This window comes from Vanacampus margaritifer, chromosome 20 (assembly GCF_051991255.1).
Source record: "Vanacampus margaritifer isolate UIUO_Vmar chromosome 20, RoL_Vmar_1.0, whole genome shotgun sequence".
Lineage (NCBI taxonomy): Eukaryota > Metazoa > Chordata > Actinopteri > Syngnathiformes > Syngnathidae > Vanacampus > Vanacampus margaritifer.
In genome coordinates, this window is record NC_135451.1 from 6,956,259 (window position 1) to 7,078,755 (window position 122,497).

Below are 122,497 nucleotides of genomic sequence, written 5' to 3' on the forward strand. Positions count from 1 at the left end.
AGTCCTGCTGTGTGACCACTGCTGTATTTTCGTAATGATGACATAATGGAAAGCCGTACCCAATGAAGCGGCCACGCCCGCATGATGTCACGTCTGTTGTCTCCAGGGCAACGACTATTTGGTGCAAAAACTACGAGACAGATTTCAAGGGTGCAAAGTGCATCAAGGACCTAACATATATTTCGGGACCGACCAGTGACTATTTTATGACCTACTATGTATATCACCTGTGTTTACCCAACTGTCACCATAGCAGACTGTGTTTTCACTAAATAGACCTCATGATGGAATAACTTGTCCTGTAATGATGGCACACTGAAGACACCATTTAACTAAATGAATGGCACATATTCAATTCCGAGAGCTTGTTGGAAACATTGCATTTATTTATAAAACACATACTGTATATTAGGACGTTGAATTGTCACTGTGCAAATATTTAGTCTGGACAAACATTATCCGGCACTGTATAAAGCACTTTATAACGTTTGACAACAAATGTTAAATTACATACAGTATGATTCCTTTACCCATTAAAAATGTGGTTAAGAAAATAAACATCATTTAAAATATCAACATCAAATTCAAGCACACCAAAATAATCTTTTTAAACATGAATCCTCCTTCACCAGTGAAGTTATGGCTTAGCAGCAGAAGAAACGTATGGTCTTAGCATTCAAGCAACAAGTGGATACAAGCCCAATACAGTGTAGTGGCTCTACCTAGTGGGATAGTTACAGTACACTCTCAGGAGCCACTATGTTAACTGTTACAAACACACACAATATCCACAAATAAAACTATACTCCCACTCTCAAGAACCGGACGGACAACCTCGAATCTCAGTGGAATAAATTGAATGCATGATATCAAACCTGAGGATTAAAACTAGTGTAGTTCCGATACCGATACTAGTATCGGCAGAGGCACCGATACTGCATTAAAACAGTGGTTTCGGTATCGGTGAGTACTAACAAGTAACATGCCGATACCATTAATTCTGACGCTAATATAGGACTTTGGATGCAGCATCTTGTGTCTTGCTCATGCACGACATTCACTGATGCTGAGCTAAGATATCCTATTGGCCCTTGAATGCTCTGAACCAATGGCAGGACAGCGTTTTCAAGTTGAGAAAAAAAAACCTTAGGTATCGGTATGGTAGCTGGGTATCAGAATCGGTATCAGGGGCCAAAAAACGGTATCGGAACAACACTAATTAAAACAACCACACAGATGCAAATCCCGCACTTGAAGCCATGCCAGCCATTTATCATAATTAGCAGAGCATAATTGTGCATACATACATACATCGCTTTACAGTTTACCGCCATCCTACCCGGTTTATTATTCGTGCCCATGTACCACAACATGTCGGGCAGTACTGAAGTCTATCTCTTCAGATAGTGCTTTGTAATTGAAGTAGTGGTAGAAGTGTTAGTAGAAGAAGAAGAAAAAAGGAAGAGAACCTGTGGTGGTGGTGGTGGGGGGTCCCTTTATATCACCTATCGCAAGTGGGTCTGGAACGTACCGTGGTCTTGACATCACACTTGTACACAGGCAGTCAATAAAGACGAGCCACTTCAAGCCACTTGCCATGACTGTCGGCCTACATTCTTATCTTTCTTTTTCACGTTCTGTTGCACGTCTCTCCCCGCTTTTTTTTCCCATTCTGATCAAGTCCTGGATCACAGATTCAAGAGAAACTAGCAATTCAATTGCGACTGTTTTCACAACTCCGTCTCCTTTTCTTCATCGTCACTTTTTTCCAAGTAATATTCATCATCTGTCGTCGTATCCGAGCTGCTGTCTGTGGACTCTTCAAAGGCGCTTAGGTTGGAGACATAACCCCGGGTGGGCAAATGCAACCTGGGGGACTGGCTGTCCACTGGTTCTCCAGTTGGGCTGGGAACATTCGGCGAGAGAGGTTTGGACATGCGTCTGGCCTGTGGTGACAAAGGAGGTGTTGGAGGAGGAGTCGGGGGGCTCACTGTCTCCCAGTCAAAATGACAAGTGTTTCTTTTGGGGTTCCAAAGGTGGGGTGACATTGACGCCGTGGCGTCTGCAGGTGGACAAACGGAGACCCCCGAGCTCCACTGGGCCAGACGACGAGTCAGCGATCGAGGAAGAGATCTTGATCTCATTTTCCCGCCGTCACTGGGGAAGTCGGACTGCATCTGACTGATTGGTCTATGATTGCAATTCCTCTCTAACCACTGATTGAAATCTTCATCAGCGCGTCCGTAGGTCGGGTCTGATTCCGAGAGGTCATCCACACTCATGAATCTGGGGCCAGTGGAGATCCGTCCGGGCCTTGACGGCCGACTGGAGAGTACTGAGCTTACAGAAACGGACCTCCCTGGCTCAATGCCATACTTTAAATCAGCATAGCACGATGCCTCGTCCTGTATCGGACCTGTGCTTGGCGGACCCGTGGAGGCCCGGCTTCTCCGTGGACCCACCAAGCTGATTCCTTCCACCGGCTCACAGGGTGATGAGGTCTCCCTTCTGCGCTGAATCTTTGGGCTGTAGAAGACATTGTCGTCTGCCACGTCGGGTGAGGAAAATGGTGAGTGTGGGGAAAAAGAGGAGAAGGGGGAGAATGGACTTTTGGAACTGGATGTCGATTTCCCGAACTTAGTACATTGACCACCTGCGAGCTTAGGGCTTCTACTGGGACTAGGATCTACAGACAGAAGACAGTTTGTTGATCTATTCTTAACATCAGTCGGGTCAGACAATTTTTGGGGACCAAAATGGATTTTGTTTTGCTCTTTGGGACTGGACTTGTCTGGCCAAATAAAAAACTCATTTTCTGTCATGGAGTTTTGTACAGACAAGGTTGGTATGAGGGAGTATCTGTTTTGTGCCCACTCTTCACCGTGCTTTGCCCTTTTATCGTCCTTGGGCTCAGCAATTCTGTTGCCCTCAACTGTGGCGTCACTGGCATCGCTCACTCCACTGACAGACGGTGTTTCAGAGGCTGGCCTTGATTTCCGTGGCTGGAGCTCATCATCGGGGCGTTTCGTGCTGAATGTTTGCCTCAGTTTGTTGATAACCTGGTCCATTTTATTGGAAGTCTTATTGGCCTTCTCGTTTTCTGAGTTTGGCACGCTGACACTTTTCTTCCCAACAAAACGGCGTCTCTTTGGGCTTTGCTCATTGTTGCTATCCGCTGAGAAAAGTTTGAATTTCGCCATCACGCTCTCCTTCATTCTTTTGTTGCCAACGTCGTCGCCGACAGAGCGACTCTCGGTTGAGCTGCTGTCACTTGAGCTCTGATTTGAATGACTCAGAGTTCTGTGTGACTGCTCACTCGGCTTTGCCTCTACAGATGGGAGCGTCTTCGTAAAAAGTTGGGATTCAGGGTTTGCGTTCTTTGGAGTGGAAGCAGTTACGTCCATTTTTAAACTTTGCAGACTTTGCGGGATGACATCAACTCTGCTCTCGATGAGTAATAAGCGACCGGTTTGTTGATTACGGCATGTGCTCTTGTAATTGTTGTTGTTGATTTCATTTGTCTGTGAAACACCATACAATAAATTTTCATGCGATAACGTTTTGTTCTGCAGAGGAGAGGACGGTTTTGGTGGATTTCTAAGCGATAGTGAGGTTGCATCTGCAACTGAATGAGAATGTAAGGGATGATTTGAGGTATACTTTGAATTGGAGTTCAAATTTGGGAAGAGTGATGTCCGAGGAGTCGCCTTCTTAGTTTCACCGCGGCTGGAGATGAGAGTGGTATACGGTGGGGGGCTGTAACGGATCTTGTATCCATTTGAAAAGTCGGGAGGGGGCGAGCGGGCAGATGTTTGATAGAGGAATTCATCAGCCTGCAATGACCGTGACCTCTGAAGTCTGCATGGAGTCGGTTCTCTTCTCTCTTGATCACAGCTCATTGCATTACTGGAGCTTTGTTTACGTTCTCCTCCCTCTCTCGAAGTTGGATCCACAGAGTCAGACGACAAAGATCGATACTTCTCTCCTTTCCCCACCTGCAAGTTCGTCTTGCGTGGCGTCGTGCAAAGAGGCGTGTTTTTTGTGTTTTGGCTGCTTGATCTTAGAAAAGAGAAGATGGACGGGGCCCGGATGAGTCGTTGAGACCTCGAGCGAGATAGTGGACTCGTCGGGACGGATGGTTCTGGGCTTTTAGTGGGTTCAAAATTCTCAGAGTCCTCCCACATGACATGTTTCACTCTCTTACCATGGACTGAGGCGGATTTCTTATTGTCTTTTTCGGATTGGTGGGTTAATATTCCTCCCGCTTTTCGGGTTGGACTGATTGTGGTGGCAGAGGGTGTTTGGAGAGGTGACGTTATGGTAAGAGTATTGGCAGAAGTCACTTTGGTGGGAGTTGCCGGGCTAGCGTTTACCGTTGGTACGTGGCGGGATACATCTTTTGGTTGAAAAGGTTTTGAGGTGGCATCATACCTTTCGATAAAGTCAAGAAGTGCGTTGGTGGTGGCTATGTCGGGGACTTTCGGTTGGGATGTAGAGCCGATCACTGATGAAGTGTTAACATTGCTCCGAAAAGAATCTGGTTTGGACTGAAATGAAGGACTGGCAGTTGGATTTGGTGAGAAACCAGAGACATTTTTAGAAGGAGCAGCCTGATTCTTGAGAGTGTTGGTGCTATGAAGAGGTGGACATTGTTTATTTGTCGTGGTTTGGTGAGTGTTATTTGTCATGAGTGAACTCTGATCATTTCTGTATTTGTTGTCAGGGGACGCAGGGCTCTCTGGATTTGCTTTAATTGACACATTGCTTACATCACGCTTCATGGAATTATTCGGTTGACTCAGAGGGCGTGCGTCAGGCAAACTTGGAGACTTTTGCGCTTCTAGTTTTTTTAAACTGGACTCATAAAGTTGTTTGGCAAACCCGACTCTGCCAAGTAAATAGTCCGAATGATTCTCTATGACTCTACCAGTTCCTCTCTTCATCACGGGATTGATGCTTCCATTGCAAACCGGCTCTGTTGTGCCTCTATTGCTGCTACTATTGGAGATTTGACAGTTAAGGCTTTTGTTATTAGTTAGACTTAGAGCTGCCGTGTCACAATTATTGTTAAATAGAGGAATTAAGGGTGTGTTTGGCTTGTTTATGATGTTGGGTGTGTCGGTGAGAACTGGAGTTGGACTGCCCCCCTTCTGGCTATTTTGTTGCCACCGGCCAGAGGACGACCCAGGTGTGTTTCTGGAAGGCGCACCACGTTCCGAGGGCACACCAGCGTCATATTGAATATGTTTATGCGAAGGTCCAGAGCTGTCAGAAAACAGGCTTAAGCCTCTGCCTGAACCTATCCGATTGTTTTCATTGTCCGTTGGTGGTTGACTGAGAAATGTTTGTGTGGAGCTTGAAAGTCTCGGCTGTGCCCTGTTCATTGTTTGTAATTGTTTGGGTGTGTCAGTTGTTATTTTGTTTATGGGTGAAGAGAAAAACAAGCTTGTTTTCGATGTGCCTCTTTTACTGTCATTCGTCAGTGATGGAGAACTGACTGGTTGCGGCTCAGGTGCCATTGGAGAAACGGTCAAAGAAGAGCGCAGCGGCTTAAATCTTTCCCTTTCGAGTGTTTTTCGAAAGGGTTGTGTCACCTGTGTTGAGAAGAGTTTTGCATCTTGGCCGCTCTTCAAAGGCATTGGCTTGACGACCTCAGATGGAGCAGGGTTATTAGAGTTCATGGATTGGCTGTTTATCCTTCTTAGCGACAGAAGAAGACTGCTCGTAGTTGGTTTCGAGCTCAAAGATGAGCGTCTCACTGGATGACCATCTTGTGGAGTCATTTTTTGCACATATTGATCCCAGGTAGTACTTGCTTGCGCTTTCTTGATTTCTGTCGCTTTAGAGCTTCCATCCAACGAGAGCGTTCTATTACCTTTGCGCTCCAGTTCATAGTCCAAATTTTGAGGAACACATTTAGTGGACCAGCCTGTTGTGTTCTGCCTCGTACTCAGAAACGGAGTTCTTGACTGGGCTTGCGACATGTTAAACCTCTGAGAGTAATCCTGTGGACGACTTGCCGCCTCAGAATTGGCCACGCCTGCAAAATGTGGCAAAGTTTCCAGACTGCCTGTTGTATCGAACCTTTTGGACCGTCGAAGTCGGCCACTGTATGAGGGGGCAAGAACCGTCACCATAGCAGAAGATAACATGACTTCACTGGGGTCAGGTAGCTCCTCAACATCAGTTTGCTTCTCAAGTTTAGCACAGTCCTTTATATGCTCGAATCCAGTGGATCCACAGACAGTTGCTCTTGGTTGCAATCCACACGGAAGCCCACTTTTGGACTTACAACCATTGAAACCGACTGCGAGGATGTCTTTGTCCTTCTCAGCCAGATATGGTATCTTCTGTGGTAATGGAGACTTGCTTGTTGCTCTGGAAGTCTCTGGTAGTGAAGTTGGTCTATTCACCTGCCAAAACAAGAATGACTAAAATTATAAAAAATAAAAATAAAAATAAAAAAGGTTTCAATGAAGGAAATAGTTGATGCATTTGGGTATGATTAGGTTTTTGGGCAACATCAGGTTCCCATATAAAGGTCAACATAAAGGTCAGATGAAATTCAACTTTGAACAGTCTATAAGACTTTTTTTCAGCAAACAGATGACAATACCAGCTGCAAATAGGGACACAATTAGAGAATGTTGTTTTTGGTTGGTTATGAGTCACGACCTCTGCTTTGAATTCATCAAGGGACTTTGGAGCAGTGGGCTGCTTGAGTGTGGTTATGAAGCAGTTCCTCAAAAGCAACTTCTAATGAAGCAGGCAACATTTCAGTCACAGGCCAAATTCCTGACCACTAAATATCACATTTTTTGTTGATAGTTGAATCCTTTTATGGCCAAGAAATAGAAAGTACAGCGGAACTTCAGTTTTCGGGATGAAACTCTTTCAATAAGTCTGACTAAAATCAAACTTTATAGTCATGTCCAAACTTCACAAATAAATGTGCGCAAGTGATGCTTTGTGTGTCTGCTTTAGTGATGGGAATGATTAGCTTCAGGTGGATGAGTTTGGCACCGTCCATTTTCAACGGTGAGGAGATGTACGAAAACTAGGGATACGATCATGAGTAGTCAAGGACGGCGATAACCGATAATTGGAGCCGATATTCATTTTCACAAAAAGGGAAAATATTGGCATCAAAAAACAAAACAAACTATAGCTCTTAATTTTGTAGAATTTTCACGCACATGTTTATTGAGCAACTTTTAGGATTCGTAAAATACTGGAGTTAAAAAAAAAATCTTTGTCAATAGACATCTCTGTTTTTAAATTCTCACAAAAAGTTCAGAGACTCCCCAGGATCAGCAGCATCTCTTATAGCATTAACTGAAAATTCTAAGAAATAGTTCCCTGAAGTTGACACATTTTTAACCCTGGAGAACCCTTTTCTTCTTTGGAAAATTATGAATTATACATTAAATGACTGCTATAAGTTCACTGAACACCAAAATATATGTTTTTTCAATTTTAACCCTTTATTCCCTAATTTAGGATTAGGGTGAAATTTGACCCTTTTGGGATTTAGGGGTATCATTTCGAAAAATCTGAATAACAAAAACTGTCAGTATTATTTAGAATTTAAGAAAAATAATCAATCAAACACACAGCTACATTGAACAATATAATTTTTTTGTTTTATTTGTTGCATTTTAGAACTGGATTTTGAATGAATGAAAAAAAAAAGGTCTTTGTTATTTGAGTAGCAGAATTTATAGGGGCCAAATTTGACCCCATGGGTTCTCCAGGGTTAAATTAATATATTATCGGCCGTATGATTCTTCTAAAAGGCCGATGACAATATTCGTCAAAATGCTCAATATCGGCACCGATAATCGGTCCAGTCTATCCCTAAAAGAAATAGTCGAAAGCTGAACCTCGTGAAAATTAGCGCATACATACAATTACTGAATATCCACTGTATTTCTTTCAGCTATAATAGTGCAATATATAATAGTAAAATAAGTCTGTAGTGTTTGTTCCCATGGTGTACAAAACTAAACTATTCAGGCCTAGACAAACAGGTTATTTGGACACACACACACACACACACACACACACACACACACACACACACACACACACACACACACACACACACACACACACGCACACACACACACACACACACACACACACCTTTCTTATTCTATCGCTGATGATTTACAGGACACAATGTCAGTAAAAGTGTTATGATCAGATCATAAATATATTATCAGGTCTTTAAAATTATTAGAAAGATTTAAGATGCGACTACATTGGGCAGTTCTTATAATTAATTACAAATCTCATTTCATTATTACGATAACTGATCCTTACCTGAGAGTTGCTGCCCACAGTTTTATACCTCAGTGGCTCATTTGAACTGGAGGAGAAAGCAAAAGTTTGAATAAAATACATTTGTTTCAAGTTCGCGTAGTAAAAATGATTAATTAAATGAACAATTAAACCTGATTAAATGTGCAATTTTGTCTTATCACAGGGCTGCTACAAAAAAATGCTAACGTTTTACACGGATTGGATGTCAAACATTTAGCGTGGCAATGCCGAGCAACACGATGGCCGGCATTCCTTTCCACCGTCCTCTTGCCTTTACTAAACAGTTTTCACACACTTAAGTCACACCTGTATCCATTTAAGAAAGCACTAAGAAGGAATGTGCGTCTGGTTGCAAAGATCACACGGTACTACACGGGCTCTCTCTCGGGAAACTTTTTTTTTTGGACAGTATATTCGGTAAGGTTGTGTTTTCAGTGTCATGCAAGAACTGCACGTGGTTAAAAAATCAGTTAAAGGGTGTGCCACTTCGTCATGTGCTGCAAATAGAAATAGCAGTTCAAAATCTGACCACAAATGATGACAGTAACAGCGGGACTTTCTCATTAAGGGCGGTGCACGCATTTATAATAGTTTAGGGATTGATGATTCATTTATTTTCCCAAGGTGGCAAAAACACTCGAAAATTTCAGTTTGACATTTGAAATTTGGTAAATAACTATTCTCGTGTCCCCCCCAAAAAATCAACAAATTTCAGCATGAAAGTGGAAATGTATTTTTATTTTATAAATATTTAATGATTTTGTAAAAAATTATTTCCATGGTTATTACTTCATTCCAAATTACTTCACTTCTCCATTCTCCATGATTTCAAATGGAATAGAAATACTTAATAACCAATTACGGCTCAGCTTCAGAAAACGGTGAGCCGTTATCGGTCGTTACTTGAACCCTGAGCAACTGTGATGTCATCATCAGTCGACAGCAAGAGGCAAAATGGCCGCCCTCTTGAGTTGGATCAATATGGGTGAATTTTGCTACTTAGTTCATATTCCACAAGTGCAATATTATACAGAATATCATGTTTCGACTCGAACAAATAGTATTATTGTAAAAAAAACTAAACACAATTTTTTGTCAGCATTTCTTTGACTTTTCTATGATATTCCAATGTATTTAGCTGCACCTGTAGATTCCCTGAACTGTCCCAATATGACACTACTCATCAAAATATTGCTTTTATATTGTATATTGAGTGCTTTTTGTTAAAGTCAAGAAAAGCTCTTCAACATGAGCATTTCTCTCACAACGAATGTGCCCGCCTGAGGATATCCCTTACGTCTGCGTGCAGCATCCTTGACATTCTTCAAATACTGTCCTGTGCATCCGAGATGCTAACTGCCGTACTGAAATGACTGTACTGCGCTTACCTGTACGCACAGGATTCTTGCTTCCTCTTAAGGCTGATCTCAGATTTATCCAAGTCCAGGTTGTTGGGGAGTGTTAAAACGATACAGGTGATGTATCTGGTCCCGCGATCAACAGTTGGTGCTGTAAGATATTCAGGGCAATTGCTTAGATTCTGAAAACCAAATTGTAAACAAATGACGGCCCAAAAATAAAGGGAACACATAATCGCCACCATGACACTCCACAGACTTTCCAGGAAGTGAGTGGGTCACCTAGCAGGAGACCATCCGTCGTCTCATCAAGACGTCATCCATACAGGTTTGTAAAGTATGGGAAATGCAATTTGGGTGTTACTTTTATTTTTGGGAGCCGTCCGTGCACATCCGTGTGGCGTGAAGACAGCATTCAATCTTAATTTGAAATGCCAGACGCGTGTTTTTTACCATTGGCCGTTCTTTCATGTGTGACGGCACGGCGGCTAGGATGCTCCAGATGTGGCGTTTCGTACCCGTCCCATTGTCTGCAAAGGCAAAAAAAAAAAAAAAATTCATTTGGTTATTATAGTTTGGGGATTTTTATTTTTGTTAGTTTTTTATATATATTTAATTCGTTTTCAGGGTGGTTCTGTTTAGTAGTTTTAGTTATTTACAAAATGCTTACTTTTAGTCAGTTTCAGTATTAGTTTTCATTAAAAAAAAAAGTGTATTACTTGTGTGTAATATTTAATATAAAAAAAACACACACATTTCTTACTTAATGTTGCATTTCGGCTGAGTTAAATGGAAAAGTAGGCGAACTGAGCCATTAGAGCCAAAAGTCAAGCACGCAAAATTGTCGCATAGGAGTGACATCATCAAAAGCTTTCCTATTGGCTGCTGCTAGATGACGTCATTTCCGTGTGACACTTTCACACGTTCTTATTCTGGTTAATATCGAAATAAATGTACTTAAAATCACATTTAAAGTAAACCTAAAAGGTTCTTGTATTAAATAAATTAGCAAAGACTAAAATGAAGGACAGTTTTGCTAGAATTAAAGTTTTGTAAACGTAAAATGTAGTTTCAGTTAGTTTTCGTTTTTAAAAAAACAAAACATTTTCGTTTTTATTTTTTTTCATTAAACGAAAATGTTTTTAGAATTTTAAATTTTGTTAATTTGTTAGTTTTTGTTGACTTAAATAACCTTACACACCAGTTATTTCAGATACATCAATCTAATTAGCGCTACTGCAAAACTTTATTAAAAAGTCACCCAGTTTTGAGGGGCAAGAGAGGTCCGAGAGAAATCAATTTAAATCACATCTGCGTGTGTTATATTCTTTTAAGCGTTCACTACAGTTTCACAAAAATCTACCAAACAGGTGTGGCGTACGCATACAGTAAAGTCACAAATCAGATGACAACAACAATGCTAACAAATTAATAGGTTTTAGGTGAACTAATGAATACGCACACACACACACACGCACATACACACCCACATAAAAAATAAAAATAAAATAAAAAAATAAAAAAGCAGAGCAATGATGATGACATGTCAAATCGGTAAAATTACCGAATGAACAATACTGAGCTCTCCAGGAAAGGAAAAAAAAAACAAAAAAAAACAATGCTAACAAATCTGTGTCTTAATCACATCAACTTTTTATGCTTCATAAAACAACACGTAAACATGGACGTCACTTCTTAAGAACTTTTGTCGGCCGTATCGTAAGGAGTCAGGATACCAAACTTGGCGATGCAACATCTTTTTTTTTTCTGGAGAGCTCAGTATTGTTCATTTGGTAATTTTACCGATTTGACATGTCATCATCATTGCGCTCTCTTTTTTTTATTATTATTATTATTTTTAATTAAAAAACATCTTAACGGCAAAGCTACAGTAGATCCACAGCAGTCCATTAATTGGACTTCTCATACAAAGGTGGTCTTCTTTTAACAATAAGCAGTCCGATGTCAAGAAGAGCAAACACAAAGTCCTGGATTTCTTCCATCTTTGGCTTTTGTTTAGTGTGCCGAGTTCCTGTTCATTGTTGAACTCGTCGGCAGGTTTCAACCCGAAATGACCTCACGATATTTAAACTGCTTTTCCTTGTTTGCAGAGGAAATAACTCCCTGACAGTGTCAATCAAAGCGATATGATTTTATAACATTTGAGATCTTAAATCTGCATACAGCCTCTTATTAGGTGTTTGGAACGAAGCGATATCCTCCGTCCAATAAATGACACTTTTAAAATCTCAGTGGTCGATCAGCTTTCTGATGTAAATCGCTTTGACTGATAAGCAGGCAGTTACATAATCCACACTTTCTTTTACACGCAGATGACACGGCCCAAACACCCACTTACACCGCTGCCAAAGCGTGCATATGCTGAATCACGCACTAACTACTCCAAGTGAGCATGACAACACAACAAAAGGTGACACATTCATATGAATATGACAAACCCGCATGTTACTGTAACATAAAGAATGATTTTAACAATGATTTTAGGGGCAATAGAAGACAAACGTTTGTTGAATTATGAGGACATCAAATGATTTGCCCGTCATAAATTCCTCACACAAAAGCTTATCGCCCGGGGTGACATGGATTATACAGCCGCTCTTTACCCTCTACGTTATTGTATAATGTGTGGCTCATAAAAGATTTGCATGACCTGACAGGAGAGAAAGCTACAAAAGAAGGGAGGAACGTCTTCAATACAGCTTTAGTGCCAAGCGCAACACACCTTTCATGCAGATGTCTTTGGCCTTGCGGGCCATGGGAAGAAATCAAAACACATCACACACAATGTACCCGAACTCACAACACTTTTTTTTTTTTTGGTGCCATCACATTTAACCAGCAAGTTGTAGGAACTAAAGCAATGGAGACATTCATTATTAATGTCCTTAACTTACAAAGTATTTGTGTATTATACATTTTTATTTCATTTTGTTTGTGTTGATTTTGTTTTGTTCATTATTTTTCTGGCTATGATCGAGTGCCGTGTGAAATCTTCTGCCGTTACAAACTTTGATTGACACTGTCAACGTGGTATGCGCAATATTGTGGTTGTAATTTACAGTCATCAAGAGTTATAATGTATCACAGTGAAAGTTCAATTAGTTATACAGTCAAACTATTAGACAACACTCCACATTGTTGCAGCTGGTCTGTGTAATCGATTTAGAATCAAATGTTCATGTCAGGTGTAACGTCACACTCCATCATATCGGGTCTGCTTTTAGATGAATCCAAACTAAACTTATGTTATTGCGATAGCATCTTAATTTGCATAAATTCAACTGACTATTAGGCTATAGAAAAGCAAAGTGCTTGCTCTTTGAAACACACCATAAATGGAACAACTGGATATTACACAATCAGTCTCCCCAATAAATTGGCTAATCCGTTGTTGACACCAAATATAAATGAACTGATCCCAGCATTCTGCACATTGTAACATTATCACGACTGTATGAATGATGTCACACCGTTTGTTTTTATGGTCTTCAGGTGGACGACAAATTGTTTTCTTTGACAAGCTCGTTAGTCTGAAACATTGCGTGTGAGGTATGTCGGCTCCGGTTTAAGGGCCTCACTACTTGTGGGTGTGTGGCCTTTTCAGGCAAATAACACTTACATAACCACAAGGATCCCGGCAGAACTAAGTGTGGGTGTGTGCTCAGCACGGACAAACACGTAATTGAGATGTTCCAACTGCAAATAATTTACACCCTAATTTCTCTTCCCAATGCATCCTAATGACCTTGCAGTGATTTGCAACATTAAAGCGAGGAGAGGGCAGAACCAGACTTGTTTTGTAGAAACCCACAACTTCGCTCTGACACACTTTAGGCAAACGGCAAATCTTTCAGACTGTAAATGGCTTTAAATGCAAAGAAATGCAAGTTGTGCAGCCAGTGGCTTTGTGTATCCATGGTGATCGTTCTGTTGCAGAACTGAATGTGCATCAAGTGTTAGCCATGTGTCAAAAAATTCATTTTAAAATTCAGTCACACATATCATACACTCTTTATACCGCACGTCGTTTAGTAAGCTTTTATATACAAACATAAAAACAATACAGATTTGAGGAAAGAGAGGTATAATGTATTTGAAGAAAAAAAATAAAAATCCACATTCATGCACATGCTTAAAAGTGGGTTAAAATGGGCTTAAAAACGGAATCTGTTTATGTTTGCTCTCATCTTTAGGGGATAACTTTATTAAAATATTTCGTGTCACGGACAAATAAAATGTCTATCGCTGTTACTAGGCGGTCAAGAACAAGCTCCGAACTACAATAACAACCAAATAAAAAGCACCAAATAGTTCAATCTCAAAGCCGAACGACTCGAAACACCTTCACGGACAATGAGAAAGGCTTTTGGACAAGCCACAGAACATGCAGGAGAATCATAGATAAGTCGAACATTAAATCACGCAGTTTGCAAACGAAGTTCAGCGTCAGTAACAGCTCAACGTTCCAGCCCATCCGCAAGAATACGAGGGAAGGGAAAATCAACAAAATCCACACCAAACGTGACAAGTGAAACATAAACCCCTCAAAACAAACATAAATACAAAATTAAATCGATTTAGTCTCACCTTGCAGTCGAAATCCGTGCTTCGTGTGCTTCCCCGTGCGGAGGCGTCGCCGTCTCTCGTCGAACTGTCAGCTCGGAGTGCACTGCGTCACTTGTTGACATTCTATTTGAACCGGTTCCGAGATTCGCGTTGACGGGACACGCGCATCTTAAACGCGACGTGAGGAATTTACACTCGCAGCGTGAACCACACAAGGAGTCGAGCACCAGTCGATGGCAAGCACGCGGAAAGGTCGAAGGTCGACCTGCTGGTCAAGTGAAACTATATAGAACTTTCACCTTCAGTAATAAAAGACACCACAGGTGGAAAAAAAAGTAGTTAAATTCTACTTTAAATAAATAAATAAATAAATATTTGCATAAACACGAATCGAGTAGAAATCTAAGAAGTCTTCAACTCCTAAAAAAATAAATAAATTATACAGTAACACAGTAAAGACAAATATTTGGTACAACAAAAAATGGTACTAGTACATGAAATACTTCCCCTCTTTTATTACTTTTACTGTTTTTAGAAAGAAAAAAAACACTTGACGCCTCAAATTTTATTTAATTTTAAAACCAAAAGCAAGCCAGCATTATTTTATTTATTTATTATTATTATTATTATTATTATTATTATTATTATTATTATTATTATTTATTTTTATTTTATTGCAACAACACATTCTTGACAGCATGGCGTGCCAATGACAATAAATAATATGAGTTAGGATTGGGGAATATCTTGCCTATCCAAATCTGATGTGCATTATTAAGTCCTACTGTTGTTGTTTTTCTACCTCATAAATCGCCCAAATCGCAACCAATCAATCAAGAGCTTAAAGTTAATGTTACCTGTTTCTATTTACTGTACAGTATGTCAGTTCCCTCGCTTCATCATCCAGATAGGTTGAAAGAAAAGGAACCAAAAAAGCTGATTTTGACGAAGAAAGGAAGCAAAAGTAAAGTACAGATATCTATTTTCAAATCACATGTAGGAAGTGAGTCATTAGAAAAACACTCAAGTAAAATACTGTACAGATCACCTGGAAAATAAACTGAAATAAATTGCGGTAATAGTGACACAATAACAAAGAGCAAATAATGCAGAAAGTCATCAAGCAATATAAAGTGTCCATAAAGACACTCTATTGCTATTGATTTGCTGTTTTACAGCAGCAAAGTGGGCCAAAGTAGCAGCAGACAAAATTAATTAAATAAATACATAAATAACATAAAATAGGCCTATATACTGTGTATATCTGGAGACAAAACAAACATGTCTTCTAGGGTTTAGAAAGCCAATTCAATAATTTAGCACAAATACATGATGAATACAAATGAAGATGCATTATGGCATAGGTGTCGGTCCTCGGGGGCCGGAGACCTGCAGGTTTTGGAGGTTTCCCTCTTCCAACACAAGCTGATTCCAATCAGCAGGATCATTATCAGACGTATGCAGAGCTTGCTGATGAGCTGATCATATATTAGCTGTGTTGGAGAATGGAAACATCCAAAACCTGCAGGACTGCGGCCTTCCATGACCGGAGTTTGACACCTATGCATTATGGTCTCACATTTGTATTCAAGCTTGCACTAGTTAGACAGTGATCCCTGTTGGAGAGTTAAGAAATTACATTTAAACTATAGGCTTAGTACCGACGTACACTAAATAGGAAGGTTACTGCTTGTAATTGTGTTTGTTGGGGCAGTACATCTGTTCATCATCTGGAACATTTCAGAATCAATATTTATTTAATAACACGACCAAAAAATAAATAAATACATTGCTAGTTGAATTTGGCAGTAATGAACTTTACCCCGCCCAATCGGAGGATGTAAAAATGTGATGTTATTGTGGCCGTCAGTCCCTATGCGACATATTTGAAATATGAGTAGTTAGAAACTGTCTCACTGCAAATATAAATGACTTCGGCCAGCTATTGGATAAATGACCACATGAGGGCAGTGTTGTCATGTTAGTTTTTGGGAAGACGCCGCAGCGGTTCCATGTTTCATTCGGGCAGTCCTTTGCGTGACAAAAACTAGTCATTAAATATAATTAAATTAAATTGATAAAAATGCACTCTTGGACGATGAATATTAAATAACATAACACGCATTGAATTAAATAGCAGTTACCAAGACGTATACAAAAGGGTCGTATGGCAGAGTAGTTCAGTTGCACTGCTCCTCCTCTTCCTCCTCCCCCTCCTCTTCCTCACCGGGATGCTGGACTGGTGCTGAGCTCTGACTCCTCACCACAGACAAGTCACCATCACCAGGACAAAGCACGCGCAGTAATCTTTGCTTTTTGGTGTGCGTGGGGCTTTCTTGGACTCCCATTCGAACCCTTTTCCGGTCGTCTCGAGTCTACTGGCAGCATGACAGAACTTGGCGTCATCTTTTAGGGATAATAATGGTCCGCTTTAAATTTTTACCGAGTTGAAGCTAAGCTTTCATTCAGAGTCCAAGTGGATCCACACAGCGGGATGGATACAAATGAGTTTGCAGTGCTGAAACTTTTTGTTGTTGGGATTTTGGGTGAGTACTGTCGTTATATTTCACATTCCTACTTACAAACATTCACATACCACACGTGCACCTGCAAAAGACTTAATTGCATGATGGGCAACCCAAGCTGCTTTACGATGCAACGTATTCCACGCGTGACAATTAATTAACATCCACAGTGTGTATTGATGTTAGCTCAGGTTCAATATGGGTATAATGAGTTATGAGCCAGGGGGACTATACCATAGCACAGCACGCGCCAGTGGACAGAGCTGACCTATATCGAGACCAATAGGACCTTTTGGATCTGAGATGGTCCTTCAAGGATGAAATCATGTATGAAAGTGGGTTTCATGTGATGGAAACGTTGCGACTCATGAGTTTGTGTACAAGGTTCGAATTAGTTGGCGTGATGAGGGAACGGATTCTTGGCTGGGCTTCATCCATCACCGTAATGGCATGTGTTGATTTTTGTTGACTTTTGTTATATTATATAGTATTTATTTCTATGGAATTGAGACCATTTAGATGCGGTTTTCATTTTGATATTTAATCTGTAATGAATACAGAGCAGCAACAACATTGTCTGCAACTATGTTGATCTACATTGAATATTCGGAGAATCTGAAGTATCTGTTCGTAGATTAATTTTTTTTATGTTGAATGAGGTGAGGAGCTTCACTTGGTGAAAAGTAGTGCATTGCCGCCATCTTGGAGGCACTTAACTGTATTTGAGAGAGTGGTGTTCAAACTACAGCTCTGGGGCCATTTGCGGTACTTCATCCATTTTGTAGCGGCCCACCACATTAAATAAAAGTAATGCTATTCTAAATTTTAAATGTAGCTGTTGTAAAATATGGGGCGCAGTGAGGACTCCCACTATTACTACTAATAAACTTAAAATAATCACCTAAGTCACCCCCCTCCCCCAGATTTTTCAGGAAACAAAAATTTGAACCGTTTGCATCATGAGGAGATGATTATGGCAACAAAAAAAAGACAGGCAATTATTTTAAGAGGGTGACGATATGCAAATAGGATCATTAAAAAAAAATAGTGACAGAATACCAGTATCAACCGCCCTCTTGTGTCTGGTTTACAATCAGAAACTAGAAATGAGAAGAATATAAAATTAATTTCATGCAATTTTAAGGAAAAATGCTATATTAGGATTGATAGGTGTTTCTTTAACTCATTCACTGCCATTGACGGCTGTAGACGTCAAAAATCAATTTTAACTATTTCTATTAGTTTAACATTTTCCCCACTTTTGTTAACAAGAATATGAAAACCTATAATTTTTTCTTATAGGTAGAACAGATACAAAATTTGTGATTAAGCGTGTGTTAACTAGTGAAGTCTTGTGATTAATTACGATTAAAAATGGTAATCGCCTGACGCCCCTAATTTTTATTAATCTTGTCTTAAAAAAAAGATTATTAAAAATTGGGGGTGTCAGGTGATTACCATTTTTGATCGTAATTAATCGCATGACTTCACTAGTTAACTCACGATTAATCACAAATTTTATATCTGTTCTAAATGTACCAAAAAATTGTGTTCTAGGTTTTCATACTCTTGTTAACAAAAGTGGAAAAAAATGTTAAACTAATAGAAATAGTTAAAATGTATTTATGACGTCTATAGCCGTCAATGGCAGTGAATGAGTTAAAATTACCTATCAATGTTTTTTGTTTTTCCATGTATCAAAAGTACCAGTGGTATCGGTACATGGTATCTGTATTGAGTACTCATACTGGTATTGCACATCTCTAGTGCCAAAGAATTATGTTGAATGAGGTTAGGAGCGTCATTTAGAGAAAACTAGTGATTGCTTCCATTTTGTGCCATCAAAATTTATTTAAAGTTTGGAATCTCAACTTAGACAAAAATAGTGCTTTTCCACCATCTTTTGTCTATTGACTAGTGAGTTACCACTGTGCTGTGATGCAATTGTAAATGGAACCACACAGTAGGCAGTACTGTAGCAAAAGGATGCAGTTTCAGTGGCGCTATCAGGACAACAAAAGTGGCTGATGGTGATAAAGAGAAGGGGGAGGGGTGGGGGGAAGAGTCACTCACCAACACGGTGCGACTATCAGGAGCTGATTGTGTCGCTGTCATGCAAAAAAAAAAAAAAAACAGCCTTGGCGCCACATTATCCGGCACTGACTGACATTACACGGTGTGCACACTTGACTTTTACACTCGAGGCAGAATTCCAATTTCGAGCTATGTCATTTGTGTCAGATTGTGCCACAGTGTGGGAAGATCAAGTCAAACTTTTGAGTTGAGGAAGACGATTTGAAAAAAGTCATTGAAAGACTTGAGGATGTGGTCTGTGTTTGGCTTTCACTTGGGACCTCCCCTCCGTGGACCACAGCCATGTGACAGCTGCGGCCCTTACGGCAGTGCTCAGGCACAATGCTTGCCTTTTTTATTTCTATTTTACTTCCCTGCTTCTGGTAAAATACAAAAAAACGCACGGAGGACAGATGAATATGGTCGCATCAGGTCGCTGTATTAAATACTGTCCATGCAGCTGGCAGGGATTTGGTCCAGACAGGATTTTCCCATCAAGCGTCCCTGTTGTGAGGAAGAAAGTTTGAGAGCAGTTTGCATGAGTGTAAGGTCTCCATCTGCACTACGGAGGAAGACGGAGTCCCACTGAGTGCAGAGCATCTGCTTGGGCCAATAAACAGGTCTTCGTTCATTCTCAGGGAACATGCCTTGGGCCTCTAATGCGCCACTGACATGAGAAAGAAACATCATGTGCGTTTTCTTTTTGGTTTGATGAGATGGATTTTGGCCAATTGGGCCCTACAATACGCAGGTGGATATTGTTTGTGGTTTGGGAACACATGGATTTGTTTTGGCGTTACTCTCTCCATCCATCTGTGTACATGTAAGAATCAGCACACTTCAAATTTACAATATAAAGACAAATAATTGACATTATTTACTGACAAAATCAGGAAAAGTTGGTAAATATTCAGCATTGACAAGCTAGGTCAGATTGACAGATCAAGCGGCTAATGGGCATGCGGTGTTAATCGGTGTTAGCGGCTAGTGGCTAACAGCTAGCTGCCTTGGTGTACTTTGCATTTTGCCCAAACTCAGCTGGAACAGTTTCCAACTTACACGCAACCCTAAACCTAGGACCTTTACTGTCAAAAGAGCCATTTTAGGACAAATAAATAACAAAAAATCTGTCTGGAGACGCAAAATCGTTGAACACTGTGATAAACGAAACCGTTTTTCCATACTTTACTGCTTTTCTGCAAAATTTCTGACATTTTTGGCAATTTTATGGACATATTGTAATTTTCTGCCTCTAATTTTTTCGACTTATTATTATTATTGTTTTGGACTTTTTTTGCTTTAAATTTTCTGATTTTTGGGGTAATTTTGTAGACATATTCCAATATTTTGGGGGATTTCTTCTTTTGTTTTTGGACATTTTATAGTTTTCTTTTCTGTATATTTTATGATTTATTATTATTATTATTTTTTTTTTTACTTTTTTGCTATTTAGCAATACATTATTTTCTGCCTTTCTTCTTTTGTTTGTGGTAACTTTTTGAAGGTTTTATTTTTTGATTTTCAAAATCAATTTTCTGACTTTTTCTTTTGCAATTTTGCAAATTAATAATTATTAATTAATAATTATCTAGTTTTTTTTCTTTTTTTTGGAGGGGGGGGCATTTTATGGTAAGTTTTTTGATATTTTTAGGTATTTAAAAAAACAACTTTCGTCTCTTTTCCTGACAACTTACAAATTTGGACTCTGACATTTTTTTTAATATTTAATTATTCATTTTAATCTAAATTGTTAATTCATACAAATAATATTTTAGCAATTTAAAACAAATTATATAACAGGAGAGGGACTAAAGAGCCACATGTGGCACCAGAGCCACAGGTTGCAGACCCCTGCCCTAGGACATGTGTTATAGTAAAAGAAATTGATCAAATTATGACAGCTCTATAATATTATTCTGACTTGAAATAAGTCAAAATATAGTACTTTTTCGCGAATAATTATCCAATGGCAATGCAGCATTTCGATCATAATTTTGGAGTTTGTTGTGGCAGGCCATTGTTTTTGGAAGGCATCACTATGGGGACTTGTGCATCAAAATCCCTGAGTAATTGATGCCCACTCAAAAAAGTGTCACTCAAAATGGTGGCAAAGCACTTTTATCTCAATTAGGGAAAAGAAGACGAAATTCCCTCTCTTCATTGGCACTAAAATAACACAAAATGGCACAAAAAAATAGACATTGTTTTAATCTGAGTGCAAGCACAGTGAATAGGTCATCTTTTGAGCAAATAATGTATAGGTTACCGCAAAAATCAGTGAATAGGCTAATTTGCGAAATGCTGAATTAGGTGATGATTCACTTTACTGTAAGAATAAACTTGTTCATATTCACTTAATCTTATTCAAAACCTGCACATCCTCCACTAACACATTTCCTGTGTCAAGGGCACAGTTTTCTGTCCCTTTATCTTCATCCCATACAGTACCTGTCACGGATAAATGAAGCTTCATGAAGCACTTAAATTTTTTGACTCCTCTAGATGCCACTCTTGGTTTGAAGATGAAGTGAAAGTGTAATCAATTTCCTTTGCAACAGCCTTTATCTTTAAAGGGATAATTGACTCATTGAGCCATTTTCAACAGTAAGTATTTATTTTTGAGGAACAATTAATACCTTTGCATTCACTCCCAGCCATTTTCACTGAAGCCATCCCCTTCACTCCCGGCTGTTTACTAGATTTTGACAGATTTTGCAAGGCCCACATTATATTCTGTTCTATTGCTATAAAAACATAGAACATACCAAAAGAAAGATTAGAGACTCTTTTTTTCATCAGGGAAAAAAGTATATTTCTATCTGTTTCTGTTTTGCAGCAATTAGCATTAGAATATAGCTAAGTTTCATCATTATTCACAAATGAGTTAGAATTGTGAGCTTTTTTTTTAACATGGCCCTGGTTGATCTCTTTTGCTCTGCCACCTGCTGGCCGTTTGTATGATAACTACCATTTCTTCAACCGTTTTTTGCAATTGCGAGGCCGCGTCAAAGCCTTCTGTATGCTCTACCATAAAAAACAACAACATACAAAAACGTATAAATACGTCTTTGGGACACTTAAAACATTTACAATAGGACATATTTATACGTTTTTAGGAGCAAATGAGTTAAAAATTAAAGATGACATCACTTGTGCTGAGGAAACATGTAACGACCAATCATGGCTCGGTTTGCTGATCAAACCCAGAACACAAGTGAGCTGTGATTGGTCGTTACCTATTTCCTCAGCACAGATGATGTCATCTTTAGTCGACAGCAAGTGGGAAAAAGGTATTAATTGTACGTGGAAAAATAATGATCCAATTAATTCTGGCTCAGTGAGTCAAATATCCCTTGAACAAAGAGCACCATCTAGAGGTGTAAATGCGTATTTAAAGTGTATCATGACGTTTCATTTTTGCATCACTGTCTCTCACCCCTTTGGTCACAAAAATAACAGAAAGAGTCTGTTATTGTAGACTGCTTACTTCTTTTATGTGACTAATATATTCAAATGAATGAATGGATTTCCGAACAGTTACATTGGTATCACTCAGGCTAATGAGGATGACACCGCTCCAGCTATCTTCGATAGCAGTGAGAGCCTTTTAAGAGCGTGATTAATCTTTCAGGAGGCTGTAAAAGTTTCATGCTACACGAGAGGCATGAACTTTGTCGTCTTTGCTCTTCCTGCTCGTTTCAAAGTCTGACAGCGCTGTCTCTCGCTCAGCGCGGCCAAAAAGTAGCCTGCTCTTACCCTCCCCTGTGAAATCCTGTTCGCATTGACCAAAATATTGGCCTTCGTGTTGAAGAAATGGCGCCACCTTGTAATAGCCAAGTGCCAGGTGGAAAGATGCCAGCCAGATGTTTATTTAGATCAGGATAAAGAGGATCTGAGGATTTGTTGGAATTTAGATGTTTCTGGGGTTGGTGAAGGACTCTGGTTGGTCGCCCGGTGGGTGGTGTCTGGTCGGTGCTGGATTTCACTTTCCTTTCTTTTCTTTGGTCCTTCCTCGGGTCTCCTGACGGCCTCACGACTCTGGCTGGAAGTGTACGGTTTAGGTGAACGGTATGGGATTTTTTAATAGGTTTTAGGTGAACTAATGAATACACACACACACACACACACTCACACGCACGCACATACACGTACTCACCCACATTAAAAAAAATTAAAATAAAATAATTTAAAAAAAGAGAGAGCAATGATGATGACATGTCAAATCGGTAAAATTACCGAATGAACAATACTGAGCTCTCCAGAGAGAGAGAGAGAGAAAAAAAAAGGATGAAGAGGATCTGGCAAAATATGTCTACAACCCTAACCCAAGCAGGAAATCACCAAAGATGGCAGACGAGAACTTTTGAATCCAGTATATTCTCAGAATATGTTCCCAGGAAACAGCCTAATACGTTAAAGCATCATACTAGACAAAAATGCCCTACTTACATTATTTGGACCCTTCATTCATTATTTCCACTTTAACTCAACTCCCCCGTCCTCTCATCACTGAGTCTCTGAGCGCATCTCCCCATAAAAACAGCCCATTTAATCATAACGCGAGCCATTTTTCTCTCATCATTATCCTGCAAAGTATTGCTCTAACGTGATGTTGTTGAAAAGGAGTGTTGCGGAATGTGCATTTTACGGCTTCTCCTGTGCGCTTAGAGTTTTTCGAGTGGCAAAAAAAAAGAAGAAAAAAAAAAGAGCTCGTTGGCGCGTGTGTTGTAATAAGTTTAAAATGAGTCTTCACTGTATTGCAATTGAGAAGTCAAGAGGATGGGAATGAAAACAGGATGTGTCAGCAATATAAAAACGCAAAACATGATTTTATGTCACGACACCTGATTTATTTTTTAAGGGATTAACAGGCTGAAATTGTGAACGTCATAAAAGTTTTGTCAACTGTAAGAGAAGTTGAATACTGTATAATAACCCTAAAAAAAAGGAAGGAAAGAACATATTGTATTCAGCTTTATTTCTCTTCAACAGCACAATATTTGTATTGATTTTAGATGATAGACAACAGAAGCATAGTGCATTCACTTTGGGGATCTCTGTTTTATCCCGTTTTTCTGTTTCATTTTTTTCTGCTTTAAAAAAAATATCTATATATTTTTCCTGTTTTTCCGAATACTTTTCTTTCCTGTTTTTCAGACTATTTTTTTCCCTGTTTTTAAAAAATATATATTTTTCTGTTTTTCCTGTTTTCTTAATATTTTCCCCCATTTTTCAGATTTTTATTTTATTTTTTAGAACTGTTTTCCCTCAGATTAGAGAGCAAACAACAATGCAGCATACATATTCCTTTATTGAGAGCCATTTGTCAGTAAATTCTTTAAGTAGGATTTGGGAAGTGTTACCATAGTTACCCTAAACAAGTAACTTAGTTACTTTACTAATTACTAGTTTTAAAATTAACTTTACTGATTACTTTGTTTGAAAAGTAAATAAATTAGATACCGACAACCCTGCTTAACATAAAAATGACACCCCGGTTTTGCTACTTAAATGGACGTTCATTTTTAGCAGTGACATTTAACAATAAAGTTTGTTTTTATAAAAAATAAAATAAAGACAACCATTTTAACATAATTTAAAAAAAAAATACATTTTAAGATTTAAAAAAATACATTTTAAAATTTTATTTCACTTAAGATAATTGTGCGACTTGTTTTTTAAATAAAAAAAAACTGTCTTTTTTACTTGACATAATTAACTACTAATGTAATGAAAAAAAATCATTTGAAGCATGAATGCATATTGCGCTGCAGTCTTTAAATTTTTTTTTTTTTACCTTAATGCTATTGGAGCTCTTTCGGTAGTGTGCAATAAACCTGAACATTTTTGTTTTCAGCTGACACAAACTCAAACTAGTGACTTCTTCCTCCATTGCTGTTTAGTAGTCAATGCGCTGAAAACGATGTCACTCCCTTAGAGGATATTGTGAATTTGAATACTCCCACAATGCCTTTCACCAAGTCCAAGCTGTCAAATACCAGTTTCTCTTTCTTACGTGTTCTATAATGTATACACATAGAAGTAAAGTAACTTTGAATGGTATTAAAAGAGTAACTATAGTTTGATTACTTGACTGGAAATAGTAACGAAAATGCACACATTTTGCATTACAAAAGCACCACGTGACTTGTTGATGCATGATTCTCACACGTATGTCCATTTGTCATGTTCTTGAAGAGATTTTGTCTAAAGCGAGAGTGCATTCATTCCACTGCTGTGTTTTTGTCTATGTCAGCTTGACTTTCTGTACTCGCAAACGTAGGGGGACGATGTCCCTCACGATGATTAAGTGATGTTGTGTCTTTGAATAAGTACCGAGGGAAAATCAATCGGTCTCCAGAAAAAAAGCCACTTGATGCTTCATGTCATATTTATTGTTGAGCATCTGCTCTTTTGACACGCAGTGCCATGAAAATGTTATGACTGTCAGGTGCGTTTAGTGGAATATGGCTGATTAATGTCTGTGGTGATGTATTGTTTAAACAACAAACTTTTGATAGCTCAGAGTGTTCTGTTCCAGCTTGTTTTTTTTTCCTGCTTCATCAATGAGGCGATGGAAGTAAGCCGCTGTGGTCTATTTTGGTCCAGAAATGTTTTAGAAATGGTATATTTGAGGAGCTGTGTCGAGGTGTAGGAATTCAGGAAATTCCCTACTGTTGTTTCTTATCGATTGTCAACAGCTTTGCCAAAAAAACAGAAGTTTTCAGAGATTTTCCAAAACGGAATGTTGATGAGGCGCTTAGCGCTGCAGCTTGACGGCAGGGGCATAAGAAGTGATGGGATGCTTCTCTTCCTAAGTGCCTGTTACACAACGGCGTTAAGATGCTGCATTTGCATGCTAAGTTAAGACGTTTTGTGGCGTCATGAATATGATACGCAATTACACCATTTTTGGATTAACATTCAAATCACAGTTGCCGGTCCAAAACGACATGCTCGTCTGATTTAAATGAGAAAGTTACTAAGCACATTTCAAATGTTAATTTATAGTCTGATGAACTTTCAAAGGTTATACTTTTGAAATCTACCGACTTCTTTTCTGACATCTGCGGTGCAGGGAATTCTTTGAAACGTCACTCACTGCCTCGCTGACCTCAAGCAGATGACCTCCAGGGTTTGTTTGAGCAGCTGTGAGAGAAGGAGGAAGGAAGATCATTCTTACTGGCAGCGTTGTGACCTAGTGGTTAGCATGTGTTGCCTCACAGCTATTCGATTTGGGTTTGAAGTACTGTAGAAAATGGATGGCTCGGCATCCTTCTTTGTAAAATTATTTCATGCAGAAAAATGATCTTTTTCCAGACATGACCACTTTTTTACAAGGTATAAGAAATTCCATCCATCTATTTTGTACCTCTATTGGCACGTCAACTTTTGAGAAACAGACTCGAGGTGATTTCTATTCCAATTATAACAAACCTGTGTGCAGCCGCCATAACTGCTTCTAAATTTTGCAAACTTCCTTGTTACGCTTATCATAATTAGGTTGTGTTTACACTCCTAGTGCTTGTAATTATTCTCTCTGCTTGTAAAATAAATGTAATCAGAGGCACTCTTACTGTTCCAATGAGTGGCTACAAAATTAATGTTTGCTGAAGGATGCATGATTTTTATTGTTCAGGAAGTCTAGCGAGCGTTTGTTATCTTTTTCTATCCCAATTAACCGATTAGACTGGAAACACAGGAGACAATGTAGCCTTGGGCGTAAATACTGCTTAATATCCTGTCCGGAATGCATTTGGCAGGTTCGCTTTCCAAGTGTTTAAACCAATTAAATATTTGGAAGTTTACAGGACACCCAGGCAAATACTTGGAAACGAAAAATGTCAACTGTTACTTTTTATAGCATTCTTTGTTTTTGTTATTATCTATTATAGCATCTGGTATGGTTCCACTTTAGTTCTCGAATACGGTCCACTGCAATAAAATGCTTTGCAGCAAAAGTGCAAAAAAAACAAAAACACTAGTAAATATATACCTGTACAGTATCTCCCTCGGTCAGGGGTCTGCATTCCCTCTTCTGTGGCACCCTGTAGATCTCTAAAGCAAATAGTAAAAATTAAAAATTAATATTTTTTTAATTTATATATTTTTTAGATAAAATACTGTATTCTTTAAATGAATTAATGATCAAATAAAAATGAATAATTTAACATTTTAAAAAAATGTCAGAGTCCAAATTTTTTAATTGTCAGAAAAAGAGAGGCGAAAGGTAGATTTAAAAAAAAAACGGTCTTAAAAAAAATACCTAAAAATGTCCAAAAAGTGACCATAAAATGGCCCAAAAAGGAAGAAAAGCAGAAAATTAGCAGAAAATGTTCACGTAATTGCCAAAAATGTTAGAGAATCGCACAAAAAGAAAGCAGAAAAGAAAACCTTCAAAAAGTAACCAGAAAGTGTTCAAAAACTAAAGAAATCCTGAAAATTACCATCAAATGTCCACAAAATTGCCCAAAATGCCAGATAGCAAAAAAGGTATCAAATAAAAATAAAAATTCCATAAAGTGTCTCAAAAGGAAACAAAATGTCCGAAATTTGACAGAAATGCAGAAAAGTCTAAAAATGTATGAAAAATTACAGAAATAAAATAAAATTAAAAAAATCCAAAAAGGAAGACATGAGGTTGAAGAAAATGAACCTCAAAGTATTGGATGCTGCATATTTTTCTGTTTTGGAACAACTCTAGTTCTTGGCCCGTTAGTACATTATACAAACACTAACGCACTGTTTCGTTCATCACAATGTTCAAATGTTTTGCAGCTCAAGACCGAATTTTGGTTATTTATTTAACCTAAAATGGCTCCTTTGACTGTAAAGTTGACCCCTGCAAGTCAGTTGTTACCAGACTAATTAAGAAGCAGCACCTCTTTGAGTGGGCTTCAATGACATTTGGAGACAATTAGCACATTCATTCATCTTCCTTGGCAAGCAAATGTTAAGTGACACTTATAGCGATGCCAACAAACTGTCATTCATCCTTGAGTGAAGCGAGCACTGTTATTGATGTCATTTTTGATAGCCCCTGCTTGACTTTTATTTTAGAGTAGTGTTTTAATAATGGCTGTATTGAAGGGGTTATGCACCGCCCGGATGTTAAATGGGCTTTAAGGATGCTGGAAATCGAAGCCTATTAGCATTGTGGAGTTTTCACATGAAACGATGAAGAGGCTGCATGTTGTGTTGCCCTCTCCCTTTCAGGAGTCATCTTTTTCATGGGGGAATTCATGAATGCAGTTTTCTATTTGAGTCACTCAATATACTATTTAAAAGTGGTCATCTTTTTGGCCTTCGTTCTGACATGTCAGTCTCTTTTTCTCTTTTCAGCTGGAGCTGAACTAATGGAGCATGTCCAGCAAACTAAACTCAACTGAAAAGAAATGGAAAAATTGGGATAGTGATCGCAAAGGGAAAAACATTTAACCACCAAATTCTTCACACAGATAGTAGCAGAAATGTGTAGTCTCCATCTTGGAACGAATTAAGATGCCATTGTGTTGCTATCGGGTCTCCACCTGCTTCCTCTCACACACCTTAAGTGACCACAAATGTGATTCCGACTTTTGTATTTCACACACCAACTACGACTTCATTATGTCTGTTCATTGTCCCGTTGTAAAATAATTTACTGCTGCTTAGTGAAATTCTCTCCTGTGGCACTCTGCTCCAATCCAAATTTCAATTTGCCTGTTTGAAATAAGTCCCAACCTGGCATGATCCACTGGGTGAAACTAATTCCTCACACACACTTTCCTGCTGATCTGAGCGGTTCTGTCATGATGCAGGTAGAGTGGATTTAGAATCACAACCGCTGGCCTATATAAATCAAAATGAAGGGGATTCCTTCACTTTGTACGTTAGTAAGGTAGCCCTTTAACTATTTATTTATTTTTTTTATAAATAAGAAAACTATTAGGTAATAAGCAGTAATATTATCCATACATTACATACTCAGTTTTAGTGTAAAAAAAATAAAATAAAAATAATTACTGGCCACCAACAAAACTATATGTCACTTCAACATTTTAGCAGCAGTTGGACCAGTATGCAATAAATACATAATGCTTTGACATATTTTGTATATAATTTGTCTTTAGAAGCTTTACGCTCTTCTAAGTGGTTTTCTTATCAACAACTGCATGTGGGATATTTGTTTAGAGACTGATTGCTGCCGTGGGAGCCAGATGTATTTATTTTAAGATGTTATATATGAGATGCTATTTCAGGACTCGCTTTCAAGAGGATTTTTGTTAATAGAAAGGCAAGAGAAAACTGCCTGGGCCTGGATAGCCGCCATCCAAGTTAATCTGTTTGGAACAAGTTGAGGATTTACGGAGAGTATTCAAAAGTTGCCATGGTTAATTAATTTGCTGTATTAATTTAGGTAAATGGACTAGACAAAGATTTGACTCCTGTCTCCTCTGATAATGTACCATTGACTTTGTGCAAAAGTCTTTAGGGCCTCTAGTGTGAAAATAAACAACCACATGAATCTTAGTATCTATTTCCAAAAATCAGTCTGTAAGTGAGCTGTTCACAATTTTTGCTGGAATATGACTAAATAGTGGCTGAACTCACACCAAGTTTCTCTTTGGCAGTTAGGTTGGGCCAAGAGCCACCATTTTCAAGATTAAATGGAAGTGTTAGCATGTTATTAGCATTAGCTAAGAGCGTTGTTAGCATTAGCTTCCGATGACTAGCACATACACAGTTATGGACCCAGGGTTGTTTCTGTACTCATTTTCAGACTCTGGCTTTTTGAGAGTATGAAGCCAACCGCGAGCCGAGTCTTAACTGTACTAGCTCCGCCTCTACCAATTTTCATGGTCATGAAAGTCCATGGAGCAGGACAGGGGACATGTGAACAACAGGAGACAGAACTTCACCCCAAAACAGAGTGACTTAAAGTGGAGCTAGCGGATATAAAAGTGTGCTGTAGTATAATTGTTCATCCTTTATTTTTACAGAAGAATGCCAGAGACGATTTACAAAGAGTAAAATAAAAACATGCACAATATTAATGTCTTTAATCTTATGGGGTTTTGTGCGGTTGAGTTCGTAGGACCTGAATGTAGGAAAGAAGGGAAGCAAGAGTGTAGTACTCTCAAAAACAGATTCTTCTAAAAAGAAAACAAAAAGGCAAACAAGACACCCAAAAACAAACAAACAACTAAATTAACAAAAGTCCACCCTCCTAAAAAAAAAATTATATATATATATATATATATGTTTGTGTTTACAGCGCTGTACATACTGTATCGTAAGTAGCATAAGCTAAGCATAACTTGTCATCAATGTCAACCGCCATGTGCCCTTTAAATCTTAATTTAGCAAATTAGTTGCATACAGTGTTTACCCCTTGGGGTGTCTTTTATCCAGATCCCCTGCTTTGCTAGTGCTTCACCTTTCCTGTGTGCTTTTGACTTTTGTCATACGTAACCGACATGTTCTGCTACCTTTTCCTGAGGAAAGGACTCCTTTTGCTCCAATCTGTTTTCACAATTGGACTTGGGTGTAATCCAATGAAAGTGAACCTCGGCGGTGTGAGCGTGACTCAACCGCTGTCTGAATTCAGCAAGCAGGAATGCTTGGCATCTTTCAGAGAAACGCCTCCACGTGTAACGCACGAGACCGCTCTGGTGGGAATTTGGTCGCACGTCACACATGCACAAGAAGTAAAGCACATGTTTTTCGAGTTAGTTGATGTGGCTTTGTTTCTTCGCAGTCAGACTAAAACACTGAAGACTTTCTCAGCAAAATAAAACATTTTTATTGCTACATTAACGGGCAGCATGTCTGCTTCATCAGTCTGAGGTTCAGGGTTCAAATGATGTGGACAATGATTTAACAGCGATAGTTGTGATGCATGCAGTATGATCATAATGATGCAAGGGATGAAAACATGTCGGGCCAAAGGTCAGGCAGACAGATGTGCATGTCAGAAACAGAAATAAGCTGTTTGTGGCTCATTTCCAATCACATTCATGTTTTGGAAGCCTTTCTTTTCAGCTGAATGAATTTCTGTTTGTCTATTTGCAGTTAACGCCTGGATGGTGGCGGGCTTTTCAGGTAAGCAAAAATCCATTCAAACTAAGGTAAAGCAGCCTCGGCTGGAATGTATTAATTATTTTCCCCGCCATCTGCTTTCCAGCTACTGAGAGTTTCAACATCGAACCCACGTCTGCCCGGCCGAGGAGAGCCTGCAACGAGTCGCGCTTGGAGTGGGAAGTGGAGGTCTGTGGTGAAGACTTCAAGCGCGACATGGCTCACATAGAGCCTCAGTATTGGTGTAACCTCACACACTTTATCAGGTATTACATACAATCTACATACAGTATGTTTTTATTCATGTTTGTAGCATCCCTAATATATATTTATAAAATTAACAATTTTTTTAATCGTTACTAACTCATTCACTGCCATTGACGGCTATAGACGTAAAAAAAATAATTTTAACTATTTCTATTAGTTTAACATTTTTTCCACTTTTGTTAACAAGAGTATGAAAGTATTTAGAACAGATATAAAATTGTGAGTTAACTAGTGAAGTCATGCGATTACAATGACACATTTTTATCACCTGACACCCCTAATTTTTAATAATCTTTTCTTTTTTAAATCTTTTTTTTTTTAAGAAAAAAATTATTAAAATTAGGTGCGTCAGGTGATAACATTATTAAAATTAGGTGCGTCAGGTGATAACATTTTTTAATCATAATTAATTGCATGACTTTACTAGTTAACTCACGATTTAAAAAAAAGAAAAGATTAAAAATCAGGGGATCAGGTGATTTTTTTTATTTATTGTAATTAATCGCATGACTTCACTAGTTAACTCACGATTAATAACAAATTAAAATCTGTTCTAAATGTGCAATAAAAAAAATTCTAGGTTTTCAAACTCTTGTTAACAAAAGTGGGAAAAAAAGTTAAACTAATAGAAATAGTTAAAATGAATTGGCGTCAACGGCAGTGAATGAGTTAATCACGTGACTTTAATAATTAACTCACGATTAATCGCACATTTTATATCTGTTCTATCTATATCTCATGCTACAAACAGTAGCAGTCAGAGCATTTTTAACACACTTGATTTTGATAATATTTGTTTGAATAACAGCAAAGCAATAAATAAAGGGCATCAACATGTTACAATTACTAAGCTTGGAGGCAGATTTTTTTAAATGACCTTTGCACAGACACAAACTTAATATTTTACCCCAAGCGGCAGCCTAAGATTTTTTTTACACAGGAAAAACCCTGGTTTTGTTCGTGGAAATTGAATGTAGCAAGTGTTCTGACTAACCACTCGCAAGACGAAAAACGTTGATGTCATCGAGTGCCTGCGCTTTGACCTTTTGAGGATGAATTTGAATCTCAATTGGTTAAGGAAGCAGTCCCATTTATTATAGTTTAAATGACATTGGCCACCACTACTGATTCTGAAGGGCTGATTAGATTGACGTGGGAGCACATGAAGGTTAAATTATGATTGGATATGAAAAAAAAAAATCTCAAAACCACATCAACTGGAAGCAGTGCAAGAGAAACAATGAAATAAAGGGTAAAAGGGTAATTTAATGGGACAAATATTAGAATTTAGGTTGCAAATGTAGGTCCACGCTTCTTCTACAAAGTAGGATTTTACACCAGCAAGAACGAGATTTGAAAACACCTACTAGATTCTTACCCTACTAACACCAAACCAAACGTTTGTTTTTGTTTGTTTGCAATTAGAGAGGGGAAGAGCGTTACTGAGTCACAAGAACGGCGAGCCATGCAGAGACGTGTTCTAATTTGAAATTTAGTAGAGACACACGTGAGCTCGCGCAACAGGGCGAGGATCTGATCAGGACACTTGAGAGAAAAGCAAATATACAGAGATTGTCTCGAACGAGGTTGGTGAGACGGGATCAAGCTCTGAGAGCAAAGAACCTCATGTTTAAACAAGCAGTGGCCCCTGCAGTGCTTCTTGTGTTTGCCAAATGCTTTGCGCTTCCCCACGGCGCAGCTGCTGCACAAACAACTCAGATGATGTTTGGAGGTTGTTAGCTTGGTGTATAACGTGATCTGGATGGAATACCGAGCGACCCCATGTTGCTGTCTGCATTTCCGAATCAATCGGGATTTTTGAATTGATTTGCGGCACTGAGAGGAATCACATTTCAGTAGCAGGAAGTCTTAAGCGGTTGTGGCGCCGCCTTATCCGGATTTGAGATCATGTAAAGATGTCTGGCACCCATGAGGGTCACTTGCGATTCGTCAGCCATTTTCCGCCCGTCGCAAAGACAACTAAATGATCATTTGCAATAAAAAGGTCAACCTAATCTTGCTGGTGAACCAAAAGCACTAAAAAGCTAACTTATCATTTGCAGTGTTTATTTGTTTTTACGTTAGCTAATGCTAAATGCTGTCCTGGTTGACAGTTCAACAGCGCTAAGCAATCAATGCACTCACCGTTATCCAACCTCGCCGTCCCACATTGCTGGTATCGCAAACGTAAATGTGAAAGTAAAGAGGAAGGAATTGAACAGTTAACGTTTCTTTGTAATTGGTTGATTGTATCAATCGCTATGACAACGGTGTGATTGACATACTGTACACATGGCCCAAACAATTAGCTTGCTGACTAGACTTAAAAAAATTAATAAAATACAAATCAAGACGCTGGGATGGGACATGTGTAAAATCAATTAATTAATCAATTAATTAATAATTATATGTATAAAATAGTGATAGTAATTCATTAATTCTTATTATTAATAATAATAATAATAATACATTTCTAATGGAGAATATTTTTTCCTATTAATTAATAATTATATATATAAAATAGTGATAGTAATTAATGAATTCTTCTTCTTCTTAATAATAATAATAATACACATTTCTAATGGAGAATATTTTTTTCCTACTAATTCTGAGGTCAACCAGCAACCCAGAATGAACTTTGTTCAACCTCAGCGGTTCCGCTTTAAATGCAATCCACATTTTATGTTTGATGTGAGTGGGAGCACACGCCAAAGGGCAACATGAATATTTGATGTCGTAATGTGGGCTACGTCGACTTACCAGTGTCTCCCAACACACTACATGTGTGGTGTTGCAACCAAACAAGAACCAGGTCAAGTGCTCTGGAGTTCTCTGAGTACATTTACTACATGTGTCTAAGCATTTACATTAAAGCGGAAGTCAACCTTAAATAAATCTTGACAATACTTTTATATGTGACCTCACTAGTCTAAACATGACATTTTTAATCCATCTCAGGGGGCGGCCATTTTGCCATTTGCTGTCGACTGAAGATGACATCACAGTCGTTCAGGGCTCAGGCGACCAATCACAGCTCACCTGTTTTATGAAGCTGAACTGTGATTGGTTGTTGCCTGACACCTGGGCAACTGTGATGTCATTTTCAGTCGGCAGCAACTGGCAAAATGGCCGCCTTCTGATATTGATAACCTTTTTATTTAGAAAGGCCTATGACATATCATTATGAATATGATTTTAACTTTTTTTCTGTAGCATTTTGAGATCATGTTGATGAAAAGTGCACTACAAATTGATTTTTATTATTATTATTATTATTATTATTATGAAAACTGCTTTATTTTGCTGCTTAACTCATATTCCAACTAACACAATATTAACCAGAATACCGAATTTAGACTAGTGGGGCTAGATATAACATATTGTCAATAATTTTATTTTAGGGTTGACCTCCCCTCTTAGTATTAAGTATTGGATTATGCATTTTAATTATTTAACATACAAACCGAACAGTTATTGAGTTTTTAAACTCAATCAAGAACGCAAAAATGACACCGTTTAAAAATTACACAGCTTTTAATTTTTGGCTTGATTGTATAAAACCATATTAATTATCCCCACTTCTCACCGCCACAAGCATAACGCACATCCAAGACACAACCTCCACCCAATGTACTCATGGAAATAGTCATCCCTAATCCATTAAATTTGTCCTTTTACAGTTCTATTCAGCAGTTAACAGTCAATCGAAGCACTGATAAAACGAAAAGTCATAAGATTAAAACAAAAATCACTCTCGTGTTATGAAAACAAGAAACACGTGTACCAGTACTTTTCCAGTATGTTTCCAATCTACATTCAACCTTCTCCATGTAGTTTTTTTTTTTAAACATCTACCATTTTTTTCTTTAAAGCCTGCAGATTAAAACCTTCTCCTATTCCCACACCAACATTCACCCAAATAGCATAAATCCCGTCTTGTTTATTAAAAGAAAAAAAAAGCCTTGCAGAATAAATGTATACATCTATACACATCACATACACACCAAATACATCTCTTACAGGCAGCACAGTTGATTTGATTAGCAGCGCTTAAGCAAAGCACCTTCAAAACAATAGTGACGTCTTGACGTCAGACGGCACCCATTCATGTAGTACATGGCGGGGAATGGGGTGTGACGGCTCATATATTAAGTTCTTTTCACACTGCACTCACTCAGTGTGAGTCAAATGACCGCCTGTGAGCGTGCCCATATTTGGAAGTGCTGATGTAAGAGCCTACAAGGAAATACAGTTATGGCATAATAAAGACAGATATTAGCATTTATGTCTGTTTGGTATTCCACCCCAAAAATATGTTCAGCAGCCTTCGAGTGAATAACTTCTCACATGTGGAGCTACTTGGTGTAAAATGAGACACTTCTAAATTCAGGGGTTGACAAGATAACTACCTGAAGATTTGGCCATTTTGGACAAAGACAGAGGGATTAGGGTGGTTTTTAATGGATTTATCAGAGCTTTACTCTAAGCTTTCATGAAGTCTCTGAATCCGTCTGCTTGCTTGTTGCCACAAATGGGATTGCTGGGCCAAAAAGGGAGTAGAAGGCAATACATTCCATGTCACTATGATGGATTATTTGCTGAAAGTCTGCTGCTCTCAATGCCAGTAACTAAAACACTTCTGTGACTTTATTAGTTTTGTAGAAAGAAGCTTCATGTTGAAGTAATTTGAGGCTAAATAGATGGGAAAGCGTTCACCTCTTTGTAAGACTGACTATTAAACCTTTAGGCTGCAATTAAAAAATAATATAAATTATATATATATATATATATATATATATATATATATATATATATATATATATGAGCTGTCAAATGATTAAATTTTTTAATCAGATTAATCACATTTTAGAATTTTGATCAATCACTTAATAAAAAAGGCTTTTTATTTTTAAAAACATTCCCGTCAAATTTGAAAGAAGCTTCATGTTGAAGTAATTTGAGGCTAAATAGATGGGAAAGCGTTCACCTCTTTGTAAGACTGACTATTAAACCTTTAGGCTGCAATTAAAAAATAATATAAATTATATATATATATATATATATATATATATATATATATATATATATATATATATGAGCTGTCAAATGATTAAATTTTTTAATCAGATTAATCACATTTTAGAATTTTGATCAATCACTTAATAAAAAAGGCTTTTTATTTTTAAAAACATTCCCGCCAAATTTGAAGAGCACGGGTTATGTGTTCATTCTTTTGACGTTTAATGTTATGAGGATGTCTTCAACATTTTTGGATCCAATGCACACGCTCATCCTCTTCTTTTTCTCAGTTAATTACTTGCATAATTAAAAATGGAAAAAAATTACCCCAATATTTTGAGATGAACAAATATTCTAAATGTGATACGCAAACATTTATTAAATGCTTTACTTTAATGTATGTAATTATCATTCGCTGTCACGCTAAAGGATCATCTATCGTAAAAATGAATAGTGCGATTAATTTGCGTTAATTCATGATTAATGCGATAATTTTTTGTGATTAATTAATCAGTTAAGTCAAGTTGTATTTTACAACTTTAAAAGTGGGCAGAATTTCACAAGTTACTTCATGTTAAAAATGTGATAGTTCTTAATTAATATAAAAAGAAAAATGCACTGATATCTTACAAATGCAATTATGCCATCTAGTGGCAGAAAAATGAACTCAACACAAATCAATATCACACTTGTTTTTTAAAGTTATGCGATTAAAAAATTTAATCGCCTGACACCCCTAATATATATAGTGTATTTAATTAAATTACAAGAGTATGAAATATTAGGGAAAAATATTGTACATATATATTGTACATTTAGAACAGATATAAAATTTGTGAATAATCATGAGTTAACTATTGAAGTCATTAAATTCATTATGATAAAAAAAAATGTAATCGCCTGACACCCCTAATATACTTACACCGATGATTTTCCTATAATCCTTTCATTTTCTGCCTCATTTTTTCCGCAGCGAGTACCACGTCTTTACGCTCTGCACAGAGACCAAATCCCTTTTTGTCCACTGCTACTGGCCCAATCCACTGGTGGAGAGCTACATCATCCGCATACACAAGCACTTTTTCTCCAACTGCACTTTGGAGCAGGTGATATGGGCGGACCCTCCAGACAAGACGCTGACCGTCCTCATCCTAATTCCTGTTTTCCTCACCTTGTCCATGATCGCTTTGGTGGTTTGGTGCAGCAAGAGGAATGACAACCTGGCTTAGAAGGAGGGGGAGATCGGAAACATTATATTATAATGGAAGAGGGAAGCTGGATTCGGAATAATCAAAATCTCACTGTAAACAATGAGCAGCGTTCGAAAGTTTTGCTAAAGATCTTGAGACGATAATTAGCATCCTGTAATCAGTTTACTCTCGTTCATTTCCCCCCCCCCCCCCCCCCCAGTGCAATTTATTTGGTCGGGTGTGAACAAAGTAATTGACCAAATTAATCGGTTCGAGCTCTAAACAGACAGGAGCCGTTCAGTTATTTTGAGAATGGCATTTGACGTTAATCCGATCCAAATGGCAGATAAAAGAATCAGCACATCTGCACATGTTTCCTGTTTAGCTTGTTAGCATGTCCTGTTAGATGCACATTTTTGGATCATTAAGACTTCTCCTTCAAGTACACCCAGTTGCTGGTTTACGTAACATAACAATTGAAGTTGTTGATGAGACAGTTTTGTGTTAAATTGTGCTGTTTCACGTTCTAATCTGTACACCAAAACATTCATTTTTAAAGTTCTTTCCAAAAAGAAAAAAAGAGTTATCTTACAAGATTTGTTTAGATTTAATTTAATTTTTTTTGCCATGTGAAAATAAATCAAACCGTGAGGAAACGTGTCCAGTTTATCAACTGATTTAGACCCAAGAACTCTAACTCTTGGTGTGAAAGCACCTTTAAATATTATATTTTTTATCCGTCTCTTCTAACTTAATTTATTTGGCTCTGGTTGCGTGAAATATGACAGACAAAACCATTTTGAATAGCAGGAAACTTGACGCCAACTTGGAAATCTTAGCCCATTTTTCCTTTGACATCATAAAATAATATAAATATAAATGAAAATAAAATAAATAATAATAATAATAAAATAAATAATAATAATAATAATTTATAGATATAAATATATGAATAAAATAAATACAAAATAATGACATCATAAAATAATTTTAAGTAAGGCCAACCCAATGAATGAATATTGTCATTGCGCAATGCCAAAGTACAGACCAATGTACTTGACTTAACAGGCACAACCCGTCCAAGAAATATAAAACAATAAAAAACAATGACCAACAGCGGGGAAAAGGACAGGAAGACCAGCTGGTAGTCGCTTTTCAGCGCCCTGAAACCTTAGATAAGAAAGGAACATGCTAAGGAAGGGGGATCTGGGGAAAAAAAGACAAGGCTCTCAAGCCATGCTCTCAAAAGGGGAGCATAGTGTGAGCCAGGAAAAAAAAAGTTCACATATAGATATAACAACTATACCAAACAAATCCGTCTAAAAAAGAGGTCTTGTCTCAAGCCCCCTGTGTCGCTTACAGAGGCCAAAGGTAAGACATTTCGTATTAACATTTATTTCCTAACTATTCTATTCCACTTCTATTTGTACAAATGACAACATGCTTTATCAATAGTGGATTTTTTTGCTTTATATGAAGCTGTTCATTCAGGCACTGGTTGCTCATCCAACTCTGGAAAGAGTTCATGTATATTTGCCAAATGTTTCAAGCTATTTATTGTATTTGCCTTAAGAGTTCTATGTGCATATCCAGTGCGGAACAATATTACCCATTTAGGTTTTAAACATCGATGGATGAATCGACTGGCCAGGCTGAGACCCGTGACCTTGGACATTCTTGTCAGTCAAAGCACTGTACCATAGCTGAAGGCCAAAGTATCCGTTGAACTCTTGAACTCATGGGAAATAAGATTCCCAGTGGACAACATTTTCGACATGACGAAAGGATGAAAAGGAGCCCAAAGTTGGACTTAAAGGGATTTTTTGCAAGTTTCCACACACTGCTGAGTTACTCAAGGGACAGTCATCACTGGAAAGGACAAACAAACACGAGACAACGCTCGGATTCAACCATTTTGAGTCTCTTGTGGCAGTTGTATAACAGTGTAACTTATCAGATACTGATGAATAAAATACTGTTAATACACAGGCATCATACTTGTCATCCTGTCTGAGCTTATCTGCCTTGTCATTGGTCCTTTGTCTAATGACAACACAGTTGCTCAGGGCTCAGGTAACGACCAATCACATCTCACCTATTTTCTGTGATTGGTTGTTATTTGAGACCTGAGCAACTGTGATGTCCTTTTCACTCGACAGCAAGTGGCAAAATAGCCGCCTGATATTGATTAAAAAAAATGCTGGATTTAGCTGCTTTGATATTGATTAAAAAAAATGCTGGATTTAGCTGCTTAAAGGGATACTTGACTCATTGAGCCATTTTCAACAGTAAAAAGTTCATATTTTGTCCAGAATTAATTTAACAACTTGCCACTTGTTGTCGACTGAAGATGGCATCACCTGTGCTGAGGAAGTAGGTAACGACCAATCATGGCTCAGTTTGCTGATCAAACCCAGAAAACAGGTGAGTCATGATTGGTCGTTACCTACTTCCTCAGCACAGGTGATGTCATCTTCAGTTGATAGCAAGTGGAAAAAAAATAGTTTTTAAAGGTATTAATTGAACATGAAAAATAATGAAGTTATCTAATTAATTCTGGACAAAATATTGACTCATTTTTATTGCTGAAAATGGTTCAATGAGTCAAGTTTCCCTTTAACTCATATTCCACAAGCGCAATATTAACCACAAATATAAGTATTTAGACTAGTCGTGATGCATAGAACATATTATTGTCAATAATTTTTTTTGGGGGGTTGACTTCCCCTTGAAGAAGGGTGTGTGTGCAGTTTCTTTTTTCAGCCACAGGTGGCAGTAGCAATTTAAAAAAAAATTCTGCGTTCAGCAGCTTTAAGAGACAATTAAACCCAATTTTTTTTAAAGAATTGAAAGATTTAATTTTATTCCCCTTATCAACTTGTCACCACTGAGCACTGTAGTCATCTTATTATTTATAAAGAAAAAAAAATACTTGAATCTGACGATGTCATTCTCTAATTTTTGGAGGATCCACTTACAGTTCATGCCATCAGTCCAATTTCTTAACTGTTCTTTAAACTATAAACATTATACGACACAGTTACAGTAAAAAGTGATTGTAATATAAGCATCTGGGTGTTGCATTAGCAGCACATATTTTTTGCTAGCTAGATATGGATCTCTTCCAAAAGTTTTATAATAGCAATGGAAGCCAACAAACAATGACGCCCCTGAATTTGACGTACAAATCTATAACAATCTCACTTTATTGCTCTTAATTGTTCTTTCACGTCAACAATACCTCTTAGATTTGGGAGTGGTTGAATTTTTTTATCCTCCAGAGAAATTCTTCTTGGAAACGCATTGTCTCGAATTGGCTCATTGGTTCTCTGGGAGTGTTTATTCAAGCATTTGTGCACGTATTCAAGCAGGGACATCATTCTTTTATTTGCTTAACAATACTGACGTATGCAAACGCCCAGACGTCTGAATGGATAACAAATTTGCTATGTGTAAACCTATTCAACAATAAGAAGAAAATCAAGGCATTCCGGTGACATCTTATCATGGTAATTGTGTAAATACAGAATCAAACAATGCAGTCATCACTGGCAGCGGCTGATGGTCAATGATGTTGGTTTTGTTGTAGACACCACTCGGATCCAGAATGAGTGGACCCGTAGGACCAAGCCGGAAACCACAAACTGACTGAGCACAATACAATGCTAGTATCATAAGTTACTATCTAAACAAACACACAGGCACTATTTATTCCACCAAAACTCCAGGAAAGAACCAGAGAGATTTTGTTTCTTCAGAGACATAAAACAAGAGTGTTTATAGACGCATACTGAAGGGACCATAGTTTACGAGAGGCGGGACTTAGCAGTGGAGGTTTCCCTGAAGGATGGTTTTCCACAAGGTCTCCAATAGCCAGCCACTTGGCGGCAGGAAGGATATTAAAGCTTTTTCCCAGAGTTGACAGAAGAATACAGGGAAGTGGGTTGCGCCAGTCCTTTTTGACCAAAAGCGGCGCAGGAAGTATGAGGGTGCCATTCAACTTCCGCGTAGAGTTGCTCTGTCATGACCAACTAACTAGCGGCAAAGCTTATTAACTAGCTGGAGGTTGCGGGCATTATGGCAAAGAGGGGGACCACCTGCACGTTGAACACTTTATCCTTGAACACACTATTCTTTTTGTAAAATACAAAATGTGCAATTCAAAGCTTCTGCCTCGTTGTCTTGTCAGCTTGCCGGTATTTATGCTGCATTCGAGGATGGTCGGAAGTCGGATTTATCCGAGTTGGTTTTTCCCAGTTCCGACCTGAAAGCGTTCGAGGCAAAAGTAAACAACCAAAATGGCGGATGGTGATAAATTGTTTTATATTTTGGGCCTCAAAACCAATGTTCACCTCCAGCATACATCACCTTCTCGCAATTTTGCTTCATTTATTGTTTTTATCTTATTTCATACAGTTCAGTAGTTCACCGTAAAATTTCATGCAGGGAGATAGCGGCATACTGTCACGTGCGTTGTGTTTCGTGAAGTCATGTTGAATATTTATTTATTTATTTATTTTTATTTATTTTTAAAGGAGAGCTCAGTATTGTTCATTCGATTTGACATCATCATTGCTCTCCTTTTTTTAAAAAAAAATAAATGTTTTTTTTCTCTTTTTTTTAATTTTTTAAATATATATACATATATATATATATATATACACACACACACATATATATATATATATATATATATATATATATATATATATATATACTTTTTTTTTGTATGTGGGTGAGCATGTGTATGTGCGTGTGTGTGTGCGTGCGTGCGTGCGTGTGTGTATTCATCAGTTCACCTAAAGCCCATTAAAAAAAATCCCATACTAATAATATAATATAATAATAAATTGCCAAATGCAGAAACATCAATGTAAGTTATCACGATATAGTGGCTCTCGCTAACAGACAGAATTAAGTAACCAGAATTAGGTCAAAAAATTCTATATACGTAGACCATGTTTCTATAAATTTTGATATTTGGTTTTTATTTGAGGCAGATATTTTTTCCATTAAAATGTGATTTATGAGGAGGATGGACCATTGGTCGATATTCAGAGTTTGTTTATTTTTCCAGTTAACAAGAATTGTTTTTTTAGCGATAGTAAGGGCTACAAGTGTAGATTGAAATTGTTTATGTATTAATATTAATATTAATATTATAAATATTAATAAAGTATTAATATTTATGAATGAAGAAAGCTATCTGGTTTTATACTCGAGTAAATTGTGGTTTACCATTCACGATCTGTGTTTTCAAATGTGTCGCCATTGTTGCGTGACGTCACATTTTTGGCCGTCGGTGAAATTGAGATACTTTTTTTTTTCCGACTTCGGAAGTGGAATTCCCGAGTTCAAGTTCCCGTACACACTTCCTGGTTTGAACTCAGAAAAGTCTAACCATCCTCGAATGCAGTTTGTTTTCTTTCAGTCTTTGTCGGTTTTGTTGCTGCTGTTAGTCTCATGGGATGAACATTTGCGATGCTAGCGAATGTTGATTTCAGGTCAGGGTTCATTCAAGGTCACAGTGTTTCCTAAACAGTCTTAATGGTTCTCTTAACAGCCGTCATGGTGTTTCTTGCCGCAAGCAAATTTTGAACATGTTCAATTGAAACAAAAAAATACTTAAAAATGCAACAACAAAAACGGCCCTCCCAATGACATGCTCAGACGTGTATTTTACGCATAAACCTTGAAAATATATATTTTTAAAAAATGTTCATACAAATGGACTCCGATTCCAAGAATTAATATGACATTGAAGGAACGTTTCCCCTGCAACACAATTAACATCATTATATTAATTACATAATAGGATTGTCTTTTCCTTCCCGCATACATCATATTGTATTACTGATACCACGTAAACAAGTTTGTCCGTCAGCAATTAGGGGATTTTGAACATGTAGTCCCAAGAGCCCCAGTCATCATCAATTGAGGTTTATTGTTGGTTTTCAGAGAGCCATTCGAGGTAATAACTTTTCATTCGTTCTACATGGTCACCATGGTGATCTATGCTGTAACTGCTGTTACTAACCTTAAAGACAGCGTGACTAAACGCTCTATCAAAAATTTGTCTTTAGAAAAATAACATCAAGGAAATGAATATCAACGAAATGCTTATCTGATTGGGTCAGTTTAAACGGTGTACTTTTATCTTTACTAAAGCATCAGTGCTCTGGCCACAAAGTGTGGACTTCCAGCATGACGTTTTTTTATTTTTATTTTTTAAATACTTTCATGACGGGTTCAACACGTACAAAGTGTATAAAATAGGTCAATGTACACACAAAATGAGCTCCAAATTATTCATACACTTATACAATTTAAAAATTGAATGTTTCATGCCCTGTCATTGCCTGGGTGTGACCAGTCAAGGGTGTAGTGCCAACCACTTTTCCTGTGCTACCTGCTAAAAGATATCCATCCATCCAACACGAAAATCTTACAGCATGCATTTTTTTTTTAAGTATGTTGACATTTTGGAGCACCCACTAACTCACTTGCCATTCCTATTAATGGCATACCAAATCACTATCGGTGCAAATCCTCTGCTAACAAAACGACCACTGCTAGCGTTGTTGCTAGTTGCTTGTTTGAAATATATTTGCTGAAAATAGCAAGAGAATTGCTAAGTTGGCAACAGTTTGAGCAACCGCCGCTAACACAACTGCCATTCTTAGTTGGGACACCCAAATCATTATCAGGGCTAATTCTCTGACCATTGCTAGCATTGTCGCTAGTCGCTAAGTATAGCAGCAAAATTGCTAAATCGGCAATAAGGCACGAGTCGTAGCTCTTACATTGTTTGTACAAAATTAAAACTTCCAAAATGAAAATATAGCATATTTTAAGTTTTTTGTGACTTCATAATTAGATATGGTTAAGGACTGGATGGGTCTGATACTGTATGTGTCGCACGGCCTAGCTAGCTTTGACAAGATCTGCTTTAAAAATCACTCTAAACAGAATTATTTTTATTTTTAGTTTTTTTTTAGAATAGTTCAATAGATTATTCACACAAAAATGGAAGGGATTGGGAATAATATTCAAAAAGTAAACAAAAAAAAAGTTTCTTGTGACAGTCTGAAAATTCCAAACTCAAAATGTAACCAGTATATAACACATTTTAGGCAAATATTTTCCTTCATTCACAAATTTACTGCAACAAACATTCATACTACCTCGGTGGTCTGTTTTGACTCCTCAATGATTTAAGAAAAAATAAATAAAAAATCACTGACCGCTGTCCTGAAAGTACAGCAAACCCGTAACAAAAAAAACGTCAGTTCTCACAAGTATCTAAAGCAGTCTTCACACAAACACACATTTTCCCACAGTAAAATTGCTCCGAAGCACATGACCCAAACAGGACATCCTCCCAATCTTTCACCCGCTTAAGTTCCCACTCTCACCCTACTACTGCACCCTCATCATTCGCTCCTTCTCACTCTTTGACCTCATTTTTGACTACCATGGCTGCTGAACGAGGTCACTTGTGCTAGCTTGCCGTTAAAAGACTAAATACCACCTCCAAAATATTCGGCACTCCACGGACCACCATCATGACGAACATTAAAATACAGCAACACTGTTCTCTCGGTGTTCATAAAAAAACAAGACAGATATATTATTCCTAAAAAATTTTGATTAAAAATATAGGGAAAGAACTAATTAGTTATTCCATTATTTAAAAGAATAAAGTTATTAAAAATGTAATGCAAAAATGTATCTTACTTAAAAGTTATACCCAAATTGTAGTGTAGACCTCATTTTTCTTTTGTTCCCTGTCCACTCTTGACATTTTTCTTTGACCAATCAACAGACAGCATTGTGTTTGGCTCCGCCTTCCACAAGTGAAGCGTACTACCCAAAATGACAATTTTTCACCATAGGCACAAAAGTGTCATGTTCAATATCGTGACATACTTTATCTTCAGCTTTGTTGACATTATTTGCTCTCCCTGTAATCCTGTTTCATGCTTTCACTATTCTCATATTTGTCTTTTCCTCCTCCTCTTCCTCCTCCTCCCGTCTCCTTTCCCCCAGTGACCCGAATGGCCCTCTCTGTAGGACTCCCCCGTTCAACACACAGCTGGACTCTGTCTCACACACACACACACACACGCACACACAAATTATGTAATTTGGTGTTTCACCACTCGGACCAAAAAGCTTAAGGCTATGCTATGCTGTTGTTAGCATCTGTTTTAAAATAATCCATTCTGTTATTTTTCACTTTAATCGTTAGTTGCTCTGCTACTTCAAAATACAACATTGCAATGACGCTCCGCTATATAATTCACGCCCCCGCTATAGCACACATTCTCAAAAGATCATTTTTGTGAGTTTTTAAAGTTTGCAGAAGATCTGAGTTAAGTTTAAGTGGCAACAAGAAGAAGAGGTAGAGAAGGTACCTAACTTAACTCCAGAAGATAGATATATGCCTTCATTTTTGTGCTATGTCTTAATGTGTTGCTACAGCGTATGTCTTGTTTTTAAGGTTTATAATTACAATAACATAAATGCTAATTTATGTTATCCCATCTATGGCATTTTCATATTAGCATTAAGCTAGCCGATTTACAGCTTCATTCTCTTTTGTTTTATCTGTCAGCGTTATTGTAACCTTAACTGGGAGTGACAAATAAACAACTTGAAGCAAACACGCTGTGCCTCTTTTTGGGTGGACTGCGTGAATAAAAGCGTGAGAACGGGTGCTAATGAAAATTTGAAAGGCGTGTTTAAAAGAGGTTAAGTGCGTTTGAATAAGTTCTGATGAGCTTTGAAATGTTATGTTTGTTAAAAGAGGCACAGGGCAAGTTAATCGTGTCTTATGGACAATCAGCATTTAGATATTGTTATAATGAGAGGAATGTACAATATATTACATATTGGTAGTTATTTGGTAATGTGTAGAGTATGAGATATTTTGCTTTTCCATTGATAATAAAACAGATATTGGGGAAGAAGCTAATACTTTTATACTGTTTGTGACCTATTCTGATCCTATTTAGGAGTCAACACATCTTCCTTAAGCTACCTGCAAGTCTTCCCTCGCCACGTTCATAACTCTCCTCTTGCTTCCGATCTGATGATCCCATCTCAAGTATCCTTCTGCACATGTCCAAACCAGCTCAACCTGGCCGTGCCTCCAAACATTCTAGTCTGTGACGTCCCTCTGATGAGCTCATTACGGATTCTGTCCATCTTCGTCACTCCCAAAAATAATCTTCAACTCTGCCAGTACCGGCTCGATCTCTCGACTTTTGAAGAAGTAAAAAAAAGACTGCTATCTCTCCTAGGCACTTCCAAACCTCAATCATCAGGACCAACACTTTCGCTTCATCCCGCATGGAGCTTTCCTTACTTCATCCTTTCTAATCTGACCTCCCCCACATTTCAATTTCTACCTCCTTTCTCTACCTTTCACTTTCATTTTTTTTCAAAGTACTACATTTGTCTACTCGTACTTTTTCCTCGCTTATCGATAACCATCTTTTCTTTAATCAACCTAACCTTCTGCAAATCCTTTCAAATTGATCCATCTGCCTGGCCAAACTCCTTTCCCCCTTCCTTCAAATCCAAACTCTTGTACAATTTATTATACACATTATGTTTGGCCTTTTTACCAACTCTCTCTTTCCCTCCCATGTCCACTCCTTGTACTGTTTAACCCGTGGGCAGTATTTTATTTTGAAATGGCTTGGGCAGAACCAACAAAAAGCCAAAAAATGGTCACAATAACGCCTAGGGGTTAATGTGTACAGATAGTAATATAATATGTATAGTGACATAATTTTAAATGTTTGTATATTATAAGAAAATAAATTAGTAAGGTGGACCCATTAGAGATGATATCTTTACTAACTTGCATCTTTACGTATACACAGTTAAATAGGCCAAATGTAGAACCTATGTGTATACATTATACCCAAACCAAGCACAATGCTCTAAGAGGCCTGTACAAACAAATGTGTCCCATAAGGAATAACGGAAATAGAATCAAACTGGCTGGGAGCTTTTGCCACCATAAACAAGACTTTAGTAAAGAAAATACACACACAATTTAGAGTGTTGTGTTTGTGTTGTTATGTTGTGTAGCTGCTAATAAGAGATTTATTTTTTGTCCTTGAAATTCTTACAAAGAATTCCCACAGGGCTGATAAAGATACTTTTTCTTGTATTACAAAAAAAAAAGAAGAAGCAATGAGCGAAATCAGAATCCGATTTATTGGCCAAGTATGTAAAACACAAAGAATTTGACTTCACAGTCAAAACAGTCAGAAAAACACGAAAAACAGAGGGAGACAGAACAGGAAGCCTGGTGGTTCTCTAGTTAGCCCCCTGAGTTTCTTAAATGGGGGGGGGGGGGAATGAGACATGAGGAAGGATGAAGGTAAAAAATAAATAAATCAAGGCTCAATCTGTGCATCTTTAAAATGGAGCACAGTATAGACCTGGAAAAAAAAACCTGAATAACAATGTCAAACATAGGGAGATAAAACGGGAAGCCTGGCGGTTCACTAGCTAGCGCCCCAAGTTTTCTTAAACGGGGAAAAAGGAGACATGAGGAAGTAAAAAAATAAAAATAAAATCAAGGCTCAAAAAAATACTGCATAACAATGTTCAACATAGAGTAGGTAGAAACAACGGGAAGCCTGGGAAGTTAGCGCCCCCCAAGTTTCTTAAATGGAAAAAAGGAGACGTGAGGAGGTTAAAAAAAAAAAAATCTGCAATAAAAAAAACCTGCATAACAATGTCCAACATGGAGAGATAAAACAGGAAGCCTGGTTGTTCGCTAGTTAGTGCCCCAAGTTTCTTAAATTGAAAAAAGGAGACATGAGGAAGGACGGAGGTAAAAAATAAATAAATCAAGGCTCAATCTGTGCATCTTTAAAATGGAACACAGTATAGACCTGGAAAAAAAACCCTGCATAACAATGTCAAACCTAGGGAGATAAAACGGGAAGCCTGGCGGTTCACTAGATAGTGCCCCAAGTTTTCTTAAACGGGGAAAAAGGAGACATGAGGAAGTAAAAAAATAAAAAATAAAATCAAGGCTCAATCTGTGCGTCTTTAAAATGGAGCACAGTATGGACCTGGAAAAAAAATACTGCATAACAATGTTCAACATAGAGTAGGTAGACACAACGGGAAGCCTGGGAAGTTAGCGCCCCCCAAGTTTCTTAAATGGAAAAAAGGAGACGTGAGGAGGTTAAAAAAATAAAAATAAATCTGCAATAAAAAAAACCCTGCATAACAATGTCCAACATGGAGAGATAAAACAGTAAGCCTGGTTGTTCGCTAGTTAGTGCCCCATGTTTCTTAAATTGAAAAAAGGAGACATGAGGAAGGACGGAGGTAAAAAATAAATAAATAATCAAGACTCAATCTGTGCTCCTTTAAAATGGAGCACAGTATAGACCTGGGGGGGGTATGCCAAACAATATCCAAAATAAGGAGACAGAACAAAACAGTTAGCATCCCTGAGTTTCTTAAATGTAAAAAAATTAAAAACGAGGAAGAATGGAGAAAAAAAAAAAAACAAGGTCCAATCTGTTCTCTTTTTAAAGGGAGCACAGTATAGACCTGGAAAAAAAATCCTCCATACATCAGCAATGGAAATTATTTATGTGATTGACAAAATATGTAAATGTGCACTTATGACAGGTATAATCAAATTAAAAAGGAAAAAAGGTGGGATGTATGCTGAAGTATTCTGAGTTTGAAATCTTTTGATATCTTTTCAAATTGATCCAAAGTATTCATCTCCAACATATTTGCCCGCCTCAGAAGTCAGTTTCACTTTTCCGGTTGCCATTACGCACCGTGTTGTATTGTGGGTGTTGCTTCCTGCCGCTCTAAGTACAAAAGTGGAATCAAAGGAGATTTTTTTTTTTCTAAAAACAGCATTCCCTCCAGTTGGATCTTCCTGTTTAGACGCACCCTCACGTTTACGTACCAGCGCCCCCTTACATGATATCGTGTATCAAACTGTTTTACACAAGAAACGGGTACCCAAACGTGCGACATGCACATAAAGTCGCACCACGTTTGACCTCACACAATGCACCACTTGAACTATTTTCATAAACAAGATTTCCTATGACATCATCCCCTCCCTGAGTCTATTATTTGAGAGGAAAGACATTCTCAGTGGAATGCAAAAGTGGCCTTGATTTATTACCATGCATTTAAATGAGCCAGTCTGTGGTTGGTATTGCAGCCTTCCGTCAGGCCGTGGCGGGATTAGGATGTAGAAGAGAGGACAAGGACCAAGATGAGGCAATGAATTGAAATCCATCACCACTCCCATAATTGTTATGTTTATTTTTTAGGGGAATCCGATTAAGGTGACTGCTTTTGCATAATAAGGGCAGATGGAGCAGAAGATGAGGCTTAACACGTTTTAGTTCACATTGCACCAACAGGGAATGGGAGGTATTGCACGACGTAACCGTTACAGCATCTCCTTCACACCATGCATTTCAATCTTACCCTTGCAGATGAAAATGCTTTTTTTAACACGGTGGACTTTCCAGACAAAATCCCCTGCTTGGCATAAAAATCGGAATTCACATTTTTTGGAAAAATAAATGACGTCAGCGTATCTCAGGAGACGTCAGTTCAACAAGCAATGGAAAAATGTGGCACTTTGCTTTTTCTTTGATAATTTTGGCCATTTTTTGCAACACTAATTCCAAAAGATATCACTGAATTTCTGCTGGATCAACCCCCCCCCCCCCCCCCCAGCTATAACATTCACTACCAAAAGCCAGTTTTTCCTAAAATGTAGCACTTTCCTTGTAAGATTGACAGCTCTCCTTGCTTACCTGTATGTGTGTGATCTGCTTCTGTCAATTAATGCATTTATTAAAAAACATGACATTATTCCAAATAGCAATGGGCAAGTACTGATGCCAGGTATCAGTATTGGTATCAGCCCTTATTTCAAGGTATCGGTACACGCGATTCTGGCATTGCCCTTTTGTAGCTGTTTTACAATCTGAAACTTAAGTCACACATGTCTGACTGATGCTCATTCATAATTTATTTATTTAAATTAATTTTTTGGTGTGTGTTTTATACAAAATTGGTATTATATGAACTTTTTTTTTTAACTAATAGAAAGTTACCATTAATTTTATGTAATTTTAAAGAAAACTGTAATATTGGAAAATATAGATCTTTCTTTAAAATAATTTGTTTTTGGGGGGGTTGGCGGAAATTTTATGTATCAAAAGTACTAGTGGTATTGGTACTTGGTATCGGTACCGGTGACTACTACTCAGTTGGAACAAAGTGGTGACGAACGTCCCTAATTTTAAACTGATATAAATTAATTCTGAAAACAGAAAATAGGAAAACTGGATGACTACAGAAATCAGACAACAATTAATGTTGAGAAGCTGACATTCTGAGTATTTGGACAATTTTCAATAGAAAAAGGTATCAAAAATAATGATTGATTAATTTGATAATTGATTAGTTGTTGATTAATCATTGCAGCCCTACAGAGTTTATTTTTCACTTAAAGAGTGACTGTATAATTTGAATATAAAATTTCAATAATTTATTGAGAAAAAAATGGTCATCCAAGTGAGTTGACTTTTTACATTTTACTACAGTTGTTAACTTTTTTTGTGTGGTCATTCAGAATGCTCTATAAATGCCCGATGAGTTAATACTAATATGATGCTGATAGTCCGACCCTGAGAGTCATCTTTTACACCTTTAGCCGTTAAGACAAGTAATCTTCGTCACCGTGGTAATGCAGACAAAGCACATCCATCTGCCACTTCACTTCTCATCCTCCAATAAAAGCCTTTTTAAACATCTGTTACCAAGCAACCAGAGCAGATGTGAAGCTGAAGCATAGTGGCAAATATGATGTGTATGCTACTTAGTGAGCTCATTAAACAAATCCTTCATTTGGGGCCTCTGAGAAGTGTGTGTAAGAGCTGAGAGTGTAAAGAGTGTAAAGTTGCCTTGTGGCAACAGTATACGCTTACGTACGCTCAAAGGTGATTAAGTATGATGAGAAATATGCCATGAGTAAGATGCGGCTTTTCAAGCATGATCCTATTAAAGAGCTGATATTGTGTGCACAGCAAAGACACATAAAATGTGTCATCTGCACTGAGAGGACAAACATTATACGGTACAAACTACTGCCCTTTTCGTTTGTATGTGAAGGCGTCATTGAAGTAGAGTACATGGTTGATATTTTGAAGGCTGCTATTCAAGAAGAAGACTCCTTCAATCACCCCTCAGTGGGAAAATTCAACATAATGGGATGGAAGCATAAACATGTATTCATAGTCTTGTTCATCATGATATTTTAATCGAGTTGGGGACAGGGGTGGCAAATCCAGGTCCAGAAAGTAAAAACCCTGCCACCGTTTGGCTTTAGCCCCAGGTGCTAGCTAGCTAGCTCCCATGGTGGTCGTTTACCTTCTAGGGAGCTAGTTAGCTAGCTATCTGTAATAGCTAGCTATTTACCATAATCACCTCGCAATTAGCTAGCTCTCTTCCTAGCTAGGCTCCCATGGTGCTCGTGTACCTGCTAGGGAGCTAGCTAGCTAGCATCAATGGCTAAAGCCAAACCGTGGCAGAGTTTTTACTTTCTGGACCTGGATTCACCACCTCTGGTTGGGGAGTGCGTTTATACACTGTATAAAAATAAAAGCAATAGCGCAGATGATGCCGCACGTTCACACAAAAACCTCTCAGTGTAAGGTGTGAACATTTGGGCTTTCCCAGTGAACAAAAGATGACAGCTAAATGGATGTACAGTGTTCATAACAAGCACGCCGAGCAAGATTTGGAAAGCATTCTGAATTATTAAGCAGGAAGTGCAACACCACTGCAGATGTACCTTGGGAAAAAAAGGTAAAATGATGCTGTTTGCAATGCAGGCCTTGTGCTGATCGGAAAATCAGAATTCACCAACATTTGCGCCAAGGTGCACTGTCAACAAAAATAGAGCTTTGATGTCAAAGAGTAAAAATCTCCACTTTATTTATGAAAAATGCATGACAAATCTTTTCAATGGCAGTTACAAAAGCCTCACAGTGACATTCCGAAAGTTTATCACGGAACGATCTTGTTCTCACTTTCTCATCTTATGAAACACTCCAGAGACCGCAAATTCATAATCAGTCATACGCGTCAATTTTATGACGTAGCGAGCGGGAAGAGATGGGGGGGGGGTTCATCCTTGGGCCAATAAAGTGCTGCTGGATAAACAAATAGTCTTCTTAACAGCCTGTTGATGGCTTTACGCATCTTGTGACTAATAACATCTGAAGGCATGACGCAGATCCTCCGGGGGGATCACCGATGCTGTTGACCTCCTGTTTGTGTTTATGTGGCATCTTAATTTATTTATCATTTAGACACACTCAATGAATGACAACTGTTGTAACTATATAGCAGAAATTGGATACTTAAATGCTGGAGGGGACCCACAATATATTATCAGTGGTACTCGGGGGCCACAAAGGGCCACACACTTCCTAACCAGATGTATGACAAAAATGCTATTTTAAATAGGGACAAAATATGGGCAAACGCTTGCATAAAAAAAACTAAAAACAAAAAAACATTCAAGGACGGCACAAAACTTCTGAACAGCAAACTAACATTTTTTTCCCCATAAAAATCAACTCACATAATTTTTTTATGTTATTGAAGTCCTATAAGTATCCTGCATATAATCCAAATCCACAAAAAGATGTAGCATAGAGCAGTTTAAGTTTGCAAATTCAGTCCTTGAGGGCCGGAGTCCTGCAGGTTTTGGATGTTTCCCTGCTCCAACGCAGCTGATTCCAATCAACAGGATCAGGTTTATGCAGAGCTTGCTGATGAGCTGATCAAACACCAGCTGTGTTGGAGAAGGGAAACATCCAAAACCTGGAGACCCCCGAGGACCGAGTTTGCCCACCATTGGTTTAAGACGTAGTGTAAGTGCAAATACGATGGCTGCCCTCTAGTGGGGAATGGTGATATTGCAACTTAAAACTAGAATTGATGCATATTTTCAGGTCGGCAGTTGCAAATTAGCATATTCACAGACCCCCCCCCCCCAATAATTATAATTATTATTATTATTTCAATAATTTGGTCTTTTTATTTTATTTTTTACGGGATTTTTTATTTTTTTACATTTACCCCTAGGTTTTGAAAAACAAACAAACACCGTTCAATATTCATCAATGTTTTTGTAATTTTTGGGGGGTTTGTTCAATCGTACGTATATATTTTTTTTTCGGGGTAAAACGAGTGTGGTCAGGGGCCGCATGCGGTTGCCCTTAACTGCTCTATAGGTTCTTCAAAAATGTGTCATTTTGTCTTTTCATGGAGTGTAGCACTTTCCATTTCAGAAATTATGCATAAAGGAAGGATTTGAGAGCAAGTGCTTCCCACTCCTGATAGCTTTACACACTGTCATATTATCCCTGGTGTTTCATTGTTTCAAGTTAATTCTGGCAAGACCCATGAAGCATCTGTGTGCTCGTTTATCCCAAGCCAGATTTCTGAGCTAAATAGGTTGCATTTGGTTTACTTTATTCCTCTTCCCATGCAACACAAACTGGGTTTCATTCGTCGTAATCTCAACAGATTAGTGACATAAATCTTTCACCTCCTGTTAAAGCAAATTTAACTTTCCAGGAGGCTTCGGGATTTCTAGGATCCTAGGTTCCTTATTTATCTGCACGCCTCCATACTTCCTTTTGTCTCTCCCTACTGTACAGTTGTTGGGAAGGATGTTTGGCTTGATCGAATGTTTGGGCTAAAGGTCCTGTGGAGATGTGTTGTGTATACACGCAGATAATGCTGTTTGCTTTGAGCACTGGCCTGCATCCTGCCTGGTGGACTACACGAGAGGAACACAATGGACCCCCGTGGATCTTCCTCAGGGGTCTCACGATGTTTACTGTCCCCTCCCCCCACTAACATGGAGCTTTATATATTTACTGTATGTTAGGCGTTAATAATGCTAATTGAATATTATTTAATTCCAAGATGATGGAAAACTTCAATGAATGTAAAGACAACTAATAACACAAATACAAACACAAATAACTATATACAGTACAAGTGGGCCACAAAATTATTTATTTATTTTCTTTTTTTTTTTAAACAATAAAACACAAAGGTCTGACTATACAGATACGGAGCCCTAATGCATAAAACAAGACCACACAAATAACAGTGACAGATCCTGTCGGATGCATATCTTGAGTGGGAGTCCAGGAAGTTGTGTTATTTTACAGAACCAGCCCCCCCACCCCTCCTTGCCCTTTGAGTCTTTATTTCAGTTATTCCTTTTTTCCAAAACGTCATCACTTGTCTGTCCTTTCCACCCACGAGGTGGGTTCATCGTTAATCCATTGATCAAAATTGTTACTGTTCACAATGCTACCCAGGGGGATTATTGTGTTGTGAATAGACACATTTGCAAAAATGGATGCCCATATACAGTATATTGTTGCTGTCCTGTGAAAAAACACTTATGTCCATTTTTGTCTTTCAATTTTAATTTCATTTTTATTTTTTGGGATGAAACTGAATTACGACAAAAACGTAAAAAAAAATAAATGGACATAAGTGTGTTATATTATACAAACTATAAAATGCTTATTTCACACTTGTTTTTTTAATTCTTATCAGATTTAAATTACATGTTTAAAATTGTATTATAAAAAATATTTTATATTATTAATTGTACACTTTTGGACTAAAACTCCAAGTACGTTATACAACTTTCACACTGATAGTATGATTTTTCTGGTCCAAACCAGCATATAGTTTTAGCAGTAGTTTTTCTGCAAGAACATTCAAATTTTTTAAAGATGAAAATAATAATAATAATAATAATAAAGGTCCTTCCCCTGAATTGAGTGCAAAGAAATGTCAGTAAAGACCTTGGCTCTCAATTCCTGGGAGACGGAGTAGTGCACCAAAATAGATTGTACAGTTCAGAGGTCCAAGTAGGGACCCCTGCGGGATGCCCAGAGGTACTTTTACATGTTTTCAATTGATTAGATTTACAAACAGTAAGCAATATGGAAAGTGCTTTAAAGTTCTTTTAATGCCAATGCTCTGTTCTCATTTTTATATACTAATGTGACGGGCAATTCTGTTGACAACTTCAAGACCAGTACAAAGACCTACATTTGACTGAAACAACATTTTTAACTTTTGCTTGTATCAGTGCTATGACATTCTAAATGCCAATTTAGAGTGCTCAAATAAATAGTTTTCCTAAAAATACTGGACAGACAGGGAAAATTTGCTAAAATACGAGTGGTATTTTTTATTTTAAGCATTAATTTGAATAAAAAAATTACACCAAGTAACCGAAAAATATTTTCAACAATGTAATTGAGCTTTTTTTTTGGTCGTGCAAATCATTTCAAAGTCAGCGCTGGATGTGGCGAGGCACAGTCACCCCACTACTTTCACTCTTACAGTTCTCTCAATAGGACAGGCAGCACCTTAAGAGTTAAAAATAGTATCCCATCTGAAAAACCACATCAGTGTCACTTATGCCTCACTGAGCTGTCAAATCAAGAGGTGAGGTCAAAAATTTATATCTTGGCCCTCCCAGCTTGAGGGTCGCAAGACGTGGACCAATCAGAATTTTGTGAGCCTATGCTAAGGACATCCATAGCTACCAAAATTTAACCTGCATGGGAGTATCAGAGGATTTTGTAACCCAGCAACGATATGAAATGAGGTCATCGGCACAAGTACATCTGGTGCCTTCGGGCAAACTGCCTTAAACATGGTGGACGTCTAGAAAAAATGACTTCCTCCTCGAATAAAATTTGTTGGTGATGCATATGTCCATTTTACTCTCCTGTTGCTTAATCTTTTTTCTCTCTTTCCTTTTATTTTATTTTATTTTTTTAATCCACTTAATTTGTCATGTCATGACCTGCCCCTATAGTTCACATTTATATCACTCATTACACACCACAGTTACTAATTCACTAATTTAAAGACCCGTCACCAGACCCCAGGCTTAAGGGGGGCACATAAAATGCATGGGTGGGCCCAATTATTATGAATACCCTACAGACAGCATTAACTTGCCCTATATATTTGGATAAATTCACATAGCACTACGTGCATCGTAGTGCATCCATCCATTGAATGGCACTCTCTGACATTATCATAGACAACATTTACAGTACATACACATACAGTAGAAGGCAACGCCGTCGTAAGTATGTTGATGCTGCAGCCATATTAGATGAGGCAAAGTGAAGCTATTTGTAAATATGCCTCATTTTGTTTCTCCTTGGAGATGTATCATCAAGCCACAACTCATTGGAAGGAACCATTACCTTTGATTATATTATCCAATTCTAACTTAATCTTAGTAATTATTTGCCGATTTAATGGCGAATACAATTGCCACATCCAATATGGTGGATCCGCTGACATATCGCTTCGAACGGGCCACCTGTTTGAACGGTGTCTGCCGCAGAATTAAAAAGAAAAAAGGAAAACAAAATTCTACCTTATTTTAGATGCTCAAACGATATGGGGTTTCCTTTTTCAAGTGGCTCTTTAGTTGCCGACACGAATGTAGTTTGTAGTATGTCCCTCCTCACTTGTCTTGTGCGCCGGCGTCCTCGGAAACAAAACAACAAAATGTACATGACTCTTGCATGCCAACATTGACATATTCTAACATTACCCACCATTAGCCTACCTAAGATTACTTTCATGAAGGCTGTGATGACTGTTGCAGATAAGACTGGCCATCAATCAAACAAAATCACACCACTATTTCTTTATATTGTGACGTCTTGCAACAATGCCGCCAGCACACGTTGTTTGGGAATGTCACCCTTTTTATATGTCTTGAACAAACGGTTACTGTTGGCCGTAGCCGACGCCGAAAACAAAAATAATTTACGAGCAGAGAGCAGTATAGCAGCAATGAACACAAGCAGCCAACAGTAACGTAAAGTACCCCCTCCACCGTCTGCGAGACCTGTGTTGCGTTTACTGACACTCGGACATAAGAGTGCGAAGCAGAATGAATTAAAAATATAATATTAAAAATGCAGAACCATTTTAGAGATCCATGCCTCAAGTAGGAACAAGGTGGGCGGGCACAGACCCCCTATGGCTCACCCATGGTGACGGATGTGCTAATTTACTAATACGAACACAAATACACGCTAATACTTTTTAATGAAATCCTTGTAATAGCACCAAAAGGAGCTACAAAAATCCATTTGGATTGTTATTTTGGCTTAATAACAGTAACTATGGGTCCATTTTAATTTGCCAATTATTATTGCCAATAGGGCATGAGGACTGCTTTGGTCTAAATAGAGATCCTCAGCTCATTCCAACATATTTCCTTGGCACCAAATAATGGCACCATAGCAATATTAATATTCAAAGACAATTACTTTTCTCTTAAGATTAGTGTCAGCTGATTGTGTTGGTCTCATCTGGTTTCTGTTCACTTTCCAGCCTTATTCTCCCCCTCTGTTGACTCGTCTTCGATTGGTCCTCAGCTCTTTATTGGATCATATTATACTATACACTATGCAGATATGTATTCATTGCCAAATATGTTGGCAAATGTTTGTGTGACAGATACCCCCCCCCCCCAACTTGGAAACACTTAAAGCATTTTTAGTCATGCAGATCCCCACGCTGAATAGCTGCTCAGTTTTTCAGTCAAGTGGAACTAAAATGTCAGAAATTTCCACACATTGTGTCCTGCATGACAATCCAACACGTTTCCTGCATTATGTCAGTCACGCTTGAGTAGTGCTACCACCTTGTTAGCATTATTAACTGCATTGGTCTGACCCTGTGGGAGACAAAAGGAAGGAATCGACATGCGCAATTATTGCATCACACTCAAAATACTACCACAAAGTTTTGTTCTACGAAATGGGAGAATGTCGATGAGTCTGTTATAGAAATGAAAGAGACGCTTCAGAACTTGATTGGTGATGTGTGTTGTCAAATATCTTATATCTTATATCAAATATCACTGGAAAGAGATCCCAAAATAACCCATAATCACATGCTAATGACTATATCGCAGGTTACCCTGTGCTCGTGTCATGCGTATTTGGGCTGATTAAAAACTCAAAATTGCCCACAAAGCAGGTGACTTCGCAGTTTGCAGGTCAAAATTTGGATTTCGCGCCTCATTAAAACACATTGAATATCCTAGCAAAACTGAAAACACATATTTTGAAGTTTTTCCGAATTGCGCAGACTTTCCCACTTGCGCCACCACCAGCTAGCTAGAACGATCTTCACTGGCTACTAGTGTAGCTGTACACATTGCAAACTCGCTCCTGAGTTAGTAATCATCACCTCCTTGACAGCAAATGAACTATACATCTGACAAGTATCAGATGGGATGATGAGGAAAGGCAGAGACGTCATGCTAATTGCTACGCTAACCTAGCACTGACACGGGTAGTGTGTTTGACACCGAACTTAAGTCCTTGGAGTGATTGAGTCCACATTTCACCGATATCTGGCTGGAAGCGTGTGCTAAAGTAGAGTACATCAAACATTAAACAACATAATAAAAGGCAAAATAAAAAGTGTTTGGATTCTGGAAAGAAAGTCTACTTGCTAAACAGAACTGCAAACGGAAATGAATTATGCTAGTCTACGCCGAACGGCAGCCTGGAGTGACATCTAAGCTTAAAAATATATTATTAAGTGGTTAATATTATATCATTTGAAACAAATATGATTTGAAAGGGTAGAGCTAGTAAAATAATCCATCCTGTAGCATTAGATTTATTTTTGCATTTCATTCTAACTTCAGCCAATAAGGCAGTTAGGCAATAAATGTGATGCTTATATAAGTGGTTTATTATTGATATGTTTCAGCATGTTACGCCCTGCCCAAACTATGAATCTTTGTTTCAGAATTACAGCGCTTTGCATCAATTTGTTTTAAATAATAATCATCACAATTCTACTACGCCGCGTGACCTTTTACTAATAGCATGTACCATCCATAATCCTCCTCTTTTGTGAGGATCACTTATTGATGTTAACTTGTTGGACGGATGAATGGATAGATGCATTCCTGTGGCAATTATACAGTAATAAAATTATCTGATCACATGGAGCAAACGGTTGTGCTAAATTTCCATTGCATTGCTTGTATAATTGATCAATGCGTAATCAGAAGTTTGATCAAAGCTCCACTTCTTGAGATTAAATCTGTTTAGAAATGTTGACGATATTACATGCTGTTCCTCTCCACATTCACACAATTAAGCCTTAGCTATGATCATCTTATTTAAGGGCAGATTTAAGAAATGGGAGAGAAGCCGCTGTTCTTTGACTTAACCAATTAAATATGTGTATTTTAATATGCACTGTGATGATGTCCTTTATGTTTTATCTCTCCGACACTAATGAGGAAAACTTGGGAAAGTTGAACCGAAACATATACCATACTCAATCAAGAAATTCCATCAGATCACTGACCTCTAGCAGACCTAATGTACTGTCTCGCTACTGCAAATTAAAGTCCTGTCAGTTGAATCCCTTGTGCATTGTCACTTGGAAGACTGTGTTGTTTAAAGCAAAGCTTGAGCCAGAAAGAAAAATGTGTTTAAAAAAAAAAATCTCAATGCCATTGGTAGTTGCTATTCACTGTGGGTTGCCTGCAGGGCCAGCAGAATTCCATATATGGTCCAAAGTTGCAACTTTGCGAAGAAGGGAAAATCACAATCACATTATCTATTCACCCACATTAAAGTAAGCAGCAAGGGAAAGGGATAACAAACCAACCCACAGACTCGTTTTAGTCCGCTGTGTTGTGGCGGAAGGCTATAAAAGCTAATTATTTACCTCGCCTTTTCCTTGTGTCGGTCAACCAACACTTGACCTAACTTGCTCTCTGAAACGAGACCGTTTCGCCTTCACAATTAAAGAACATACGGACACAAAGGCAGGAACCTAACTAATACTGCCTTACTCACCATACTGTTGTTTTACAGAACACGGGTGCATTTTGTGGGAAACAGGACGCTGGTTGGAAACAAGTAGTTCAGCTTCTTATTTACTTTAGAAGTTGACATACAGTATATAATGTAGGATGACATTTATTACAGTATAGATTGTAAGTCTACAGGATGCTGTTTATTCAGTGTTGTTTTCCCCTTGCAGATCTATACTTTAGCTTTCTTTTCACAAACTACTATTTCAGCTGAAATGATATTTATGGTAATTATGAGTTTGTTTACGTTTATATTTTCAGCTTCCAAAAGTAGCATCGTGAAAACCAGGATGTCAAATTGATTTTTGATGACGCCACATTATTGTTATGGTTTTCCTCAGAGGGTCGTTATGACTGTAAACCCATACAAACATATTGTTCATATTGTACATTCGATCGAACCCCAGGGGTTTGGTGAGCCAATATCAGGGGTTCGGTGGTAGTCAAGACATACACCCGACTCAAATAATTCCTGATGATACACCCCGCTTGGTCATCATTGGCTGCAGGTGATAATGCAACATTGCTTGGCCTGTCTGTGCTGCAGGGAATTTGGTGCACTCAGTAGTCGACTTGTGGCTGTAGTGATGGTACGTCGTGTGATTTCTTTATTAGTGTAATCCCTTCAAGCTAACTATGTCGAGCAAAGAAAAAGAAGGTGACAAATCTGTGCAATAGGAATATACATGTGGAAGGTATGGCATTCCACAGGGTTCAATTCTGAGGCCCCTGCTGTTTTCATTGTATCTGCTGCTCCTTACTCTGTCTTAAGAAAACAGGGACGGTTGTTTTAAAGTGCTCTATAAATATAGAGTCAGCGTCCGAACTGTTTGGTTTGCAATGCCAAGTTGAGGAATTCTAGTCTAGCATTACTATCTATCTTGCAAAAATAGAGGACCACTACACCTTAAGCTGCATGGAGATGGGGAACATAAGAACACAACGTTTCTGAACTCAAGGTGGAGAGAGACAGATTTGATGAAAAGGCTCTTTTCTATGTTCACTTTGTTCACCAGTAAACCCTACTATGTCTTGAATTAGAAAAAAAAATTGTCATATTTTGACATAGACACAAAAAGTTGATGGACCAATCAGAAGCAGTAATATTCATAAATTCTATTCACAAATATTCATAAAGTATTCATTCAATTTATTTTTAAATAAATTATTCATAATAGTTAATTATAATAATTGATTTCAAAATAACAAATGCTTAAAATATAGAAGTTTTATTTCTTTCTGACCCTTTCATCCCTCTTTATTAAAAAAAATATATATATATTACAGCATATGCCACCACAATTTGCAATTTTAATATTTTAGTAATAAACTTGAAATCACTGCTTTTTTTTTGTGTGTCTTCGATGGGCCATATAAAATGATGCAGCTGGCCAAAACTGAGTTTGACATCTGAGGTGTGAACGAACATCAGCTGTCAATATGATGCAGTTGGAAATAAACTGTAATCCCAATAACAAACATATATATATATTTTAAATCATATCTCATAATCGGATGTCATTAGATTGTGGTGTATGACTGGCAGTGGCAAATGGCTGAAGTTTAGAGGTGGACTTTGGTATGACTGACTCAGCCACCAAAGTAGGCACACAAAACACGAAAATTGTGCTTGTCGTTCTAAGAAAGCGAAAAAAAAACCAGATTCATTTAATACCGGAGAGTCTCAGGCATGCAGTGTAACACACACAAGCATAACTGCTGGGGAAAGCAGTTCGAATCAAACTAACATTTCCTGCTTCTGATTTGAGAAAAAAAAATTCCACCAATTTAACTTTCTCCCTCAGGACAAATGTTCTTACGAAAGACATCCATCATTCCCGAGCAGAGATAAATGAACAAACAGTAACGGTGCAGACTTATAAATGCAAATTGTTACATGTATGCTGGTCAGCATATTGCTGTATTCCATCATAAAACAGTGAATTAGACAGATTTTGTCTTATCTTGAATACAAGTAGGCTTGGCTCTTTCGAAGTGTCTCATACAAACACAAATCTATAAGGAATGAAAGAGAAGGGATGCGGATCATGAAAATATTTTAACATTTGTTTCTTCCTTGGATGTTAACGAATAAGTGACCTCTCCTCAAATATGGATAAAATGTGTCACTATAGTATAAAATCTATTCTGATGTGAAAGGGGCCTTGTCAGATATAGCAACATACAAGGTGTAATTTATTTTAAAGTTATTTACAAGAAAACGGAATACTGTATGTAAGGGAACATAATCCTTAAGACATGCCTGCTTCAAGCATTTTGCCTTTTACGTCAGCTTCAATTTGAGTAGGTGTATTCAGAACCATATCTTTTGTCTGAATGTAAACCGTTTTTATTGGTGTGCTGCTCTGCAAAAGCTCAAACCTCTTTCCAGCGAAAGAGTCACAAACACAAGCCTTTAGTTATTTTAAACGCCGTCATGCTTTAATGGCTTCTTTTGGCTGTTTACAGTTACAGTTCCCATGTGCTTTGCACATGGAGGTCACAACCCACAGACCTGTGGATAACAACAACTGGTGCCCTTTTAGAGGGCGTGACCTTTCTTATTCATTTCTGGTCAAATGTGTGTTGATGGGAAAGTACAGTAATGAGGACAGTTTATGCTGGCAGAGGCTTCGCTCGCCTGCTCCTGCTGTTAAGGCATTGTTTTGAAGTGTGTAAGTACGTGTGAATGTGTGTGTGTGTCAGGATGTGGAATAATGAGTCAAAGTCTACCTGCTGGGTTCAGATGATCCCTGCTCAACAAGCCAACATGTCCAACTGGATTGTTGTGTGCACTGGACAAAATGGTACACATGCGGCGTACTTAATGGGCACTTCATTACAAGTCGAGTAATACGTGTATACTGTATAATACAAACAAGTAAAAAAAACTATAATCTAATTGTGTACTCTAATGAAGCCACTTCTGGGAGACAACAACAACTCAAGATTTATATCGAACACAGGGACAGTATAAAGTATATCTCTAAAACCCATTGAGATTACTTTTCTATTCTGAATTATTATTATTATTATTATTATTGTTGTTGTTGTTCTTGTGATGGTAATGATGATGATGATGATAATGATGAGGATGATGATGATGATGAGGATGATAATGATGATGAGGATTATTATTATTTTTATGATGATGATGACTATGATGATGATGAAGAAGTAGATGATTCTTACTATTGTTATGATGATGATGATGATAATGATGATTGTTATAATGATAATGATAATGATAATGATGATAATGATGATAATGATGATAATGATAATAATGATAATGATAATAATGATAATGATGATGATGATGATAATATGATAATGAGTCTTATTATTGTTGATGATTCTTATTGTTATGATGATGATGATGAAAATGATAATTATGATAATTATCATTATTGTTATGATGATGATGATGATGAAAATGATAATAATAATTATTATTGTTATTATGATGATTCTTATTATTATTGTTATAATGATGATGATGACGATATGATGATGATGATTCTTATTATTATTGTTATGATGAGAAAGAAGATTCTTGTTATGATGATGATGATGATGATAATGATGATGAGGATTGTTATTATTTTTATGATGATGATGACTATGATGATGATGAAGAAGTAGATGATTCTTACTATTGTTATGATGATGATGATGATAATGATGATTGTTATAATGATGATGATGATAATGATGATTGTTATAATGATGATAATGATGATAATGATAATGATAAAGATAATGATAATGATAATGATAATGATAATGATAATGATAATGATAATGATAATGATAATGATAATGATAATAATGATGATGATGATGATAATATGATAATGAGTCTTATTATTGCTGATGATTCTTATTGTTATGATGATGATGATGAAAATGATAATTGTGATAATTATCATTATTGTTATGATGATGATGATGATGATGATGATGAAAATGATAATTATGATAATAATAATTCTTATTGTTATTATGATGATTCTTATTATTATTGTTATAATGATGATGATGATGATGATGATGATGATGATGACGATATGACGATGATGATTCTTATTATTATTGTTATGATGAGAAAGAAGATTCTTGTTATGATGATGATGATGATTACCCACATTGTACCATTTTGCGAGTATGCTGTTATCTGCAGTTGTATCCAAACAATCTGCTCCCCATTGTGATGAAATAAATAAACAACAAATGTCATACAATTAGCAATAAACTGGCACAATACATTTCCACATATGAGTTGTGGTTTTTCTTTCTTATTGAAATCGTATTTGTTCTCAATGAATAACAGTGGCCGCTTCTCTATTAGACACCTCATGACGTGTGTGCAATGTCATGAACAATCGATGCCTCTTTTTTCCACTTGTGAAAAAAAAGACAGTAGGTAGCTGAAATGACAAATTGAATAGGCAAGTAGGAAGGGAACAGTTAGATAAAATCAACAATGGAATATTGCATTAAATAAAACAGGCCCTGAATCTGGAATGTGAATATGTTGCATTGTGTAGAAATGTCAAGTAAGGAAATAAATTATATGCATTGCCCTTTTCAAAGAAATGTTGCAAATAGCAGTCATTTTCTCCTGATAGTCCTTTCACCGCTGTTTTATTTAGTCTGTCTTCCATCAGAGAAGGACTTAGAGCAAAGGCATGTCTTATTGTACTTCATAGTTCAGGTTATGGTGACCGACTGTATAATTAAAGAAAGGTCAAAATGTGACATTATAGCACAGCCAACATCATGGTGATGGTGTACAAAAGCCACTCAGATTATGCGGTTGCATCTTGGCAAGTTTTCATAGGATTCCCTTTTGTCCTCAGTCTTTATTTCCTGAACCATGTCAAAATCCAAACCCGTCCACCCACACTCTTAGTAAAAATCCCTGCCACCTTTCTAAATACAGTAGATTCCCTAGTTGTGCCTCGAGTAATGTGACATGAGGAGTTGTGACAAGCCAACAATGCTGCAAGATGGGCCCTGTGTCAGACCTGATTCCAATTCCTTTGCAGTGATGTCCTTTTTACCAGAGCCACAAATTTGCTAAACTACTCATATCTAAAACTAGCATCCTATCAGTGAAATGTGGGGATATGCTTCATAATAATGATGAATCTCTTAGGTGTTATTATTGTACATTATATCTATTTATTTGATAATGAGATCATCAGTACTGTCTAATTAAATCTGACCAAAAAAAGTTTAGTAGGATTTCCTGCAAATGTTAATGCAAAAATAGCTGGTAAACATGCTGCATTAAAACACTCTTTTTTTTGTAGTTTATTAAAGGAGACCTATCAGAAAACAGTTCATAGGTGTCTTAAAATATTTCTGACAACATAGACAAAGGTAAAAAAAACTAAACTAGGGTATACTGAACATTCTCAAGTCAAACTTCGATGGAAATCACTGTTTTGGGTGTTGTAAGTTCATGTCTCTGATGCTGACACCTCACGAGCTTTCCTGGAGTTATTGGAGACTTCTGGCGACTCGGATACTCCTCCAGAGAAAGTGTTCACTGCTCAGCCTCCAACCAGCAAATGAATTTTGCTTGCAGAAAGCCACCACTGGGTAATTTAACAATTTCCCTATCCATACAGCAAGTTCCCACTAACTCATTCACTGCCATTGACGGCTATAGACGTCAAAAATTCATTTAAACTATTTCTATTAGCTTAACATTTTTTTCCACTTTTGTTAACAAGAGAATGAAAACCTAGATTTTTTTTATTGTACATTTAGAACAGATATAAAATTTGTGATTAATCGTGAGTTAACTATTGAAGTCACGCGATTAATTATAATTAAAAAATGTAATTGTCTGACGTGATTAAAAAACGAAAAGAAAAGATTATTAAAAATTAGCAGTGTCAGGCGATTAAATTTTTTAATCGTAATTAATTGCATGAGTTCACGAGTTAACTCACAATTAATCACAAATTTTATATCTGTTCTAAATGTACAATAAAAAAATTCTAAGTTTTCATACTCTTGTTAACAAAAGTGGAAAAAATGTTAAACTAATAGAAATAGTTCAAATGAATTTTTGACGTCGATAGCCGTCAATGGCAGTGAATGAGTTAAGATTTGATTGTATTTTTAGGGCATGACTGATTAATGAACATTAACATTTTTGGCTAAAATAATTGGTATTTATCTATTTATTATAAATTATATAATAATAATAATAAAATAATAATAATAATTATTATTATTATTATATGTTTATTATTTATTGATCTTTATAATATTATTATAATTATTTATTTTTAATTATGTATTTATTATTATTTAAAATTTCAGTTGGGTTTCAAAGTAGGCTTGTATTAACCCGTGATAAAGGGAGGGGTGGGTGGGGTGACTTAATCAATGCTATGTGAAGTACAAATAAATAAATTTGTCTAAGAAAATAAAAGAAAGGAAGGTAAAGAAGAGTCCTTCTTTCCTACTAGTGTTTTGAGAAAAATCTTTAATCAAAGTGATCTATCTGAGGTCCTTCGATGCTCCACCAACCTCAAAAGTGACATGTAATGTATATACAGTATTTGTATCATAACAGCTATTGGTTGCATCAGCCTATCGAAGGCCAATTAACAGAAATGACCTAGAAAAGTGTCATCCATTGTGGCGCGGGTGGATTTTAATCATGTCTTATGACGAAAAGCAGCCTCTAACCACTTTCAAGCACTTTAATTAATTGTATCAGCCTGACTGCCAAATCTCCCACAGGGACTCATATCTGCTGTTAAAGAAGACTTCACAACAATAACAACCTTGAAGTGCCCAAAAATAAAATAAAATAAAAGACAACCCACTTTTTATTAAATCTATAGTAAATGACCAGGAGGAAGATGAATACAATTATCATAAAATTTGCCCTCAAAGGTTTACATAAAGGCCTAAAGTATAAGTATAAAGTAAAAGTGTTGCTTATTACTAAAGCGATGATATTAATCTTGCCTATCACTTAATTCAATGCATGAAAATGATACTGTATAACAGGTCATTGCGTATTTGTCATACTGCGCTCAGGTCAATACAGCCACTCATTAGAATATGTTTGCATTTTTGGGGATATTTAGATTAGTTAATTGCCAAGGGATGAAGGCAAACAGCTTTGCATTACGCAAGATTTCAAACTCTTGCATTTGTAATGCTTCATTAATTTAAGCACACACAAAAATATTATGGCATTATTTTATGTACAGTATGACTCTAATAAACACTGAAAATACTATTTATTGCCTGCAAGAGGAGACATTGTATAGAACACTATAAAGTATGTATGACCAGCTTCATATATACAATATAATATACTGTATTCTGCATTAATTGCAATTAAAGTTTTGAATGGTGCGTTATTCTAAATTATGTGCAGCTATTTATTGCTTTGTCATTTTTGCTTTCCTAGAAAAACAATGTACATTGCAAAGTTACTGTAGATGACAGGATTTTTTTTGTTCTAAATATTTACTTAACTAAATATATATATATAATTAATTAAATATGAAATGTTTTGAATCACATTGATGCATTGCTGAGTTGTTTATAAAAGACACCATTAATTAATTAGCAAAATACTTGTAATGAAATAATGAATGAATTTCCTGATGGTAAAACGTAAAAGGCAATTACGAGAAGATTGGAGGTGGATTGAGCGCAAGCAGATTGTTCCTGATGAATGAAGAGCAGAGAGCAAAGACAAAGCAAAGAGGAAGACGCAATTGTGTTTCAAGTTGATTAAAGAGATGTAAAGAGGCGAGGTTGACTACTTATGAATGCAGAGCATCACCAGATTAAATGAGACATAAAACGGAAAAGTGACAGGACAATATCACAACAACATGCCATCTGTTTAACGTCACATTTTATATTCTCCACTAAACTCTTGTAAAAAGCAAAAGTGTCTTTTGAACCCAGTATCCCATAATTTCAACCTTTATAAATTGTTCAATTGAAATAAAATGTCTCTTTTTGTGCATTTAAATTAAATGTGATCAGAGACACTCATCTAAATAATTCCAAGATATACAACACCCAGCTGTTTGCATTTCGGCGAAAATACATTAGCACTTCCCAGAAATTGCATTTGGGAGTCCTCACCTGTTTTTCCTAAGCCTAAACTGCATAACGGCTGACATATAATATGATTCAGACAGATTAGTGGCTTGCAATAACACAATGTGTGGTGGTCTCCATCCATTAACCTACAATGATATAATCCTTCTTTGCCCTCCATTATTCTATAGCTGCATTGTTGTGTGACAGTTTCGAGATTACAGTATCGTATGTATGATAGATATTCTAATGCCATTTTTTGCACAAAGCGGGCTTGGCTACATCAGCAGTTTGTGTGCATGCTCGCACTGTGCAATGAGAGGCACGCATGCACGCATGTCAGCATATAAAAAGCCCTAAAGAGCAAAACTGCTGAGCTCCATTAGTGGACATCGCAATAAACAAGTGTGCTCAAAATTATGAATTAAACCATAACATACTTCAAGAGGTGTATTCATAATTGATTCAGAACGTCAATTTCTTTCCTGTTTATACGAAGTGAAAGTATTGTTTTATTGTATTTTGAATGCAGCCGTGATTCATGAATATTTATAGATTAAAGTATTTGGTTCTAAAATATGTATATTATCTTTGATATGATCGTACATGAGATGGCAGGAAATTACCTGCTCTCGTGTTTTACTGATGAAAATATATTCCTAGAATATGGATCTGAAGTCTGTTTTTAATAAGAAATAAGGTCATGGTGTATAAAGGCAATCTTCCACTTATATTGCAGCCCCATATTTTAAAGTTTTAGAAGTTGAAAGGCAATCTCAGACAGCAAAATCCACCCGTTTTGATCCATGTCTGGTGGCGGCCATTTTGCCACTTGCTGTCGGCTGAAAATGACATCACAGTTGCCCAGGGTTCAGGTAATGACCAATCACGCCTTAGCTTGCGAACGTCGCATGAGGTAACTCAGAAAACAGGTGAGCCGTGATTGGTATTACCTGAGCATCTGTGATGTCATGTTCAGTTGACAGCAAGTAGCTAAATGACCGCCCCTTGTGATAGATCAAAACTGGTGAATTTTGCTGCTTAATTCATATTCCACAAATGCAATATTAATCCGAATGCTATGTTTAAACAATTTAAAAAACAAATAAAAAAAATCTGCAATTATGAAATTTAGTGTTCCTTTTCCTCCCCATTACATGCACATTAATTCCGTATTCTAAACATGAAACATTAGTCACACACTAGCTGAGTTCCAGATGCTCAAAGAGGTTAAGAAAAACTACTTTTCAGACCACTGGATCCAGAAGCGGCACACGGACTACTTCTGCTATTTAAGTCTTCAAGCTTCCCCAGCTTTGAGCAAGAGTGTTAATCTAGAACAATGAAGGAAGCCATGACTCAGACAGCTAAAAATAATGGATATGTGTTGAACACAAGAACGTATGTGTGCTACTGATATCTGAAAATGTGAAGTCATTGGGTTGAAGTTGGTGGTCCATGCAGAAATACAACAAAAGCTAGGAAGCACCTGCTCTCAAAATACACAACATTCACAAATCACCACATGACTGTGCACAGCAAAGAGCTAGCTGGCTGGTTATAGACTCACAGAGATAGACAAAAAATGAATGTACTGTATGGAATGCTTGAATTTTTTAATTCTGTCCTTGGAGGATTCATTGGATTCACAATCCATTTTTGGCATATAGTTTTATTTTTCTTATATTTTTGAAATCTCAGCATGCTATATCTTTTATCAGTGTTAACTCAACTGAATTGAATATTTTATTGATACCTGAATAATTAATTGGTAAATTGTGGTTATCTGTGGCTTTAAAAAAATATATATAATTATTTTGTCTATTTGTGTGTGTGGTATTTGATCATACACACTGCATTGTTGTAATTAAAAAGCATTTTCATGTATGTGTTTTACTTTGTTTAATATGTCACGCAAGACACATCTCTAATGTTAAACTCTGTGGTGACAATCACATTAACGTTAAACAGACATGAGCATATTAGGTATTCTTTTCAGATGTTGGATGAATATTGGCATTCAAAAACTCAGAAGAAGCACATCGAGGTATCTTTTATAAATTTACATTAAACAGTGAAGTCAACGCATCAATTTTAGGTGACATGGTCTTTTTGTTTAGGCTAAAAGGTGCTAGCTAATTTTGCTCATTAGCCAACACTGTACACCAATGAATTAAACAAAATAGAAAAATTAATTGAGAATAAAAACAAAAACTCAGAAGAAGCACATCGAGGTTTCTTTTATAAATTAATATTAAACAGTAAGGTCAACGCAGCAATTTTAGGTGACATGATCTTTTTGTTTAGGGTAACGGGTGCTAGCTAACTTTGCTCATTAGCCAACACTGTACACCAATGAAGTAAACAAAATAGAAAAATAAATTGAGAATAAAAACAAAAACTCAGAAGAAGCACATCGAGGTTTCTTTTATAAATTAATATTAAACAGTAAGGTCAACGTAGCAATTTTAGGTGACATGATCTTGTTGAGACTAACGGGTGCTAGCTAACTTTGCTCGTTAGCCAACACTGTACACCAATAAAGTAAACAAAATAAATTGAGAATAAAAACAATCAACACTTAAAATACTCTTAAAAATACTTTTACTTCCAATACTTACGCGCATTTAACATCAGACTTGTCTGATACTATGGGTGAATCTGCCGCTAACGTTCTTAAAAAAAAAATCCACATTTTGAATGACTTTCGGACAGATGTTTTCTGTGTTCCACTGCAATTCGCAATTTTCATCCTACCCCTACAAACCACTATGATGCAGAACAGAATGTCCTAAACTCAATCATGAAAGATCAAGTACAGACTCGGACAACATTTCTTGAATTTCTAGTTGAAAAACCCCCTTCAATAAAGATTTTTAAACATCTGCAATTCTACTGTATTCCCATGTGTTAACCTCTCCAACTGGTAAAGCCTTAGCAAAAAACAAAGCCAAATGTTGATTAGAGAAAATAAATGAATACAAAATATATCAAATTATAGCTTCACCTCCACCATACTGCTGTGTTACATTTAAGCAAGATTAAGTTACACTTTCTAAAATAGAAAGATTAATTAAGCAAGTAAAGAAGGAAATTATCTATGTTTGTGAAAGGAGCGGTAACGAGGCTGCGGTGTTTATTGACGGATATTTGTTTACGTTCAATTACATCCTGGGGGAGAACAGGAAGCCTTTATCTAATGAGGCCTGGAATCCAGACAAGTGACTGTTTAAACGAATTAAAAATAATGAACTATTAAGACTCTTCTTTTCTGTGTATGTATGTGTGCGTATATCTGTCTGTCTATAAATATCTGGGTATAATCTCCATCCCATTGTTAAAATTCAAAGCTAAAGCTCCTTCTGATTGCTAACAATCTCTCACTGGACTCCTGATGTGAAGAGAGACATGATCAGACGACAACCTAGCTGTGATTATTATGAGCTGATTTCATTTTGCATGCTGTGATTATATATGTTTATATATACAATGCATAGTACAGGGGTTGATTGTATTATTTTCCAATCCATCCAGGGCATCTTTCCCAAAGTCAGCTAAGTTAAATTCAATTTTACAGTTAATTTAAAATGTTTACGCCAGTCTCCATAGGTGTACTAAAAGTACAATAAAAAACATTGTTAAAAAAAAAAAAAATACATATCTGACCTGACCTTGTCAATCAAAACCGAGCGTTTCTTATTTGAAAAGCTAGAATTTGTGATATATATAGGTTGCATTTGACTTTGAGGGTGTATAAAATTGATGCAAGGATTTTTCACTGTTTCCTGTGGATAAAGCTGCACTCGTCCACCTTAAGTTCATGAAAAGACAACAGTGACACAAATAAAAAAAATAAAAAAACGAACTCCTTAAATGTCACAAGGTGACCTGCCTGGAGATCAAAAACATTTTCACATGCCTTAGCAGTGGCTTCTGAAGGCCCTTTGCCAGTGTAAAATCAAAGAATCAGCACGGAGGACTATCAGTATTACCGTCAATATGGAATAATATAGAAGCAGACGTCTGTGGTATTGTACAGCAGACCTCATTAATGGTCACGGCCACTTCCTCATTTGCAGTCAGTCAGCAGAATACCCCAAAACCTCTTGACATTTCTGAAATTGAACGTTACTGATAAGCTCTCTGAGTCAATGTTCAACAAAACAATAAAATATTTCTACAAGAACTGTTTGCCAAAAATAGTTTACGTAACACATAGCAAAATTGCTAACAGCGTAACAAACAGTGGTTACCGGGCGGTCACCAAATGTCACAATTATTTGTTTCTTAACATTTAACATTTGTTGATCAACATTACTACCCCCCTTTTGGTGTCCCTTTGTTTTAGCACATCTGGAGCATGTTAAAACGCTGTATCGCAGTAGAGGGCAAATACGCGGACCGGTAAAGACAGCACCTGACCACCTTACTGACTCTTTAAATGGCTGTGCAATTAAATTGATGAAATGCTATCAGAACGTGCTTGTCATCATAAAGAGTGTGGCTTCCTTCCTTTCCTTGGTCACTTGCTGCTGTCATGTGCCCTTATGGTGGTACTGCATTGAGGGCTTCCAAGCAATAATTGCAAATATATTGAATTGAGTGTCATTGACTGAATTTTCTTGCAGGCAGCATGAGTTCAATCCCTTTCAGAATGTGGATTTTTTTAAGCCTAAGTGACGAGAGGTATGTGTGACCCCCCCCCCAAAAAAAGCCTTTCAAATGTGAAATGCAGAGCGAAGTGATGACATAATGGACGCCGGCCGCTGGCTGCAATTCAAAGCTTCAGCCTGGACTCAAGCCACTCTAATCATCACATCACATGAGGGAAAAGAAGATTGGCAAAAAAAGTGCTGTGTGTTACTCTAAAATACGCCATGAGCTCACACGCACATACACAATAATGAATAGCAACGTGCAGTTTTAATGGACAGTGTCATAAAGGTACTCATTTTATCGTGGCCATATTGTGCAGCGGTGTAGAAATGCGCTGCATCAGCTCTTTTGTGGGGGGTAAAATGATAAACACCTCTCGGTATGATGCAGTGCAGTTCCACACCTAAGAGACCACTCTGATAAAGCAGTGGCATGTTAAGAAGAGATTCAAAAGAGGTCAGTGACTCCACTGACCTGATTTCCTCAGGCAGACCATTGCTTCAGATCTGTGAATACCGTGCCACCTCGAATTTGGCTTGTAATAATGAATTCACTTGCCACTTTTTGGGCCAATGAGCTGAAAGTAAATTGCAGGGGAAATTGTGTGTGAGTGTGTGTCCATGCGTGACTGGATCTTTAATGTCCGTGAGCGGTCTTGTTGTAGCTCGTTATTATGAAACATACCAAGATGACGCAGCCAGCGTTAATGCGTGTGCATACAGTGCGTAACAATGGAACAGTGTAAATTATTGTCTGTATTTCCGGCCTTATATGACCAGTTGGACCTTAAATGGGTGCACGATTGAATAAAACAAACAAACAAAAAAAAAAATTACAATTCAGTGTATATATTAAACACCACAATTATTGAATTCTAGCTTGCATGTTACCTAATTAAAAAAATTGGGGGGGGGGGGGGGGTTGGGGGTTTGTTTTTCTTACAGTGTTATGCTGCTCCCTACAGTTGTCTTTTAGAAATTACAGCCAACAGGTACTATTGACCGTGGAAATACAGTACATATGATTTACTACATCATACGCTACACAAGGGCTCGTTGGTTTATGATGGAGTAACGTTCTGACGTCGGTGAACTCACGTACTGTAAGTTTTCGTTTTCTGTTTGCAGGAATTACATTTTCTTAATTATACTTATTTTAATCAAACGGTATTTTAGTCAGCACGGAACTAAATTTACGCGTGACGTAAATCAACTCCCTTATTACAAGTTTGCATAAAAAACCTTTCATATGAGGGGGTACCCGTGATTCGTATGAGGGGATACCCGTATTTCATATCCATATGAGGGGTATCCGAGGATCATATGAGGGGATATCCGAGGATCATATGAGGGGATATCCGAGGATCATATGAGGGGGCACCCGGATTTGAACCGAGGACCTCTTGATCTGCAGTCAAATGCTCTACCACTGAGCTATACCCCCTATGATGCATCTGGTCATATACTGTATTTATATATCTTTCAACTGCTTAGTATTCTTTAGCTCAAAGTATACAAATAATCGTCATCGATTGAAAAATGCAGTCTGAAGCTAAAATATTGTATAAACATAAAAAAAAGCTCGAGGCGTAATCTGTTACGTCATTACAAGTCACCGGATATGACGTTTTGACAATGCGACACATTTCTGTGTAGTGAATTGAAAGTACAAATCGTCGGGTCATAATGGTACGTTTGTTCTCTTTTACTTGTCGTTAATATAAAGGGCCAAAATGTATTTGTCATCTAATGCTGACTTGTTGTATAACAATTTATCGGTATTCTGTAGCTCTCAACGCTGCCGCCCATTGTTTGTGAATATGATTAGTCACTGGTGCTAGTGCTTGTTAGCTAGCGTTTAACATGCAGGATGCTTTCCTTAATTTAGATCGCTCGTTTTGTATTTTCGTGTTTAATTCTGCCACGTGAAATGCTAACAAATGTATTGGATGAATATCAGAATTCTCGAGGTATCCAGTCTCAGATGAAGGACAGCGTACCAGTGGCTGGTTTATGTCCACCAGGGGCTTACGGCGTTCATGATACAATGCGCAATGGGTGAGTTACCGAGCAAGTGTTTAGAAACTGGATACAGTAATACGTTATTATCTATATTTTGTCGTTTACTGTTTAGCTTCAACAATGTTAAGAATGAGATCCTTCCGGCCCATCCATTGGAGCTGTCAGAAAAAAATGTAAGTACATGTAAATGGCTTTAAGATACGAAAGAAAATTTCGCTCATACTTTTGGTGCTTAAATTTGGTGTCAAAAGAGCTGGTACAATTTAGCGGTACTTTGATTTATGAGTTTAATTCGTGCCAAGGTGCATTTCAAACTTATAAACATCAGCCAAAATGAATGTGCTCTTAAAATTACACTACAGTAAACTGCTACAATTATTTCAAAGACCAGCGTCCTTACATAAGGAATTTGAGTTAATACATTTAACAATTTGCCTGCTAAAGTATTTAAAATCGAAACTACTGTACAGAAATTTTTTCATGTTTACAAGATGACTGGGATGTTTCTGATGAACTGAGAAAAATTAAGACAGAAGAAAGATGAGAAGGATGAATTTAATGAGAAATGTGTGTAATAAAAACTGGAGTACTGAATATCATTTACATTCCAAACTGACACCTTGAGTTGAAATACATCATTCTTTTTGTTTTGTTTGTATTAGGTTTGGCAATAATATCTCTTCCTTTTAGTTTGTACTCATTTCCCTTTTTGAATTTGATTTGCATGTTAATAGGTAAGATTTCATGACTGGCTTTATACATTATTTGAAGGCGGTTAAACTTAATCAATTCATTAAATTTTTAAGTTTTAAGTTGTATGAATATTGGATTTGTGCGATCTCTGTATCCACAACCCAAAACGACACGAATAACACGTTTCTGTAAAAGAAAAAAGGGTTCAGTGTAAGTTTTGGCTGTGTACCCCCACACTTTAATGCAATAGGTCAGATATGGAACAATCAATGAATTATATAACAATAACAAAGCATTCTTGTTCAATGATTCTTTAACCTTGTGTAAAACGGCTACAGTTTGGGATACCTTAGATTTGACATATTCTATATCCTTGCAATACATTATCTATGTTTTTCCCGGCATAAAATATCATTCACATGAAGGATAAAAAGTACTGGCCCCAGAATTAATCCCTGGGGTGCCCCCACAAGTAAAGTATTTTCTATTGATGTGATGTGTTTCTGTGGCGAACAGTTCCAGTTCAACCAGGACAAGATGAATCTCTCTACCCTCAGAAACATCCAAGGTCTTCACGCCCCACTCAAGTTGCAGATGGAGTATAGAGCAGCGAGACAGGTAACGTTGAGTTATTCTTTGTACATTGATTTTTCCATTGTTGACTTTTAATTCCTCTCCTTGCTCCAGGTCCAGCGTCTGCCGTTCTTACAGAGCTCCAACCTAGCGCTGGATATACTCAGAGGCACTGACGAATCCATCGGCTTTGAGGACATCCTCAATGGTGACCTACACACAGACTCATTTACGGGGTCAGAATTGATAAATTTTTGCCAACCAGCCATCTTTTTCTTTTCAGACCCAGCGCAGAGTGAAATAATGACTGAGCCGCACATGATGGTGGAATGCAAGCTGGGGTTGTTTTAGAAGATGATAGATTTGTGTTATTGTGTGTTTTGTTTATTCTGATCAAACCGAAGTGACCGGTAAAGCTTTTCTATTATTCCAAACAGGTTGGCAGTTAAAATAAATATCACTAAAAATGCTTATACTGTTATTGTTTTAATTTAACTTTGGGGATGAATGTGTTTGAATATCATATGAATCAACACTTTTGTTTTCATCTTGTATTCAGTTTATATACTGCTACTCATTTTACTTTGGGAAAAACAAAAATTTACAGTTTTGGGTCAGGTACACATTTAAGGACAAATGATATGGAACTATTCTTAAAGCCGACCACTGGTGTATGAATGTGTGTGTGAATGTGAGGCATTGTAAAGCGTTTTGGATACCATATGGTGTAGATAAAGCACTATATAAAAAGCATTTACCATTTTAAACACTGACCACCAAAAACAAACGGGTTATTTGAAGACTAAAATCATACATATATATATATATATATATATATATATATATATATATATATATAAACAATTTTTTTTAGCTAAGTGTGTAGTATACAAGACTGGTATTGTTGTTAAACAGTCTATTCTTTTCACATTAAAAAAAAGTGTTTTTGTATGTATAGATTGGAAATTAATTCATTTTAGAAAGGTATAATCCCATGTGGGAAAATTAAGGATTTCTTTATGTTGCTCACACATGACGAAAAGGAGTTTGGCTGGCTCGCATCTTTGTTAATGCGTGGAAGCACAATACATTGATATGGTAGTTCACAAGCTTAAGGGACATAGATAAAACTCATTTTGTTTGAACATGACCAATTTAATTGGACTGCAGGTTTCTGAGGTATTTTCTCTCTCTCCCGGGGCTAAAGGGGACCTGAGAAAATAATTTGTAAATTAGAGTATCAAAAAATGCTGGATACAGATATCTGACGGGGGTATAGTGCCCTCTAGCGTCGGCTTAGCGCCACTCCGGATTTGTAATAATCACACGTACACGCAGGAAAACGGTAACCAAAGGGGAAAATATATATACACAGCAGCACTGAGGACGAATGATAAGAAATTTAAATGTAATCTAAACGAGAAGTTAAAACAAAAAACATTTCATGCTGGTATGAGAATGTCATGAGATTCCCTTTTATGGCAACATAAACGTCCCCCCCACCAAAAGGCTAGTCAAAGCCGGTGGTGAGGGAGGGGAGAGAAGAAACGTGGAGGTTCTGTAACTCACTGTAGCAATCAATTGAAATCTCACCACCATCGGACCAACCGCGGTACCAAGACGATGTAGTTGTATATAAATCACTGTATATCACTACGTATTTAACTACTGGTGTCTGTAAAATAAACCTTTCGAGAAAAATATGTATGTTATAATGTACATTCTAAATCATATGACTATTCAATAGTTTTAATTATAATACCTTATTTTAAATAAAATAAAGCATAGTTAATATATAGGGGAATTAATTACTGGGAATTCTGGGTAACCGCGTCATAATGGCGGTGGGAAGCTTGCCGGATATCCGGGAAACAGCGAAAACTAAACAAAGCCGTGTTAATGTTTTCCCTCATTGCAACGTTGTTGTTGAAAAAACAATACATTATTTTAAAGCGAGGACACTATTCACTTTCTCTGATTTTACAATAGTCCTCCTGTTTTTATTTATTATGTAGTTAGAGTTAAGCGAGGTGACCCTTTACGTCACGTCAAATATGTTGTTTACAACAGCATCCGCCAGGTGACACTATTGAGCCATGCTTGATTACAAACCCGCATTCATTTTTGATACCACGCAATGAACAGGAAGTAGTAGTAAACAAAAGTTGTTTCTCAGTTTATGCCACAGGGGACAAAGTCACTTTTAACGCGTGGCAGTAGTAGTAGTAGTAATAGTAGGAGTAGTGATCTATACTCATAATGCAACGTGACAATCCCTGCTTCAGGCATGATGCATGTCTCACTTGATCTGTTCAAACTCAAGTAAAATTTACTGCTCTCTCCAGTCACGAAGGTACGAAAACTCAAATAATATGAGGATGCATGTAATGCAGTCTCAAAATATGCTATAATTTATAATTCTTGAACAAAACATGCTAACAAGACTATGAAAAACCGTTCCCGTCCAACATATACGACCTTTCCTTTTATTTTCTCTATACCATTTATCCATCTCAGGGTCATTGAGGACCATTGCACACTAACAACACCCTGGACTAGTCATCAGCCCGTCACAGAGACAACCGAACTATTCGTAATTTCACTAAGTGGGACAGAAGTCCGGTAAGCATTTCTAAGGATAAAATACTGTATCAATATTGATGTTTTTGTAAAGTGTGAGAAAGCCAGAGTACCTGGCAAAAAAGCCTTGCAAGCCCCAGGACATGCAAGGCCCACACATGAAGACCTGAGTCACTTTTGAGAATAAATAAACAAAAAAATAAATAATCCATTATTTATGACAGGGGGTGCTAACAGTGTTTCTAAAGTAGTTTAAATTGTCAGAATTTAAGCTTGTAAAGAAGATTTTTACACATCTGAATTTGATAATTAATCCTCTACGTCCTTACCTCCTCCCAGATTACTACAATGCAAAACGAATGAGTCAGATCTACTGTATATATGGTTTAATTTGCACTTGGCTCCTTCCCGTCCGTGTGGTTTTTTGGGTGACACCGGGAGAATTTGGCACATTAGACAGGACACTGACTTGTTTGTCACGAGTGCTCCTTTTTCTCTTGCTGCGCGGTAATTGCTCCACAAATCACAATGGCTGCTGGCAGGGAGTGAAGAGGCAGCAGCAGGCCTCATCGGAGCTCACCATTTGGGAGTGGGTTGCCATGGCCACAGATCCACTTCAACTGGCTGAGAGTGGGATTAGTCTTAATTAACGCTAATGATCAGCCAACTCACATGCAATTCATTGGATTGAGCCTAATGATTTCTCTTTGTCATTCCTAACAGCAAATCAATACATTTATTTCCCTTACAGTGCAGCTAAGGTAAAAAATAAAGATTTCATTCGGTTGCTAATTTTGTCTATACCTGTGCTTTTTTGGTTGTTGTCGCTGAGTGCCTGTACGTTAAATGCAGAGAAAACTGTACTGAACTCAACACTCAATAATGGCTAAGAACAAAACTGGACTTTTCTGACCTTCAACAAATCTTGATCTAAGGCGACAATAACAAACCTCCCAATTTGTTTAAGTGTACATTAACTGATGCTCTGATTCAAACCATGTCTGTTGCGTTTCTTGATATTAAGCAATTTAACACAGCTTCCCACACATACCTTGTAAAATAAAGCACCCCCCCTTCCCCCCGCCCACTCTATCGTCAAATGCCAAACACACTCCTGGCATTTTGCTTTTGTTTCCACGCGCCATCTGCCACTAAACGGACGTAGGCATCATCTCGTAGATTAACAAAATGTCATCACCTGCCTCTCGCTTTCGTTTTCATCTTTTGTCGACCGAGGGAGAAAATGCCATCAAATCCGAATTTTCAGCGTAACTAATTACTGCTAAGAACTTTAATTGTAAACTTTAGCTATATATTGTGGATATGAGTGCAATGTATAGTATTTATTAATATATATATTTTTGTCTTTTCCTTCAATAGAGTCGTGGCTGACCCTCATTTACTTAACCAGGGGACATTAAATCCACTAAGTTCTCCTGCGAAATAAAATATTTTTCATGCAGTATCCAATACTTTAAAGGAAAAAACAAAAATACGTGACATTCATTGTCTTTTACCTTTCATCTTCAGTTTTTGGATTTAGACTTTTCTGACTTTCTGTCAAATTTATGACATTTTTGGGCAATTTTATGGAAATATTCTGGTCATTTTCTTCCTCTCTTCCTTTATGGCACATTTTATGGCAATTTTTTTTATTTAAAAATACATTTTGTGACTTTTTTTGGCAATTCCAAAAATATTTTCTGGCGGTTTTCTGCCTTTATTTTGTTTTTGCACATTTTACTTTATGAAGATTTTCGTTTCTGCGTTTTTTATGTAACTATCTGACATTTGTGGCAATTTCATGGACATTTTATGGCAATTTTCAAATTGACATTTAACAAATCAACAGCCCCCCCCCCCCAACATTTCTACTATTGTTTTAGAGATCCTATCATCACTGGGGAAAAAAAGTGATGTTTATGCTTTCCTAATAGAGTTATAACCCGAATGTATGCGTTTTCTAGAGTATACAGCAAAAGAAAGAAATGTGGTGTGAAACCAAACACACTACAATATATAGCATGTGTGTTAGCAGATATAGCAGAATAAGTGCTGAGTGAGTACTTGTGTGTAAACACTCCCACAGTAAAGGAATGAAATACTGCTGTTGAGTTCAGTGTGAGGGCACATTTTATATAGTTAGTTGGCTCATACTATTTTTTGCCTAGTTGTAAAAACAACATTTTGTAGAATTTAACACGAGCAAATACTATTTACAAGTTTAAGCCTGCACAATATGACATGCTCTAGATTTGTTTTTGATTTATATATATATATATATATAAAAAATCAAAATCAATTCATTGCCTATCATTTAAACAAACACATTATGTTTAATGAAGTCTAGCATGGATGGCGGGTGGATGGTTTCTTAAAAAAAAAAGTGCTCACATACTGTATGCAAAGGCAGAAAAATGGTAATTGACACAATGCTGCCACATAAAGTTCAGCACAGGCAAACGTCTCAGCTGACAGTTCCGTTGACGTCGGGCACGACCTCATCCGCATCCGCTATCCTTAGATGAACTTCCTGTGAATTGTCGGTGTTGTTTCTCACAGGGGAGAGTCACAGTTTGGATGACGATTTGTCACACTATATTGAAATTGATGTGACTTCTACATTGTCACATACCTCAAAGTTGTTATTTTTGCTTTGTTTGTGTGCTGTGGGCCACGGCTGTTTATTTACTTAACTGGAGAGAGTTGGAGGAAGCCTTTGTTTGTAGAAATACATTTCTAAAATTGAATTATGTTCAAACCATAATAATAAACACTTATACATTTTCTGTACTTCACTTCTAGTGACCTACATACAAATGTATTATTAACCTATCAAATATATCAGTAGTAGTTTTGAGTTTCAGTAAAGGTCAACTTGATCTGAGCTGGAAACAGAAATGTAGCTTGTATGTGTGGGTGGAATTATGATAGAAATGGGGCTAATATGATTATTGCCAGAAATGAATCACCTTGAGAAAAGGCAGACTTCAAGGCAGCAACAGGATGTTGTGTCAATATGGATTCCCACCCTCTGTTCAGGATGCAGTGGGAATCCTAGATAGCGGACAATCCCCAATATGTAGTGTTTGTTTTCTCCATTCAGGTCCACGTGGGATAGCTTTCTAGCCTTTATTTTTGAACACTGCTCCTTAAGTCTGTACTTTCTCAGTCATCCAGGGCATCCACAGAGATTGAATTGAGACAAATGGATTTACCGGTATTCTTATTTGTTGAAGACCTTTCACCTTTTATCCAAAAGCCCTTTTCACTTCTAAATCTTTAGGTGTTGATTCTGGGGGTGGTCAACAACAGGGTGTACTGTTACAACAATAGAATGTCCGGTGTACTGTTAGTGTTGTTACGCCCGGTTTATGTTTATTTTTACTTTCCCTTTTTTTCAGATGAGTTTCAATGAGTACAGGTCATAGGTCGCATGGTGTTTCGAATTGTTTATCTTGGAAATAAAACAAAAACCTGGCATTTGAGCAGCTTTTGCTTTACAAGAATAATTACATTTAACCACTTTATCTCATTCTGCCTTATTCTCTTAAGTGATTAATTGTTTCTTATTAGAGAGGAAAAGATGTGTGCGTTGGTGTGAAAAATCTGGAAATATCTGCTGTAGAGAAAAAACAACAACATTTGCAAGCAAACTACAGCTCGTTTTCCATTTGCGGTCTTAATAGCGCCACTCATCAGTCCGTCAACCCATAATGCAATGCTGCCTTGCCCATTGGTCTGGCTGGAGACTGCAATGCCGCGATAGGCCTTTCATTAGACTCTCTTGCTTACAGTGTAAGTGTGTGATCAAGTTTGGCGCAATTGCAGTGGAAACTCCAAAGTTGAATCTGGCTAAAGGTTTCAGTTAAAATACCCCGTTGACATGAAGCTGGCATTGTGCATGTCATCATACTGTACATTACATAAGCATATGATCTTAATTCAAAAAATATTCACAGATTAACAGAATAACTAAAATTGGGTTTGAGATTTTCGTGACTTTTTGTATCCTATTTGTAACATTTCATCCAAAAGAATGAGCCGGCCTTTCAGTAGATTTTAAAAGAAGAACTTGATCAGAATAATCAATACCATTGTCAATTTCAGCAGTAACTCTAGTACACATTGTGTATGCAGTGATTAAATTACGTTATTTTTTTAGATTATTATTTTTATTATTATTTTTTTTACAGCTTTAAATAGTCATTTTAAAACAATAATACTTTCTCTTTTATGTAATCTTAATATCCTCTTAAATCTTTTTCTTCTTAGTACATATAAAAAATTCAGTGCCTGTTAAAGTAAACACCGTCCTCCGCCCTGCTTCAGACAAAACCAGCTGCTTTTTCGCCTCACCCTCTGGCCTATTTTTTTTTTTTTTAAAAAAGCTTTATAGTCATGGTGGTTTTATGGTGGCATTAAAAAAGGAAGTTGAATCAGCAATGGAAGGATTCAATGGGACATTGCTTGACACAATCACTAGGAAAAGTCAGAGTTTCCAATAAAGAGCATGAGATGGACGTTTGAGGTTGGGAACTAAGCAAAAGAAAATGCTCTTACAGTATGTATTTGCGCATGACTGTTGTTTTGCGTGGGTTTGAATTAAAGTTTTGAAAGCTGAGTGGATCACATTTTGACAAACTGACAACGAGCACACGAAGCAAATCTGACAGCAATTTAATAATTTAAAATGCCTCTCATCTTGATTATGCGCAAAGATGCGAATTATATCAAGCATCTATCTATCTATCTATCTATCTATCTATCTATCTATCTATCTATCTATCTATCTATCTATCTATCTATCTATCTATCTATCTATCTATCTATCTATCTATCTATCTATCTATCTATCTATCCAGCTAGCTAGCAAGCTATCTATCGTGCTAGCTAGCAAGCTAACTAGCTATCGTTAGAGAGGGTAAAAGAGAAATAAAAATCATTCCTGCTGTATGTGGGAGGCGCCTGTGGGTTTAAAGTTCTTATTTTAATCTGCTCTGACTTACTGCAGTGACTCCTCTAAAATGTACAGTAAGCCTAACGGCTGTGTTTGTTTTGGAGATGAGACGGTCCCCAATGTTGATCGATGTGGGAGCTAACCATCATGACTGGAGTGTAAATCGGAGAAGTGAGGACACGGGGAGGTTTTTTATGGACTTGTCATCTTGGGCGTCCAGTCTCCTTGAGGCTGTGGCGTAATTTGTCATCTGCACGCCCACAAGATGATAAACAGATCTCTTGCTTAGCATCTTTTTCACAGATAATCAGCATGCGAACAAGTTTGACGTTTAGGTATACATGTATAATTCAATGAGGAGCTAGGAGCTGTATCTAATATCTAATGTTTATGTACAAGCCAGCGTTTTTAGCAAATTATTATCATAAACTATTTAAATAATATATTGAATAACTTGAAGAAAAAATTACAGTGGATTGAGGCTCAGCTACTCAAACATTGACTTATGTATGAATGGTCTAACAATGCCATGAAGACATCGGCGGCCATTTTATGTTGCCATACATTGAGTTCTCTGCGGTGTTTTCACATTTTTTTCTACAGCAAAAATGCCACGCCATATGGCATAAAGCTGTACCAATAGATAGATAGGGAGAAGCGCTACATGCACATTTCATCGCTAAAAGCATATGATTTTTAAATTTTCATTAGTTCAAGTCTGTGCATTCAAAACGCATGCCATAGATTGTACTTTTGGCAGCAATTTAAATGAAAATGGAAGCTCATAAAAGTGCTTAATTTTTGGTTACACATGATTAAAATGTAGTAAACTAATGTCATGACCCTCTCTCCTAAAAAAAGACATTAACGCATTTTAATTATGTGCAACTGATGTACAAAGGACTTTTGAATTTAAAATGACATTTGAATTTAAAACTAACACATTTGAAAAGAGGAAAAGTGTATCAGTTCACCCCATTTTAATCAAGTGCAGTCAATAATTAGGTGCTCTGTATTTGTGCAAAACTTTATCCTAAGACTTTAATCTAGCTAAAAAGACCTGAGTTTGTAATGGTTCCTTTATTGATTTTTTTTAGGTGACAAATAACCCTAAGCAGAGATCTTATGGTCCTGTATTGGATTTCATTAGGTTGTACACGTGTACCTAATTAAGTGTTTGCTAAGTGTGTTTCCACATAGCTTGAAGGATAAAAGAGGACTAAAATAAAGAAACAAAAATTAGTTTTTGTCCCTGGCATTTAGACTACAGGTGAATTCAGGCCAGACCTTTGATTGTGTTTGTCTTAATGACACAAATTAGAGATTCACCACAGGCAGCACATCAACCCACACAGCCTAAAGTGATCCTTTTAATCCTTCCCAAAGGTCTTGATGTGATTGAAGTCCTAAATACCACAGCTCAAGGAAATTGGGTAAAAAAATTGAATTAAAAAAATAAACTCAAAATGAATAAATTACAAGTGCGGATAAGGATTTTGGATTTGCAGGATAATCCAATAGCAGTTGAGTATTTTGCCTTTTTGAAGTGTCCATTTGTGGTTTTAGCCCCTACAACTTTTCTATTGCTGTTTGTTTCTCTAGTGGTATTCTTTTCCCGGGCAACTGAGATGGATTTGAAAGATTAGGCGCAGCGACCTCTCACTCTCAGTCCATTTTATTCATACCTCCATCACAGACTCATATTTTTAACGACAAAACAAAGAAAACAAACAAACAAACAAAAAATCCATGTACCCGTATATGGATTTTAAGATCACCCAATCTTCAATTTTAGAACTACACTTGACAAACAAACAAAAATAAAAACTAATTGAATTGAAATATTAATTATTTATATTCAGAGAGCCACCGCAGAAGGATGAAAGAGCCATGGTTTGCCGACCCCTGCTCTAGGTGCAAAAATCCGAAAAAAACATTTTCACTCGCTCATTTGCTTATGACTTTAACATCAAAACAACACTCGGCTCTCGTTACATCACCCAGAAGGTAAATGTGATTGGTTGTGTGTGTTTCCAGGAATGCTACACACAGCTACCGAGACGTGGCCATTAGTTGATGTGTCTTGAGGGAAGGTGGTGGATGGAGAGCATACACATCATGTCAACAACTACTGCTAAGAGGACTAAAGGTGAATTTAATTAGAACAGCACTTGCGGTTAGCATTTACTCATATCAGTACTCAACATTTGTCGGACTGAGTGCGGCTAATGAGAGATTTCGTTTACAGAGAATCATTTGATTGAAATGAGCTCTGGCAGTAGATAGTGAAGGGATTCGCTTTGAACGATTCATAAGCCAAACTTGATCCTAAATAAGCATCTAACGCAGAATTACTTCACTCTGTATGACGTGTGATGTGATGCTTCCATTACATCTTGGATTGCAACCTCATTGACCTGCATGCTGACTGTCCAGGGATTTGCCAGCTAATGGAGGCTGAAACACTGCGAGCTGGGGGAAACCGCAGTGTGCATTATGGGGCAGCTTTGCAACGATCGATATACAACAAACAGTACATGCATGAAATAATCATATTTAATATGCTTGGACACAGACCGTTTTTAAAGGGGCCAGCTTTTATCCTGTCCCCTTTTCTGCTCACCAATGGTGAGTTCAGCTTTTATTACCATGACAGGCTGACGGGCTGTCTTTCACCACCATCTTGCTGGCAATAAAAAAAACATACAAAAATACAGTATACAGTGTATATACGAGTAATATTTACTAATATAGTGACTTTCAGCTTGGGAGACTGCAACTCTACCACCTGAGCCATGCCACTCTTGCAACCCCAACCCTCTAAACATATGTTTTATTTTAAATATTACCATGGCATGTTTTTTTAAAAATGTTTTTTTTTATGCTAGAGCATACAGAAGGCTTTAATGCAGCCTCTGAACTGAAGAGAATGCATGAAGCAATGGTAGTTATTACAAAAACGGCCAGCAGGTGGCAGCAGAGTATAAGAGATCAACCAGGGCCATAATGCAACAAGCTGTTTCCCCCCACAGTTTTTAACAGATTTGTGAATAATGATGAAACTTAACGCTAATTGCTGCAAAATGGAAACAGATAGAAATATACTTTTTTTTTCCTGATGAAAGAAGAGACTCTAATCCTTCTTTTGGTAGGTTCCATGTTTGTATAGCCATTGAACACAATATTCTGTGGGGCTTGCAAAATCAGTCAAAATCTAGTAAAACAGCTAGGAGCGAAGGGGGTTGCTTCAGTGAAAATGTCTGGGAGTAAATGAGTTATTAGGTTTTTTCAAGTAAATATTACTCTTTTTTTAAATTATTAAAAAAAAAAATTACACACAACACCGTTGTGTTCGACATACTTTTAGTATGTGTCAACACCTATTACACATAACTTAAACATTAAGGCTAGCAGGAAAATCGATGGCGTATGATTTTATAACTTAATCATGAGAGGGATGAGAGTTGTCTGCCCCCCTAAGATTGCCTATCGATCAAAGCTGTAGCCAGGCATGAGGTATGCGAAGATTATGTACATACAGTATACATTATTTTCCCCCTCTCAGGATTCAGTTTTATGTGAACAGCTGTGCATGAGCGTCAATTATAGTGGCCCAAAAGGATAAAACAAAAATTTACTCATAGGGATGTCACAATACGATAATTATCACGATATTGTGATAAAAAGAAATGCTCACGATACTGTGTAAAAATTCATTGTAAAAAAAAAAAAAGTAATTGAAACTCCGCCCCTAACCCCCATTCCTCTGTGACAAAAGACGCGACAATATGCTATGGCTATGACAGAATATGACTGACTTGAATCTGAAACAGTCAAGTCGCTACTCAATTCAATCCACAACTGATTCGGTATGGAGCAGAATATTAACACTTTTTATAGCGTGCTCCTCAAATTTGTTGGTTTTGGCTGCTGTGTGCTGATAGCAGATGGAAATATAAACCATGAACATATCACTGAAATAATAGATTGCTTTTCAAAATTTTGCATTCCCCTTCATCATATTACAAGTTCACAGGGCCGACTTGGGCATTAAGAGAGACTTAGTGAAAGCAAAGACTATAAAAAAAAACAACAACAACAAAAAAACATCAGCGATGTGCTGCTGCTGATTAACACAAAAGACAGACCGTATGGTAGCAAAGCAGCTTTAAGTGTCCGGGGGGATTTATTAAAAACATTATGTTGCTCAGATGTTTAAAAGATTTGTTGGAAACTGTTGGACTTAACGGAAGTCAACCGCATCAGAGAACAAGCACTTGCTCAAAACAAATAACATAATTTAAATACATTGGCAACAACACCTAATGGGGCGTCATGACAAAAGCAAGAAACTGTCTCTTTTAATTGTGTGTTGCTGTTTTTTTGTAAACAGAGCTATCAGTATCCCACGCTCATTATTAGGTTATTGCTCTTTTATTGCCATCCTAATTTGGCTCCGGGGTTGTTTATGCAAGCCACATTATCCCCTGCAGATAAGCATGTATTATTACCAGCTACAGTAATCTAATCAATATTAATTACAGCTGAATTAACGATTCACAAAGCTCCTTATCATCAATCAAACCAAGTGTGGCGCCTTACATCACAATTCACCATCAAGGCGTTGAAGCCGCGAGCCATTTCCATACAATGTGCTTTTTCATGTTTAAATCAATTCTTCAATGACATATGCTTTTGTCGCTTTAAAGTCCAGTTGAGCTGACCTTTTAGATGACTCACCGGCCTCCTCCTCCTCTGCTCTTGGAGTGGTGAGTCAGCTGACAATTACTCCAAATAACCAGAACAGGATTCGCTCAAGATTGAGCGAAGAATAAACTGCTTTTATTGAGGAGAAGAAGTATTTTCAGTCCCTATTCACGCTCCCTTTTTATCTTGGTTATATATATTAATTTACTGTTAATTAAAAAAACACAGGTAAAAAATATGTACAGTAGATACAAGAAGTCAACACACTTTTTTTTTTTATGTTTTAATGTACTGTTGGTTATGGAGGACCAAAAATGCCCAAAAATAATACAGAAATAAATAAATAGTGAAAATAAAAATGGATATAAAAATATAATTCAAAAATTAAATACAACAAAATTAATATAAATGGAAATAAAAACATCAAAATATAAATAAATAAATAGTGAGAATAAAAATGGATATACAAATATAATTCAAAAATTAAATACAAAAAATAAATATAAATGGAAATAAAAACATCAAAATAAAAATAAATAAATAAATAAATAGTGAACATAAAAATGGATATAAAAATATCATTCAAAATTTAAATACAAAAAATAAATATAAATAAAAATGGATATAAAAATATAATTTAACAATTAAATAAAAAAATATATATAAATGAAAATAAAAACATCAACATATAAATAAATAAATAGTGAAAATAAAAATGGATATAAAAATATAATTCAAAAATAAAATACAAATAATAAATATAAAGGGAAATAAAAACATCAAAATATAAATAATAAATAAATAAATTAAATAACGAAAATAAAAATGGATATGAAAATATAATTCAAAAATTAAATACAAAAAATAAATATAAATTGAAATAAAAACATCAAAATATAAATAAATAAATAAATAAATAAACAAGACAAAAAATGCATATACAAATAAGTGTGGAAATAAATACAAAAATAAGAGTAAATATATAATGTATAATAATATATCAATTAATAAATAAAAAGGCTCTATTTGAGATCCCATCCAAGAGCTGTATCAAAAATTCTGACTTTGCAATAATGTCAATAGAGTTGTAGTGTACCTAATGCTATGGCCAGTAAATTAAGACATTGCTACGTTGACCGTCTAAGTATTTTTCATTGAGATATTTCCAAATCAAAATACCTCTAGAATAATAAATGCACAGAACACAATGAGGCTGGCGACACTGTCAAGGGAACCGTGCGTTTTTCCTTCACACTATGTAAGTTTGCGGGTACCTTGACAACGTGTGAGGTCAGTGTGATTCCACATGTGCCAGATTTAATGCATCTTATTAAGCTAAATGAGCGGCGCCGGAGTCCTTGTGTCACCCCGGTCAATGCAAGTGTTTTGATATTCGAGCAAGGTTGATGTGCCGAAAGGTCAAACTCATTGCAGCGTTGCTTTGATATTTGCCAGCCAGATCACCTTCAACTTGATTCTGTCTCACAAGGACTCGCTCAGCTCTGGCACACACAAACAATTGGGCGGTGCTGTAAATCTCAATAGAACTAATTCTTTTGCTTTTGTTCTTTTCATTTGTTAAAATACAAAAAAAAATACAATCTAAGTTGTGAAGGGGTTTTTTTTTCGTGCAAGGATACGTAATGGTGATTTCCTATGTCGACGACAGCATCGCTAGGCCTGGAAAACCACCATCAAAGTCGTCATTCTTACCAGGTCGTCAGGTAAGTTGATCATCTATTCTCAATTATCCGTTCATTGTACATTTAAAAAAACACAACATCAAACCGGTAACATACCATGTTTGGCAACTTTTTTTTTTTTACATGACATACGTCATGCTATCAACGTAGCAGTCTTGGCTAACGTCGTCTTGTATAAATCTTCATGTGCATACCCGTATTTTTGCTACTCTCAGTTCCCCATCCCCACCGTGTATTGTGATACAAAGAGGGTGACTCCCTTTATACGCAGTATTTTATCACAAAAATAAACATTTTCCTTCATTAGTCGAAGCTTTAATATGCCGGAAAAACATGTCAACAAGAAGTGTTTGGAAACGTTGTGACTCACTTGACCTTTAAGTTTCCAATTAGTCCCATCCACTACTTGTCTATTGTGTACTGTAACCGTTGCCTGTGATCTGATGTAGCTGTGGCTGTACAGTGACGGAATGCACAAAGATGTGCTAGTACTAATATCAAGAGAGTTTCTATTGGATAATTACACCACATTTATGTGCCTGTTGACCTTAGAGTTAATAAAATATCAGAAAAGTCTGCAAGCTTAGATTTGCAAGGTGTATTGCACAGAATATGTTAGTCACCATATGATGATATGCCCCTATCAGTAAAAACATTCTCGTATTTCAGGAAAAAGATAAACATGCCTGTAGAATTAAGTTGAAAACCCTAAATATGCAGCCATTTCAGCTAATATAATTTGGAAGAGCCTTTTACTTTTATTACTGTATGAAGTTTGTCAGCTTAGCAGATCAATACAGTATTTAAAAAAGATGGCAAAGCTGTTAAAGCTCTCTTGAGGGTCACCCACAGGTTTGCCAACATTAAGTGAAACTCACATTTTCATAACCTGTAAATTGTTGTTGCATTCATAATTAAGCTTGATTAAATATGACTACACTTCTTTGCACTCACTCACTATACAGCGTGTCTAAAAAGTCGCTCTACACATCCTTTTTTCTGTTTCCTTTCAGGTATCATTCAGAGAGCCGTGAGGTCATCAACATTTGACAGTTTAATTTAGGCTTTGCAAGTTTTGTAAATCACATCATCATTCCCTTGCCCGTGGCTCGCCAATTGACACTGGAGCAGCGTTTCAAAATTGGCACCTGACAAGAAGTTCTTCGGTGCCCAACTGCTGATCAGTGCCATTTACAGAAGCTTTATGGCTGTCACAGTGCTACAACGCGGTGAACAATTTACCCTCTTCATGGAGAGATTCTCCAAACATGATCTTGAGGAACTGCACAGTGGAAGGCCTGCTACTACCATCACTGATGAAAACACTGAACTCTTAGAGCAGGCGCTCACGCAAAGCCAGGGTCTGTGAAGAGGGCGGCTACTGTAAACATAAAAAAAAGTTCAATTCAGCAAAAGCTTAGGATGGTAAGTAAAATGCCTGCATTTTTATTTATCATGTTTTTTTTCCCCTGTATTTTCCATGTAAATGTTAAAAAATTTATCAATTCATGTGATTTTTTTATTTTAATGAAAACAAGCATTTTGCGACTCTTGGTCTAACTCTCTCCTGTTAGTCCTCTCCACTTTGACTCTTGTTTTGTTTTAGAACGCTGAACATCGCATGTCATACTCTCCACAGACATGCATATTTAATATAGAAGCATATGGTTGTCATCGGAGGAGGTCAACGCTCAAGGCGAAGCCAGGCCTGTTTCCTGTGGGCTATGCATCTGCCCTTCACTATTTAGACGTCGGGATTGCAACTGACAAGGAAACATTCCCGTGCAGTGAGAGCTGAAAAATGAATATGAATCTTGCATCACTGCATGATCTGAACCTTGTGCAAAAATCACCCACCCTAAGGAATCTAGTCTACAGAATAAAATGTCTAATTGTATGATTTCTGTAAAATCAATAAATACATTAATACGCAACGATAAAGGTGAGCAGAGGTGATTAGAGTAGCCAAAAGTTGTACTCAATCAAGAGTACTGTTACTTAAAAAAAAATACATTGTGAGTAAGAGTAAATACCCAGTGAAAAATCTACTCAAGTTCTGACTGTTGAGTAACTCATTCATTATTTGGATACTGGATCGAAGACAGTGCGGGTCTTTCAAATTAAATAATCTTTTGTTGTTGTCATTCCTTGATTAGTTTAAGTTTACATATTTTGCTAAGCCTGTTTTCTTTTGAGCAGTTTTTACGTCACTCACTGCTGTGGACTGCCACCAGCGATTATTTACGTCAACTATGTTTTTCGACAGGTGGGTGCGGAAAAGGGTCCCTCCTAGCTCATCTGTGAAATTCAAGTTTCTACATAATTGTACTGACCAACAGACACTAGTAGATGGCGGTGTGGCATTGTTTTGGATTTGATAGCAAGACATCTTTTGAGTATATGCTGAATCTCTGTTTGTCATGTCGATTATGAGGGAGATAAATGCAAATATGATTAAAATAGGACAATTTTCAGTACCCAACACTTAAATAACCATGAATAATTCATTGTGAGTTTTCGACTGGTTGTTGGTTCCATTTATCCCAAACTTTATTTTTATTATTTTTTTATTATTATTATAATATTTTTTTTTGGAGAGCTCAGTATTGTTCATTTGGTAATTTTACCGATTTGACATGTCATCATCATTGCTCTCTTTTTATTTTTTTTTATTTTTTATTTTTTTATCCCAAACTTGATGCGAGTAAGTACTTCTTCTAGGATGTAATCAAAAGTAGCAAGTGCAATAAAGCTCAGTGTAATGGAGTAGGAGTATATCTTTCCTGTGACATGTTAACCAGAACAGAATTTACATTTGTTGCTCCATACAGGATCTTAAAAATGGAATCTACTAGTGAATACACAATTTGCATAGTTCCCATACTAATTCTGTTCTTGTTTTAAACAATGTGTAACATTTAAAGCAAGCAAGCTGTAGGGAAAAGTGGAGTGCAAGTAAGGATGAATGTACAACTCAAGAAAAGTTCTCAATGCACATGACTGAAATGAAGAAACAAGGTCTTAGATGACAATATACTTTTAAATCAAATCAATACATACTTCTCCATGGAAGAGCTTTGTCCTTTGATTTCAGTGAAATATACGCTCAAGACAGACTAATGACTTTGATGCATTCCCGAGTACAAAAACGGATAAATAAAACTATGTAAATCTTCCAGACTGCAGTTTAAGTTGTGCCAGTTCAATCGAATTATGCCTTAACTGATTGTGCAAGCTCACAAACCATTCGTCTACGTTTATGGTTGTGCGCCCCGCTTTTTGTTTAGTCATGGCAGATTGTTTGCAGTGTGGCAGTTGTGGATGAGACTGATCTTCCTAATGCAGCCTCTTCTGCAGAGGATATAAATTAGTCTGAACTATAGAGCTGATCTACCCCTGCCAACCTCATCTGCAAAGTGAGTGGTGTGAGACGGAATGCGAGAAGATGCAGTGTCAGGCTGCTCTCAAGGCACACGCGGCGTCAACTCTCCGAAGTTTCTTGACTTTCTTTCTGAGTTTTCCCACTCAGACAGACTTACGAAATGACTTTAACGACAACGGACCACATGCAAAATCATTTCAATAAGGCTTCCCAAGTCAACCCCAAAATACAATTATTGACAAAAATATGTTCTATGCAGCTCCACTAGTCTAAATACGGTATTCTGGTTAATATTGTGTTAGTGGAATATGAGTTAGGCAGCAAAATCCAGCAGTTTTTATCAATATCAGAAGGTGGCTATTTTGCCACTTACTGTCGAGTGAAGATGACATCACAGTTGCTCAGGGCTCCAGCAACAACCAATAACAGCTCACCTTTTTTCTGAAGCTGAGCTGTGATTGGCTGTTACCAGAGACCTGAGCAACTGTGATTTTATTTTCACTCAACAGCAAGTGGTAAAATGGCCGCCTTCTACCCTGTTTTCTGTAGTTGAGCTGTGATTGGTTCTTACCAGAGACCTGAGCAACTGTGGTGTTATTTTCATTGACAGTAAGTGGAAAAATGGCCGCCCTCTGAGATGGATAAAAAGGGCTGGATTTTGCTGCATAACTCATATTCCACAAATGTAATATTAATCAGAATGTCATGTTAAGACTAGTGAGGTCACATATAACATTATATTGTCAAGAAATTTTTACTGTTGACTTTAACATAGATTAGCAGTTTATGTAACAACCTAAGTGAGGTTTACCATACCATACAAAAAAAGGCTGCTCTCAAGAAGGAAGTTTCTTGATGTTCTTTCCCTACTGTTAAGTTTATATTAAGCTAATTTAGCTTAAAGAAAGCACAGCCATTAGGGATACCCGACACAAAGGCGACACAAATGTGGCATCAACTAGCATTGACATTTCTTCACTTTCTTTTCCTGCTGTACCAACCTTATTAAACGGATTAAACATAGATGCACCACAAGGTAAGTAGATGGGACTAAAGAGGGAGCCCTGGGGGACACCACAAGAGGAAGAAACCTTACTAAAACTGACATACAGAGACTTCAGTGACGGCGATAAACCTGTTCAAACATTAAAAGGTGTTTCAGGGTTGATCATTTGATTTACCAAATCATTACAAAACCTCCGGAGTAGACAGTTATTAAACCTGGATTTAGACTTTTAATTCTCTCATCAGTCTGCACGTACTCCGGGCTGTCTCATTAACTTAGTCGTTTGATCTAAGGTTTGAAAAATACATCACTACAACAAACATTATAGGACACCTTTCACTATTTTTGATAAATTGATCATATTTAAAGACAGATGAATAAATGTGAAGTCCTAATCAGACGGGTTCTTTAACTACAACTCAAAAACAGCCAAGTCGTGTCAGCCTTCTTAGTCCGGCACATTGCATCCTCTCATGAATTAAAAAGTGTCCTTGGAGATCTCCCTCCTTTTGGAAAGCTTGTTTCAGCAATCCTTTTCCTCCCGTGCGTCGCACCACTGCCTGCTCACTTCTACTGCAGACACACTTACGATAATGAATAGCTGCAAGGGGCTGGCGTTTTTTACTGCAGCCCTGAAAATGGCCACACCGTCTGCTTCCACAAAGCAAAAAATATATGCAGCAGCATCCGGTTAGGCAGTTCAAATCACCGCACTGAATCTTCAGTTGTTTTTCAAAGATTTTATTGATTTGATTTAACCCTTCGACTTTACTTTTATCATCATTGATAACCCACACAAACAACTCAGGGAGACACTGAGAACATACCTGTGAAAAACGTAGCGCAATAAAAACAATTCAACAGCTGCAACTACATGTTAAATGGGTCAAGAAACTTTTAAGGACAACGCTGTTGTGTTGTTCATGGAGAGTGGAGGCAAGCATTCTGAGCCGTTGCTGCTGCTTCATTACTTATTGAAAAGCGATGCATTATTATGCATGGCATGCATTCTTTTCATAGTTATATTTAGCAGTTAAAGAGGGAAGAATTCCAACATTGTGTATTGTGAATTAGGCCAATAGGGCAAAGCACAATGAAATAAAATATGATGTAATTGTTGGCAACTTACTGTAAAGCATTTGCATAATGAGCTGCCTGGTTCAGGTGCGTTTCTGGCTGTGCTATATGTACTGAATAAGACACTGAAGGCGTTCTTTTTTCTTTTTTTTAAAAGGTAAATTGCCTACAAAAAATTGAGAGGTAAAATTACTTTTCTCTTAAATGTTGCCAAGCATGAAATCAAATGAATGACTGATATGGTAATTGAAGATTTTTACATCCATGGAACACAAAGGACTGTTGCTCACTGCTCTGTATTAAGTGTAAAATTGTTGCTATTATATAGTTCATTGATCTAGTTGTTTACACGCCCGACTTCTGTGCAAGCAGTGTTGGTTCAATTTGTCTGCCTCTATCTTGTTTGTGTGTCCTGTGATTGACTAGCAACTACCGGTAGTCTGGGTTGACGTCCGATTTTCGCACCAAGGCAGCTGGGATCAGGGGCCACCATTTCAGAAATGGGGGCGATAAATTGTTCAGGAGTAAGTCGGCTCTTGTGAGCAATTGATCATCCATTCACTTGCTGGTTGAAAAAACTAAATAACCACATAAAAAAATAATAATAATAAAATAGATAAATACAAAATGATCATTCTTGCCAGCAAGCTTATTGCACACAAAATGGAAAGGAAATATAAAGGCTTGAACCATTAAAAAATAAAATAAACAAATAAAAATCCTCAGATATTTCAGCCTGTCAAATTGTTTGTACATTGTCCATGAAAGCACAGGCATTATCCTTCCATTTTAAGCAAAACAAGACATTTATTATTAACATAATTTAGATTTTAGGATAAGCAGCCATCATTTTTGCCCATTTTTGTCATGCCTTAACTCAATACGAACCCATTCATTCACAAACGTAAACAGCACTGAGGCTTTACTGGAATATGAATTCCTCTGAAGCCCACCCAAACTTCAACACATGAGACTAGGATCAATAATTCCCCAATATACACTGACACTTTCATAGTCTGAATAAGTGAACGTGAACATGGAGATACCAAAATGCAAAGGAAACTCTCTCTTTCTCTCTCTCTCTCTCTCTCTCTCTCTCTCTCTCTCTCTCTATATATATATATATTGCCACACTAGAATTTTTTTAATTGCACATCCACTACAGTAGGTGGCAGTGGTGCTCTCATTGTCAGAGAGTACAGAAGAAGGAGTATTAGCTCCTCTGCAACAGTGTACTTACAATAATTTTATAGACAAATTATACTATTTAATAGCAAAGAGTTTGGGGTTACAAAATGATTTCCTCTTCCTGGGGGGATGTAACAAATAATCATTGAGGAGCAATGATATTATCCCTCGTTTGTATCCATCAACATAAATACAGTAATGAGGTGATTAAAAAAAGAGTATGAACAATAAAATATGAACATAAAATCAGATCATTTACATACTTACTATAATATTCCATAAATCCATATTCAAATGCAATTGGGTGGTTTGTTTCTGTCATTAAAATAGCTAGCAAGCAAGCTAAAGTACTGAAACACAATATTGCATAAATCTTGGCGTCAGGGCTCTGATTCACACCACGGTATTGTTTTATAAAGTAGAAACTAATCCAGGTAAATGAGAATATACAAACATAAAGTCTGTCTTCATTTCTTTGACAAATATTTTTCATGGAGGTCTGCTGTGAGATTTGTTGCTCCTCTATTAAGAAGTCATGCGCTTCACTCTGACATTTTTATCGACATGTAATAAACTTCCCTTAGACTTCAGCTCTGAACTGAGTCTTGAGGGAGGGCTTCCTGTGTTATTTGATTTTTCCAGTGTGTTGTAGGATCAAATCATTTGTGTGTGTGAAAACCTTGTTTTGGAGATATTAGAAGGTTATTCAATGCCAAATTAATCTATTTTTTTTGTTTAGTGTCTTTGGGCACCGAAAGTCTCTCCTGCATGCCTTCTTGCCAGTATCGCAGATGCGTCCCCACTAATCTACTTGCCTCCATGGATACAGGTCAGGCAAGGTCACACTCATGGGATGCCACACACCTTGATCCTCGCACTGCACTGACGGGAAAAACACACAGAACTGAACGCACGAGCTCGCACGCTAACACAAGCTAGCAGGTTCATTCTGGCAACACAAAAAAAACACACATACTGTAAGCATTCTGGTGCTTACGCACGCTAACGCATGTATGGGGTCATGTCACACTTTGGCAACCTTTCGCTCGCTCCAAACACACGCAAACACAAACACGCTGTGCAAAAAAGGCCAGATGGAATCACAGCGTGGGCTGTTGGCCTTTCATGCACTCCAGGGACTTGATTTCTCCTCCTTCACAACCATTTTTTCCCCTGCTTCTTAAGAATTCTAATATCCTCCTTCTTTTGACCTTTTTATGTGCTGCCCTCGTAGGTTTTTTTCATTTAGCAAACTGCGCAACATGGATACATATGCTGAGAAATTATTATTTCATTGTGACGAAAAGCCTTTGCAAAAATCTGACTTGGACCTCAAATATGAGGCGAAGGCTTGGATCTTCAATCCCTTTGTGTTGTTGATGCTGTAAATATTGATTGAAGGTTAAAGGCAATTAGAATAATGGAGCTAATAAAAATGCGTCTCTGTCTGTTCCTGGCTTTGCTGTTCAGCTTTCACAATAAAGACGGTCGAGAAAGCTTCTAAGCAGCCCGCAGTGTGATTTAAAACGATGCAGTCTCTGACGGAAATAAGCCCTAAATACATTTTACAGAGGAGAATGCGCATTGTACGCTGCCGATCAGCATCTGAGCAAGGGGAATCGCTTGCCAATGCCCTGGAGGTGAACTTAAAAGGAGAATGTAGAAAACATTAGAAGAGGAAACGCAGGAATCGACTGCCTGGAAAACATTAAAGATTTAATCAGTGAAATAAGGAAAGCTTCAATCCACACAACTTCTGTGCTGACTGAGGATCACTTTTCAGCTTACTTGAAAAAACATTTCAATTTAACCAGTTGGACATTTTACAAAATGTCTTACAGGATTCAGTGTGAAATTGTCATTGAGACTTTTTAGTACAGCAAGCATTCAGTTGGCTTTCAGAAAAAGTCAAAGGGAGAAAAGAATGGATGAGTGCTATTATTGAGTACTTTAGTTATTGTCCGATTTTTTTTTGCCCACCTTGTAGGAGAGCAATACTGTATTTGTATTCCTTTCAAGCTTGCTTCAATGTGAAGTCCTTTGAGACTTTTGTGATTAAGGCCTATACAAATAAACTTGACTTGACTTAAAACTATGGAAAAATCCCTTTTTGGGGGGGGGGGGGGCTTTGACAACACATTTATGCCTATTATTTCGCAGTAAAACATGGGAAATTGTTGTTTTTGTGTGTGTGTCTTCTGCAGTCTTATGTTTGGAATGTTCAATACCACTTTTGATACATAAAATGTCCCCCCAAAGGCAATGACAGATCATTTCAAAGAAAGACCTACATATCCCAATATGGCATTTTCTTAAAAAAAACATGAAATTATCTAATTGACTCCCAGACATTTTTACTGAAGCCTGTTTGAAGCACACATTTTATTTATTTTTATTTTTTTGATCTCACTCTGCTTCGTGTGTCCTTCCTTCCTTTCCTCAGTCTCTCCTTTGGTCTCTTGTGGTCTCCCTGATTTGTTGGAATTTAGATGTTTCTGGGGTTGGTGAAGGACTCTGGTTGGTGGCCCGGTGGGTGGTGTCTGGTCGGTGCTGGATTTCACTTTCCTTTCTTTTCTTTGGTCCTTCCTCGGGTCTCCTGACGGCCTCACGACTCTGGCTGGAAGTGTTCGGTTTAGGTGAACGGTTTGGGATTTTTTAATAGGTTTTAGGTGAACTAATGAATACACACACACACACACACACGCACGCACGCACGCACACATACAAAAAAAGAAAAAGAAAAAAAAAAGAGAGCAATGATGATGACATGTCAAATCGGTACAATAATGTACAATACTGAGCTCTCCAGAAAAAAAAAATGAAGCACATATTTTAGTAAGGAGGAGAACGCTAAAGAAGTCGCGGACAGACTTTTTTCAAACCTGGTTAGATTGTAGACAGGCCGGGATGCATATTATTGATAGAAAACCCCACTAAAGTGCATTTTCATACTATGGGACCTTTAACCTAAGTAAGCATTAAGTGATGTTGCTTATGGTGATGCACAGTACTCGAGCTTGTAATAAAGAATGAAGCTGTTGGTTGAAAGACCAATTGAGTGAGGTCAGCAGTGCTCGGTTTATAAAAGGTTTCACTCTAACTTTTTTCTCAGATAGTACAAGCCTCCACTCACTGCTAAATGTCATGAGAATATTTTTAATGTAGAGCGAGAGCACTGTCGGGGAGCCAGAGAACACGGAGGCTTTTAAATGTTACCAAAGGATCTGAATTCCCATTTCATGCCATCAATGCTACCCATTTTCTTGTTCCACACATTCCAAGAGATCAGAATATCTCTCACACATGCAGCTGCGCACGCAGGCACACACACTTTATCAATACAACCATTCAGTCAGCAGTGCAGGGCAAGCGCTATGTGGAATATGCTAACGTCTGGAAGCTGCATCTGGCACTGAATCTTTATTAGCCACATGTAAATCTATCACTATGATTCCTTTGGTAACAACTGTTGACTGTTTTCAAGTACGACTAAAACAGCTCCTGTTGTGTTTGTTTCTAAACAATGCCTGTGGGTCAATTTGACCCGCAACATAACAGGAGGGTTAAGTTGTTAGACCATCCCAGCTGTGGTTATAAAAATAATATCATCTTGCTGTTTGTCTCTTCCATGTCAGTGGTTTCGCCCAAGATATAAAAGGAACCTCTGTACCTCCTTCACTTCTTTTTTTCACCCCTCCCTCCTCCTCCGCACATAATGTATGCATGCCGAGCCATTGCCGGTATGCTCATATTTGTTTACATTATGATCAATATGAATGCACTCTGAGAACAGTTGGGTCAAAAGTTACCCAATTATGGATGAAAAATGGACAGATCCACTTTATGGGTCAATTTGACCCAATTTTCTGGGTTGTTTTATACAAAATTGACACCATTTTTTGACCCATGTAAAGGATCTGACTAATATTTATAAGTTGTTTTCCACTAAAAGATCCATTTCTTGACTCAAAGTTGGGTCAAATTGACCCAAGTAGAGGATCGGTCCATTTTTGACCCATAGTTGGGTTACTATTGTTAGAGTGTATAAATATTTAAATTAATAGATTTTCAAAGTCCATGTCTTTGCAAAAAAAAAAAAAAAACAATCAAAAAAAAAGAAGAAGCTAGGTATGCATTTTACAGTGTATTCTTCATGAAATGTAATGAATGTATGCTGGGAAAGTCTTTGAGAAGTGTGTGCATATAAATTGAATGCCAAGGGTACTTTTTATATGCACACGTATTTGACCTTTATGTGTTAGAGCAGTATTGCTATACAAGTTCAATCGGGTGCGGGTGTGTTGAAAACGTCTAAAATATAGGGTTGGATCAGATATTTTGAAGAGAAAAAGACCTGGCATATACTTTGCAGAAATTGCTTCCAGCTTTGAAAAGAAAAGAGGAACTACCATTAGAGCAGCATCTATGTTTAACATCATTGTGACTGTTCATGTCTGGAGATTTTAAGCTGAAACACCTGCTCAAAGAGGCCTTGTCAAGCTGAGAAACACGTTTTTATTTCATCGGATCAGCCATAGAAAAAGAAATATTGCTGACTCTAAAGACTGCTCTTCTGTGATTTTAACGCTCATTCAACCTGAGGCGGTTATTTGGCTGGAGTGGACAGAAATGCTTTGCAGACCTTCTGGCAGGTAAAGATACAATCAAAATGATTTGCTTCAGTCAGATTCATTTTTAATGACAAGCTCTCAAGACACTTTATAACACTGACTAGGAAGAAAAAAAAGTAAACCAAGTGAATTTGACTCATGTCATCAGACTTGTGGATGAAGGCTCAGAGGAAGACATCGGCCCACTTCACCACCCACTTCTCTTGCATTTGATTCATTCTTTGATTTTGCTCTGCGGAGATTCATCAGTGATCGCAGTGCAAGCTCACTAGCCACTTGGGTGCAGACTGCAGCACCAGATGGATAAAACAAGAATCTGGAGAGAGAACATGTTCAAGCTGCTGAGAATGTTTTTTAGTTAGTCATTCATTTCTTTATTTATTTTTCACCAAATGGCCGAGTTGAATAACACTCACACATTCATTGATTAAGATGAGATCAGTGAGATGAAATGCACTTTAAATATATATCTATAGTTGTTAACTCTTTTACTTCCAAGGACGTTAAATGACGTTTAGTAAAAACCTACGGAGGGCCGCCAAGGACGTTAAAAGTTCTCCAATTTTATTTTTTATATTTTTGGGGGGAAACGGGTGGAGGAAAGCCTTGGCCAGCTGTGGTGAAAGTTTCAAGCAGATATAGTTAGCCTAATAACTATTTTTGGCCCCTAGATGGCAGCGATGACTCTCTTTTGACAAGATTGGGTAAGCGTCAGTAGAAGACGTGAGGCGGAGCAAGAGGGGACAATGGCTGGGGATGGGAAGCGAAAATGGCGACTGGTTGCAAGCAGCTCACGCTTGAGCATTTTTTTCAAAGACGAAAAGCATCGACCAGTGCTAAAGAGCACATTGATGACGACAATGATCATCATCGATGATGATGATGGTGACTCCGAGGTTGGAAGCGTTGACGCGGCAGTAGAAGACGTGAGACGGAGCTAGATGGCTGAGGAAGCGAACAATGGCGACCGGTTGCAAGCAGCTCATCGACCAATGCTAAAGAGCACAGTGATGACGACGATGATGATGATGGTGGCTCCGAGGTTGACGCCGAAGTTGGAAGCGTTGACGCGGCGGCTATGACCACGTCATAAAGCCTCACCGGCTAGCGATGCTAACACCGGAAAACGCGGAGCACAACCAAGCACTTCTGTACAGGCGGACGTTCAATCGGACGATGACGAGTGCCTTGAGTCCAATGCATATTCATCGGAGGAGTGGGTACAGTCTGCTGCTTGCTATTCCCCGGAAAAAAAGGCCGTCAAGAAAGTCTCCTTGCACGCAGGGGAGTGTTACAAAAAGAAAAACTGTATTTGAAACATCCACATAATTGTAAATAGCACCACAGTTGCACACATTTGTAAATAGTTTGCCAAATTGTTTTGTCAAATTGTTAGACTGTTGAATGGAAATAAACGTATTTTGCAATCTAAAAACACTTTTTCATTGTTGGTGGTAGTGTTTTACAGAAGTAAAGCACTATTTAGGTGTTTGTGGCATCATTCATGGACAAAAAGAAGTGTACAATTCACTAGAGTGCATGAAATAACATCGTTTCACAAAAAGCTTGTTTTCTCCGTTTTTTGTTTCAAAACAGAGCATTTCGGTGAAACTAACCATTTTCTATTGTTGATTACTGAAAAACGGAATAAGGTAGAAACAAACTTTCAGTTCAATCTTTCATTTGGTAGTATGTGTGTTTCCATAGTCCAAACACAACATTTTCTGTGGACCTTGAAAGATCAGTCAAAATGCTTAAATCGGCTGGCACTGGCGACATCCCTTTTCTGAAAACGTCTGGCAGTCAAAGAGTTAATAATAATAATAATAATAATAATAAAACAATTTTAAATGTAAATCATTAATTGAAATCTATTATACAAGCATAGAGTACAGATATGATTCTCATATATAAGTTCCTAAAGCAGACACCACTTGAATGTGTGTCAAGGACAACAATTTTATACACTTTAAGTGAATTGCCAAAATCTATCTCATTGGCTCACTTCAAGATATATATAACATATTTGCCAGAATTGTCCATGGTATTGTAGTGTCCATCAAATCAAAACTTTACTGGCTAATTTCAGTACCAGGCATGCTAACTGCTGTCCCTGACAATAAAATGTGTCTAATTAGTGTCAAAGTGCACTGCATCATCATTGAGGATCTCCAGTACCCCATAAGGGTCCCACGGCTGGTGCCCAGCAGCTGAAACTAATGGGCAGTGTAGCTGGGGAGACATCCAAAAATGTCTGGGCGCAGGCTGGACCTTCAGTTGCCCATGATTGGATTGGATAGTGCAGTTGTTTCTAGATAGTAGATTAAACACAAACAAAATATAAATAGCTCAGAAATAACCAAAATCACAACATTTGCTGTCACTGGCTGGCTTCTTTGTCATTACTATATATGCACTACACATGTCATGCTTCAAGGTTGTCCCTGCAAAGGGTTGTTGCTAGGTTGCAGTGTATAATACTACCAAGTGACTTTTCAATGGATCTATAGGTTAATATCACTGACGTGTCCTCTTGTCCACATCCCCATAGAACCACAGAATAGAATATACACTCTTCAGAGTCTCATTGAGCCAATCACTCACTTAATAGAATAAGCGGTTTGAAAGTAGCAATGCCCTTCCATGTCACTATTAACCTAGTGTGTCTGCCCCTTATAAGCAAGGATGAAGCACCACAAGTGACAAATGTTTTTGGCTGGGTCAATTGGGCTGATGAGTCTGTCATTGATCAGTAAAGAATGTGGTGATGATTGAAGGGCTATAATGCAATAAGGCTCATTATGTTGAGAGAGGATGAACAAAACGTTCTCATTGTATTTATGACAACAGGATCAATAGGAGGAAATTGAAAGCCCTGATTTCGCCAACAGAGCACTATGGCTTAGTTTTATGATGTAAACAATTTGCTTAGCAATGACCAAAAACATCAATGGCTTTAAAATCCCTCATTATGCCCACTTTCTTTGAAACCTTACTTTGAAAGCCAGACTGCTTTAAAAGCCGGGGTAACACATTCTGACCACTGAATTTTTAATTTTTGTGACAACTGTTAAAAATCGTGACCCTGCTTGGAAGCCAAACCCTTCTTTGAAACATTTCTTTTAAACCCAGACTACATTAAAACCAAAGGTCACAGAAAGGTTACTGACAGCTGGATTATTTATTTTTTTTAATTAAATTTTGGAGCCACTGTTAATAATCAGGACTCCTCTTGGAAGCCAACCCCCTTGAAACCTTACTTTGAACCCCTGATTGCTTTAAAACCGAAGACATTGTGACAGCTGAATTTTAAAAAAATCTATGTGACAACTGTTAAAAATCGGAAACCTGCTTGGAGACTGTTTGAACCTTAGAGGAATTTGGCTCAGTGGGTAGCACTACTGACTTTGGACACAGGGGAGGGTGGATATCAAATCCTGATCAGGGACATTCTGACAGCTGAATTTTTTAACTCAATTTTGGGACCACTGTTAAAAATCGGGACCCTATTTGGAAGCCAGACCCTCCTTTGAAACCTTACTTTGAAGCCCTGATGACTTTAAAAGTAGCAGTAACACATTTTGACAGCTGAATTTTTTAACTCAATTTTGGAACCATTGTCACTTCCTTTGAAACCTTACTTTGAAACCCTGACTGGCTAAGTAAGAATTGAACATGTCTGGGTGGCTCACTGAGAAGCCCCACTGACTTTTGACGTGGGAGAGTTGGTATTAAATCCTGGTTAGGGACATTCTCACAGCTGCAATTTTTAACTCTGATTTTGGGACCACTGTTAAAAATCAGGACCCTATTTGGAAGCCAAACCCTCTTTTGAAACCTTACTTTGAAGCCCCGATGACTTTAAAAGTAGGAGTAACACATTCTGACAGCTGAATTTTTCAAATCAATTTTGTAATAGCTGTTAAAAATTGGGATCCTGCTTGGACCAAATCCTCCTTTGGAACTCTGACTGGCTAAGTAGTGGAGATGTCTGGATGGCTCACTGGGTAGCACCACTGACTTCACACATGGTGGAGTTGGGATCAAATCCTGGTCAGGAACATTCTGACAGCTGATTTTTTAAACTTAATTTTGGAACCATTGTCACTTCCTTTGAAACCTTACTTTGAAACACTGACTGGCTAAGTAAGAATTGAACATGTCTGGGTGGCTCACTGAGTAGCCCCACTGACTTTTGACGTGGGAGAGTTGGTATTAAATCCTGATTAGGGACATTCTCACAGCTGCAATTTTTAACTCTGATTTTGGGACCACTGTTAAAAATCAGGACCCTATTTGGAAGCCAAACCCTCTTTTGAAACCTTACTTTGAAGCCCCGATGAATTTAAAAGTAGGAGTAACACATTCTGACAGCTGAATTTTTCAAATCAATTTTGTAATAGCTGTTAAAAATTGGGATCCTGCTTGGACCAAATCCTCCTTTGGAACTCTGACTGGCTAAGTAGTGGAGATGTCTGGATGGCTCACTGGGTAGCACCACTGACTTCACACATGGTGGAGTTGGGATCAAATCCTGGTCAGGAACATTCTGACAGCTGATTTTTTAAACTCAATTTTGGAACCATTGTCACTTCCTTTGAAACCTTACTTTGAAACCCTGACTGGCTAAGTAAGACTTGAACATGTCTGGGTGGCTCACTGAGAAGCCCCACTGACTTTTGACGTGGGAGAGTTGGTATTAAATCCTGGTTAGGGACATTCTTACAGCTGAAAATTTTAACTCTGACTTTGGGACCACTGTTAAAAATCAGGACCCTATTTGGAAGCCAGACCCTCCTTTGAAACCTTACTTTGAAGCTCCGATGACTTTAAAAGTAGGAGTAACACATTCTGACAGCTGAATTTTTCAAATCAATTTTGTAATAGCTGTTAAAAATTGGGATCCTGCTTGGACCAAATCCTCCTTTGGAGCTCTGACTGGCTAAGTAGTGGAGATGTCTGGATGGCTCACTGGGTAGCACCACTGACTTCACACATGGTGGAGTTGGGATCAAATCCTGGTCAGGAACATTCTGACAGCTGATTTTTTAAACTCAATTTTGGAACCATTGTCATTTCCTTTGAAACCTTACTTTGAAACCCTGACTGGCTAAGTAAGAATTGAACTTGTCTGGGTGGCTCACTGAGTAGCCCCACTGACTTTTGACGTGGGAGAGTTGGTATTAAATCCTGGTTAGGGACATTCTTACAGCTGAAATTTTTAACTCTGACTTTGGGACCACTGTTACAAATCAGGACCCTATTTGGAAGCCAGACCCTCCTTTGAAACCTTACTTTGAAGCCCCGATGACTTTAAAAGTAGGAGTAACACATTCTGACAGCTGAATTTTTCAAATCAATTTTGTAATAGCTGTTAAAAATTGGGATCCTGCTTGGACCAAATCCTCCTTTGGAACTCTGACTGGCTAAGTAGTGGAGATGTCTGGATGGCTCACTGGGTAGCACCACTGACTTCACACATGGTGGAGTTGGGATCAAATCCTGGTCAGGAACATTCTGACAGCTGATTTTTTAAACTCAATTTTGGAACCATTGTCACTTCCTTTGAAACCTTACTTTGAAACCCTGACTGGCTAAGTAAGAATTGAACATGTCTGGGTGGCTCACTGAGTAGCCCCACTGACTTTTGACGTGGGAGAGTTGGTATTAAATCCTGGTTAGGGACATTTTTACAGCTGAAATTTTTAACTCTAATTTTGGGACCACTGTTAAAAATCAGGACCCTATTTGGAAGCCAAACCCTCTTTTGAAACCTTACTTTCAAGCCCCGATGACTTTAAAAGTAGGAGTAACACATTCTGACAGCTAAATTTTTAACAGCTAAAACCAAAGCCTACATTTGAACCGTTTTAGTACTACCACCGATTGAGCTTGCATGTGTCTTATAACAAACTGCAACGCTACCTAATGTGCACTGGAAGTCGATGTTGCGTCATCACTTGGGCAAGCTTGAAACAAAACAAAAGCTTGTAACTTCATGGATAAATAGTCACAGTCCAAGAAGATTGTAAGGTCCATAGTTTGCACCATCAATGTGACATGACCAGTGGAGGAATTGGTGGAACTTTGTGCTGAGTCTTCACTGTGAATTGATCCAAAAAGTCTCACCTGCCCTCCCTCTTAGACGCTCAGTAGCATTTCCAGCGAGGTCCACGCTTGGTGAATCAAAAGTCTATATTCAATTACTTTCTCCTATAAGAGCAATGTGACCCCGGTGGAAAATATACAGTAGTGCAGGGCAAGGGGAGTAGAGCAAGATGGACTCATTCTGACAATTTCAAGAACAGAGTCTCGGCTTGATACACCACCCCTGAAGTGTATCCAAGCTTGTTTTAAAGATTTCTCAGAGTGTAGACATAAAAGTCGTAACTTAAGGCAATGGCTTAAATTCTATACCACACATTGTTATGCCTCTATTTACTCCTTTTAAAATTAGCATTAATTCGGAAGCACCATTGTGTTAGGCTTGTATTGATGATTAGGCAGCTTTCCCTTCTAGCTAGAAGTCTCCTGCCTGTTGGAATGATACAAACTACAGGCGACTTTGTTTTTGTTTATATTGTAGTGGTTTCATAACTTGTGTTTGTATCACAAGCCCAAAGGGGGAACTCAAATAATTGAACCGCAACCTGTTGTTTTATGATCCCGCTCATATTTGTCTGAACTTTTGAAGACTTTCAGCTGTCGGTATTTTATATATTTTTTTTCATAATGTTGTGGCTGTGGGCGAGTAGTTTATAGGTTGATAAATTTTTATCTAAAACTTGCATTTTTGCACAAAGCCCAACTAAAACTAAACCCGCCAGTAGTCAGGGTTTATGGTTGGATGGCTCAAAGACATTTCTTAAATCTCTCTGCTCTTTCAAAAACTTGCCATCTCCCTCAGGTTATTTGGCTCACTCTGGGGCGTATAGTTCATGTGCTGAATTTAAGACAGACAAGATAAGCAATAAAGGTCATTTCTTTGACACTTGTCCTCCAGGAGCTTCAAAAGGTACATCGAGTGGGATTTTGTAGACAGCAAATCAAATACAGACTGCTTTCCAAAGTTTACTTTAAAGTGACTTAAAAAAAAAAAAGACTGGCTCTAGGGTGTGTACATATCATGGCAGAGTGCAGGGAAAAAAAAGACTTACAAATGTGCATCTGTAGTTTATTATTATTATTATTATTATTATGGTGGAAATGCTGAAGCGTTGCCGGTTCAAATCCCACCTCCGACTGCACATTGCAAATATCCATGGCCATTATGCTAAGTTATATACTGTATATGTAAACCAACTGATGCATTATAATTTCACTGAAATGATTAAACTTGTGTCTCCATGCACCATTGATTGCTTTCAGCTTTGTACAAAACTTTAAAATATAAAAAAGCCCTGTGCCAACAGCTAGAACAATTCACTTAGCTACGTGCTTAGAGCAATTCCCTCACACCACAGAGAATCTGGGTTCAAACCCCGCTTGGACCACATCTGAATACATTCGATGGTTCGATACTAACTGACTTTCATATCAGGAAATGGATGATAATTTCTCTGAAATGATTAAATCCCATTTTAGACAGATTGCAGTTCAAGTTTTATTTTTATTCATTTGCCATTTAACTACGATTAAAAATGTGTAATTTTCACATAATTTATCTTTCAATTGACTTCATAAGCACATGCATTCAAATCTTAGCATTCAGCTTTTCAGCATTCACACGCAATTTCTGCAGAAATTGTACTTTGTCCAATTATTATTATTATTATTATTATTATTGCTGTTGTAAGACTATATACATACATTAATTTAAACGAGACAGACTTTCATACCTGCAGTGAAAAACTGGATTTCAGAGTTTTTATTTGAATGAATTTATATTGAGGGTGATGTAACCGTTAATCCTCATTATTATTAACTCGTTACTCAAGGTAACAGAAATCATGTCTGCCACAGTTTTACATTACATGTATCCATTCCAAGTTTGACCATTTATAGGTTCAACATCGGAAGGCAAGCTTGGTTATTTCAAGTTTTTGAATTATACACTTGGATGACTTTAGTTTTGTTCATTGTCCTCTAGATGACTGCTGATTACAGGCATTAAAATAGGACATAATTCACACTCCAAGTTGAAATTTCAATGGGAACACGTCATAGCCAGATGCTTTGCCAGAGGGCAATAATGAATGGCTTCCCGAATTTCCTTCTTGGTGAGGTGAGCATTTTGCATGAGCTGCTGCTCATTTTCTGACACAGCAGGGTGACACTTCCTGTCCAAGTATGCTATTAAAATTTCCCCATGAGCTATTATTTCACGTGGGGATGAAGGATTTTATTATTTTTTTTTATTTCGCACAAATCATCATGTGCTACTTTGTAGCTGTAAATGGGTAACATCAAAGTTTCAATCTACTTTTTGACATCCATCATTTCAGTGATGTTAAATATTTGTTTTGTTTTTTGAGTGTGTCGAAATTGGAATTGTAATGCAGGAGAAAATGTTTTGATGCTCAATTCAATTCAAGCAGCTCAGTTCCTCCCCACAGGATTCCTTCCCTCACATCTGTTTTAGTCATTTTAGATATGATGAACAGTATTCAAGCCATGCAGTGAGTGGCCTCCTCACACCCGAGAGCATGTTTCATTGATTTCCTGAGTCAGATGCCTTCATTGGAGGAGACATGCCTTTTTAGCGTTGAAATGATCTAACATTGTTTTTATGGGGAAAAAGTATGTAATGTATCAAAAGTACTAGTGGTATCAGTACTTGGTATCGGTGTCGTTAACTACTCAAGAGTTGAGTCGGTCTGAAAAAGAGTGGTATCGAACAGCCTTAATACATGGTATATAAAAACATTACAATTCTTATGGGCATGTCCTGAAAAACTGACCCATATTCCTAGTGATTCAGATTTGTGTTCTAAATACCAAACGCAGTCACACTTTATAAATTCAGCATTGCAAATGTAAAATGTGTTTGGCAAGCATGTTGAGTCATCGTATTCACACTTGGAGGTGATACAATGATAGAATCACAATGATTTGTGACTTATCAAAACAAACAGTGAACCACATTGATGTAAGCTGCAAATAAATGTATACAGGTATATAGAATTACTAACAAAATTGTGATAATCCTTAGAATGCAAATGTATTTTGTCCCTTAACTCATCCACTTCCAGCCATTTTCACTGAAGCAACCCCCTTCGCTCCCGGCTGTTTTACTGGATTTTGACTGATTTTGCAAGATCCACAGAATATTGTGTTCTATTGCTATAAAAACATGGAACCTACCAAAAGAAAGATTAGAGTCTCTTCTTTCATCAGGATTTTTTTTTATGTTTCTATCTGATTCAGTTTTAGAGCTATTAGCATTAGAATATAGCTAAGTTTTACCATTATTCACAAATCTATTTAGAACTGTGGGTAAATGATCTTTTTTTCAACATGGCCCTGGTTATCTCTTTTGCCCTGCTGCCACCTGCTGGCCGTTTTTGTAATAATTACAATTTCTTCACCAGTTCTGTGCAGTTGAGAGGCTGGATCAAACCCTTCTGTATGCTCTAGCGTAAAAAAAAACAAAAAAACAAACAAGCATAAAAAAACTATAAATACGTCTTTGGGACACTTAAAATAGAATACATTTGTAAGTTTTTAGGTGCAAATGAGTTAATAGTTTTTAACCTCTTCACATATTACGTGTATTAAACATTTGCTCAAACTAGAGCTGTCAAAATTATTTGATTAATCATTTATCAAATTAATCGATTTATACGAATACAAAGTACGAAATAACCACCAATGACTGGTTAGTAAACAGTAATCAGAGAAAAAAAAAAGCTTTTATCAGACACTTTAATGCAAAATTAAAATGAATCTGATTAGTCGGTTAATCGATTGAATAATCGCTAGATGAATCGATTATAAAAATGTTCCAAATAACACTCATCAGAGACTTATTTAGTTATTGTTTTTTTCTAATTGAATTGGAATAATGAGCTCTTATTATAGCTATAGCAAATAATACAAATAATTTTTAATACTCTTTTGTATTGGGCCAAATATATTTCAAATAAACGTGGTTACATTGCTGTCCAATTTGTTTGTCTCTTTGCCCTGCAGAAGCTTTCTCTAGCGAGGGGGGGCTGACAAAACAAAAACAAACCCAGCTTCACAGCTTAAGCTTCCTTTAGCCTCCAACAAATCCATCTGGACGCCAATTACGAGTTGGACGAGAGACGTGGGTGGGGACAAGATGTGACCACTGTCCCTCCCCAGTGTCAGCTGTGCAACAGATACAGATTGCAGTGGGAGAGCTATCTCCCGTTTCTGTGCGTGAGTAACACTGAAGGCAGAGGTCCAAATGATCCCACTCAGAGAAAACAACAGACACAGAAAGTGACACACAGCCAAGTATGCCAATGTGATACTGCAACAAGAAAAACAAGATGGATCAAGCGGTGACAAACTGAACCTGAAAGTCTTTTCGTCTGGAAGCAGCTCACCAGACTGCCGTTTTTCTTTTTGTCCACGTTTTCTATAAAGACACAACACTGCGGGATTGTCGCGTCAAGGGAGTCCAGACATCATTTCAGGGAGGATGCAGCAACGATCTCAAGCGTCAACAAACCGTCATCACTTTCTTAGTAGTCGAAGCACATTGACAGGCAGTGAACTGCAAAAGAAATGTTCTTTACTGTGTTGCATTCGTGACAGTTGGGAATTTGGAAATATCCCTTTTGAGATTATGTACGTACAAAAAAACATAGCACTCAAAAAAAGCTTAAATATGTGCTATAGTATGAAACTTTTATAGTATGTTGCTTCTCTATATATATCACAGTTGACTTGTTTTAGTGGTAATGGACAGGAATGAAAAAAATCCTATACCTGATCCTCACATACCAACACCTCCTATATCACCTGAGATCATTATTACGGTTTTAAGTCGTGCCTCTGTATCGCTCAGACTCAGTTCAGTGATTTCAGAAAAAGTTTTTTTTGTCACTTTAAGACAACAAAGCAAGAATGGATAGGTTTTCATGATACTGTCAGTCCTTGCTCCTGCATAAGATCAAGTCGACATAGTGAAAGTAAATCAAAAGCATAATGCAATCAAGGATGATTCCATAGGATGTTTAGATACGAAAAAGTTAATTATGAAGTTCATTATGCCAGTTAGAGGAGTTTTTTTTAATCACATCGTTCATTCTACAATTACGGCAATTTCCTCTGGATTTATAGAAAGTTGACTATTTTTTCAATATCCTTGATATCTATCTTAGTCTATCAACAAGTACACACTTTTTTTTTTTTTTTCTTTTGGGGAGAGCTCAGTATTGATCATTTGACATGTCATCATCATTGTTCTCCCTTTTTTTTATATATATATATATATATATATATATATATATATATATATACAGTATATATATATATTTTTTATTGTATGTGTGTGTGTGCGTGCGTGCGTGCGTGCGTGTAAAAAAATAAAAATAAAATTCCCATACCGTTCACCTAAACCGAACACTTCAAAATCCAGCCAGAGTCGTGGGGCCGCCAGGAGACCTGAAGAGGGACCAAAGAAAAGAAAGAAAAGCGAAGCCCAGCACCGACCAGACACCACCCACCGGGCCACTAACCAGAGTCCTTCACCAACCCCAGAGACATCTAAATTCCAACAAATCAGGGAGACCTCAAGGGCCCAAAGGAGAAACTGAGGAAAGGTAGAAAGGACAGACGAAGCAGAGTGAGATCCACAGACACCCGCCTCCACCGAATCAATGACCTGAGGGAGAAACAAATTGTGTCTGAGTTTCGATAGATGCTGGTGTGGTGGATCTGGCATGCATGAAAATCTCCACCAAAGAGGGGAGCCGTCGACCCCCGCCAGGACAGAGCAAGCGCAACACCTCAGGGCCCCCCAGGCCGCGGCAGCGCCAAAGGACGACCCCCGGGCCCCGCAGGGGCCACCGGCCGGAGAGCAAACCCAGGAGCAGGACCGCCCCCCACCCCAACGCGGCCCGCGCCCCCAACGCAACAGGACGGGGCACTGCAGGCCCACCAGGCACCCCACCGGCCCACAACCCCCACAGGAAGCAAGGGGGAGGAAGGGGGAGGGGAGAGGGAACCATGGGGCACCCCGGCGGCCCACAGGCCCCGACCCGCGTCGCCGGGCCCAGAGCGACGGACCGCGCCGGGGCGGCGCCGCCCCGAACACCAGGGAGAGCCCCGCAACACAGCACCCCCCACGAGACCCAGGGAACGACCAAGACGCAGCCGCCACCCAGCAGCCAACAGAGGGGCAGACCCGCCCACGCCCAGCCAGGGGGGGACAGCTCCTGTAGAGTTAGTCCCCTGGCATGCAGTGAATCCGAATATTAGCCCTTAGTGCCCATTGGAGGTGAATCTGCTCGATCCTGTTGGCAGCAACTGGGTTCCTGACTATAAAAACACAACCATTAGTTACAAACTGTCAAATGCAGAGACATCAATGTAAGTTATCACGATGTGGTGGCTCTCGCTAACAGGCAGAATTAAATAACCAGAATTAGGTTAAAATATTCTATAGACGTAGACCATATTTCTATAAATTTTGATATTTGTTTTTTATTTGAGGCCGATATTTTTTCCATTAAAATGTGATTTATGAGGAGGTTAGACCATTGGTCGATATTCAGAGTTTGTTTATTTTTCCAGTTAACAAGAATTGTTTTTTTTTGCGATAGTAAGGGCTACAAGTGTAGATTGAAATTGTTTGTGTGGTAAGTCAGTTGTTGTTAGGTCACCTAGCAAACACAAGTTTGGAGATAAAGGTATCCTATAGTCCAAGATAGCGGAAAGTTTTTCTAAGACTTTAGTCCAGAAATACATAACCGGAGTGCATAACCATAAAGCATGAAAATAAGTGTCTGTAGTGAAAACACTGGAGACAAATGTCGGAGTCGGAGAGTCCCATTTTCTTCATCATATATTGAGTAATGTATGTTCTATGGATAATTTTATATTGGATAAGTTGTAAATTTGTGTGTTTTGTCATTTTAAATACATTTTCACAAACTTGAATCCAAAAGTCAGATTCCGGAGCTATAGACAAGTCTGTCTCCCATTTCGAGATGGGTAAAGACATTTTATCCGTTTATGAAAGTAACTTATATATTTTTGAAAGTTTTTTTGTTGTTGTCGGAGAAAGCTTGGTAATATCTTCAGCTAAACCAGGCGGTTGGAGTGTACCCTGAAGTGTTGGAATTTGTTTCTTTATCATATTTTTAACTTGCAGATAATGTAAAAAATTTCCGTTTGTTATTTTGTATTTTTGGAGCAACGATGTATATGATATAAACATATTATCTGAGAAGAGATGGTGGAGCTGTGTAATTCCTTTCTGCTCCCACACACCTAAATAAAACGATTGGTTGTTAATTCGAAAGTCAGGGTTATGCCATAGGGGAGAAAGCCCACAGGGCTCCACTTGGGCTTTTGTAATTTCTAATGCCTTCCACCAAGCAGTCAGGGTGGCGGAAATCATTGGGTTTTTAAAACAATTATGTCGCTTAATTGATGTTGTAATAAAGAGTAAATCTAGAAGTCTGAGGTCATTACAATCCTTCTGTTCTAGTTCCAGCCAACAGTTAGTATCTCTGTTGGGTTGCGCCCATAGAACGATATATTGTAGCTGGTTAGCTATATAGTAGTACATAAAATTTGGTGCCTCTAGACCACCTTTGGATTTACTTTTCTGAAGAGTAGTACACACTTTGTCTTCACTGCCAAGACAATTCAGAACACTAGTACCGGTACTTTGTAAAACTACTATTGTAGTAGAATGGCTGTCTTACTAACCCCCCCCCCCCCCTACACACACACACACTAGTGCCTTCCACTATGACATTTCTATTGAAGCCAATTATTTTTAATACCATTTCCACCAGTGGGAGAAAAAAAATAAAAGTTTTTTTTGGTCTTTTTTTTTTTAAATATACTTTCAAAAGCCCATTTACGCTAGTGAAATTTTTGTGTATTATTATTTTTTTTAGTTTGGAAAGATCTTTTCCATTCAAAGCTTCAATACTTTTATGCCATTAAAAAAACACAACTGTCAGACCTCATAGGCAAGCAATGTTTAAAACAAGTCCATGTCGCACTCAATGGGAATCTAAAAGTTTACTTTATGAAAGTATTATATTTGTCTTTTTTCCCTTTTACTTTTTGTTTTAACTTTTTTTTTTAAATACTTTAAAAAATCTGACAGAAATGGCTTTATACATAAAAAAAAAATTAAAAACTATTTTAAAAATCCACTGGTGGAAACGGTCTTCTTAAAAAAAAGAAGAAAAAAAAGTAATGACTTTTTAATTTATTTATTTTATTTTTAAATTTCTGCACACCAGAAGAACAACTATGGCATAACGACATGTTACCAGTAAAACACTGCACTAGAAATAAAGTTTTTGATGTTATTAGTACACTCTAAAAACAGTTGGGTTAAAAGTAACCCAATTAGGGATCAAAAATGGACCAATCCACTTTATGGGTCAATATGTTCCAACTTTCTGGGTTGTTTTATACAAAATTACCCAATTTTTTGACCCAAGTAAAGGATCTAACCAATATTTATGAGGTTTTTTTACACTAAAAGACCCATTTCTTGACTCAAAGTTGGGTCAAATTGACCCAAGTAGAGGATCGGTCCATTTTTTACCCATAGTTGCGTTATTTTTGACCCAACTGTTTTTAGAGTGTAGAATTTATAATGTTAATAGAACACTCTAAAAACAGTTGGGTCAAAAACAACTTAACTTTGTTTATGTTATAATGCCAAAAATGGCACTAGTAATTGAAACCAAAGAGCATTTACAAATACAGTGTACACATTACCTTAAGATGGACATCAAGGATATCGAATAAACACTTTCGAAGTCGATCACGCTGGCAGCAGCAGCCATGTTGCAGAGGTTCGTGCGTCGTGATTGCGCCATTCACCCTTGGAACATCCAGCCTGTCTTCACCTGACAATAGCTATGCAGACTACCCGTAAATGACCCAATCAGATACCGCCACCGCACCTGTCAGTCCAAATGGAGCAGATGAGCTGCCTGGGTGGTTATTAGCTTTTGATTACTCCTCATGCTGTGATTGCCCGTCACCATTTTAAATTCAGTTTTCAACTCCCACGTGAAGCAATCTCATACTGGGGCCGAATGTGTAATATTAACCGCAGCGATGCGCGGCATTGATAAGATAGCATGCTGATGCCAACAGCTGTTTGGCTCGGCAGCTCACGCCACCAATGGAGGAGCGCCGTCATTAGATTCATTACAAAACAGAATGGGAGCAATTAAGAATTGTTCCAGGCAGATATTACTGTTTGGTTTCTATAATGGGGATTAATGGCGATAATGAACACAGTGTGCCTCAAGTCCATGGGGTGAGCAGAATACACACATGGATATGAAATTGCTGCTGTGAATGTCATTCTTGCACTCAGACAAACAGAAACCAGATAATGAACATCAAAACAACTGCCTGAACTCCATCTGATTATACTTACAATATATTTCTCATTCCTATCCAAACATATTAGCAGTACAAACGGCGGGCTTATCTGGCTGGAATGTAAAATTTGTGTCAGAAAATATATACTGTTCTGTACAGTGTTTGAAATCTAAACTACAATTGTTCCACAAAGCAAATGCCACATGAGCTTTTTGTGGACTTGTTGTTTGATCATCGTGCCGACATTGAAGGAGAAAACTACGGTAATAATTTAGGGTTCCAGAAAAAAAAAAAAAGTAATAATAAATACTAAATATATATATACATTAATAATTTACAGTTCGGGTTTGGAACTTTTCTGACGCACCTCATATGTTTATTTTTTTCACTGTCTGGACAAGCTGCAACTTCCAAATATTCAATTTATAGATAATGACATTTTGCAAATATCTTCAGCTGTCTGCTGGAGACAGGAGTGACCTTTCAAATGAATACATCTTCTCCTCCAGTTGATAGATTTATTTGTCGTACGGAATGCCAACAGCGGTGATTCCGCTGGCATTTTGATAGGCTGAGAGCTGCTCATCTGGGGCCGACTCATCATCCTTCGAGGGATATTGCCGACGTGCACTGTGCACTTCATACAACCCAAACACACCGATAAAGGATTACTTTCCCACCTGCACACAACTGTAATTATCTAATCCACAATGCTTGTGTGCTGTTGGTTATACCGTACATATGAAGTTTATTATCTATCTGTCCATCTGTAATTTTGGTGGGCCTGGTGGATGTCGACCCGCCTGCTGACCTCATATATTAACTTTTACATGCATACATATAGCAGTGACGATAGCCTTTATTTATTTTTTGCCAAGTATTGCACCAGCATTTTCAGTCACATCGTAATTAGACATGTTACATTTTCACTTAACCCTTCTGTTAGGTTGGTTTCTCTCGAACAGCAATTATGTTCCCGGGTCAATTTGATGAAAACACATTCAAACATTATTCAACACTTCCATTGCAAATATTTCAAAATGAACCATTTTTAACAAGATTCATCATGAAATATGAAATATTTGTAATTCTTTAACTCATTTGCTCCCAAAACGTATAAAATAGTTGTATTTTAAATATTGCCATGGCCCCAAAAACGTATTTATAATTTTTTTTATGTTTTATTTATATTTTTATGCTAGACCACACAGAAGGCTTTGATGCAACCTCTGACCTGAAGGGGTCGCTCAAAGCAATGGTAGTTATTACAAAAAACGGCCAGCCGGTGGCAGCAGAGTATAAGAGATCAAGCAGGGCCATGTTGCAACAAGCTCTTTTCCCCACTGTCTTAAACAGATTTGTGAATAATGAAGAAACTTAGCTATATTCTAATGCTAATTGCTACAAAACAGAAATGGATAAAAAGAAGAGACTCTAATCTTTTGTTTGGTAATGGTATGTTTTATAGCAATAGAGCACAATATTCTTTGGGCCTTGCAAAATCAGTCAAAATCCAGTAAAACAGCCGGGAGCAAAGGGGGTTGCTTCAGTGAAAATGGCTGGGAGTGAATGAGTTAACGTTGAAATGGATCAGTTTGACCCGGGCTGTGCTAAATGCTCCAAAAGCACCCTGAACTTATGATTAAAGTTTAATCATTATTCACAAACCTGTTCAAAACAGTGCCCTGCGATTGGCTGGCAACCAGTTCAGGGTTACTGTCCGAAGCCAGCTGGGATAGGCTCCAGTGCCCCCCGCAACCCTTGTGAGGAAAAGTGGTTAAGAAAATGGATGGATGGATGGATGTTCAAAACAGTGGGGAAAAAAGCTTTTTGCAACATGGCTCTGGTTGGTCTCTTATACTCTGCTGCCACCTGCTGGCCGTTTTTTGTAACAACTACTATTGCTTTAAGTGACATCTTCAGGTCAGAGGCTGCATCAAAGCCTTCTTTATGCTTTAGCATATATATATATATATATATATATATATAAATACGTTTTTGGGACCATCAAAATATTTAAAATCGAACGTTTTTATTTGTTTTTGGGAGCTGAGAGGATCTATTTCATTTTATGCTTTTTTGTATTGTTTTTTTCAAAGCTTGTAACTATTCTATCTCAGTGTTTTTGTGTTTTTATATATACTGTATGTACATTATTTCATATTCTTTTTTTCATTTATTTCTTTTATTTATTTTTATTTTTTACTTTCGGCGATAGAGGAAAATCTGAGATCAGTTTTGGATTCCGCACCCAAAAATTTGTCAGCTGTCAGATCTAACTCAACAAACTGACTTTTGCTTTGTTAAGGGCAAAGAAAAAAAGAAGACGTTAGTGTTACCATCATTGTTTTTTTGTTTATCTTCTCATTGTTAGTACAGGAACATTGAGTACTTAGAAAGGCATCTATAAATGAAATTGCGTTATTATTATTGACCTTACAAAGCGTCGTTAAAATTTAGTTTCATGCTGTTTTTAAATCTGCCTTTAAAAACAGCTCCAAATTTGCATTCTTGCATAACAATTGGTTATCTAGACATTGTTGTGGCCGATAATCTGAATTTGGGGCAAAACAGGAAAAAAAAAATATATGAGTGAATGACTGCCAGGCATGTGTTATTTATAGTTAGTGTCAACAGTTTGGAGGTGTTGTGGTGAAAAAGAACAGAATGTCATGCACACACAGGGAGAGTGATGTTTGCCAACTGATTAATAATTTACCAGTGAGGGTCGAACAATATCAGACCCCTCGTCTTAAATGTCAAGGTATGTGTGGTGGAGGAATTAGGAGGTGGCTCTGACCTATTATTCTACACAAACATCAGGTTATGTGCTATATATGATATATGATCTTCTTTCTAATGTTGCATCTATGTCATGGTGGAAATCCTCGGTGATGGATCGTCCGCCTCAGTTCACTTCTTGTCCACCTCAACATGCTGCAGAATAAAAGCTGAATGCTACAAGTTCAGCCGTGATGGGAATGCCACTGCAGAAAGATGAGCAATTCACTTATCGCCCGAGTCTGAGCAATTATGATTGATTATCGCTCCCGCAAGCCATTCTTGCAGCCGGCTCCTGTGTGCACCAAATTGGTTCTTGGCTCTGGGCGGATACTCGTGTCACGCAGGAACACTTTAAAGCTGTACTTTTCCATGCTATGTTAGGTTATTCTACGTGTTATTCTTTTTTCGAAGTGGCTGGAGTAACATTGCTGTTGGTTAAGTCAAGATTTGAATGTAAAAAATTGAACACCTAAACTAACCTGTCTAAAGGTATTGGATGACTTTTTTTAAGTGTTGAGATGTATATACTAGGGGTGTCAGGTGATTAAAAATGTTGATCGTAATTAATCGCATGACTTCAACAGTTAATTCATGAATAATTACAAATGGTATAACTGTTCTAAATGTACAATGAAATCTTTTCCCCAAGTTTTTATAGTCTTGTTAACATAAAAGTGGAAAAAATGTTTAATAGAAATATGGCTGCATCTTTTAGTCATTGATACAGTAATTTCATAATAATTCTTAAAATTTAGTTAAAATTAAAAAGATGTACTGTACTGTAAAAAAAACGTGTGATATTGATTTGTGTTGAGGTTATTTTTCTGCCACTAGATGGCATAATTGCATTTGTAAGGCGTTGGTGACAGCTCAGTCCATTTTTCTTTTCCTATTAAGAGCTATTTAATCTTTAACATGAAGTTACTTGTGAAATTTTGCACATTTAAAAAATTGTAAAATACATATTAACCCCAGTCTCCACAGATATATGCATTATTATTAAATTTATTACTGATAAATGTTGACCTGGACGTGTCTGCTGCGTTGCGACTGGATTTTCCCCAGTAAAGGCTTTCTAAGTAAGGGGCGGTCATTAATCAGCGTAATAAAAAAGATAGTGGCGTTAAAGAAACTTTAAATTAACTCAAAATGAACACACACATTTTGACAACCCTAGCATTTACTGTAAAGCTGTGGATGGTCATTAATCACAATATTGTTCAAACTGTATGATTGTAAGGACCTTTGACTTCAGAGGTTCTTTTGTAATAATACAGTGTTTCGTGTCGAAATAGAACAGCTTGTTTTAATGACTGCAAGGCAACTCAGACACATGCATGTGACAGCATCACCTGCTGCTTTGACCCTGACCCACAAGACAAACTGTCAAGTGTCGTGAGGGAGACGTACAGTATGTGTGTGCGCCGCATCCCTTTCGCAGAGATTGCATTCGGTTGCATCATTGCTTATTTTTCTGTCAGTACATAAATAAATCCTCCAATCTGAGGATTATAATGTTCATGTACCGCAACTCTATGCTTTTTAGGCAATTTAATGATGATAACTAAAGCAGCTCACTGCACAAATATAACAATTTTAATTTTGCTGAACATATTTTTCAATCAGTCAAACTACTGTATGACTTACTGTAGGGATTATGTAAAAAAAAAAAAAAAACTCGCTACTGAACATTAACATTCAAACCAGTGACTACAATTACAGCATGGACAATATTGTTAGGGATGGAACGCGGTCATTGCCTTGGCGCTGCAAATCCCCGCCTCGTTTGTCCAATTGAGCTCATTAGCTCTGTTATGGCATCAGTTCTGCACCCCCACCCCCTCCGTGCCTCCACAAGCACAAGTTCAACAAACAAACTGTTGGCCGCACTGAGTCAGACTGAGAAGTGAGAGAGTTCGCCAACAGAGCCAAACGACCTAATTCCCAATTTCGCTGCCGAGTTCACTTGCAGAGATCAGAGGTTTTAGGGCAATGAGTGGCTGCTCGGAAACATTTTTGTGCAGAGTTGTGGTTGTTTCTCTCTTTTTTTTTTCTGGAGAGCTCAGTATTGTTTATTCGGTAATTTAATGTGGTTGTTTCTCGACCTCAATTGCCATCATCCAACTTCCAAAGGCCTGAATTACAGATAATTGTTTGGTAATAAAAGTGTTTAAAATATCTTTAATGTGTCAGCTATTATGTCAACTTCATAAATCATTTATTTTCTTCTATTTTGCCACACAGCAAAATTTTTTAACCCTATTTGGGATTCCAAAATATCTACTATAGCCCCTGTCATTGTTAATTAAGGATATAAATTACCATTTTTTGTGCACACCAAGCAACAGTGACTGGTGACCAGTCCAGAGCGTACCTTGTCTCTTGCCCAAAGTCAGCTTTAATAGGCTAAAGCTCACCTGCTACGCCCCATAACGACCTGCGCCATAGAAAACGGATGGCTGCATGCAGGTCAGAGTCTCTTAATAGCATGGTTTCCCTCCTCAT

General features: G+C 37.5%; 3 protein-coding genes, 1 long non-coding RNA gene and 1 other non-coding gene across 6 annotated transcripts; 2 read left to right on the forward strand and 3 right to left on the reverse strand.

Moving 5' to 3' along the window:
• Positions 1–363: 363 nt before the first annotated feature.
• On the reverse strand, positions 364–14,430 carry LOC144040531 (uncharacterized). Its single transcript, XM_077554798.1, has 5 exons — positions 14,292–14,430; positions 10,137–10,213; positions 9,714–9,834; positions 8,326–8,371; positions 364–6,413 (listed from the first exon to the last, which is right to left on the reverse strand). The coding sequence occupies exons 1-5, from the start codon at positions 14,390–14,392 to the stop codon at positions 1,731–1,733; spliced, it is 5,028 nt and encodes a 1,675-aa protein (XP_077410924.1). The 5' UTR covers positions 14,393–14,430; the 3' UTR covers positions 364–1,730.
• A 2,072-nt stretch (positions 14,431–16,502) lies between these two features.
• On the forward strand, positions 16,503–39,396 carry LOC144040714 (receptor activity-modifying protein 3-like). The gene is made up of 4 exons (XM_077555125.1): positions 16,503–16,816; positions 30,923–30,952; positions 31,035–31,194; positions 37,188–39,396. Exons 1-4 carry the CDS (start codon positions 16,765–16,767, stop codon positions 37,441–37,443), a joined length of 498 nt encoding a protein of 165 aa, XP_077411251.1. The 5' UTR covers positions 16,503–16,764; the 3' UTR covers positions 37,444–39,396.
• LOC144040715 (uncharacterized) lies at positions 25,287–57,395 on the reverse strand. Its single transcript, XR_013289801.1, has 4 exons — positions 57,137–57,395; positions 56,942–57,055; positions 26,865–26,926; positions 25,287–26,017 (listed from the first exon to the last, which is right to left on the reverse strand). It is a non-coding gene; the product is annotated as an uncharacterized LOC144040715 (long non-coding RNA).
• Positions 57,396–74,554: 17,159 nt separating this feature from the next.
• Positions 74,555–74,626, reverse strand: trnac-gca (transfer RNA cysteine (anticodon GCA)). The gene has a single exon. It is a non-coding gene; the product is annotated as a tRNA-Cys (tRNA).
• Positions 74,627–74,766: 140 nt separating this feature from the next.
• Positions 74,767–76,941, forward strand: pomp (proteasome maturation protein). Of its 2 annotated transcripts, XM_077554440.1 has the most exons (6): positions 74,767–74,871; positions 75,143–75,240; positions 75,317–75,377; positions 76,414–76,515; positions 76,585–76,678; positions 76,754–76,941. In XM_077554440.1, the coding sequence occupies exons 1-6, from the start codon at positions 74,869–74,871 to the stop codon at positions 76,819–76,821; spliced, it is 426 nt and encodes a 141-aa protein (XP_077410566.1). In that variant the 5' UTR covers positions 74,767–74,868; the 3' UTR covers positions 76,822–76,941. The 2 variants fall into 2 exon arrangements, with proteins under 2 accessions (XP_077410566.1, XP_077410565.1); XM_077554439.1 differs by lacking the exon at positions 74,767–74,871 and having other exon boundaries at positions 74,894–75,240.
• The last annotated feature ends 45,556 nt before the right edge of the window (positions 76,942–122,497 follow it).

Excerpts from the sequence above, each read along its gene's own strand:
- LOC144040531 (XM_077554798.1), bottom strand. The coding sequence starts at position 14,392 with ATGTCAACAAGTGACGCAGTGCACTCCGAGCTGACAGTTCGACGAGAG. Across the intron at positions 8,372-9,713 it reads CAAGAATCCTGTGCGTACAG|TTCAAATGAGCCACTGAGGT; the intron begins GTAAGCGCAGTA and ends TTTCTCCTCCAG. Across the intron at positions 6,414-8,325 it reads CTGTGGGCAGCAACTCTCAG|GTGAATAGACCAACTTCACT; the intron begins GTAAGGATCAGT and ends TTGTTTTGGCAG.
- LOC144040714 (XM_077555125.1), top strand. The coding sequence starts at position 16,765 with ATGGATACAAATGAGTTTGCAGTGCTGAAACTTTTTGTTGTTGGGATT. Across the intron at positions 30,953-31,034 it reads GATGGTGGCGGGCTTTTCAG|CTACTGAGAGTTTCAACATC; the intron begins GTAAGCAAAAAT and ends TCTGCTTTCCAG. Across the intron at positions 31,195-37,187 it reads AACCTCACACACTTTATCAG|CGAGTACCACGTCTTTACGC; the intron begins GTATTACATACA and ends TTTTTTCCGCAG.
- pomp (XM_077554439.1), top strand. The coding sequence starts at position 75,113 with ATGCTAACAAATGTATTGGATGAATATCAGAATTCTCGAGGTATCCAG. Across the intron at positions 75,378-76,413 it reads TGGAGCTGTCAGAAAAAAAT|TTCCAGTTCAACCAGGACAA; the intron begins GTAAGTACATGT and ends TGTGGCGAACAG. Across the intron at positions 76,516-76,584 it reads AGTATAGAGCAGCGAGACAG|GTCCAGCGTCTGCCGTTCTT; the intron begins GTAACGTTGAGT and ends TCCTTGCTCCAG.